Genomic DNA, 144,179 nt, shown 5'->3' with positions numbered 1-144,179 from the left:
TGTAACCATTGCCGCTATGAGGAGCAGACATTGTCCTAGGCACACAATGGTTTGGGACCCATCACTTTTGATTTTTGTAGCATGTGGATGAAATTTAAGGAAACAAAGATGTGCGGCTTGATGGCATTCGATCTCCACCAATTCCTGCGATGCAATCGATGGTGGGGCTGCCATGTGCGAGTGATTTGGCCTTTCTTCTTTAGTTAAGACCAACAGGAAATGATCCTCAAATGAGTCTAGATACTACCATTGAGTTGTCTAATTTATTAGACAAATTTGTTGGACTATTTGAGGAACCAAAGGAGTTGCCACCGAGGAGAACGGCGGACCACTGCATTGAGATTGCACCCGGGGCTGCACCGGTGAATGTGAGGCCATATCGCTATCGACATGTACAAAAAATAAGTTATATCTAAGATGGTAACCGAGATGTTGGAGCAAGACCTCATTCAACCAAGTCATAGCTCATACTCATCCCTTATGCGAAAAAAGACCATGTCCCATTCTTTTTTCGCACCCGACGGATGTGCACAAAACTGTATTTCAGACTCCAAACGGGCATTACGAGTTCCGAGTGATGCCTTTTGGTCTCACCAATGCTCCAGCTACCTTTCAAGGCCTCATGAATGATATATTTTGGCCTCTATTATGAAGGTATGTCTTGGTAATTTTTTATGACATTTTGGTATATAGTAGGACTGAATTGGAGCATTGGCGACATTTGGAGGACGTGCTGAATTTATTGAAGCAAAAAAAATTGAAGATCAAAAAGTCTAAGTGCCTATGGGGAGTACCACAAGTGGAATATCTAGGCCGCATCATTTCAGCTGATGGTGTACCGGCGGATCCTCAAAATGTTGCATATATGACCGCTTGGACTATTCTTACTACTACCACTAGATTGAGAGGATTTTTGGGGCTGACTGGATATTATCGCCGATTCATCACCGGGTATGGCAACATCACTGCTCCTCTCACTTCTTTATTGAAGAAGGACTCTTTTAGATGGACGGATGAAGCCACTACAGCCTTTGAAAGACTAAAAACAGCACTGACGACAGCACGCATTTTAGCGTTATCGGACTTCACCAAAGAGTTCATTGTGGAATGTCATGCGTTGGGTGTTGGCATAGGAGCTGTACTAATGCAAGGAGGATGTCCTATTGCCTTTCTTAGTAAAGCTTTATCATAAAAATCTCAGTAATTATCGATTTATGAGAGAGAGATGTTGGCAATTCTGCATGCGGTGACAAAGTGGAGGCCTTATTTGATCGATTCCTCAAACAGTCCAGCAAATTTGTCCAATAAATTAGACAACTCGATGGTAGTATCTAGACTCATTTAAGGCTCATCTCTTGCTGGTTGCACATGGTAGCCCCACCATCGGCTGCATTGCAGAAATTGGCAGAAATCGAACGCCATCAAGCCGCACATCTTTATTTCCTTGCTTAAAATTTCATCCACATGCTCTGGCAATCAAAAGTGACGGATCCCAAGCTTTGTAACCGTTGTGTGCCTAGGACAATGTCTGCTCCTCGCAGCGCCAATGGATACAAGTCCACAATGATGTCATGTCCTTGTACCTGTATATCGACCCAGTGACACAAGTTCTCCGCCTTAAGCTTCGTGTCGTCTCCAATAGCAATGTCAAACCCCGTGGTCTGTTCAGCATCCAAACCCAATCTTCTCACTAACCTCTCATCTAGAAAGTTGTGTGTACTCCCGAAATCGATGAGGATGTGCATACAATGCTTTCTAACGAGTCCTACCCGTAACGTCCTAGGCGCAAAAGTACCCGAATATGCATGCATCAATATTTTAGCTTAGATATCTTCCTCCGTGCCCTCCTCATGGACCTCCTCTGAACACTCTCCATCACCAACAACCTCATCGTCATCCTTGAGACCGTCAATGAGCATCACACTCCCGATCAGTTTAGAACACCGATGACCGGGGGTGAAATGTTCATCGCATCGAAAACAAAGGCCCTTCGCTCTTCGCTCCTCCACCTGGGTAGGTGTGAAAGTTCGAACGGGGGGTCTAGTGCTTACTCTAACATCGGAAAAAGGTCTCAAAGGTTGTCGTGGTCTAGAACTAGCAGTCGCTATCTTTGAACCCGCAAAATTTCTAATCAGCGTTCTAGGAGTAAACCGCCTATCTCGGTTGCCCCAACTTATTTTTGTTGCCATCTTGAGAGCCTTATCTTTTTGCTCCATCCTCATGGCCTTCTCAAATGCCTCCTCAAGAGTGGTAGGACAAAGAGTACGAACATCCGCCTGTATCTCATCTCGGAACCCTGAAATGAATGTGCTCATCAATGTCGGTTCGAGCCAAGGTGGCTCACAACGACTACCAACTCTTTTAAATTATGCTTTGGTACTCCTATACGGTCGTCCTCTCAACCATCTTGCTTAATGTGACAGCAAAATCTTCATATGCTGCTCTCCCAAATTTGTGTGTAATATTCCTACAAAAGTCAGCCCAACTGGTAAATCCCCTACTACGAATAACCGATCTACACCAATGCAATGCTGTTTCTTGGAGTGAAAGCTTGCCATCTGGCCTTTGCTTTTGATGCGATGAACGTTTCACCCCCGGTCATCAGTGTTCCAAACCGATCGGGAGTGTGATGCTCATTGACGATCTCGAGGAGGATGATGAGGTTGTTGATGATGGTGAGTGTCCAGAGGAGGTCCATGAGGAGGCCGTTAAGGAGGGCGCATAGGAAGATATCTAAGCTGAAATATCAATTCATGCATATTCGCGTACATTTAGTTAGGATCTTTTCTTACTGCATTAGTTGTGTATTTTCATTAAAATAAAATTCTTGTAGGTCGCATTCGAATGCAAGAGGGGTCGCATTCAAACGCCATTGAGAATGCCTGCATCGAGTTCACAAATACAGAGGATGCGAATAGGGCGTTCGAACGCCGCATTCGAACGTGCATCGCGTTCGCACATACAGAGAACGTCTTTTGTGCATTTGAACGCGATCGACGGGATTGCACTAGGATTAGGGTTAGTTATTATATTAGGGCTTGTTGGCTAGCCTCTATAAAGGTGTGGATGGCAGCCAAATTCATAATGCTATTGGATTATTAATTTCTTGCCTCCTATCTTCTCTTTATTCTCTCTTCCTCTTTCCTCTTCTTTAACCTACCACCTCTACCGTTGGTAAGCTCTCTCCTAACTTCTAATCTCCCTCGTCTATTGAGTCCTCCCTCTTCTTTGGGATCTCGACCACTTCTTTCCCTTCGTTTATATCCCTTAACCACATCCACCATCCACGTTCATCTCCATTATCATTCATAACCCTAACATCTACTCCACCTGTCACCACCACCCTCACCCATGTTATTTCATATTTTTATCCTAGTTACAGTTTGAATCTGCAAAGGGTGTAAATACAAATCATTTAGTTATGAATCTAATCCACTTAGTTTCATAATTTTCTAACTAGAGGAGAATATTCAGTGAATATTGTCCTGTGATTGCACAGATTGATTCCTGTAATAAATCTAGATCTTGAAGGAATTGTTCCGTAGCCTACCTTTTGGTACCGTTTCTCATCATAATGGGGGTGGCATCAGTGAGTAAGTGGAGATGGAAGGATTACGAAGGATGGAAAAGGTTAGGGCAAGGTGATAGAGAGATTAGAAGAAGGGGGAGGAGTGGGCCGCCCTGCCCCTAAGGGTCTAGGGTGAGTGGTCGGTCGAGGGAGGTTAGAAGCGGCGACGCCGAAGAATGAGAGAACGAGAGAGAAGAAGATAAAGGAGACTAGAGCAAAACTCAATTCATTCAATAATGATTCCATGGTTGCCATCCACATCTTTAGAGGCTAACTACGTAATTCAAAAATAATAATTACTAACCCTAGAAATAATAGATTTATGCCGACCACGTTTGAACGCACATTTTGCGTTCTCTGTATTTGCAAACATGATGCAGGTATTCGCAAATGCGTTCGAACGCACTCCACCCGTGTTCGAACGTGAGATATAGAAAACATATTTTTTTTTATATAAAATAAACACTAAAATAAGAATAAAAGACACTCATAAAGTATATCCATGCTCGAGACGACATCGGTAAAGTTTGAATCATATTAATTCACCACGCTTCCGCAACCTTGTCCTCAAGGTGACTTGAGTCAAACTTGCTGTGTTCGGTGGGTCATCCTTAGTTGAGCTTGGATATTTGTACTTCTATTGGCCCAAGGTGGGATTCGACTGATGATGATCCACTGAACACAGCAAGTTTGACTCGAGTCACCTTGAGGATGAGGTGTATAGAAGCATGGTGGATTGATATGATCCAGGTGAGCTGGGTCAATCTAAAAGATGGGCTTTAGGCCAATTGATCCACTCAAAGGGTATTGAGCTAGACTCAATACACTTATACACTCTATTTACTTATTTACTTATTGAATTTACTTTAGTTTAGTCCCATATCGGATAATGGGCTAAGCCCACTTGTATCTCCCTCTTATAAATAGGAGGGCTGATCTTCACTTGAGGATCATAAATAAATAATTATGAAACTTCTGGCTTGAGCCCACTTCTCTCTCTTCTATTGGTCTAGGACTTGACTCATCATGGTTATGTCCCTCTCCCACGTATTCGACTAGTCATTCCCTTTCGACCCTAAGAGTCGACTCCCTTCTCCCTCATCTTCTCTGCCTTGCGTAGCACCCCAATCTAGCCCACACCATCTCATTCATCTCCTCCACATCCTAAGGTCTTCCCCACGCCCATAGGCCTTCTACCATCCATCGACAACCTCCATCCCGTCGGTTGCACCTTTCACGTCCATCTCTCAACCATCTGACATTCAGTCAATATTTTCACCATAACTCTTGATTTACTGTCCGATCGACCTGATTTTGATTTCGTTGGATCCTTGACTTCCAGGGGAACAACCTACCAGAATATCAAATCTTTTGGACGGTTAGATCGATCAGAATTTATCTCCAAATATCCACTTCTAGATCTATTATGATCCAGCGGAGTGTTTGGTAAAACCTTGATATTTAGAAATCCATATATCGCCCGAAGATACGACTATATTTAGATTCAAATTAGACCTCAATCATCATCTATTTTGAATTCTTTCTTATATTTCCTTAACCTTCCATATCTTCCCTATTCCCTTCCATCATATTCCATCTACTATTCATAGCCATTCCATCTCCACCATTCATCCTTAATCCTCCATAATCATCCTCCATCTAATCGATCATCCACCATATCCAAGAATCGACCGTTGGATTCGATATGTTCTACGGACACCCCGATTTGTGATCGTATCAAAGGGCTAACAAGCTAGGATTTACCTGACCTTTGGCTACTGTTCGACTGATATCTCAAGATCTAGCCATCCAAATCTTGCGATCTTGAATTTGTTGAAAAGCTCTTTCAAGGGCGACAACATATCCAAAATTCAGGAAAATCTAATGGTTAGATTATCTGCAACTTCCTTCGAAAGTCATGTACCTAATCTAGTCCAAAATTATTTTGGATCGTATCAAGCCGGTTCGTAACAGAAACTCTATGGAGTATCTGATGGATTCTCGTACCAAAGATAAGCTACGCAACGATTCCTTTAATATCTGGATGTATTACAAGAATTAGTCCACGCAACTGTGGAAAAATATTCGTCAAATATTTTTTGGTAGTCAGAAAATTACGAAACCGATTGGGTTAGATCCATAACTTCCTTATCTACAACTTTCATATATGCCCTTCACAGATTCGAACTGCAACTGGGATGTAAACATGAAAGTTGTAGATTAGGAAGTTACAGATCTAACCTAGTTGGTTTTGTAATTTTCTAATTAGCGGATAATATTTGATGAATATTTTCCCACGGCTGTGCAGATTGATTCCTATAATACATCCAGATCTTAAATGAATCGTTGTGTAGCCTATCTTTGGTATGAGAATCCATTTGGTATCAGAGCAGGCGAACCTCAGACCTCCATTAATGGTTGAAACAAGGAAGATGACATCAACAAGGAGACCTATGGAGAGCACACCGACAAGCGAAGACTCAATCCACGATGACCCTAACCATAAGGCCGATTCCTTTGGAGCGACCATGATAGGACCGAGTCAACCAACATCCATGGGTGCGAATATTGATAAACTTAGGGGCATGTTCCAAACATTATTGCATAGAGTTTACACAATGCAAACAGATCACAATGAATTCAAGGAATATATTGTGAACCGATTGAGTTCGTCATCTCCTTGACGATGATCGGAGTTTCAAGAAGGACCAGAGATGGGACATCATTGAACTGATACCCCATAGGTCCAAGTGCGTCATATAAGTATCAATTATCCCCTCTTACCTATGCCTACACATAATCCCCCACCTCCGTTACAAAACCCAAGACCGATAGTGGTGGAACCCGATAAGCGTGTGACACTGGTGCGCTTCATTGATGAGGAGGATTGGCACTTTGAGGATGAGATTGATTCTTATGGAGATAGTGATTGACGTGCTTGAGGATTTAGAGAGGGTGATCAACATGCACAAATGTTTAGACCTGAACCAAGGATCTTTCGCGAATCTAACAATGCTATTCGGGAGAGAACCCCACACTTGGACTTTCCAAAATTCCAAGGCGGTGACCCAACATATTGGGTGTTTTAAGTTTGATACGATCTTCCCTTTTGGCTATGGAGCTCTGATACCAGCTTGATACGATCACGCCTTTTTGGTAAAGGGTCGATCTCTTCCGTTTCTTGATCTGGACTAGATTTGGCACGGAAATTTGAAATAAGATCCCAAAATATTCCGCCGTCGGATCGACGTAAAATTTTAATATGTTGTTTCCCTAGAAAAGAGCTTTCCAACAAATCAAGTTTCAGGCAAATCGGAGTTGGGGATCTCGAGATATCGTTCATTTAGTGGACAAACGTCAGGATGCTCTGTTTTGGATTCGTAGATGGAGGCACGAGATCCTAGGTAATGATGGTTGGTGGAGGACCGGCGTTAATGTGGTGGCACTGGTGAAAAGCGATGGTGGAAGGGTTGTGGTTGATGGAAGGATTAGGGCAAGTGTTGGATAGATTGGACGAAGGGGGAGAAGAGGGCCACCCCTAAGGGACTAGGGTGATTAGCCAGACGAGGGAGGTTAGAAGCGGCGTCGCCGGGGATTGAGAGAACGGGAGCGAAGAAGACGAAGGAGGCAAGGAAAAACTCAATCTCAATAATCAATAATCATTTTTGGTTGCCCTACACATCCTTTTATAGGCTAACCAACAACTCACATTAACCCTAAAACACAATTTTCGCCGACCGCGTTCGAACTCGCCTGACCGCGTTCGAACGCACCGAATTAGCTCTTCTGGATTTGTGAACGCGATGCAGCCGTTCGAACGCGCCTGTCGGTATTTGCGAACGCGATGCAGGCGTTCACAGTGCGTTCGAACGCACAGTACATTCTCTTCACCACGTTCACAACCCCGTTCACAAACCGCGTTCGAACTCACTCCACCCGTGTTCGAACGCGATTTACAGAAAACTTATTTTAATGGAAATTAAACACTAAAACATGAAATAAAAACACTCCTAAAGTGAATCCATGCTCGGGACGATGTCGGTGAAGTCTGAATCGTATCAAAGTTGAACAATATTTTGATTGTCAAGGTACAACGGAAGATGCAAAAGTCCAGCTGGCAAGCTTTCGCCTCCAAAGAACGACATTGCATTGGTATAGATCGGTTATTCATGGTGGTGGATTTACCGGATAAGTTGATTTTTGTAGGAGAATTACACGTAGATTTAGGACAGTGACATATGAAGATTTTGCAGCTACATTAAGCAAGATGGTTCAGAGGACGACCGTATTGGAGTACCAAGCTAAGTTTGAAAGAGTTAGTAGTCGTTGTGAGCCACCTTTGCCCGAACAGACATTGATGAGCATATTTATTTCAGGGCTACGGGATGAGATACAAGAGGATGTTCATGCTCTATGTCCTACTACTCTTGAGGAGGCTTTTAAGAAGGCTGTGAGAATAGAACAAAAGCATAGGGCTCTAAAGATGGCGGCGAAAACCAATTGGGGCAAACGAGATGGGCGGTTTGCGCCTAGAACGCCGACTGGAAATTCTGCGGGTTTAAAAATAGCGGCTGCGAGCACTAGACCACGACCACCTTTGAGATCTTCTTCCGATGTTAGAGGAGGCACTAAACCCCTGTTCGAACTCTCACACCTGCCCAGGTGGAGGAGCGAAGAGCGAAGGCTTTTGCTTTCGATGTGATGAGCGTTTCACCCCTCGTCAACGGTGTTTTAAACCGATCGGGAGTGTGATGCTTATCGACGGTCTTGAGGAGGATGGTGAGGTTGTTGATGATTGTCAGTGTCTAGAGGAGGTCCATGAGGAGACCGTTGAGGAGGGTGCGGAGGAAGATATCCAAGCTGAAATATCGATGCATGCATGTTCGGGTACTTCCGTGTCGAGGACAATACATTGTGTGCTTTCATCAATTTGGAGAGTACACACAACTTTCCAAACAAGAGATTAGTGAGGAGATTGGGTTTAGATATCGAACTGACCACGGAATTTGACATCGCTATTAGAGACGACACAAAGATTAGGGCGGAGAGCTTGTGTCGCCGGGTCGGTATATGGGTACAAGGACACGACATCATTGTGGACTTATATCCGTCGGCGCTGCAAGGAGAGGACATTGTCCTTGGTACTTAGTGGTTATAGAGTTTGGGACCCATCATATTTGATTTTCAGAGCATGTGGATGAAATTTAAACAAGAAAACAATGATGTGTGGCTTGATGTTGTTCGGTCTTCGCCGATTCCTACGATGCAACCTATGGTGGGGCTGTCTTGTGCATATGATTTGACCTATCTTCTTTAGTTAGGACCAGCAAGAGATGTGCCTCAAATGAGTTCAGGTACTACCATTGAATTGTCTAATTTATTAGATAACTTTTCTGGACTATTTGAGGAGCCACAGGAGTTGCCATCGAGGAGAGCAACGGACCATCGCATAGAGATTGTACTCGAAGCTGCACTGACGAACATGAGGCTATATTTGTAACAACCCAACCTTTAAAAAGAAATTAATTAATTTTGGGCACGACATGGTCGGCCACACTATGGCTGGCCTCGTGCCCATGCAACTTGCGTGGTGGGGCGCCGCCGCTACCCCTCCTCCACTGCCTTCCCCCTCTCTCTCTCTATCTCTCTCTCTGTCTCTCTCTCTCACTCTACTCTCTCTCCACTCTCTTTCGCACTGCTTCCTCTCCTCATTGCCAACGTCGGTCTGCCGCCACCTCCCCTAAAGCCGCCGCCGCCTGTGAGATCCCTTATTTCCCCTCTCTTTCCTTTTCTTCCTCTCTCTCTTTCTTGCCCCGAGCTCGAGCTCGTCGGAGCTGAGCCGCCAGCGAGAGGTCGGCCGCTGGCTGGCCAGCAGTGGCCGGTGCCCTCCCCACCGGCCCGGGTCCGCACTTCCCTCCTCTTCCTTCCCTTCTTCTCTTCTCTTCTTCTTCTTCCTTCTTTTTCCTTCTTCCTTTCTTCTTCTTCTTCTTCCTCAGCTGCTTCTTTTCTTCTTGTTTTTCTGCAAGAGTGCTGGGCTCGGCCCAGCACTAGTACTACTAATCCCATATTCTTTTTAATTTTATTATTTATTTATTTAGGTATTTCTGTCTTAATTAATACAAATAGATTTATACATTATTTATTTTAATAATAATATATATTCATCAATATGATTATTGTTAATTATACTTAATTAATAATTAATTAGGTAATAAACTATTACACATAAATATAGGTAATACTTATATTTATTTATTTATTTACTTATATGTATATTAGATTAATAGATAGATTTGTAAATTATAATTATTAGATTTATATTTTAGTATTCTTATGATATACATTTTAAGTAATTCTATTAATTTATTATCTATTGTTATTTTTGTAACAAATAAAATACTAGGCTTATGTATTTATTTATTATTTTATAAAGTAATCTCTATTTAATCAAGATATAATTATAATTAGGTTTTCATCTATATTTTTATTTTTATTTTTATGTGTAATTAAAAATCTAGCTAGTTATAAAGATAAGTAGAAATTTTAAAACCTTCTAAATCATCATATATTATATGAACGGATTTTAATTAAATGAATGGCTAACTTCATGCTACTTAAATATTTTCAGACCCTGAACCCCTTATGTGAGACCTCGTGGAACTTGACGTTGAGTTGATGTCTGACTGACGGACGTGAGAGTTGTGTGGTTCATGTCTTCTAATCAAGGGTGATTATATTATATATTATGTATATGCATGCTTTGGCCTCCAACATGATTATATGACTTTGTCTAGAAATGATTTCAGTCAAGTATATTTTATCATGCATTTAATTAGGCTGATCTGAGATATGAGTACATTAGTGATATATATAGAGATGATTGGAGATTATTCTACTGCTATATTTGTATACCGAGATGATCTCTAGCATGAGTGTGCATGTGATAGACTAGCGGGAGTATACATGTGTTAGATACATGAGTGGAGACTACATTGTATCATCTTTCTCTTGACTCCTATTCCACCTAAAATTCTTATTATGCATTGACTTGTTATCGTACTAGATATATGCATATAATATGGCAGTTATGATTATGACTGAGATACCCTTAGCGTATAGCAGTTAACGTGCGCACAGTGGTCTAGTATAATGATGATATATAGAGGTGACATTGATGACTTAGATGTTGAAAAATGCATATGATTTCCTTAGGTATGCTTTGAGCCTACAGCAAGATGTTGAGATCAGGTACCGGGTGTTGACTGTGCATAGTGGTCTAGTATGATGATGACATATAGAGGTGATATTGATGACTGAGATGTTAAAAAATGCATATGATTTCATTTTCATCTGATTACCTGATTATCAAGTAGTCAATATACATCATATATATGATTGCATTTGATATCATAGCATGGTCATAGTCAGCATGCATCATATGTCATATTTGAGAGAAAGTTATGATGAAAGTATGACATGGAGATTTGTTTACTCATTGTTGAGTATTATATACTTTTATCAGTTGTGACATGTTATCTATTTTTTTGTTTATATATTATTGAGGATACATTCATATACTCATTCATGACATGATGCTCTTTGTAATTCATATTATCTAGTTCATGATTTACTCTCTATTTGGCATCACTAATTCGGGGTAAGGTTTATTCACTGAGCCTTTTGCTCATGACTCTTTTTATTTCTTTTCTAACCCCCTCAGACATGTGGTACGTAATAGCGGCTTGAGATATCTTGAGGAGATAATATAGAGTGAGGATGAGGTGAGCTATAGATATGAGATGGTATAGAAGATAGTTTAACCAGGTATTGAGTTGTATTATTATTTGATATTTGTACTTTATTGTATCAAACGATGACTTGTATGGTCCATGTCAGATTATAGTGCACTCGTGTAACAATTGTTTAATTATATCTTGATGGTTTGTTGTGGCATGTGTGGGTCCTGCCAAATTAGGTAGTGGTCTAGTGTATATCATTATAGACTTGGATATTCATATTTTAACAGATTTGTTTGGCTGAAAATATGATATATTTAGTATTGGATTATGTGAGCAAGAATGTGTTAGCAGATATTATTTGATGATGTCATGATTGTATGTGCACAGAAATGTATCTGTGCGTGATGGGCTCCGCCCATCCTATCACGTGCGCTGCGCGTGCCATGTGGGTGCGTGGGCGTGCACATTGGCATTACTCTATTTGAGGTGGTGTATGGACGCACGGCTCTGACATTACACGCTTATGATCCAGTGGCATCTGTAGATAGGATAAAGGTAGACTTAGATTTGCATATCGTTTGGAGCTACCGGAGGGTCGTGAGTGCATCCTGTCTTCCATGTTTCGTTACTGAGGGAACGGATGGAAGATCATGAGATTGTTGGATAAGTTCTATCGGAGTCATTGGAAGAGATAGAAATTGTAGAGCCAGTTTATGTACTTGCTAAACACCGACGATGACATGGTACCAGATTAAATATGGAGATTCTAGTTGAATGGCTTGGCAAGCCATCCGATGAGGCGACATGGGAGTTGGAAACATTTTGGAGCATTTTCCCGACTTTTCAGGTTCACAAATACAAAAGACGTGAAAAGTGTGTTCGAACACAGTCGGGCGAGTTCAAACGCCGCATTTGAATGCCTGCATCGCGTTCGCACATAAAGAGAACATCTTTTGTGTATTCGAACTCGATCGGGCGTACTCGAACGCGATCGGCGGGAATCCTTTAGAATTAGGGTTATTTATTATTATTATGACTTGTTGGCTAGCATCTATAAGTATGTGGATTGTCAGCCAATTTCATTATGGAATTGGATTATTAATTTCTTGCCTCCTATCTTCTCTCTAATCTCTCTCCCTCCTCCCTCTTCACCATCCTTCGACCTTTACCGTTGGCAAGGTCTCTCATAACTTCTAATCTCTCTCGTATGTCGAGTCCTCCCTCTTCTTTTGGATCTCGACCACTTCTTCCCCTTTGTCTATATCCCTTAACCACATCCATCATCCACCTTCATCTCCATACCCATCCATAAACCTAACATCCACTCCACCCGTCACCACCACCATCACCCGCATTCTTTCGTGTTTTCGTCCCAGTTGCAGTTTGAATCGGCGAAGGGCTTAAATAAAAAAATTATTGATCATGGAGTTACAAAATAATCCACTTGGTTTCGTAATTTTCTAACTACCGGAGAATATCTGATAAATATTTTCCCATAGTTGTGCGATCTAATTCCTGTAATAAATCCAGATCTTAACAGAATGTTCTTGTAACCTATCTTTTGGTATCGTAACCCATCATTTAATCGAGTCCCCTTTAATCTGAAAAACTCTCTCCAAAAGTCACTCATAAATACACGATCACGATACGAGACAATCGTGTGTGGCATACCATATAACCAAGCAACATCTCTAACAAAATTTTCAGCCACTGACTTGGCTAAAAATAGATGGATGCGACAATACAGAAAAGTGTGCATATTTGCTCAACCTGTCAACCACCATAAAAATAATGAAATAACCACATATCAGTGGAAGACCCTCTATGATATCTATAAAAATATCTTCCCAAACACTGTGTGATATCACTAGAGGCTGTAGTAATTCGGTCGGTGTCAATATGGTTGCCTTAGCCCTTTGATAGACTTCGCAAGCACGAACAAAACTCCTCACATCTCGCCTCAATCCTGGCCACGTGCAACTCTGAGATATTCTCCTATAAGTCCTCAAGGCACTCTCATGATCAGCCTCTGGAGTTTGATGAAAGTGCTCCAATAATTTCTGTCGCAATCCATCATTTGCGGGCACCCGAATGCACCCTCGGTCCAAGAGCAAACCACCTCGATTCTCCAACTCTGGATGGCGCTCTGAATCATCCAACACCTCCTATAACAATCTTAAAACATCTAGGTTAGATGTACATGCATACCTCAGCTCATTAAGAAAAGGAAAAGTGGCAGAAGAATAGGTTGCGAGCTCAGCAGTATCGGGTTGGCACAATAGTGTATCCACCACTATATTTTCCGTTCCTTTTTTTTATTGAATTTCATAATCATACCCCAGCAATTTTGTGACCCATCTCTGCTGTGCCGGAGTATGAATACGCTGTCCCATAAAGTATGGAATGCTCTTTTGATCGATTCGGATAATAAATTACCTACCGATTAAATAAGGCCTCCAATTTGTCACCGCATGTAAAATTGCCAACATCTCTCTCACATAGGTCAATAATTGCTAGGATTTTTGTGATAAAGCCTTGCTAAGAAAGGCTATGAGACGTCCTCCTCACATTAGTACAACTCCTATGCCAACTCCCAACACATCACATTCCACGACGAACTCTTTGGTGAAGTCCGGTAGAGCTAGAATGGGCATAGTTGTCATTGTTGTTTTTAGTTTTTCAAAGGCTATAGTGACTTCTTCCGTCCATTTAAAAGAGTCTTTCCTCAACAAAGAAATTAGAGGAGCAGTGATCTTGCCATACCCGACGATGAAGCAACGATAATATTCAGCCAACCCCAAGAATCCTTGCAATCCTGTGGTGGTAGTAGGGATCGACTAAGCGGTTATGCATGCTACCTTTTGAGGATCCGCCACTACACATTCCACTAAAATGATGTGGCCTAAATACTCCACTTGTGGTACTCCCCATAGGCAACTTCTTAATCTTCAGCTGGTTTTGCTTCAACAAATTCAGCAAATCCTCAAAATGCCGCCAATGCTCCATTTCAGTCCTGCTATAAACCAAAATATCGTCAAAAAATACCAAAACATACCTTCATAGTAGAGGCCGAAAAATATTATTCATGAGGCCTTGAAATGTAGCTAGAGCATTGGTGAACCAAAGGGCATCACCCAGAATTCGTAGTGCTTGTTCGGAGTCTGAAATACAGTTTTGTGCACATTCGTCGGGTGAATTCTAATTTGATGATAACCTGGCCCTCAAGTCAAGCTTACTGAATATGGTCACCCCTGCAAGCTCGTCCAACAGCTCCTCTATAATCAGAATGGGATATCGGTCTTTAATTGTGATAGCATTTAGTGTCTGGTAGTCGACACAAAAATGTCATGTCCCGTCCTTCTTTCGCATCAACAGCACAAGCAATAATTAAGAGCTATGACTTAGTTGTATGAGGCATTGCTTCAACATCTCGACTACCATCTTGGAGATAACTTTCTTTTGCACATGTAGATACCGATATAGTCTTACATTCGCCGGTGCAGCCCTGGGTACAATCTCTATGCGTTGGCCAGATGTCCCTTGACAATCAAAGTATTGTTCCACTTGAAACACCCAATCCGTCGGATCACCGCTTTAGAATTTTGGAAAGTCCAAACGTGCGGTTCTCCCATAGATAGCATTATCGGGTTCGTGAAAGATTCTTGGTTCAGGTCTGAACCTTTGTGCTTGTTGATCTCCTTCTCTAAATCCTCGAGCACGTCTATCACCATCTCCGAAGGGATCAACCTCATCCTCAAAGTGCCAATCCTCCTCTTCGACGAAGCGCACTGGTACCAGTCGCCTCTCGGGTTCCACCACCATCGGTCTTGGGTTGTGTATCGAAGGTGAGGGATGACATGTAGGAATAGGTAAAAGAGGATCATTGACATTAACATGTCGTACCTAGACCTATGGGGTATCGGTTCGGTGTGGTCCTACCGTTGGTCCTTCTTGAGGCGTCGATCTTCGTCAAGAAGACGATAAAGCCAATCGGCTCATGACATATTCTTTTAAAGCATTATGATCATTCTATATTGCGTCAACCCTATGCAGTAATATTTGGAATATGCCCCTAAGTTCATCCGCCAAGCCCATGTTCACACCCATGGACGTTGATTTACTCGATCCTACCATGGTCGCCCTAAAGGAATCGGCCTCATAGTTAGGGTTATCGTGGATTGAGTCTTCCCTTGTCGGTGTGTTCTCTATTGATCTCCTTGTTGATGCCATCTTCCTTATTTCCACCATTAATGGAGGACTGAGGTTCGCTTGGCTCTGATACCAATGATAGGCTACATAACAATTCCTTCAAGATCTAGATTTATTACAAGGAGCAGTTCATATAATTGAGGGAAAATATTCACCAAATATTCTTAGTCAGAAAATTATGAAACTAAGTGGAATCAATCTGTAATTCTCTGATCTACATTTTTTGTATTTATGCTCTTCACAGATTCGAACTACAACTAGGACAAAAACATGATATAGTGCGGATAATAGTAGTAGTGAAGAGTGGAGTGGATGTTAGGGTTATGAATGATAATGGAGATGAGAGTGGATGGTTGATGTTGTTTAAGGGATAAAGACGAAGGGAAATAAGTGGTCGAGATCCTAAGGAAAAGGGAGGACACAACATACGAGGGAGATTAAAAATTAGGAAAGACCTTGCCAATAGTAGAGGTAGCTGGTTGGTGAAGAGGGGGGAGGGAGATTAGGGTAGAGAGAAGATAGATACGCAAGAAACCAATATTCTAATAGCATCATGATTTTGGCTGCCATCCACACCTTTATAGAGGCTAGCCAACAAGCCAAAATAACAATTATTAACCCTAATTCTAGTGGACTCCCGCTGATCACGTTTGAACGCGCCTGATCGCGTTCAAACGCACAAAAGGTGTTCTTTGTCAATGCGAACCTGATGCAGACGTTCGAACGTGACCTACAAAAAATTTATTTTAATAAAAATAAATAACTAATATAATAAGAAATGACTCTAACTAAGTGTATGAGTAAATCCTGCCATTATTGGTGCCATCTCCTCCCCTCATCTGATCAAAAGCTTTTGTTTTCATGAGACAAAGCTCTTGGCGCCATCCTTTGATGCCCTCATGGTCGGGTTAGGGGTGCCAATCAGTTCAAGTTAAATGGGTTTGGATCGGGTCAGGTTCAAGTCAGGTCAACCTCACCCTAACACGAACACGACTTAATCATTAAATGGGTTGCATTTGGTAGACATGATCATGACATGATATGACTAGGATTGGACTTAGTTATCTCGAGCTGAGTTTCTTTTATTTTCTTCTGGAATAAATTTTCTTTCTGATTATTGCGTTCGAACGCTCCATGTCTGCATATGTTCGCAAACATAAAAAATATGTTTAGCGCGTTCGAAGTCACGTTCGAATGCCCCCATTTGAACGCCTACATGCGTTCACAAATACAGAGAATGTATTTAGCGCATTCGAATACGATCGGTGAATCTGCACTATTTTTAGGGGTGTATTTTGACCGTTTTACTCGTTATGTTAGCCTCTAAATATGTGGAAGGCAACATTATGATCATTATTGAATAAATTGAGTTTCTTCCTCAAATCTTCTCCTCTTCTTCTCTCTTGTTCTCTCCTACCATGGCTATGCTGCCTCTAATCTCCTCGACTGGTTTATCCCCTTAGCCCCTTAGGGAAAGCCCTCTTCCTACACCCAAGTATTTTCCATTGAAACCAAGATCACATCGGTAGAATCAGAGCCACCAGTTCTCAGACCCATGACCACCATAAGAGCAATGGCCAATCGACGCACAACCATGGAGGTATCCACAAAGACTAAGCCTAATACGACCTTGATGTTGGCAAGTAGAACGGATGTGAGCATGAGCACGACCCCGACTGGTTCAGCACCTAATGTGGATCTAACCTTGGTCTCCCTCTTCCAACAAATTGGATCCTTGGCCCATGCGCATGCCAGAGTTCCGGAACCTCACAGCCACCGTGCGCATGCCAGAAATTCCAACGCCAGCAAATCTAACTATGATGATGTTGCCTCAACCGGGAGCTAGGGCAGCCCTTGTCCAAAATGAACCCTTGTTGCCTCCACCCAACCACCCTAGAGGACCTTACCAAGGCCCCTATGATCTACCAAGAGGTGTGGAAGGGGCACGTCCAAATCTGAATCCCAACCGCATTGAGGTAGCCATGGGTTGGTTGAATTGGGATGATTCTGGTTTGCACAACGAGAGAGATGACCGGAGGCGTCGAGAAAATGATGTACCGATTCTACATCCTCCTACCATTGGACCTGAACTCGCATATGTTATGGGGCGCGACAATCCTATGCGCAAGAGAATGGCGAGACTTGAATTCCCTAAGTTCCAAGGAGGTAATCCTTTAGATTGGATTTTCGTGCTAAACAATTTTTGATGTATCAAGGAATAAAGGAAGATGCCAAAGTGTTATTGGCAAGTTTCCATTTGGAAAGCATGGCATTACATTAGTATCAATCCATGAGCGCCCACCAAGTGTTCGATTGATAGCCATCATTTGTAAACACCCTATCTAGGCGCTTTCGAACCGCAAGCTTTGAGGACTTTAATGCCACTTTATCAAAATTTGTCCAAAAGACGTAGGTTGCTGCCTACCAGGAGGAATTTGAGCAAATCAGTAGTCGGTGCTGACCACAATGGCCGTAAGAAATTCTAATCGACACTTTTATTTCTGGGTTACGCGAGGACGTTTGGGCTGATGCACTCTCTCTACGACCTAGGACCTTGAGCGAGGTTTTTGAAGATGCAACTAGGATGGACCAGAAGTATGAAGCCTTGAGGAATGCTACCAAGCTCGACTAGAACAACAGGTTTACGCCACGGGAGACAAGGGTGATTAGCGCGCTGAGTACGGCTACGAGAGTACTAGCGGCCACAATAGGGTCGAGGGCCGCTCCAAGGTTTGTACTAGGGGTACAATGAGGTGGAGCACCCCCTAGGGTCCGTACTCTTACACCTGCACAAGTGGAAGAGCAACGAGCCAAGGGGTTATGTTTTAGATGTGACAAGAGATTCACTTCGGGCCATCGTTGCGCCAAGGCGATAAGCAACGTTATGTTGATTGATGAGCATGAGGAGGACACGAAGTAGATTGATGGTAATGCCTTGGGGACTAAGGAAACTAGGGAGGAAGCATACGAAGAGCTAGAGGAAGAGATACCGGCTGAAACCCTATGGGTGGACAGGCTAGTCAAGAAACAATGCATGCATCTTCTCATCAACACGAGAAGCACGCACTTTTTTTTTGGATGAGCAACTCGTGTGGAGAATTTGACTTGAGGTGAAACACACCATCGGCTTCGAGGTGACTATCGGCGACGGCACTAAACTTCGGGCTGACAGCATATGTAGGAGTGTCTCCATCCGGGTGTAAGGTCACAACTTCATTGTCAATTTGTATTCATTAGCTCTTCGAGGAGCAGATGTGGTCTTGGGCACCCAATGATTGGAGAGCCTTGGCCTAGTGACCTTTGACTTTTCACAAATGCGGCTCACTTTTTAGTGAGACAGACGGGTCGTACAGCTTGATGGGGTTCGGGCATAGCCAAGCCCCACTCTTTAGCCATTGATTGGAGCTCCCTGAGCTGACGAGCCATCGTACTTCCTCTAGATTGCACCAATAGAACCTAAGGCCCTTCGTAGCTCAGGTACACGTGATGATTTAGGGCTTGTGTTGACTGACTTTGCTACCCTATTTGAGGTTCCACGGGGGCTACCACTCATGAGACACGCAGATCACAGGAGTGAGATCATTCTAGAGGCAAAATCGACCAACATTTGGCCCTACCGTTTTCCTCACATCTAGAAAGAGAAGATATCGAAATCGGTTGCTGAGATGCTAGAGCAGGGAATTATCCAGCTTAGTCGGAGTTTTTATTCATCGCTGATGCTGCTGGTGCGGAAGGACGGGAGTTGGCATTTTTGCATGGATTATCACGCGTTGAATGCTATCACTGTCAAGGACCGGTACTAGATACCCATCATAGAGGAGCTGCTGGACAAGTTGACAGGAGCATTATATTTCAACAAGCTTGATCTCTATGTTGGCTATCATCAGATTCGTGTGCAAGTAGAAGACATTCACAAACGACATTGTGAACTCACAACGGACACTACGAGTTCCGAGTAATGTCGTTTGGGTTGAGGAATGCACCAGTGATCTTCCAAGGGTTGATGAATGACATATTCCACCCATTCTTTAGGTGGTATGTGTTAGTATTTTTTTATGACATCTTGGTGTATAGCAGGACCTAGGAGGAGTACTTAGTTCACATGTGCTCAGTGTTGGGACTGTTAGCAAATCACTCCCTAAAGGTGAAGAAAAGCAAATGCCTTTGGGGAGAGCGCAAAGTAGAGTACCTTGGCCACATCATTTCAGTAGAAGGCGTGGTAGCCGACCCAAGCAAGGTGTCGTGTATGCTTGGGTGGCCACAATCGGTGACAGTTCGTGAGCTTCACAGTTCCTTGGCCTAAGAGGGTACTACCGCAAATTTGTGGCAGGCTAAGGGAAGATTATGGCACCCCTCACTTCATTGCTGAAGAAGGACGCCTTCTAGTGGATCGAGACAGTGACGAAAGCATTTGAGGAGCTGAAGATTGCCACATCGATCGTAGCAATGTTGGTGTTACCCAATTTCACAAAGTCATTTGTGATCAAGTGTGATGTATTCGGTTCAAGTATTGGGGCTATTCTTATGCTGTCCGGGAGACCTATTGCTTATCTCAGCAAGGCTTTATCAAGGAGGTCACAAAATCTTTCTACATATGAGCGAGAGATCCTATCTTGCACGCGATGACCAAATGGAGACCATACTTAATCGGACGATAGTTTGTGATCAGAACGGACCAGTGGAGTTTGCCATTCTTCATTGAGTAGCGGGCTCCTCCAATGCAGCAAAGGTGGATCACCAACCTGCTAGGATACTACTATGAGCAAGACGACTAGAGATAGAGATCCTGGTGGAGTGGCTCGGCAAGCTGTTCGACAAGTCTACATTGGAGCTTGAGTCAAACATCATTGATCGTTTTCCTCATTTCACACCTTGAGGACAAGGTGGCGGAAGAATGGTGGATTAATATGACTGGGATTGAACTTAGTTATCTCGAGCTAAGTTTCTTTTATTTTCTTCTGGAATAAAATTTTTTTCTAATTGTCGCGTTCAAATGCCCCATTCAAATACCTACATATGTTCACAAATATAGAAAATGTATTTAGCGTGCTCGAACGCACTCAACTGCGTTCGAATGCAATCGACAAATCTACAATATTTATAGGGTTGTCTTTTGACTATTTTACCTGTTGGGTTAGCCTCTAAATATGTAGAAGACAACCTTACCGGCCAGTTGGCGCAGTAGGCCTGGCCGCCACCACCATCCTCCCTCCTCCACCGCCTTCTCTCTCTCTCACCCTCTCACTCTACTCTCTCTCTCTCTCTCTCCTCACTCTACTCTACTCTCACTCCCCCTCTCTTTCCTTTTCCTCCTCTCTCTCTCCCTCTCTTTTTCTTGCCTTGAGCTTGGCCTCGCTAGAGCCAAGCTGTCGGCGATAGGCCAACCACTGCTGGCAACTAGCCAGTAGCAACCGGGCCCTCCCTGCCAACCCGAGTCCACACCTTCCTCCCTTCTCCTTCTTGTCTTCTCTTTCATTCTTCTTCTTCTTTTCTTTCATTCTTCTTCTTCTTTCTTTTTCTTCTTCTTCCTCAGCTCTTCCCCCTTCTACAACAATGTTGGGCTTAGCTCAGCATTATAGCATGGAGTTGCTCCCTTTTAATTTTTTTATATTAATTATATGATTTATTTTCTAAATTTAGGTAAATTAGTTTATTTTGATAATTTACACTCACTAGTATAAGTATTAGCTACGTATTTTTAGTATAATAATTTATTAATTATAAATTATAAATACTTGCATATGAGTTTCTTTATAGTCTATCATTGTTTATTAGATTAATACATATAATCTTATTGATAATAATCTTATATTTTATATATTTAGTTTTATTAAAAATAATTAAATTATATAAGTTTCTATTAATGTTTATGTATAATTATACATGCATATATATAAATATATATTGTATTTCTAGCACCTTATTATTATATATTATTTTCTATACAATAAAATGATGAGCTCGGATAATTATTTTTATATTAATGGATAATGATTATTACATGTATAATTAGTAACTAGTTAAGTAAAAGTAGTAGTTGTCAAACAATTGAATTATACTTAATTATTTTATGTACATGTATTTTAATTATATTATTGTATATCTGATTCTTTTATGATTTTATATCAAAAGAGATTAATTATTATATGCCTAATATATAATTAGAATAAGGTTGATTATATGCCTAATATATAATTAGAATAAGGTTCAAATTAGGATATATTACATAATTATATATATGCATGTTTTAGCCTCCAGTATGATTATATGATTTTATCTAAAGATAATTTTAGTCGAGCATATTTTATCATTCATATGAGTAAATTGATCTTAAATATGAGTATGTTGATGATATATAGAGATAACTAAAAATAATTATACTGTTATGACTTTATGTTGAGATGATATGTAACATGAGTATGCATGTGATACATGTACTATTGGAGATTTCATCGCATCATATATTTTTTTTGACTCCTCTTCTAGCTAAATTCCTTATATGCTTGACTTATTATAGTATTGAATAAAATTGATACATTTAGTTAGGATATTTTCTTATTACATTAGTTGTTTATTTTCATTAAAATAAAATTTTTGTATGTCGCGTTCGAACGCAGGTGGGGTCGCGTTTGAACGCCCTTGCGAACGTTTGCATTAAGTTCGCAAATACAGAGGACGCGAAAAGTGCATTCGAATGCGGTTGGGCGAGTTCGAACACCTACATCGTGTTCGCACATACAAATAACATCTTTTGTGCGTTCAAACACGATCGGGTGCGCTCAAACGCGATCAGCGAGAATCCTCTAGAATTAGGGTTACTTATTGTTATTAGAACTTGTTGGCTAGCATCTATAAGTATGTGGATGGTAGCCAAATTTATTATGGAATTGGATTATTAATTTCTTGCCTCATATCTTCTGTTTAATCTCTCTCCCTCCTCCCTCTTCACCATCCTTCCACCTCTACCGTTAGCAAGGTTTCTCCTAACTTCTAATCTCCCTCGTCTATCGAGCCACCCCTCTTCTTTGGGATCTTGACCACTTCGTTCCCTTTGTCTACATCCCTTAATCACATCTACTATCCACCTTCATCTCCATACCCATCCATAACCATAACATCCACTCCACCCGTCACCACTACCATCACCCACATTATTTTATATTTTCGTCCTAGTTGCAGTTTTAATCTGCAAAGGATGTAAATACGAAAGTTGTAGATTAGGAAGTTATGAATTTAATACACTTAGTTTAGTAATTTTATGACTATAGGAGAATATCTGGCAAATATTTTCCCACGGTTGCATGGTCTGATTTCTATAATAAATCCAGATCTTGAACGCATTTTAGTGTATGGCAGGACTAAATTGGGGCATTAGCGGCATTTGGAGGATGTGCTGAATTTGTTGAAGCAAAACTAATTAAAGATCAAAAAGTCCAAATGGCTATGGGGACTACCACAAGTGGAGTATTTAGGCCACATCATTTCAGCGGATAGTGTAGCGGCGGATCCTCAAAAGGTAGCATGCATAACTGCTTGGCCTATTTCTAATACCACTACCAGATTGAGAGGATTTTTGGGGCTGACCGGATATTATCGTCGTTTCATCACCGGGTATGGCAAGATCGTTGCTCCTCTCACTTCTTTGTTGAAAAATGACTCTTTTAGATGGAAGGATGAAGCCACTACAGCTTTTGAAAAACTGAAAATAACAATGACGATGGCACCCATTTTAGCGCTACCGGACATCACCAAAGAGTTCATTATGGAATGTGATGCATCGAATGTTGGCATAGGAGTTGTTCTAATGCAAAAAGGACGTCTCATTGCCTTTCTTAGTAAGGCTTTATCATAAAAATCTCAGCAATTATTGACTTATGAGAGAGAGATGATGACAATTCTGCATGCGGTGACAAAGTGGAGGCCTTATTTGATCGGTAGGTGATTAATTATCCAAACTGATCAAAGGAGCATTCCATACTTTATGGGACAGCGTATACACACTCCGGCACAACAGAGATAGGTCACAAAATTGTTGGGGTATGATTATGAAATACAATACAAGAAGGGAACGGAAAATAGAGCGGCAGATACTACCGAGCTTGTAGTCTATTCTTCTCCTATATTTCCTTTCCTTGACGAACTGAGGTATGCATGTACTTCTGACCCAGATATTTTGAGATTGTTGCATGAGGTGATGGGTGATCTAGAGCGCCATCTAGAGTTGGAGAATCGAGATGGTTTGCTGCTAGACCGCGAATGCATTACGGTGCCCGCAAATGATGGATTGCGACAGAAATTGTTGGAGCACTTCCACCAAACTCCAGAGGTTGGTCGTGAGGGTGTCTTGAGGACTTATAGGAAGATATCTCAGAGTTGCACGCTGCCAGGATTGAGGCAAGATGTGAGGAGTTTTGCCTGTGCTTGCGAAGTCTATCAAACGGCTAAAGCTACCATATTAAAATCGATCGGATTATTACAGCCTTTATCTATACCGGACCATGTTTGGGAGGACATCTCTATGGATTTTATAGGACTTCCGCTAGTACGTGTTTATCCTGTTATCTTTGTGGTGGTTGACAGATTTAGCAAGTATGCGCATTTTTGGCATTGTCACATCTATTTTCAGCAAGTCGGTGGCTGAAATTTTTGTGAGGGATGTTGCTTGGTTAAATGGCATGCCACGCATGATTGTCTCGGATCTTGATCATGTATTTATGAGCGACTTTTGGACAGATTTTTTCAGATTGTAGGGCACTCGATTAAACTTCAGTTCGGCCTACCATCCACAGACGGACGACCAAACTGAGGTGGCCAATTGAGTCATTGAGTAGTACTTGAGGTGCTTTGTTAGAGAGATGCTGAGACAATGGTTGGAGTGGTCGTACAACACCGCCTACCATAGCAGCATTGGCATGACTCTATTTGAGATGGTTTATGGACGCATGGCTCCAACATTACACACTTATGATCCTGTGGCATCTGTAGATCGGATAGAGATGGACTTAGCTTTGATGGATAGAGATGCCACATTGATGTGGTTGCGTGCCCATCTTAAACTTGCTCAAAACCGCATGAAACAAGTTTATGATCGCAATCATAGGGAGCAGGAGTTCGACATTGGTAGTTGGGTGTTTGTGAGGGTGCAACCGTATCGACAGATGACATTTTGCCCAATGTGTAACCAAAAGTTAGCACATCGCTACTTTGGTCCGTTTCGAGTGTTATAGCGTATTGATTCGGTTGTATATTATTTAAAGCAGCCGAAGGGGTTGAGAGTGCATCTTGTCTTCCATATTTCATTGCTGAGGGAGCGGATTGAAGATCATGAGGTCGTTGGATCAGTTCTACTAGAGCCACTAGAGGAGAGAGAGATCATAGGCGAGTTCGTATACTTGTTTGAGATGGAGATTCTAGTTGAATAGCTTGGCAAGCTATCCGATGAGGCAATGTGGGAGTTAGAGACTGATATTTTAGAGCGTTTCCCTGACTTTTCACCTTGAGGGCAAGATGGGGGAAGCGTGGTGGGCTGATACATTTAGTTAGGATCTTTTTTTATTGCATTACTTATTTATTTTTATTAAAATAAAATTCATGTAAGTCACGTTCGAATGCAGGTGGGGTCTCGCTCGAACACCCTTGCGAGTGCCTGCATCAGGTTCGCAAATATAGAGGACGTGAAAAGTGTATTCAAACACAGTCGAGCGAGTTTGAAGCCTGCATCACGTTCGCACATATAGAGAACGTCTTGTGCGTTCGAACGCGATCGGCGGGAATCCTTTAGAATTATGGTTACTTATTGTTATTAGAAATTGTTGGCTAGCATCTATAAGTATGTGGATGGCAGCCAAATTTATTATGGAATTGGATTATTGATTTCTTGCCTCCTATTTTCTCTTTAATCTCTCTCCCTCTTCCCTCTTCACTATCCTTCCACCTCTACAATTGGCAAAGTTTCCCCTAACTTCTAATCTCTCTCGTCTGTTGAGCCACCCCTCTTTTTTGGGATCTCGACCACTTCATTCCCTTCGTTTACATCCCTTAATCACATCCACCATCCACCTTCATCTTCATACTCATCCATAACCCTAACATCCACTCCACCCGTCACCACCACCATCACCCACATTATTTCGTGTTTTTGTCCTAGTTATAGTTTGAATATGCAAAGGGAATAAATACAAAAGTTGTAGATCAGGAAGTTACGAATCTAATCCAATTAGTTTCATAATTTTATGACTATAGGAGAATATTTGACAATTATTTTTTCACGATTGTACGGACTAATTCCTGTAATAAATCTAGATTTTGAAGGAATTGTTCTGTAGCCGATCTTTTGGTACCGTAACCCATCAAAAATGTATATAGTCTATCATTTAGAAGGAAATCATGAAATCTAATTGATAGAGTATTTGGTAAAAAGCATGAGGATACCCAAGTGAGCACGAGGGTTAGGACGTGCCTAGAGATGATTGATCGCTCGACATAGTTGCGATTCTGTGGTCTTACATCCAAGGTTAGTAGTCTGTTGTGCGCAAAGATATCCCGGCACATGCCGTTCGCCAAAGCATATATGGCGAGTTATCCTTATGTGTTTTCTATTAACTAGTTGAGTACTAGGGTCTGGATGGTGATAATATCCTTAACGGTTGGCAGGGTATGATTATATGATTGAGATACCCTTAATAGTTGGCAGGTTATGCTCTAAGTCTTTAGGCTAAAGAATGAGACCGGGTATCGGATGTTGATTGTGGATAGCAGTCTAGTGTAATGATATTATACCGAGATGTCATTGGTGACTGAGATGTTGAGAAATATTTATGATTTCATTATCATCGGATATATTGATTATCAAGTGGTTAATAAATATCATATATAGTTGCATTTGATATCATAATATGGTCATGGTCGGCGAGCATCATAGTGACATATTTGAGGGAGAGTTATGATGATAGTATGATATGGAGATTGTTTATAAATTATCGAGAATTATATACTTTGATTAGTTATAGCATGATATCTATATTTCATTTATGCATTATTGAGGATACATTCATATGTTCATTTATGACATAGTGCTCGTATATGATTCATTTATGACATAGTGCTCATGACTCTCTTTACTTCTTTTCTAACCTTTTAGATATGTGGTACATGATAACCATTTGAGATATTCTAAGAAGATATTTTAAAATGATGAGGTGAGCTATAGGTGCGAGACGGTATATATGATAATTTGTATAGAAATTAGTTGTATCATTGTTTATTATATTTATACTTTATTGTATCAGACAATGATTTATATAATACATGTCAAATTATAGTGTACTCATGTATCGGTTATATCTTGATGGTTTGTCATGGCCTGTGTCGGCCCTGCCAAATTATATAGTGGTCTAATGTATATTATTGTGGACTTGGATGTTCATATGTTAATAGGTTTTATTTGATGATGTCATATTTCTATAAGCACAGGAGTGTATCTGTACGTGACTAGCCCCGCCCGACCTGTCACGTGCACCGCGCGTGCCGTGTAAGCGCATGAGTGTGCACGTGCCCATGCCGGAGGGAGTGTTACACTTTCTCCTCTCCTTCTCTCTTGTTCTCTGCTACCATGGCTACGCCGCCTCTAATCTCCTCAAACTGGCTTATCCGCCCTAGCCCCTTAGGGAAGGCCATCTTCTTCCCCTTCTTCTACTCTCCTTTATACCAAAATATTTCTCATTGAACCAAGATCACATCATGACACGACTCGTGTAACCCATTTAATAAATGGGTCAGGTTAACACGGCGCAACCCATGTAACCCGTTTAATAAACGAATTGTATTAACACGACCCGAATAACATAGTAATATTTAATTATTTACTATTTTACCCCATACAAAAATTAATATTTACTTATTTACCCTATATAAATAATACATTATACAATAATCTCTTTTTAACTCAAAATTTATGCAACACAAAAAATAATAATTCTAAGCATTAAGCCATTAACCATGCATTAAATTCTAACACAAATACAATCTATCATTAATTATATGTATAATAGTTAGTATCCTATTATAAAAGATGTTAAAATAATTATATAAATATAAATATAAATAAAAGATTATTATTAACAAAAATATATGTATTAATCTAATAAAAAAAGGCTAAACAATATATGCATTAAAATATAATATTTTTTTTTTATTTAATCAATTATTATACTAATTATACTTAGCTAATAATTATACTAGTGAGTGTGAATTATTAAAATAATTAACTATTTAAATAAACTAATTTATATAAGTGCTGGGCTGAGCCCAGCTGTTGCAAAAAGAGGAGGAGGAGGAATCGAAGAAGAAGAAAGAACGAAAGAAAGAAGAGAAGAGAAGAAAAGAAGAAAGGAAGGGAGGGGAGCGAACCCGGGCCTACAAGGAGGGTACAGGCCATTGCTGGCCAGCTAGTGGCTCAGCTCCGGCAAGCCTGAGCCCAAGGGCAAGAAAAGAGAGGGAGAGAAAAATGGAGATAGAAAGAAAGAGAAGAGAGGAGAGAGGAGAGAAGAGAGAGAAGGCGGCTTACCTCGGTGGCAGCAACGACGATGATGGCAGCAAGCTAGTGCTAGTCGAGGGGAGAGAGAGAGATGTAGAGAGTGCAGAAGAAAATGCTTGTGTTTTTACTACATTGATAGATTTATCCTCGATCATAAATGCAAGCGCTAGCCATCCCATAATATGTTCCTAGGCAGACTTAGAGGATGAACATGAGTTTACTAATTGGCACAACCAGCTGTACGAGTATAAAGACATGAGAGATTAGTCACCTTGAGGACAAGGTGTCGGAAGCATGGTGGATTATTACGATCTGACCACATGAGTTAAGTCGAGTCAAGTTAGTCAGCTTTATCTTATTATTTTGAATTTCAAATAAATTAGATAATCCTCATGTGGATTTGATCAGCTAGAACTCTACTCTAATAAATAGAAGTGGTTATAAGTTGATTATTATGATTGAATGAATCTGAATTTAGCTAAATTATTCTTTTTATCTTTATCTTTTCATATAGCAGTTAGATCATCCTTATCTTTCTAGGAGTAAATTATAACCGCAGAAGCCTTCTTGTAAAAGCCCAACCTTAAAAAAAAATTTAATTAATTTTGGGCACGACGTGGTCGGCCACACTGTGGCCGGCCTCGTGCCCATGCAAGTTGCTCATGTAGCTTGTGTAGTGGGGCGCCACACGCCCACTGCCGTAGCCAACCGGCTGCAACCAACTAGTCGCGGCGGGCCTCGGCGTTGTCGCAATCCCTCCTCCACCGCTTTCCCTCTCTCTTTAAATCTCTCTCTCTATCTCTATCTCTCTCTCGATCACTCTCTCACTCTACTCTCTCTCGCACTCTTTCCTCTCCTCGTTAACGACGTCGGCCCGCTACCACCTCCCCGAAGCCGCCGTCGCCGGTGAGATCCCTCATTCCCCCTCTTTCCTTTTCTTCCTATATATATATATATATATATATCTCTTTTGCCCGAGCTCGGGCTTGTCGGAGCCGAGCCGCTGGCTGGCCAACAGCGGCCGGTGACCTCCCCGCCGGCTCGAGTCCGCAACCCCCTCCCTCACCTTCTCTCTTTCTTCTCTTCGTCTTCTCCTCTTCTTCTTCTTCTTCTTCTTCTTTCTTTCTTTCTTTCTTTCTTTTTTTTTTCTCCTTCTTCCTCGGCTTCTTCTCCTTCTTTCTGCACAGCCCAGCACTGTAGTAGGCAATGCTGGGCCGAGCCCAGCACTGATGGCAGAATTAATTAATTATTTATTTATTTATTTATTTATGTTATTTATTTAGGTATTTTTCTTCTTAATTAATGCAAATAGATTATTTAGACATTAACTATTTTAATAATATTATATATTCTTTAATATAATTTTATTAATGATAATTTTTATAATTAATGATTAATTAGGTATAAATATAGGTAATACTTATATTTATTTATTTATATGTCTATTAGATTAATAGATAGATTTGTAAATTATAATTATTAGATTTTTATTCTAATACCCTCATCATATATATATTTTAAGTATTTCTATTAAATATTTTTGTTATATATGATTATTCTGTAACAAATAAAATACCAAGCTTATTTATTATTTATTTATTATTTTATCGAGTAAAGACTGCATTGTCCCTAATTAATCAAGATAGTGTATGAATTATAAAAGTTATTATAATTAGACCTTATCTATACTTATAGTTATTTAGCCTTTTATTTTATTTTATTTTATTTTATAATTATATATTTAGAAATACTCTCATATAAAAGGAAACATACATCTTCTCCTTCTATTATAACTAATATTTTATGATAATAATATAATTATAGTATTTGAATCGTATCTATAATATAGACCTAGTTATGTAATCAAAAATAAAGAGAAGTGATTCTAAACCTAATAAATCTTTATATTTTAATTGAATTAATTCTAATTAGATAAATGACTAACATCATACTACTTGAATATTTTCAGATCCCGAACCCCCGTATGTTGACCCTGTGGACCCTAATGATGAGTTGATGTTTGACTGACGGACATGAGAGATACGTGGTTTGTGTCATTTGATCAAGTGTGAGTAGTCTTATCCCCTAGACGTCATTCTCAAATTAGGATATATTATATCTTATGTACACGCATGTTTTGGCCTCCAGCATGATTATATAACTTTATATATAGATGATTTAGTCAAGCATATTTTATCATGTATTTAATTAGGCTGATCTGAGATATGAGTACATTGGTGATATATGAGATGATTATACTATTATGATTTTATGTCGGGATGATCTCTATAATGAGTATGCATATAATAGACTAGCAAAAGTATACATGTAGTAGATACATGGTTAGAGTCTGCATTGCATCATTTTTCTCTTGGCTTCTTTACCACCTAAATTCCTGAGTTGCACGATCTGTTGCAATACTAGATATATGCATACGATTTATCATGTATAAGAAATCATAAAAGTTTCTGATGTGATGTGATGTGATGTGATGTGATATGATGTAATGGCTGGAACGGTATCTGGTCCAGACTAGTATTGGACATACTCTTAACGTATGGCAAAGTATGGTGATGGCTGATTGTTGTACTCTTAGCGTATAATAGGGTACAATTATCATTGATATACTCTTAGCATATGGCAGGGTATGATTACTTTCTTCGGAGATACCCTTAGCGTATGGCAGGGTATGATTTATCTACAGAGATACCCTTAGCGTATGATAGGATATGCTCTGAGCTTGTGATATGATTTGTATCGAGTTTGGGGCCGGGTATCGTAGTCCAGCATGGTGGACGATATTCAGAGTTGAGATTGATGATTGTGATAGTGAGAGATATATGGATTATATCCGACTCTAACATATATGATTATCTAGTAGTTGGCATGCATCATGCATCATCATTGATGTGACTAGTATCATTAGATCATAATTGTTATACATGATATGTTGTTATATTCAGTGATGTTATATAGTAATTTCATCATGTGATATATGTTTTGGTTGAGGATATAATATGCTCATTCATGAGAATTGATTTTATTCATATATATGTCATTGAGGATACATATATACATGCTCATATATGGCATCATGCTGTTTTCTAATTCATATTATCCAGTACATGATTTACTCTTTATTTGGCATCACTGATTCAGGGTAAGATTTATTCACTGAGCCTTTTCCTCATAACCATATTTATTTTTTTTTTTAACCCCCAAAGATATTATGGTACGTAATATCGACTTGAGATATCCTAATGAGATATTTTAGAGCAAAGATGAGGTGAGCTATAGATGTGAGATGGTATAGATGATAGTTTATATAGAAATTGAGTTGTACTAGTATTTGATATTTGTACTATTTTGTACTAGACGATGATTTGTATAATACAGGTTGAATCATGGCGTACTCTTGTATTAGTTGTTTTAGTTGTATCTTGATGGTTTGTTGTGGCCTGTGTGGGTTCTGCTAGATTATGTAGTGATCTAGTGTATATTATTATGGACTTTGATATTCATATGTTAACAGGTTTACTTGATTAATAGTATGATTTATTTGGTGGTGGATTATGTGATCAGGAATAGATTATCATGTTTTATTTGATGATGTTATGATTATATGTGCACAAGAGAGTATCTGTGCAAGACAGACCCCGCCCGACCTGTCGCGTGCGCCGCGCGTGCCGTGTGGGCGTGTGGGCGTGCACGTGCCCGTGCCCGTGCCCGTGCCGGGCGGGGGCGTTACACTTATGATCTTTCAAACTCTAGCTACCAATTTTCTCCAGTAGCTACCCTACATGATGATCGTCTACCACGATCCTTGATCGTCTGCCACCATTTAACAACAACCACAACATTATATATTTACTATGATGCCCCCATTTTAACCTTTCTCTATTTTTTTTATTTTTAACTTTTCATCCGACCTTAGATTCATATGAAAGTACAGCCATTTGAACCAAACTCATGAGGCTACCACTATATAAAATTTCATAATTTTCTTACATTTAGATTGGACAAGATTTAGTTTGTAATAAAATTCACAAGAAAAAAGTTTAAATATTAATAAAAGAGATGTATGGAGGTATGCTCGTGATCATCCAAAAGATCTAATCATCGACAATCCATCCGAAGATTTAAAACTCGCTCTTCACTTTATAATATTTATATTAATCTGATTTTTCTCTCTCAAAGTAGAGCCAAAATTTTTTTTAAAATTCAAAATTAATCAAAATTAAATTTTAGCTATGTAAAAAGAGCTTAATCAATTTGAGAGAAATTAAATTTGGACCTTAGTACCTAGACCAAATAATCATTCCGCTATTGATACTAAACAATGTTTTTAAAATAAAGTATATAAACCCGGTGTCGTTATTAAAAATAAAGCTAAATTAGTAACCCGGTGTCATTGCACTTGTGCCCATTCTGGCCCTGCTCTCCACTGCGGCGTCTTTTGGACTCTGTAGTGGCTGCACCTCCTCTCGCCGGCGTCGGCGAGATGAGTTGGGTAGCGAAATTTTGGGCTTCCACCTCAGATAAATTCATCTCCCATTTCCTTTACAAGGTCGTGTTCCTCAGAGATTAAGGCGAAGAGCAGCGAGGATTCCATACTGAAGAATTTCTACAAGCAATTCCCACCTCCAGAATCGCCTCCGCCGCCTCCAATTTTTAGTCATGGATACTACCACATCCTTGATAGAAAGGCCACAACAAAGAACTTCAAAGATGAACAGAAGGATTTGAGCATGAAGAGAAGAATAAAGTCAGAAAGATCCAATATTTTGCGCTTTGATCCTCCGAAAACATGCTTTCTTTGGTCAATGGATCTAGACCCTATGAATGTGAACAATAAAATCTTAACTTCTTTCCTAAGGCAACTCAAGGATTAAAGGAAAATTAAGAACTTGCGGCTACAAGTGAATCCATACTTGTAGAGCTCGGCATAGAGGTTGGATAAGGCCCTTGTTAGCAATGGCATAGAGCTCGGCGTAGAGGTCGAATAGGGCCCTTGGTAGCAAAGCCAGATCCTTGATGATGAAGCAAAGAATGTCTCAGAGTAGTTATTTGGTTATGAAGCCAAACCTCCTATTCCAATGTCGACATACCAGATTGATGAGCAACACGAGCTCATGAAACGAGCAAAATAACGCAATGGGTGGATCCTTAATCTCGATCACGACGGATCTGAGAGCAAGAGCATGGACGGATCTATCTCGTTTTGATTGATCGCGGTTGCCGGGGGTGGCGGCGTAGCCGCCGAAGTCGCACCGATCCAAGATCCACCTCTAGCGGGGACCTCGATGGAGAAGTCGAAGAGCATGTGGATCTTGCTCATGATCTCGGAGCTGTGGAAGTTGAACATGGCGGATCCGAGCTCGAGCATGCCGCTTACGACCAGGGCTCACACCATCAGGAGTAACTAGAGAGGGAGCTCTAGTACGCTTGCTGCGCTTGGTTTCATCACGTGATTACCATGTAACATGGACGAATATATAAATGACATAACTTTAACGGAGATGTAAGTGAGGTAACATAGGTTACGAGGTTTACTGTGTATTCAGAAAAAGGTTCGGCGTTGTAAAAGACTTAATAGTTTAGGGTGTGAAAAGATAATTATCTCTTTAGAAAAAAATACAATTTGGTAGCTTAAAGGTGAATATGTTGCAGCCAGTAGTTGTTATTCTAAAATTTTATAAAATTTGACTAATTAGAAATAGTATTCAACGTTAAGGAACTAAGCATATTAAAATTAGATATTATTTTATTGGTAATCATGTTCAAAAATATGATATTGAATTTAAATTTGTTAGCATCAATTATCAATTAGGAAATATTTTCATAAAACCTTTCAATGAGGATAGATTTTTCCATATTAGAAGAACTTGGTATGTCTAATCCTCTTGAAAAATAAATTTAAAATATTTTACTTATCAATATTTGTTATCTATGAATTTTTTGCAAATAGATATGGGGCGATATTGTGTATGAATTTGAATCTTATGAATATCTTAATATATCTTGATGAATTTGAATTCATGTTCTCTTAATTGTGCTTAAATATTGTCATATATTATGACCAATCATTATAGATGGGCATCACATATTAAAACATTTTTACTATCTATTATTATAAAATATTATCAAATGTATTATAGTCTCTCTTTTCTTTCTTTTTTTTAAAAAAAGTCATTAGACTAATCATGCTATTAATTTTATTAACAAGGTCCACGACAGTTGACACAAGCAACAGCGATGCAGAAGGATGAGGAGAGGACTAGGGCGAGATCCATAGCCCATGGCGTAGATGATGAAAATGTGGATGGTGAGACGGATGGTGGCAGTGGCGGTGGCAACGAGAGTAGAGATGAGAGGCAAGTGGTGTGGTAGGGGAATAAGAGGAACCATAGAGAGGGGGCAGGAGAGAGAAGAGAGATGAGAGATGATGTGATTCGGACCACACTGAGTCATCTCGAGCATGGATACATCCTATGGGGAGTCTTTTCTTATTTTGTTTTAGTTGTTTTCTTCAGAAAAATAAGGATTCATTATGTCGTGTTTGAATATGGGAGGGTTGCGTTCGAACGCCTGCGTGCGAATGTCTGCCTGCATATGTTCGCATCGACAGCGAACGCGAATTGTGCGTGTGATTGGTGAGAATTCATTATTTCTAAGGGTATCTTTTATTATTTTGACTTGTTAAGTTAGCTTTTTAAGATGTGGATGGCAACCTAAATAACCATGATGAATGAATATTACGTTCTATTTCTTTCCTTCCTCTCTACCTTAATCTTTCTTCCCTTTCGTTCAAGCCCTAGCAGTGTGCCATCTCGACGTCGGTGATCCTCTAATTCCTCTCATTTGTCGAGTCCTCACTCCTCCTTGGGATCTCGACCCCTTCTTCCCCCCTCATCTTTATCTCCTTAGTACCACGATTCATCCAACCCATCGCAATTATCATCCCTCACATCATCATCACCACCACCTGCCACTTTCCATCATCACCACCACCCGCCACTTTCCATCATCACCACCACCCGCCACTTTCACCATCACTCCCACTTTTACATATTTTTGTCCCAATTTCAGTCAGAATCTATAAGGGACATAAATACCAAAAACGTATATAAAGAAGTTACGGATTGACCACCCCTAATTTCAAAATTTTCTGTCTATGGTGAATATTTGACAATTATTCTCCTCCTACTATGCGAGTTGTTTTCTTGCAATTAATCTAGATCGGGAAGCGGACGCTCGGTCCATAACAAGTGGTATCAAAGCCACCATTCCTTGAACACCATCCAACAACCAGATTTATGGCATCAAGACCAAATGAAGGCACCTTCACTGAGGGAGAGGCCACGGAGATTATCAGATCAGAGGCCAACCCAAACTCACTAGTTGGAACTTCTCCTATGACCTCCACGGTCAATTCAGATCTGATTAAGATATTCACAGACATGATGGAGACACAACGAGCCATGCAAGCATCAATGGAAGCCATGCTCAAGTCCTCTTAGGCTCACCAAGGGGTACGACGACAACCAAGTTCCCAACTTGAGTCCGGGCTGCACCACGGATGGAACCACATTTTCGCCAAAGGACACTACCTCCACCATTCCGTACCAGGTGGGAGAAAGATTTATGATGACCCCATGGGTGGTTACGCCAAGAGACCCTTGCTGCCTACGCCAGCCAAAAGGCGCAACGTACTATCACTGACTTTTCACTGCGACTAAGCACCAGATCCACCTCACCATGACGATGATGACAAATGGGTGAATTATGAAGAACCAACGACCCCTAGATATCATCCTAGGGATGCTGGATTAAACCCAAGGAAAAGAAGACCCAACCGACATAAAGAAGAAGAACGCAAAGTCTGTGTGGGGACTGCTCGCCTCAACTTTCCACAATTTAATGGAGACGATCCACTCGATTGGGTATATCAAGCAAAATAATTTTTCGAGTTCCAGTGAACACCTAATGCATAAAAGGTGTTATTAGCATCATTCCACCTCGAAGAGATTGCCATCCGTTGGTACCAAGCAACAAACCGATCTCAACCTTATCGGACGTGGGAAGAATTCGTCGACACCATTTGCATTTGTTTTGGACCTTTCGGATACAAAGACTTTCAAGCCGCCCTCACCAAACTGACCCAAAAGACTACAGTGAGGGATACCAAGAGGAGTTCGAACGTGTAAGCAATAGAGTACAAGGTTGAATAGATTCCCAACTCAGGAGTAGGTTCGTTAGCAGCCTTCGGCGGGACATCCAAGCTGAGGTGAAGATAGTTAGACCAGTTACCCTTCTCGAAGCTTTCTCTATTGCCCAGGTGATGGAGGAGAAGAGAGCTTCGGAACACATCAAGGAGCAGCTGGACAGAACCAGAGGCAAAGGATGCACACTGGTAGCCTGCAACAACACCCATTGTGCCGATTGACTTATCGCGTACAGCGGGTATTTGCCCCCTTCCATGGATGATTCCAAAGGTGAGGGGACCTCCGAGAGCCACGTTGGGACACAAATGTGCTCGACCAACGGCAACGGTGATGGTGTTAGATGATGTGGATGTAGATGATATTGCTAAACCAAAGAAGAAGGTTTTAGATTGATAGGTTATAGAATGATTCCTTCAAGATTTGAATTTATTGTAGGAAGCGGTCCGCGCAATCGAGGGAAAATATTCACCAAATATTCTCCCGTAGTAAGAAAATTACAAAACTAAGTGGGATCAATCCATAACTCCTTGATTTATGTTTTTCTTACGCCTTTCACAGATTTGAACTACAACTAGGACAAAAACACAATATAATGCGGATGATGGTGGTGATGATGGGTGGAGTGGATGTTAGGATTATGGATGATAATGGAGATGAGTGTGGATGGTTGATGTTGTTTAAGAGATAAAGATGAAAAGGAAAAGTAGTCGAGATCCCAAGGAAGAGGCAAGACTCGACAGACGAGGGAGATTATAAGTTGCGAGAGACTTTGCCATCGGTAGAGGTGGTTGGTGAAGAGGGAGAAGGGAGATTAGGGTAGAGAGACTAGAGAGAAGATACAAAGGCAAAAAAAAACTAATATTCCAATAGCATTATAATTTTGGATGCCATCCACACACAAAATAACAATTATTACCCCTAATTCTAGTGGACTCTTGCCAATCGCGTTCGAACGCACAAAAGGCACTCTCTGTCGATGCGAACGTGATGTAAATGTTCGAATGCAACGTTTGAACGCGCTCGACCACGTTCAAACGCGCATTTTGCGTTCTCTATTTTGCGAACCTAATGCAGGTGTTTGCAAAGGCGTTCGAATATGCCCCCAATAATGTTCGAACGTGACTTACAAAAAATTTATTTTAATACAAATAAATAACTAATGAAATAAGAAAAGATTATAAATAAGTGTATTATAGATGAAGAGATTGCTTACCAAAGACCTCTAAAAAGTAGCAAGGAAGTCCAAGTCGAAATATCATTCCATGCTTATGCCGGATTCACCGATGACTACTCTTTGGGTTGATGACATCGTTAAGGGCTATATCGTGCGGATACTCATCGACACTGGAAGCACCCATAACTTTGTGAATGAGAGGCTGGTCCAGAGGATGGGATTGACACCGTAGCCAATCTTAGGTTTCGATGTGATGATTGGAGACGGCACGACCCTTCGAGTAAATAATGTGTGTCGACGGGTAACCTTGAAGGTCCAAGAATATGCCTTGGAATTGGATCTTCACCCATTGGCTCTTCGTGGAGCGGATGTCGTGTTAGGTACTCAATGGCTCTCTGGCTTGGGTCCCGTTACAAAAGATAATACTAGGATAAAATGGTTATTTGCTAAACTTGATAACTAATAAAGGTTCTGATAAAAAATAATGAGGCAAATAAAATTTAGGGATAATTCATTTTCCACAATGATCTCTTAAATTTTTTTTGATACACATTGACCTCTTGAACTATTAGAATTACCTCACTCCTTGACGTTGTTGATAGAATCTATGAATTGACCAAATTACTACTCCATTTATAATGATAGAATAGTTAAGTGGTTTAATTAATATTAAATATTTTAATTTTTTTAATGCCCTTCATTACCCCTAATTTCGATTTCTCATTCGAACTATTTTTCCCATCTTCCTTCCCTTCATCGTCTTCCTACCCAAACCTACGGCATTTGGAGAGATAGAGAAAGGAGGGCGGCAGCGAGCTCGGAGAGGAGTGTGAGGGTGATGCTAGGCTCGGAGAGGAGGGCAATGGGCGATCTAGGAGAGGAGGGCAATGCGTGCATCGAGCACCAGTCATCACCTTTGCCCGCACCCGTCGTATCACCTCCTCCACTAGTTATCACCTTTGCCCGCCATCCTGCCACTCCAAGCAAACTGCAGAAGCTCGCCTATGTGCTCCACCTTATCGTGCCACCTCGCCACTAGCCGATAATGCAACCTCGCCACTAGTTGATCGTGCCACGAGTTGGAGATTCCTTCTCTTCTCTCCTTGGCTGCATCGAGACGATTCTTTAGATCTCTATGACTTCACCTTTCTCTCTTCTTCCCTAATCTAGAGTGCAAGTCTATTTTTTGGCCATATGGAGGAGCTTCCGCTAGAGTCTTGCAAACTAGATGTGCTAGAGGCTTTCTGAACAATGAATAACCCATTAGACATCAAAGAGTTCCTGATTGGAACAAAATTTTGGTGATTTGCATCAATCTATCAGGCTCCCTATCTTAGCCTTGGCGCACGAGATTTCCTATCCTCCCAAGGAGCCCTTCGCTACTTTCTTCCTTCAACAACAATTCTAGAGTGTGCAGTAATGGAATGGCATCAGCTTTTTGATGCCTCCAAACAAAACTTTCAATGTCACTACTATCTGCATCTTCTATATTCTTTGTCCTCTATGATATCACTATTTTGTTGTAGCAATCCATTAAGAAAGTGGTTGGGGCTAAAATTTTGGTTTTTATTGTTGCATTTGGAGTAGGAATAAGGAGGGAATAGGAAGTAATGGCAATGGATTATGGATTCTAATAAGAAATTGAAGGAATTGATAGTAATGGTAGTGGATTACGGATTTTGACAAGAAATTAAAGGAATTGATAGTAATGACAGTGGATTATTATATGTTACAAACCAGATCTGGAGCAATTTGGATGTAAGAAAATTATAAAATTTTAGGTGATGGTAACCTCATGAGATAGAGTTCTAATGGCTTTGATTTCACGTCAATCGGATGTTTAGATGAAAAGATATAATTAAAATAGTGGAACAAAGTCAGAATATGGCAAAACGGTAGATATTTGACATTACGGCAGTCGTCGGAGGGTGACATATGGCCAAGGGTGGTGGTGGACAATCATAGGGTAGGATGGTTGCTAGAGATGATAGTGGCTATGGGTTGGAGATAGAATTTGAGTTTCTAACTTAGATATACTCCTACAAAAATAAAGACTATCTAATAGCTACGATAAAAATGGTAAATGCAAGAATAAGAAAATAACTAAACTCAATTAATTTGCAATGCTTATATGCTTGGATGAATAAAGCCTAGCCCCTCTATATATAGAGTTCGGGTACAATGAGACCTACTCAAATTTAGTTCTAAAGGCTTATATCACTCGAATTAGGGCTTGCCTTAGAAGCTTACATGAGTTAATTAAACTTATCTTAGAGGCTTATATGACTTAATTAAACTTTCCGTAGTGACTTATATGACTTAAGTAAGCTTGCCTTTAAGGGTTTACATTAAAAATAAACATGACTTAGCTAAATCAGCATTTTTTATCCTTCTCAGAATGTTTCTTTATTATGCCACAAATAGAGTCCTAATTTAGAAAAATCTTGAAAATGAAAGTTGTAGATCATGACGTCTTCGATCTTCTTCAAGTGGTCTTATAATATTTAGTCAACTAATAAATATCTATATAATATTTTCCTATAACTATGCAAAAGTTAACGAACTTAGCTAGTTAAATAAACTCTAACCTACTTAGACTCTAACTAAAGTACATAAGTAGAATAAATAAGATAAGTAGACTTAATCTATCGAGCTCAATGTCCCTATGATGCGATGTGATCTGACCCTGATACGATTTGGACTTCACCGATGTCGTCTCGAGCATGGATTCACGTTAGGAGTGTCTTTGTTTCTTCTTTTAATGTTTAATTTCCAAGAAAATAAGTTTTTTGTCAGTCGCGTTCGAACGCGGGTGGAGTGAGTTCGAACGCGGTTGTGAGATGCATTGTGCGTTCGAACGCCCCATTCAAACGCATTGTGAATGCCTGCATCGCGTTCGCAAATCTAGAGAAGTAGAAAACAAGCGCATTTGATCGTGCGTTCGAACGCCTACATCGCGGTCGGGCGTTCGAACGCGGTCGAAAATTGTATTGTTTAGGGTTCATTTTGAGTTGTTTGGGTTAGCCTCTAAAAGGGATGTGGATGGCAGCCAAAAGATTATTATTGATGAATTGAGTTTTGCCTTATCTCCTTCGTCCTCTTCGCTCCTGTTCTCTCAATCCCCGTCGACGTCGCTTCTAACCTCCCTCGACCGGCCAATCACCCAAGACCCTTAGGGCGGCTCTCTTCTCTCTCTTCTTCCAATCTATCCAACACTTGCCCTAACCCTTCCATCAACCATAACCCTTCTACCACCACTTTTCACCGGTGCCACCCCACAATCGTCGGTCCGCCTCCAACCGCCACCACCTAGGATCTCGTGCCTCCATCCACGAATCATAAATAGACCACCCTGACGTTCATCCACTAATCGGACGATATCTTGAGATCCCCACATTCGATTCGCCTGAAACTTGATTTGTTGGAACAATCTTTTCATAGCCCAAAGGGAGATTGTATGAAGCTGGTATTAGAGCCACCGTTCCTCGGACACGCACTTTCTATGATGACAACCAGAGCCATGGCTGCATGGCGAGATGAAGAAGAAGAGATTCTCCCTATAGAGGAGGGGGAAACGGTTGCGGGGATTTCCACCCGCGGAACCACCCGATCTAATTGGAATATAGAAGAACCTAGTGTTCAAGCCGTGTTGGGGTCTCTATCCGAACAAATGGCCATCAACAACTAGATGATGATGGAGGTGATGCGGGAATTACGGGCGACAAGGGAAGCCATGGTGAACGGGAACGCACCGTCGACCCCACGACGCGAGTCCTCACCCATGAACCCACCGCCACCGGTTCAGCCTTTGCAACCACAAGAGCCGCTATTGCCACCACCCTATGGGCGGAGATAAGCAAGGACCAGGCCCAGTTGCAGGTGAACCCATCCGACGAGCGAACCACTATGGAGACCACCTTGGAGATCAAGATCCGTGGGCGGGTCAATATGATCCGGAACCACGGCGAGTTAATCAAAACCGAAGGATGGATCATCAACCCTTCATGGTGCATCCTCCTATGATTAGACAAGGACTTGGACATGATCCGAAATGAGACAATGGCATCCGTGGACAAATCGTGCATCTTGAATTCTCCAAGTTCAAAGGCGGCGATCCGATCGATTAGTTGTATAGGGCGGAGCAATTCTTCGCATACCAAGGTACGGCGGAAGAATACAAGATGACGCTTGCGAGCTTCCACCTTGAGGATGCGGCCCTTCATTGGTTTCCAGCAGACCATGCCAATGAGGCTATCAATACTTGGGCTGAATTTTGTGCTAATATCACACGGCGATTTAGAGCGTCGGGGTATGAAGACTTTGATGCTCTCCTCTCAAAGACAGTGCAAAAGATCACGATTGGGGCCTACCAAGAAGAATTCGAGAGGATAAGTAGCCGATGTCATCCACCATGGACGAATCAGCAACTTCGTAGCACCTTCTCTAGGCTGCGGGGAAACATACAAGCCGATGTGGAGGCTTTAAGGCCTAGAACTTTAAATGAGGCCTTTGAAGATATGGTGCTTATGGAAGACAAACATAGGGCCATGAAGTTACACCTGAAACAAAGTTGGACGAGCCAAGGAAGCCGCAATCAAGCTCAACCAACCATAGCGGCAGAAAATATCGCCGGAGTACCAAGAATTGCTGCTGCAGTGGTACCTCCTCGAGCGCTCTTGAAGCCATCCCAAGATGTGAAGTACGCACCTAGAGGTTCGGGACGAGCACTCACACCTACTCAAGTGGAGGAACGAAGGGCCAAAGGCCTATGCTTTCGTTATGATGAGAAGTTTGTACCTGGGCATCATTGCGCTAAACCAATAGGATCAGTGATGCTAATCGACAGATTGGAGGAGGCTAAGGACGAGATTGTAAATGAAGGTGAGGGCGTGGCTAGGCAACAAGGAGAAGTCATTGAGGAGCAACCTATGGAGGACATGATGGCCGAGATCTCCCTCAACGCCTATTCCGAGACAACCTCACCAAGGACTTTGAGGATGAACGGTGTAATCAAGACATCTATAGTGAGAATCTTGATCGACACCGGGTCCACCCACAACTTCATTAATAAGAGGCACCTTAAGAAAATTGGGCTTGAATCGAAACCCACGAAAGGGTTCGACATGACAATTAGAGACGGCACCATATTGCAGGCAGATTTTATTTGTGGAGGTGTGGAGTTAAAGGTGCAAGGTTAATTCTTCACATTGGACCTTTATCCGTTGGCCTTGCGAGGTGCTGATATTAATTTGGGGACTCAATAGCTTTGAAGCTTGGGGCCTCTCACATTTGATTTTACAAGCCTCACATTGACATTTTGGAGGAATGACCAGAGAGTGCTGCTGGATGGAAGTCAACCGCTGCTTGAACTTCCAAACGAAAGGGACGCAAGGGAGCTCGCTTCTTTCTCGGCACCCACCTTTTCTTTCTTCTAAGATCTACGGAGAGCCAGTGCAGAGGATAGTGATCTGGTCCAACTCATGGAGGAGCTAAGAGAGAACCCCTCAAGCTACCCCGAGCACGAGGAGCGCGATGGGTTAGTACTAGAGTGCGGGCGGATTAAGGTACCCTAGAATGAAGAGCTACGGAGACTATTGATAGCACGTTTCCATGATACTCCTATAGCAGGTCATGAAGGGGTATTACGTACCTACAAGCGGCTGGCCCAAAATTGTACATGGACAGCTATGAAGACGGATGTGAAGAAGTATGTGCGTGAATGTCAAATCTACCGATCGATGGTGTTCATTCGATGGTGTTCATTGTGGTGGATAGACTGAGAAAATATGCTCATTTCATAGCATTGACGCACCTGTTTTTAGCGAAAAAGGTTGCTGAAATTTTTATTCGAGAAGTGGCGCGCTTACATGGGATGCCTATGACGATCGTGTCAGACCGGGATCGCATCTTCATTAGTGAGTTTTGGTCCGAGTTCTTCAGATTGCAAGGGACTCAAATCAATCTTAGTTCAGCGTATCATCCCGAGACGGATGGCCAAACCGAGGTGGTGAATCACAGACTAGAGCAATATTTGCGATGCTTTGTGGCGAATCGACCAAAAGATTGGGTCAAATTCCTTCCATGGGCCGAGTGGTGATACAATATCGCTCATCACTCTAGCATCGACATGATCCCCTTTGAGGCGATTTATGGGCGCACTCTCCCTGTCTTGCGTGCCTACGATAGACTCGCGGTGAAGGATAGGACCGAGCTTGACTTGGAACTTGCTGATCGAGATGAAACCTTGAGACAGCTCAAGATGCACCTAGCAATAGCCCAAAATTGCATGACGCGTGAGCGAGAGTTTGAGGTGGATCAATTTGTGTTTGTTCAAGCTGAACCGTACCGACAATCCACATTGAGGCCAATTTTGAACCAGAAGTTGGGTCACAAGTACTTTGGTCCATACTGAGTGCTACAACGAATTGGTCCAGTAGCTTATCGGTTGGATCTACCTGAAGGAACCAGGATACATTCGGTCTTCCATGTATTGGTATTGAAGGCCCAGATTGGGCCTAACCATGTGGTGGGTTCGGTCTTACCCGAACCAATGGAGGAAGATGGCCCCACTGAACCAGTCCGAGTCATAGGCCGCACGAGAAGACGCCATGGATCCAGATTGGAGACTGAAGTGCTGATTGAGTGGCTAGGCAAACCTACTGACAAGTCTACATGGGAGCTAGAGTCAGATATCCTGGATCGCTTCCCAAATTTCAAAACTTGAGGACAAGGTTGCGGAAGAGTGGTGGATTGATACGATTCGGATTTCACCAATGTCGTCTCGAGCATGGATTCACGTTAGGAGTGTCTTTGTTTCTTGTTTTAATGTTTAATTTCGAAGAAAATAAGTTTTCTGTAAGTCGCGTTCGAACACGGGTGGAGTGAGTTTGAACACGGTTGTGAATTCACAGTGCATTCGAACGAGGCATTCGAACGCACAATCATTAAAAGGCGTGTTCGATCGCGCGTTCGAATGCCTGCATCGTGTTCGCAAATCTAGAGAAGTAGGAAATAGGCGTGTTCGATCATGCGTTCGAACACTTGCATCGCATTCGCAAATCTAGAGAAGAGCGAACTCGGTGCGTTCGAACGCGGTCGGGAGCGTTCGAACGCGGTCGGGTGCGTTCGAACGCGGTCGGCGAAATTATATTGTTTAGTGTTCATTTTGAGTTGTTTGGGTTAGCCTCTAAAAGGGATGTGGATGGCAACCAAAATATTATTATTGATGAATTGAGTTTTGTCTTGCCTCCTTCGTCTTCTTCGCTCCCGTTCTCTCAATACCCGGCGACGCCGCTTCTAACCTCCCTTGACCGGCCAATCACCCTAGACCCTTAGGGGCGGCCCTCTCCTCCCTTTTCTTCCAATCTATCCAACACTTGCTCTAACCCTTCCACCACCACTTTTCACCGGTGCCACCCCACAATCGTCGGTCCACCTCCAACTGCCACCACCTAGGATCTCGTGCCTCCATCCACGAATCCTAAATAGATCACCCTGATGTTCATCCACTAATCAGATGATATCTCGAGCTCTCCACATCCGATTCACTAAAACTTAATTTTTTGGAACTCTCTTTTCTGGGGCTACAACATATCCAAATTTTACGTCGATTCGACGGCGGCATCTTTCGGGATCTTATTTCAAAGTTCCATACCAGATTCAGTCCAGATTAGAGAATTGGAAGAGATCGAACCTTAGCCCAAGGGGAGATTGTATCAGACCTGAATTACATCATTATAAGAAATTGAAGGAATTAATAGTAATAGAAGGATGAGAGGTGAGGGAAGAACGCGAAGGAAGAATGAGACAAGAGACGCGTAGTGGCTAGTGCTAGATGAGGGAGGAGGAGGAAAATGAGGGAGTCGGTGATAAAGGTATTCTCTAAAAGGAGGAGGAAGAAGAGATCGACAATATTCTCTAAGGGTTTTTTTGGTCATTATAAAAGTTAATTTTAAGTTGTCACATACATATAAGGATATTCTAGTAATTTAGTTGTCACATGACCGGCACATGATAATTTATGGACGAAAATGGATAACGAAACTCTAACAAAAGGAGTCCAATGGGATATTTCTAATAGTTTAGAGGGTTAATATGTACCACAAAAATAGTTCAGAAGGTCATTATGGAAATTAGTGATAATTTAGGGGATGAAAAAAAATTTATCCCTAAATTTATCGCATTGCCAACAGGTTAATACCGATTTGATAGCATTTTTGAGAGAAAAAAAGTCATTTACACAAAATAGCTTTTTATCTAGAGGATTAAGGGTTATTAGTAGAAAAGATTATTAAATTTTGATAATAATAAGATTAGATTTTGAAATTAAATAATTTACTTTTTATACAAGATGCATACCTTTTATAATAAGATACATAATATTATTAGAAGATGCGCACAAAAGCTAATTTTTATTATTTCAAAAATTAAACTATTTTTTGGGGTTATTTGCACGGAAAAGTAACTCGATTTTCGATTTGGCGAGACAGGGTCATTTTTGGTTTTCTTTGCACTTGAGATTTTGTCTTATTTTTCTTCTAATTTTGTCCTTTTTGTCATTTAGTACATTATTAAATATTGATGGGATACTATAAGAGAGATAAATGGCTATGTACTCATCTTCTTCTTCGTCTTCTTGATTTTTTACTTCATATGTTCTCTTCGTCTTCTTCTTCTTCTTCTTCTTCTTCTTCTTCTTCTTCTTATTTCTTATTTCTATTTCTTCTTCCTTTCTTTTCCCTCAGCTCCCCTCCCCCTCTTCTTCTTCTCCTTCTCCTCCTTTCTTCTTCTTCTTCTTCTTCTTCTTCTTCTTCTTCTTTCTTATTTCTATTTCTTCTTCCTTTCTTTTCCCTCAGCTCTCCTCCCCCTCTTCTTCTTCTCCTTCTCCTCCCTTCTTCTTCTTCTTCTTCTTCTCCTCCTCCTTCTTCTTCTTTTGCTTTCTTTCTTTTTCTTCTTCCTCCTCAGCTTCTACTTCTTCTTTTTTTCTTCTCTGCACAGTGCTGGGCCGAGCCCAACACTTATGGCAGATTTAATTAATTTATTAATTAATTATTTTATTTATGTTATTTATTTAGGTATTTTTATTCTTAATTAATGCAAATAGATTATTTAGACATTAACTATTTTAATAATATTATATATTCTTCAATATAATTTTATTAATGATAATTTTATAATTAATGATTAATTAGGTATAAATATAGGTAAATACTTATATTTATTTATTTATTTATATATCTATTAGATTAATAGATAGATTTGTAAATTATAATTATTAGATTTATATTCTAATACCCTCATCATATATATTTTAAGTATTTCTATTAATTTTATGATTATTCTGCAACAAATAAAATACTAAGCTTATTTAGTTATTTATTTATTATTTTATCGAGTAAAGACTGCATTGTCCCTAATTAATCAAGATAGTGTATGAATTATAAAATTAATTATAATTAGATCTTGTCTATACTTATTTAGCCTTTTATTTTATTTTATAATTATATATTTAGAAATACTCTCATATAAAAGGAAACATGCCTCTTCTTCTTATGTTATTACTAACATTTTATAATAATACTAGAATTATAATATTTGAATCGTATCTATATTATAAACTTAGTTATGTAATCAAAAATAAAGAAAAGTGATTCTAAACCTAATAAACTTTTATATTTTAACTGAATTAATTCTAATTAGATAAACGACTAACATCATACTATTTAAATATTTCAGATCCCGAACCCCCTTATTTGAGACCCCATGGACCTTGCTAGCGATGAGTGTCACTCGGTTACCTAACGGACGTGAGAGATGCCTAGTTTGTGTCTTCTGATCAGACGGTGAGTAGTCTTATCCCTTAGACGCCTTTCTCAAATTATGTTATATTATATATTTATGTACATGCATGTTTTGACCTCCAGCATGATTATATAATTTTATCTAGAGATGATTACAGTTGAGCATATTTTATCATGCATTCGATTATGCTGATTTGGGATATGAGTACATTGATGATATATATAGAGATGATTAAAGATGATTCTAATATTATGATTATTTACCAAGTTGATCTGTAGCATGAGTATGCATGCAATAGATTAGCATGAGTATGCATGTGTTGACGATACAGTTGGAGACTACATTGCATCATTTTCTCTTAATTCCTATTTCACCTAAATTCCTATTACGCATTGACTTATTATCGTACTGGATATATGCATTTGATCTGTCATTTAGAAGGAAAGCATGAAATGTGATTGATAGGATAGTTGATAGAAAGCGTGAGGATACCCGAGTGGGCGCGAGGGTTAGGACGCGCTTGGTGGATGATTGATCACTCAACATAGTCGCGATCCTGTTGGCCTTACGTCCAAGGTCGTTAGTCTGTGTGCGCAGCAAACATTCGGACACATGCCGTTCGCCAAGGCATATGTGGCGAGTTATCCTCATGAGGTTTCTACCAACTATGTGGGTGCCCAATTTGGATGGATGTTGATACCCTAGCAGGTGGCGGGGTATGATTATATTTGAGATACTCTTGCGGGTGGCGGAGTATACTCTGAGCCTTCTGACATGATGTTGAGATCGAGTACTAGGTGGTGACTATGCATAGTGGTCTAGTATGATAATATTATACCGAGATGTCGGTGATGATTGTGATGTTGAGAAATGCATATGATTTCATTATCATTTAGTTACCTGATTATCGAGTGATCGATATGCATCATATATGGTTGCATTTGATATCATAGCATGGTCATAGTCGGCATACATCATGTGCCATATTTGAAAGAGAGTTATGATGATGGTATGACATAGATATTTATTTATACATTGTCGAGAATTATATATTCTATTAGTTATGACATAACATGTTATCTAATTTTCATTTATGTATTATTAAGGAACATTCATATACTCATTCATAACATGATGCTCTTTCTGATTCATATTATCCAGTACATGATTTACTCTCTGTTTGACATCACTGATTCGAGGTAAGGTCTATTCATTGAGCCTTTTGCTCATGACTCTCTTTTATTTCTTTTCTAACTCCCTTAGATATGTGGTGTGTGATTAGAGCGATGATGAGGTGAGCTATAGATTCGAGACGGTATAGATAATAGTTTATATAGGAATTGAGTTGTACTAGTATTTAATATTTGTACTCTGTTGTATTAGACGATGAATTATATAATACAGGTCAAATCATAGTGTACTCTTATATTAGTCGTTTTAGTTGTATCTTGATGGTTTGTTGTGGCCTGTGTGGGTCCTGCCAGATTATGTAGTGGTTTAATGTATATTATTGTGGACTGAGATATTCATATATTAACAGGTTTATTTGGTTAATAATATGATTTAATTGGTGATGGGTTATGTGATCATGGATATGTTAGCAGGTAGTATTTGATGATGTCATGATTGTATGTGCATAAGAGAGTATCTGTGCATAACGAGCCCCGCCCGTCCTATCGCGTGCACCACGCGTGCTGCGTGGGCGCATGTGTGTGCACGTGCCCGTGCCGGGCGGGGGCGTTACAAAATAGATCCATCTCGATGGGTAGATTGAGTAGCTCATGCATCCTTGTCACCACTAGCGTCGCTCAATCGGCGCTGTCTTCGTTGCTGGAATCTCTCTCAAGCTTGGCAAAGGAGGACGAGGCGGCCGGCACCGTGGTAGCTTGAGGAGTATAAGCTCATGAGCCCGAAGGAGGAGGCAGGCTATGGATTTGGGAATGGGGTTTTGTAAGAACCCTTTTATACTAAACCTATCGAGCCGGTTTCGATAGCTCATGCTCAACTCATCTTTAATAAGCCGAGTCGAACTCGAGCTGCTGAGCCGAGCCCGAGCTACTCTTTATTTTGACAGCCCTAATCAAATGATTATCTTTTGAATATCTTTTGAAATTGTGTAGAACTGAAAATTTATAGTTTCAGTACGAAATGTATACTTAAGCTATGAATTTTACACTTAAACTATATAATTTTGATTTTGCATAGTTTTGGAAAAATAATCTCTTACATATTTAACCATTGATTTACATATAAACAAAAATAATTATATAGATTTATATTTGGTAATTTAATTAATCCTAATTATATCACAACTATCTCATATTAATATCTTATTTTATTAATTGAAGAGCGATTAAAATACTTGTATAGATAAAATAATTAAGATATAGAAAAAGGAGCAACGGCAACAGTAGAAAAAGAAGAAGAATTAACAGCAGCATATGAAGTAGAAGATGAAGAAAATGATAAAGAAGAAGATGAATACGAGGTCATTTTTCTTTCTCTTATGGTGTCTTGTTAATATTTAATAATACATTAAATAATAAAAATAGGTAAAGTTGTAAGAAAAATAAGAAAAAAAATCTTAAGTGTAAAAAAAATTGAAAATAACTTTATCTTGCTTAATAGAAAATCAAGTGAGTTTTAGATGCATATATATATATATATATATATATATATATATATATATATATATGTATGTATGCAAATGCCCGGCAACCAACCGGGCCAGCAAATACGAACGTGTCTGATTGGTGGCGTATGGACGCAGGCTTTCCTCGAATCGACCGGAGTCCATAACGATGGGATCCACTGGGCTGGTTTTCGTGACGGTTCAACTTCGACACAATCGACCGCTTCCAACCCAATCGGACAAGTAACAGCAGAAAGAAAAATTGAAAAAGAAGGAAATGAGAGAGAAAGGAAAAGAGGGAAGAGAGAAGGAGATCTAGAATTAGGGGTGTTCGTCCTCCTCTCCCCTCTTCTCGTCGCCGCCCTCCACGGGCTCCGCCACCACCTCCTCCCCTCCGCCGTCGAGTTCCTCCTCCTGCAGACGTCGAGTTCCTCCTCCTGCAGACGTCGAGTTCCTCCTCCCTCAACCAGGTAATCTCTTAGGATTGTTGAAAAAAAATTAAACAATGGTAAAAATCTGTAAAATCATTTGTCTACCTAGATTTGGCTGGCGAGTGCTTGCCGGGATGATGCCACGTTACTCCCGATGGTTGCTGTCTGTGTATTGATAGCCTTGTGGTTCTCTGGCATGAAGAGAGAGAAGACGATCTGGAAATATGGAATTGATCGTCGTGCTCTCGTAAATCCCTCGCAAAATTAGAGCTTTTCCTCGTACCCTCTTTTACAAGATCTCGGTTTTTGATCCTTCGCTTCGAGTACTTGCTTTTTCTTCCATTCGTTTGTTTCTCCAGAGATCGAATCTTTTCACCCTTCGCTTTGCTGATTCCCTCGCCGAATTTGAGATTTTTAAGAGGGGCATTTGTCGAGGCTAGATTTGGGTATGGCTTCGGCGCAGGTTTTGCCCAATTCGGTGGCGTCTTCACGCAAGCAGGGTCATCTTGAAGCAGGGAAGAAGCGGGTACTATCTCAATCTCTTTTCCATTTGTTGTTCATCTCTAGAATTAATTTTTACATGGGACATTCCGAATTAATTCCTTCGGATGCAAATCTGTGTGTCTTTGTGGATCTTTTGGTGTTTCCCGAAAAGGGTTGGCGTGCTAGGTTTCATTTAACATTTGTAGGAGAAGAATAGTAGAAAGACATAATTTGTTTGAATGGTATGATAAACTTTCTTTTTTCAGGAAAGTTGCACAATCTGTGGATGTAATTTAGTACACAATTTTAAGGGGATAGTTCTCTGTACTTCATCTAGGACTTGCCATATATTCAGCATGACCAAATGTGAATTTTGTACCCCACTCCTACAGCTTCACTAAGAAGTTGCTATTTGCAATGTTGCATGTGGTCCATTGACAGCTGCCAGGAGACTGCGTCCCTTTGGACCTTGGCATAGTCAACCAATAGAATGAGTTTGCAAGTAAGAATCTTATTGTCCCACATAATTGGCAGATATAAGCAAGTTAAGTTTGAAATATACGTAAATAAATATTACCAACTTGGATATTTTAGTTTTGATTTTTCGTGACTTCAAAATGAAACTCTCTGTTCTTGCATTAGTTTTCTTGAAACTTATGATATGACCTTAAAGTAAATCTGATAAGATTTTGTATTTCTCCTTTTATTCTTGATTCTGTTATGCTTTCCTTTTGACTTATTATGTACCCCTTTTACTAACTTCTCATATTAAACATAGGCTTGTTGGGTGGTGTGGGTAATAATAAATAGAAAGTATTATCCTATTCAAGAAAAATGATTTTTGTGAGGATGACTCACCATGTTTCTTATATCTACCTTTTGATATTTATAGTTCACTAATACTTAAATATTAAGTTGGATATGTATTATTTGAATTATATATACTAGTTTAATTGTTTTATTGCTATACTGTATCTATACCAGCATGTGAGGTTTCCTGATTGCTTGCTTACGAGGGGTGCTTCTCAAAACATTGGGTGTTTGTTGCGGCATTCTAGTTTGTTGTTTAAACATTTTTATTGATAATTTATTCTTCTAGCTCTAATATTGCTGGTGTATAAAATACTTTTTGTTTGTGCATGCATGCATGCCATGCATATGACTTGAAGCATAATTATGTTAGCTAAGTTTCTGGCGTGTTTTTGAATGCCGCTGTAGAATGTGCATCTTTGCATAAACAGGGAGTGTCGACTTTCCTACAATTTCTTGATCAGCTTGCTTTTAATTTTGGCAATTGTGAAGGAACCCCTGAATTTTATGTGCTTAATGCTTTCAGTTGGAGGAGTTCCGTAAGAAGAAAGCTGCTAAAAAGGCTTCATCTGCAGGACAATTACCATCAGCTGATGCGGACCATTATGAGAAACTCTCTCAAAATAATGGTAACATGGTTGATGGACCTACATCTACTATTGATTCTGACATTGTTATGAGCCCGCCAGTGCCCATCGGCCCTGATGAAAGGAACTTTGTTGATTCTTCTCAAAAGATTGAATTTCGTTCCTTTGGTGGGACATCTGCTACTTCTACTGCACAGTTTACCAGAAATTTTGAATCTTATGATGATTCATTACAAGAAGTTGAGAAGAATGAGGTGCATAAATTACATGGAAATTCAGGCTTCTCTAATGTGGCTAATGGTTATTATGACAATTGGAGAGAAAACAATGAATTTATTCCTAGTATGGGAAACAATTTTGGTTCAGCTTCTAAAGATCAATATCTTGCTACTGATATGGTTCATTCAAAAACAAGCATCGATGAAAACATCAGCATTTCAGATTTCCCTTCCACTGAAGTCCTGCCAGATGGAAACAGAAATTCTTCAACAATTTATTTGAGCACGTCTGATCCATCTAGGTCATATCACAACACCAAACTTCCTGAGAAGTTAGAAAGTAATTCTATGCAAAATAGAGTTGGGATTGACAGTTCTTCTGCTCAAACATCTGGCAATGAAGGTAATGCCACATTTTAATTTTCTTGGTGTGGAGTTTTGATGATACAGTACTTGATTTAACTATTTATGTGGTTTTGTTTCTATGGTTCAACTGTCATATGAAGACTCTGCATCTGTACTGGATAACTCCAAGCTTGGCGGCAGCTTGAACTATGAAAATACTTCAGGTACCGTTAAAGGAGGAGTGGAGATCGCTAATGCCATCAATCGCCACTTGAAAGTTAATAGTGAACATTGGCAAGCATCAGAGCCTTCATCTACAGATTTTAGTGCTACGTTTAAGGGCTCTTCTAATGTAGTCTCTTCAATTAGTTATGGAACTACTTCGGATCGATCTCGCCCATCTTTTCTTGACTCTCTTGCTGTTAACAAAGTATCTAAATCTCAAATGCCATACAAAGAGGCTAGAAAAGCTAATTCAGTATCATCATTTGACAATTCAAAGGACGAGGAATTATTTTCTCAGTGGCAGCCATCTTTAGAAAACAACTCTGTGGATCACTCCAACTTGCGAATTCTAGATATTAATAGTGAAAAGGAATCATTTGTGAATTCCACAATTCCTCTGAGGAATGACCAGGGAGTGAAGCATAACATGGAATCATACCGGAACTTTCCACCTCACGGCCAAGATGAAGATTTTGCAGCCCTAGAACAGGTGATCATATGTGGTACTTTATTTTCTCTCTTTTTCACTTTGATACCTTACTTGTTTCAATTGGATATTCTATGTCCTTGTGCAGCATGTATATTCAATTTGAGAATAGCATTAAGAAATAGGAATAGATAATAATACATATAATTTGTTTGGTGATATTTTAATTTCTTACCTCTTTTTCTCTATCCCTAAAGGCTGACAAAACTTGGCTTAAGAGGAAACCAGTCAGGTGTTCTCAAAGATGAACAGAAGATCCAACTAAATCTTGTTTTCAAAACTCAAAAAGTAGTAAATGACATATCATAGAAGCGCATTTATTTATAATAGACAAAAGAATGCTTGAGAGTTCATTTATGAATAACATGAATTTTAGGGATTGTATGATTTAGTTTGTCTTATCAACTATGATACATGAAAGTTCAATGTAAGGTTATAGCTATAATAAGTTCCATGCCAACCATGGGCATGTTAGAGATAAAGTTAGTCAACCTATCCGAAGATGGGTAAGTTTTCTTCTTTGGCTGATACATCTTTGACATCTAATTTTATTCTAGTTGATTCTGAGACAAAGAAATACATGTCTACAATTGTTGCATAAAATAACTACTTCCTACTAACAAAATGGGGTTAGGTGTTCGAGGGGCAGGGCCGGGGTAGATATGTTGCATTCTGGAACTTCCATTAATCAAGCCAATTCTCTGCGTCTTCTTTTGTATCCAAATCAAAGCATCTTTCCACTAAATGAAACATGCAGTTTACCAATCTATGTAAAGCCACAAAGAGGGAAAGTGTACAATGCATCACCAAATATTGGGATGTTTGGTTGATTAGTATTCGATAGACTTGGTAAAGTATGGAGGACGACTGTAAGTGCAAGTTAGAGACAAGGCATGAAGGTGAGGAAAGGAGGGAATAGGGTATAAAGATGAGACAAGTGGTTTGAATAGTATAATGAAACTATAAGGTTGTTACCAAGGTTCCCAGTATCGGGATCGGGATCGGTATCGACCGTCCAGAAAAACGATACGTATCGGCCGTTTGTATCGGATCGGACTATTTTTTAATTATATAAAATTCTAAATATTATTTAAAAATGCAGAAAAATTTAGAAAAATGACAAAAAATAAGAAAACAAAAATTACTCACATATGAAGTCTAAAAACTTAAAAAAATGTATTAACTTACTCAAAATTTAAAACTTTGTTGAATACCGAGCTGGTTCTCGTAAATTTCTATAGTCTTCATCATCATAATCACTATAAGTTTGTAAATATTGATGTCAGGACCCGATGCTCCAAAAAGTGATTCCATCATACTAGTCATATTGTATGGATCTTGTTGTGTGACTTGCGTTTGAGGAGGATAATAACCAAAGATTTGGATCTTGTTGTGTGACTTGCGTTTAAGGAGGATAATAACCAAAGATTTGAATCTTGTGCCTGAGAATACTGAGGATACTGAGGATAATAACTAGCATATGGATCTTGTGATGGCTCCAAACAATAAATACTCGATGTATCATAATCATAGGAACCAAAATGCATCTCATGACGACGTCGCTGATATGTATATATATCCTCAGTTTCTTTGTCTTCACTCCTTATGCTTCCTTGACTTTCATCAACAAATTTATATGGAACGATCTCACCACCATATGTATCATCAGGACTATGACTCGTACTAGTAGGTATACTATCTCCTCTGACGCCCTCGTCGTGATCTCTCCCAATATTTCATCTAACCATGGGTTATCTCTTGTCATCTAATAACCTTGTCCTCCATTTTTCGATCCATGGAGTCAAGGGGTCTTCTTCATCAAAAACATGATTTAAATCAATCAGTTGTTCATTTTCTGCCTTTCTTCTTAAATTTCTCTCCCTCAATCTCATATTATAATGACAAAAAACTAACTTCTCCAATCTTTCCATTGTCAGTCGGTTGCGTGTTTTTGTGTGGATTAAGGAAAAAGTAGTCCAATTTCTTTCACACTGTGATGAAGACACAGTTTGACTTAAAATCTTCTTTGTTATTGGTGTCAAATTTGGTGCCTCCTCCCATCCATAAATAGACCACCATTCAGCTGGAGTGTTATGAGATATAGGCTGCAAACTTTAGCAAGATGAATTGCCCAAATTTCTCAATCTATATCTCTCCATCCGAAATCGAAATATATTATTAGCTTATTGATTATATTGAAAGTTAAAACTTGAAACAAATAATAATAAAATTATTTAATTGAATCATAACTCACTTCTTTATCGCACATGATTTGTTTATGAATATCGGGCTCAAGCTTGCTGATTACCTTTCTAACTCCCAACAAGACTTCACTATCATTATTGACATTTTTAGAGAATTGAAATCTTGGATTAAGAAAATATCCTGTAGAAATTTAAAATTTGTAAATTGTAAGCATTCAAATTTTTAAATATTCATAAATAAAAGTAAATTAAAACTTAGAACTTAAAAGCATGCTTACCAAAAAATAAGGTATATCTTTATGTAGTTGTTTGTTCCATCTAGAATCAATCATCTTCCACCACTTCCTATAACTTTGGCCCACATTTTTTTTTATTGATTCTTTAGCTATGTCCATTGCCTCATATAAGAAACCCATCTCAGACTTGTCATCACTGTCTACAAGTCTTAATACTTTGACAAGAGGCTCACATACTGCGGTGGCAATTGTAATATTATTCCAAAATGTATTTCCAAGAGCCATATTTTTCAAAGTTTCACCTAAAGATTTATCTTTAGGTTTCATATTCTTAATTTTCATAGACCACTCCTGTGATGTAAACATCCGCATAATATCATCCTTGTAGCGCATAATGCTCTCCAAGGCTAAAAAGTGAGTGGCAAATCTAGTGACGCCGGGTCTGATGATCTCCCTACCACCAGTCATCTGCCTGAGTAAATTAAGAACCCAACCATGGTTATATATAAAATTTGTTAACCTCTGACCTTCACATATGACCATGTCAATTTCAGGCTCTTTTGCAATATCCTCTAACATCAGATCAATACAATGTGCAGCACATGGCGTCCAATATAAATGAGGTCTTTTAATCATCAGTAAATTTCCAGCAGCTTTATAATTTGCCCCATTATCAGTAACCACTTGGACTACTCTTTTTTCACCAATTTCTTGTACCACCTCATCCATCAACTGATAAATATAATCTGTATTTTTGAAATGAGCAGTAGCATCCACAAACTTCAAAAATATTGTCCCCATGCTAGAGTACACTAAGAAATTAATTATATTTCTTCTGTTTTGTGTACTCCACCCATCACACATCAGTGTACAACCAAATTCATCCAAATACCGTTTAAATGTCTCAATATAAGTATGAAGTTCATCTACCTCTGAGTCAAGATATTTAGTAGCAATATCATTTGAACTAGGAGGGGGAACACCAGGCCCTACTGATTGTATAGCATCCACCATAGTGTGATAGTAAGGGCTATCAGCTACATTGAAAGGAATATGGTTGTAGAAGAAAAATTTAGAGATAGCTTTACCAATGTGTTTCTTTGCATTTTTAATTCCTTTGAGAGCTATCTTGATTGAAGTCTGTGTACGACCCCTTTTTTTTTGAAGATATGTATCCATTGGTCCAATATTTTCGGACTCGTCGTAACACCGGGAGTCCTATGGGTAGAACTACGCCCCCATATTCTCTCTCCTCGTATATTAACCGATCTAGATCTCTCGAAAATTACCACCAAAGCTTCTTCTCATCTCTTCCTCTTCTCTATGCATATTTCTGCTCTCTTTCATTGCCCTCCTCATCTGTCTGTCCTCCTCATTCTCCTCACTTTGCTCACTGCTATCATCATCAATGTGTACATGATTATGCATCAATTCTTCACGAATCATTGACTCTCTTTATTGTGCAGATTGTTTATCCTTCTTTTTACCAATTAAATGAGCCAACATCTGCTTTCTAACTTCCAAAGACACTTGAGTGCAAGCTGCTACATTTCCTTGTCTTCCAACCAAATGTTCTTTCAAACGGCTGACACCACCACTCATTTCCTTTCCACACCAGTTGCATTTAACGCGTCTTTTATCTTGCCCAATAGTGCTGCAATGTTGCCACCCAATGTCGGTATCATATGACTTCTCTTTCGGAGCCGTTGATATTTTAGCTCTGCAACTAAAAAACATAAATAAAAATTAAAATAAAATATAGTCTCTACTCTCTGCGGCGAAGAAAGAAGTCTATCTTTGCGGCTCACAAGAAGAAGAGCCGCGAGCTGCGCGCGGCAAAGACTTTGCCGGTGTAGCACAATGGCAAAATGGAAAAAAAAAAAAAACTGAAAAAAAAAACTTACCGAAGGTCGCCGGAGATCGAGGTCGTCGGATAACGTCGCCGGAGGTCGAGATCACCGGAGAGATGGAGATCTACTCACTATTCGATTCTGGGGTGAGAAAGAGAGTAAGAGATCCGTGAGAAAGAGAGAAAGAAAGAAAAGAGAGAAAGAAAGAAAAGAGAGAAAGAGAGGAAAGAGAGGAAAAGAGAGAAAGAGAGAGAGAAAAGGGAGAGAGGCAGGTGGGGGGTGGGACATCAATAAAGGGGGTGGGGACATCAATTATTGATGTCCCCCGGGTCGGATCCGACCCGTTCCCACCCGTTTCGGTCGGGATCGGCCGAAACGGCCGATCCCGACCGAAACGGCCGATCCCGACCGAAACGGCCGATCCCGACCGAAACGGCCGATCCCGACCGAAACGGCCGATCCCGACCGAAACGGCCGATCCCGACCGAAACGGCCGATCCCGACCGAAACGGCCGATCCCGACCGAAAACGGCCGATCCCGACCGAAATGGATTGGGTTTCGGCCGAAACGGCCGAAACCGCAGGCTGGGATCGGGATAGAGCCGATCCCGATCCGTTTCGGCCGATCCCACTCGGGATCGGCCGAAACTGGGAACCTTGGTTGTTACATAGGCATAATAAAACTAAAAAATATATAGAGAACTAGGAAGATATAAATATATAATGTGATTATTGCCGATTAAACCAGACACATGGGTAGTACTTCAATGCTGATGCTTGCCAATCTTTTTTTTTCTTGAGGTATGACTATCAGTATGATAGTTTTGTTTGGTCCCTTGTTTGACGAGCAACTTACTCTTTGATCATTGACCAATTTTGCTATCTAAGGCTACTAAATATTAATTCTTTATTTGAACTTTAAACCAATTCTAAGGAATCTACTTTTGCATGATCTTGTTCCTCTGTTATATGAACACATACGCATATGCATACAAACAAAAATGTGTATATAGTTTGTATATATGTACTTGTATGTGTCTATATTAATGAACAAACCAGACATGGCTGAAGAAGGCCTAGGCAACTAGTTGTGTTTGTACAGTCAGAGTGAGTGTGTTCATTATTGAACTGAGGCAGTGGCTCACTCTAGTAGATGGCAATTGAGAAAGAACCAAGCTTCAGTATATGGAGATAGTTCACATGCTTGTCAACTGGAGTTATGATTCAATGTTGTTCATATCCTATCAAATGTTAATTAATTTGTTGGAAGTCAGTTGTTTTTGTTGTTGCTTTTGGTAGAAAGAAGAAATACCTTTCTAGCCGCTGCATTCTTTGAACCAATGTAATCTGCATGCAATTGATTTGAGCCAAATACAGTATATTGGTGGCCTTTAATAATTGTATGGTGTAACATAAATAAGTTTTACATAGGTTCTGGTTCTAATTAATGAATCAGATCATTCTCTTTTGTTAACTACTTTACTGTACTTGCCCTCTGTGTATTAATTTGAGCCAAGCAACCAATATATATTTGGCCTTGAACAATAATGTGGTGTCACATAAATAAGTTTTTTTTACATAGATTGCGCTTCTAATTAATGAATCAGATTTCTCTTTTTATTAATTGTACTTGTCCTTTATTTGTATCATATTTGCTGCATGATGAATTGTTAAGAATAATTCACATATACTCATTGTTTATGTCAGCACATTGAGGATTTAACACAAGAAAAGTTCTCTCTGCAACGAGCACTTGACAAATCTCAAATGTTAGCTCAGAATTTAGCTGCTGAAAATTCTTCTCTGACTGAAAGTTATAACCAGCAGGTATGTCCTCTACTTATTTAGCAATACATCCTCCAAGTTAGAATGCCAAAGTTGCTTTATTTCACAAATATTTTAATATTAACACCTGATTATTGCCAATTAAACCTGACATATGGGTAGTACTTCACTGCTGATCTGCTTTGTTGTTTATGATTGGTGTGAGATAGATGCTTTTTTACATGATTCTTGGTAAATGAGATAGTGATTGAGAGGACCTAGACAATGGTTAAGATGGCCAACATTTTTGTTAAATTATACTATTCGATTTTGATAAAAAAAGTAACACAATCCCTTAGTTGGAGAGGGCCGACATGAGAATTGAGAGGCCCCATACAACTAAGGGGATTAAATATTACATTTTTATTGAAATTGAGTAGTGATTGAGAACAACCATACATTTATTTAGCTAAACCAAGGAAAGAGATAAAATATTATTGTTATTTTTGAGTCATGTACAATTGTCTATCTCATGGGAGTATAATGGAAAATGCTCATATAAGAGACTGTCTACACACACATCCATCAATCACTATGTTTATCTTATTCAAAGAGGGAGTCTTTAACTTTTAATATGAAGATGTGTAAATTAAGCTAACAAAAACAAATATTTTTGAATCTGTACTTATAAGAGCTCTCACTTTCTTACCCTTGATGACCACCCTTTCTTTGCAATGCCCTCTCTTTATCCCTCTCTTCGTCACTCTATTTTCCTTGCTGCAGCTATACATGATCATTAGGCCAGCCCACCCAAACCTGGCCCAATCTTGTCGACTTTAATTGGGCTTAGTGGCAAGGGTAATCTCACTCAGCCCAGTCCATTGTGCTCCCTCATAGCTCAGCCTGTTATGCTCATCCATTCTTATGGTTTTTAAGTCCAATATCGGATGTTTAGTTTATTGGGGGCCACCATATACATATTTTTCTATGAAAGCTAACTAAAATATTTTCATGGGCGGCTCATTACATTTGGCCCGCTACAATATAATATTTTTGGTAAACCGGCCCGTTACCTATCGATCTATTGTGCTCGGTTTGAACCTGATATCTTACAAGCTAATGGGTGGTAATATACTATAACATTCTAGCCTAGCCCGAGTGATTGGTAGGTCAGGTTGCGAATGGAGGTTTAGCCCAGTTGACCTAAAAAGCCTAGCCCGAGCTCGATCCGGCTTGCCCAATGATCATTTTTGACTATAGTAGCTCTTCAACGACTACAACAAAGTAAGAGAGAGAAAAAATGGATGGAGAGAGGAGATAAGAGAAATAGGATAGACAGAATGCAGTAAGAGAAGAGAAGGAGAAAGTGAAAGAGGAGAGAAGAGAGAGTGCTGGCTAAGTGGCTGTATTTGAGAGAGGGGTAAGAGAGTAAAGAGTTGGAGAACAATCTAGAGGAAAAGGAAAATTGTTTTATTTTTTTAGTTTTCAGTCTTTTTGAGGAAGATGGGAAATCTCGTTGACTTCACATAGAATAATTTATATTATCCTAATTCTTAATTTTTTAATTTTAGGATTTTCCTATATTTTGTAAAAATTATCTAATTAAAAACTAGTTCAATATTGAAGAGGGAGATACAGCTAGACGTGATCATCGGGTGGCCGAACCGGGTTCGGGCCAACTGAGCTTAAATATTTGTTCATGGTCCGACCCACCAATCATTCGAGCCGAGCCAGGTTCGGGCCGGGCTAGAATATTTTAGCCTGTATTGCCCACTAGTCCATTAGATATTGGGTTTGAGTTAGGTATAATAAGTCTAACATAATGAGTTAAATATAAAAAATATTATATCTTATTGGACCGAGTTTAATAGGCTTATATGAAGACATTTTAGTTATCTTTCATGGAAATATACTTATATATTAATATATAATTTACTAAATATTTAATGTGGGACTAAAAAAATTATAGGAATATGCATGCATTATGAATTGAGCCATAAATGAGAGTAGTGGATCATGCTTTCAGGCCAGGTCGAGCGAGCAAAAGCTGGCTCATGCCGCTCACTACCATCTTGGACTTGGGTCGGGCCGGGTCTAAATCGGGCTCGGGTAGGATTTGGGCGGGTTGAGCCTAATGATCATGTCTAAATACGATTGATATTGCTAATCCATATTATTTTTTCAAGCAACCGATCCAAATCTCGATCCCAATTTTCAAAACATTGTTTAGTAAGGACAACCTAATACATATGTAATCCAATAATCCTTAACGATGCAAGTATAAGGGTCAATAATCTGTCTGGAAGCCCACTCAATGGTTTCAGCAATAAAGATGTAATAAATAGTGGAATCAAAAGATTTGGATAGTTTCAGAATTTCCAGTTTTGATTTTACACTTGTGATCTATAAGGATTGCAAAAAGAGGCCTATTAGATGGTTTAATAAGGAGAGATTGGATCTAAGAAAGCTGACTTGTAGATGGGCTGTTGTGGGATTGCTTGTGGTTGGATATTGGTTTGGTGCAAAAGTTTAATATAGGGTTTTGAGGACATTAGATCTGTGAACAAGGTTTAACAAACTATTGCAGGCAGAGTTTCGTTGTGTTTTGCATTAGTTCCAGAATTTCAGCTTGCAGAGATTGGAGAGAAAAGGGTGGGTTATACACTTTTGGGTGCTTGGCTGAGGGCTGTTCAGGCTTTGAGTGTGGGAGTTGCATATTCAGTGGTTCAATTGATGTAGATATGCTGGTTTAAATAGTTTTGGGAGAAGTTGAACAGGATTTAGGAGGATCAGGGTAGACTAATTTTGTGCCAGACTACCAGGGATGCTGATTCACTTAAGGAAACATCTGCTGTGACCAGAGAACAGCAGCGAAGAGACAAAAGAAAGAGAGGAATGGAATATTAAATTGAGAAAGGATAAACAAGATCATCCTGGGAGAGTGAGAGGCTTGCTTGGCAGTGCTTCACCTGAAGAAGGAGAGGAAGAAGCCCCTTTCCCATGATGTTTTCACAGAAATGAAGTCTCCTGTACAGAGGTGCTAACTTAACTTATTTATAGGGAAGAACATTTTTGGATGATCAGTCCTTGACATGAACCCGATCTTAACATATCCAAATCAATTAAAATTTGTTTCAAACTTAAGTTTTTTTTGATCCAAACTGAAAAAATTAAGAAAATAAGGCCAATACAAATTTGATAAACTAAAGGTCACTTCAGATCCAAAAGGAATTGACTTGATCTCTGAACACTAAATTAGTTTCTTCTATATTTGCTTGGCATGCCATTCAAGTCATCACTCATCCATAGACTGAAGTGCTCTTTCTAACATCAAACATAGATATAGAAGTCATCATAATGCATTCTTTGGTTTCCGTCTATCGAGATACTAAATAACTTTGGTATAGTAGATGCTCTTGTGCATTTAGATGTGTAATATTGGTCAGTTGTCTGGCATTGTTGTCATTTACTTACTATCAGCATGAAGATCCTCTTTGGCTGGTCTACATGTTTCTAGAACATCAGTGAAGTGCGTACACCTGCTCGTATAATCACAAAGTTTGCATTCATTTTAGGCTGTTCCTTTAGTTCTTTTCTTGGTCCATGCACTGAAAATTTAGAGGCATGGGTTTGTTCAATTCTGTTAATTTCACATTTGCTGCTAAAAGTGTAATCTCAAGTTCTCAACACAGTGTAATCCTGGCTATATATGAGTCATGCTTATGATTCCTGCATGTTCATGTCCTTTACCCCCGTTCATTTTAGGAATAATTTTTCCCTATTCTGAAATGTAACCTCTTATTTTAGAATAACTGTTAATTTACACATACTAACTCAGTTACATATTTTAGAATAACTGTTAAATACTATTCATTAAAATTACATATTTTACACATACTAACTCAGTTACTAATTTACTTTTATTATCTATCCTATGAACCTATTTTGTATCAAATCAGAAGATATTTATCATAATCTCATGAAAGACAATAATTTTTTCCTATCTTTTTTTTTACTTTATATCATATCAAAGGTAATTATTACACACTTATTTTAGAATACTAGTGAACATATGAATAATTATTTTTAGAATAAAAGCTTATTCTGAAAATAACAAATAGTAATACATATTTTAGAATTACCCTTATTTCAATAGTGAAAGAAGCCTTAGTGTTTAGTCTAATATTACATTTGTATTATTCAGAATTGCAGCATATCCTTTTTGATCTCAAATATTTTCTTTATGCTGCATGATGACTTGCGTACTTCATATATACATTTGTGTGTTGCAACATGAATAAAAACTTATCAGAATGGTTTTTCCATCTGCATGAAAAGAGACCTGATGAGATTTGGCAAAATGCTTCCGTGGTTGTGATATTTATAGGAAACTTAGTTTAGTTTTGATTGCATTAAGTTATGAGTATCATACTTTAGGCTTCAGTTTTTAATTTATATGTGAATTATTCTCATATTTGATTTTTGATTTGTGATCTCAGGGAAAAGTTATCAATCAGTTAAAATCTGACATGGAGAAGTTACAGGAGGAAATCAAGGCTCAATTTGTTAGTCCCTTTCCTTAGCATTCTGCACTTTTCTCTTATATGTAATGAAATTACATCTATAAATACTTGCTTCTAACAGATCTTTTCTGAATGGGACATGTGCTATTGTTTTTAAAGAAAATGAGTGAAGAAAAGAAAAGAAAGAACCAATTTGTGATTTAGAAGTTGGAGGTGCCAAGATTTCAGAAGGCATGGCAATATCATAATCTTTAGAGAGTGCAAGGAGAAGCATCATGGTATTAAAGAATTAAGAACATTCTTGAAAATAGGCTGCTAGAGAATGAAAATGATATAGATATGAAGTGTCCTTTTCAACTATTACAAATGCAATATGTATTGTCAGATTTTAATGTGCTAACTATACAAAATTGCTTGAGTAAGAGTCTCGATCCATTTTATGGGTTAATTTCATATTTTTCTAATTTTCTTGTTTTATAGGCTTTTGATGCCTATTTATAGACTTGTAATCTGGTGAACTTGATAGTTGAAAACCCTACTCCTCCATTATTCTCTGTTGTCTTCTCCTTCTAAGTTCATAGCATTCTGAATGAGTCTGATTGGAAGAATTCGCTTCATCCTCTTCATTCATATGAGCAATATGAGCAATATCAAAGCCTAGGTCCTTATTGGTGGTGTCTTTAATGCTCACTTTTAACAGAAGAAGAAGAAGAAGAAGAAGAAGAAGAGTGATTCTCATGCTAATGTAGAGGATGATGTGAAGAATCAATTCTTAAAATTAGAGCATCTGAGTAGCAAACCTCTGACCTCATAGCTATATGGTAGCTCAACGTAATCTTCTTGTTCGAGTGGTGGGATTAAGGAGTCTTTGTCGAGGTAATAAATTAAGTTGGATGATGAAAACGATGTAGCAAATGATGATGTGCTAAAACAGGATCAAACTATGATTGAGGAATTATGGAGTAACTGCAGCAGATTCAGAAGCCTGTGTGGAACCCATGCACTTGGATAATAACTAGCGAATCTTGGTGCTATCTTGGATCCTAGTTACCACAAAAGTTTCATTTTGATGAATCTGGTATGTAAGCTAGGGCTGTTGATAGCTCCATATCCAGATTGATTCAATACAAGATAGAAAAGTATGCTCTTCTCCTTTTTCATAGTTGATTCAAATAGGAGAAGAATCCCTGAAGAAGGGGAGCTGTAAGCCAGTTGAATCATTGGACTGACTCGAACAAATAAGCTGACTACAATCCACACAAGGTATACATGAGCTTTGATCTAGGAGGGTTAAGGGGACCAATTTGAGCACCAATCTATATGAATCAAGAGAGGCTAGATCATTGTGGAGTTATTTGGCCATATTGGTATGACAGATAATATTCAGGAGCAAGATTGACAGCATTCGAGTGGAAGCCACATGCCTAAATTTTACAGGTCGTAACCAAGTTTCTAAGTATCGGTTTTGGAATCGGGATTGGGTGCTTAAAAAAAATGATATATATTGGTGGTATTGGCTGTATTGGCCTTCCGTTTCAAACTATTCGGAGTGGGGATCGACTAAATCAGCCATATCGGCTGATCCATTTTGGCGATATTGATCCGCCGATACTTGAATCTGTGGTCATAACTTTTGGGATCTCTGGTCATGATGATTCAAAAACCTAATTTGGATTGCTTGATGAGCCTTACAACTTTTGACTACCGTTTGCTTGGCAAAACCATAAAATGAGGTGATTTGAGATTGTTTTGGTCTTTTGGCCTTTCAAATTGCTGTGACAAACTTATATTTACTAAACTTCAAAGAATTAGGTGTCGCGGAAGGATTAAAAGATGATGTAAGAGTCCATAGCTATCTCCTAGATTAATATCATATTTGTCTGGTTTTCATTAATTCTTTTGAGCAGAGGAATCTACCCAGCTTGGGGAACCTCTACACTTATTTATGGACCTTTAATATGTTGTATTTGATAGAAGAAAGGTAGTGTAAATAGAAGAGGAAAGAAAGGTAGTGTAAATAGAAGAAAGGGTTGAAAGTTGAAACTGTACTTTTTCACCATTATTCTCATCTTTTTTTTTCGAATTTGTAGCATCCTTGTGTGGTAAACTGAAAGAATTTATGCCCTCTCCATTCGCATCATAAACATGTGCAGAAATGCAAATATTTGGCAGTCCTTTAGTTGGCTTTAAGTAATTTGATTACCTAATATTTATTTTTGGATGAAATAACTAGTTTTGACTTGAGAAAGGTCTTTTTCTTATTATAGGCAAAAAGAAGGTTTCCAGGTGCTTGTCATGATGGAGGCTATATAGATGCCCATAGAGGTCTATTATTCTATAATATACCATAGTCTGTAAACATACAAATTTTGACGGTAGTCAATTCTTGAAGTAGTTTTCAATTTATCATTTTCACATCTCATAGTGACACTCAAGGATAATATTTAGGTTTCTATACATGTTTTTAGTTTGAATGTATATATTAAAACCTACATGAGAGTCTTTTATCCTTAGATAATGTTGTCATTGATCTATATTATTAAAAATATAGTAATAGTTAAATAGAAACATGATTAAATATATAATATGATTGATATATTTTTTAATTGACAATAGTTCAATAATTAAAACCAAAACTTCGTTGGATGTAGTTAATCGTATTTATATTAATTTTGTCCCAATTTGAATGAATTTGACATTAATTTCAGATTTTGTGAAATTTGGGCAAAAATTAATTATGCTGAAATTTTAGCTAAAAATTATTAAATTTGGGTTCAAATCAACTCATGTAGAGTTAATCTAACATGTTTCTATATCAATTTTGACTAAATTTGAATGAATTTGACATATTAGTTTCGGATTTTTTTAAAAATTTTGGGGAAAAATATTTAGGGATCAAATTTTCCCATTTATTTATAGAGCTAGCATCAAAATGCTAGTCCTATGGAGAAAAACCTTTACAAATAATAGAACTAAAGCCAAATCTATCATTTATACAATCCAAATTAGTTTTTAAACTGTAAAAAAATCCCATATTGATCGGCATAGGTTAATACACCCTGGCATCAAGCTGTCCCATTGGGTATTGATATTTGAGTGGAATGGGGTGTGCCAACTGGCATGGCCATCCTTACTAAAACTTAATTCTTTTGTTAGAAGTTTGAAGTTCGAATAATTACCTTGCTTTCCCTTGCTGGTACTTTTAGTTGCTTGCTAAATAGATGATCTCACATTATTTTCCCTCAAAAATTGACCAATGGATATCTGAGTCAGAGGGATTTCGTCTCTTTACAAAAGTTATGACTTCTAATCTATACCTCTGAAATGGTGCGTATTTTCTCCAAAATATGTAGGTTTTATTATTTTCCACATCAACTATCTGTTAAAGGTGAATCATGTTGTAATATAATTTTCCTTATTTTGAGACTCATTACTGTCATCTAGATTGAACAGCATTTCCAAATATATTTTTCCTTTAGCCCATAACAGTAGTTGGGTCTGGTACTGATTACTCTTGTGATTTAAGTATGTGATAACCTGGAGAGCAGAATTTTCTCACATCATTTTCTTCATGCTTATCTTGTACAACAGTTAGCACTTGATTCTGTTCAAATGGAGTATGCTAATGCCCAACTAGAGTGTAGTGCTGCTGATGAAAGGGCGAAAATACTTGCATCTGAAGTCATTAGCTTGGAAGAGAAGGTAAGTCTCACTTATTTTTCCTTTTTCTTTTCTTATGAGCTAGCCTTTTTCTCTATTGATGTTAGATCATATCTAGATTATACTTGATTAGAAGTAAGTCAATTTTTTTTACACAACCTGTTTCTATTATATCATTCTGTGTGTCAACAATAGATTTCATCTTTTTCATCTTAGAAGATTTAGTTATTTGAGAGGAGGATTGCATTTTAAATATCAATAGAGCATATATTCATAGTGAAGCAAGTCAAGGAATTAGGAGAAGTTTTTATTTACTAATCTTCATACTTAATGTGTTGTTTTTGGCTCTTTTAGCTTATTTCAGTGTTGCTTTCTTTTGTCTGGATTCCATATATCCTAAGTTTGAAGTCAAGCTTCTCGCTTGCCTGTTTTGTGTCCTTCACGGGGTGCTTTCTAGATATTTTATAGGAGGTTGTCAGCAAATTATATAATTTGTTTACTGTACTGGATCTTTCTTAAAAGTTGGATTTGCTTTAGCCACCTCTTGGGTAAAAAGTGGAGCTTGGATGAATTTCAACTGTTTCAATTGGTATGCTATGTAATAATTCAGAAATTCTATTGATAAGAATTTTGTTTTATATAAGGTTGTAATCAAGAATGGCCGTGCCGGTCGGCACTTGCCGTGCTAGTGGCACACCCCCGTGCCGTGCTGATCCGTGCCGGTCCGGCACGACCACGTGCCGTCCGACACAGTCTCGTGCCGGTCATGTGCCAATGTAGACTTTTTTTTTAAATTTTTTTATTTCCATCAATTTTTATCAAATCAACTTTACTTATTTTCTTAACAACCATGATATGACATGTGAAACCTATTTTTTTTTTACTTTTTCTTATTTCCATCAATTAACTTTTGTCATTTGTCAATTTTGAAATGACAACTTATTTGTCATTTTTTAAAATTGGAATGACAACTCATTTGCCAGACCTAGACAACCACAAAATCGAATTTATTAGAGACAGAAGAAAGAAAGGGACTATCTCAAGCTCAATATGATTACAGTCAAATGAGGGAAAGACTTGAGTCTATGTAGCAGGACATTAGGAGAGGTGCGCCCACAGGATGATATGAGTTCATCATCATTACCATCATATCAATCACACCTATCAGAGCTGCAACACCCTTATTATACTCTATATCCACAATCTGTATATGCTTATGGTGTGTCTGTGCCTGTGTTGGTGCCGATCGTTCCTGTGCATATTTATTATTTATATCATATCATCGAAGAATTACAAAATTCTTATTTGTATGAAGACTATGTGAGATGTTATAATGAGTAATATTATCAGTGGATGAGTTTTGAAGAATATCGACAGTATTTAACGCAACATTCTGGTGTTATTTTTGTGCCAGCAAATGAAGTCTTTGATCCTCCTCGTCATTCTACTTTTAACTAGATATTAGTTTTAATTATTGAACTATTATCAATTATATATTGAATGATCAATTATGTATTGAATGTTATTATGTGTTCAATTAAATGAGAAAAAACCTATCATCATTATGAAATCACAAAGCAAGACTAAACGACCGCCAAATTAGAGTCTTTGTGCATCATCCAATAGTTTATCATCACCTAAATTAATCTTTTTCTCCATCGTACCATATCCCAAAGTTCAAATTTTAACTTTTTCTTGAAAATATCAATATTTCCTTTCTTTTCTCCTTTACCATATCTACCAAAATTTCAAATATATTCCCTTTGCAAAGTACCAAAATTATCTCCTTAATCAACCCATTAAAGCCAAATCCACTCCCACCTAAACCCAAACCAACTTAGCTCACCAACTCAACTCTATCTAAATCCATTAGCATCTAACCCAATCCGACCCGTTAGCCTTAACCCTAACACTTTCTCCACTTGTTAGCCTTAAGTCACCTTGAACTTCAACATATCTAAACCTACCCTAACTCTAACTTGATTCCTTTTTTCACCAAACTCTCTACGCTAGCAACTTCTCTATCGATACTATCACCGCTTGTAGTGCTCTCCATTGACGCCATCATAGCCAGTGTCACTCTCCACTTGTGTCGACATCACTAGCACTGTTCTCCACCACCGCTGATGCCATCTTTTCTGAACTCCATCCATCTCCTGCTCATAGCCGCCTAACCTCATACGCCACCGCCACATCCTTATCAACTCCTCTTGTCCCTATGATTGGTATCCTTTCTGTAACTGAGGATAAGTCTTGACATCAACAAGATTTGGATATGAAATTTTATGTTGAGAGTGAAGGTGTCAAATCTATCCCTAAGCATAATGATACTTGGCTTGATTGAAGTGATTTGGAATGAACTCAACAGGTTAGAACAGTATGAGGAAAATCTCTATCCATTGCTCGAAGCCATGGATAAGTCCTATTATCAGGAAAATTTGGGTAAACCCTAGCTTGAGGGTGGAGGTGTGAAATCTATCACTAAATTTAATGATAGTTGGTTTGATTGAAGTAACTTGGAGCGATAGGAAATCGTTGGGCTATAATAGTATGAGTGTTGTAGTAGACACATTTAACAGAGACGAGTTTTTTTCTACGTAGGAGTGTAAACGAGCCAAATCAAGCCTAAGCCTAAATTGAGCCTATTTTTAAACCAAACTCAAGCTAACTCAGATCAAGCCTTGCCTAAGCTTGAAACTAAGCTATTTTCAAGCCGAGCCTGTTAAGCCTATATAATATGGTTATGGATATACTTATATATAATATTAATAAAAAAATTTATGAGCCGAGTTTGAGCGAGCCGACTTAGGCTCGAGCTTAAGCTCAGCTAGAAATTCAATTCGAGCCCATAAATTTATTTAGGCTCGACTCGGCCCAAGCCAAGCGACTCATTTATTTTGACACCCCTACTTTTAGTCGTGGAGATTGATGTGGACATCACTGGTGTGTTACATGAGCACATGTATCAGTGCAATTTCTCTTTGAGGAAGTTAGTCTTAGAGTCAATTATATTTATTATACATTTGTTATTTATGGTGTTTAGGATCATATTCATTTTTTTGCAGTAGTTCGGATATTATTTGCTTATTGTTATTGTAAGGTTTATATATAGACCAACTTTTTACTCACATGGGATTAATGAAGAAGTAAATTTAGGATGGAGACCTTAGTTTTACTCCAATATGAGTTTTAGATGTGAAACCTTAGTTTAGGATGGAGATATGAAACCTCATTCATTTCCTCTTTCTATCCATCATCATTCGCTGAACCCTAACGATCCAGTTATTTCACATTATTCATTTTCATATCACATTAAGGGTAAGTCCACAACCACCTTTGTAGGTAAGCCTACAACTATACAGACTTAGAAGTTCTTATTCATCTTAACCATCCATTATACTATGACTACATCTATCACCATTGATATATCTTTTGACAATTGAAAGCTTGTGAGATCCATCAGATTGGCATGAGGGAGAGAGAGATGAGAATGGCCTGTAGTTCCTTCTATCCAACACGAAACGAAAGGAAACGACTTCTGACTTTTTTTGTATCCAGGCTCCTTTGTGTGTGGAAAACGGTCTTTCTATGGTCCCCCAAGGGGGAGCTTCAAGGGACTGACAATAATGGACAAAAGACATTGTAGCTTTATTTGCTTTCTTAAGTTGATCGTGAGAGAACTAGACCTTCTCTCTTTCTGGATTGGTTCCCTTTCACTGCTTGAACCGAGGGCACATGATCCTTCTACCTGAAGCTTGAAGCTTTCCAATATGTAATTCCTTGTCACAAACAAAGAAAAGAATATCTCTGTGCTTGGTGGTTTGAGGTAAAGAGTTTTGTGATGTGCGGAAGGGGCAAGTGCCTGAAGTTCAAGGTCCGTTAGAGATGATTGATAAGCTACTCAGATTGAAATAACCTCAATTTAAATTTTTTGACTGTCCTAAAATCATCTTCATTAGGATAGAGTGCCTTAACGCTGTTTAGGGAATAATTGATAACCTGCACTATTAGCTGTGAGCCTTATAGTATGTAATGTGCAAAAGGTCTTTGTGATCGGTTAAAGAAGGTTGAGGAAGAAGAAAATCGATGGGTCAGTAAGAGCCTTTCCTTCTTTTTTCTCCCTCCCTCTGCAACTCCTGTTGCTGCCTTCACATCTCTCTCTCTCTGTTTGTGTGTGTGTGTGTGTGTGTGTGTGTGTGTGTGTGTGTGTGGCTCACATGTGTGTGCACACGTGCACCCATATTGACACAACTATTATATCAGCTGCATGGGTCATGTTGGTTGGCATGCTTGCAATCTTGGCTGTAGGTTGTTGACACTAGTTGTGCTGGTACCAGAAGAATCCTTGGATTAGTTACCCATTATTCCACATACTTCCCAATCTTAGGAACTTGCTTCTTTTTTGCATAGTTTTGCTTATAGTTTTCTTGCTGCATTCATATAATAATTTGTGAAGCTTTTGTGAGGAAACACTGTTCAAAACTGAAAAACAGAATCATGGACCGGTGTGTTGCTTATGCTTTTTTAAAAAAAAAAATTGGTGATTTTATCTTAAGATTAATCTTTTGTGAATAGCAAATTTAGTAGATATACAAGTGAATTTGCCACAGAGTGCAATTTAGCCTGATTTCACTAGCAGTATGGTTTTCAATTTTGAGACTTTATAATATTTGTCGCCTCTTATTTTCTGGTGATTTTATGTAGCTTGTGTATGTAATCTGTAGGCTCTTAGATTGAGATCAAATGAGCTAAAGCTTGAAAAGCAAGTGGAGAATTTAAACTCTGAAATTTCTTCATTCAGGTGAGTCACCTTCACTTTTTTTTTCATGATTTCATATCTTTCACATTAAATTCAATTAATCTAAGATGTTTGCTATTCTATTATACAGATTGAAAATTTGTGAACTCTTTTACAAACTAGGAAAAATGATTCTTTTATGGTGATAGTTGTTTCATGCTTAACTGAGAGTTTTATTGCTATGGTGATTTTTCCAAGCTAATTAGGAGTTTAAATTCCAAACTCTATTGTGAGGTATCAAGGAAATTAAAGATCTCAGATGAACACTGATTTCAACTCAACTTGTGATGGAGGGCTGCAGTGACTTATAAACTCAATTCTAAATACTTTAAAATTTTATTAAGTGATACTTTATATTTGTAATTTAGATTTTCTTGTAATGCAGACGTAAAGTGTCTATTCTAGAGAAGGAGCACCAAGATTTTCAATTCACTATTGATGCCCTGCAAGAAGGTCTTATTCTCATTCTCTACTGTGTGATCAATTTTTGTATTTTTAGATTTTCATTTTTCCTGCATAAATTTTATAATCTCGAGTCTCAACAATGTATATTGTTTACTCACCATTTTTGTTCTGTATTTTTTTTAGTTTTTTTTTTTGGGGGGGGGTGGGGGTACATTAGATTTTAGTTGTAAAAGTATCTTTGTGTCCTCGTTTCTCTCTCCATATTTGATGCTTGTAATTGTAATGTTAGCATATTTGTGTCACTATCAACTGGCCCTGATTTAGTTTTATTGCAACAGAGAGGAAGCTCCTGCAATCTAAGCTAAGGAAAGCATCAGTGTCTGAAAATGGCAATGAAGAAAAGAAACGTTACTCTGATAGAAGAGATGCCGCCACCTTAACCGAGGACTTGGGTACGAATGTGCTCCTTTTATGATAATGCACACCCTCTAATATCCCATTCAGTTTCACATTTTCTGTTAAAGATGCTGTTTGTCGGAAACAAAAAAGCACTTTTTTTCTAGAAAGATTAAAATATCTATAATATGTTCAATATAGTATGCATTTAAAAGATGTAGGAATAATTTACATACAAAAAGTCATAAGTTACTAGTTTTGTGATTTTATATTGGTTTGAAGACAGAATTACAAAATGAATTGTTTATGAAGAAAAAAGGCTTACTACCAGCAAAGGTGTCAACTGTCAAATGGCATGCAGCGCATGATGAGTTCCATGGTAGGTAAGCTATATTAGACTTAGTGTTAGTAAGAGGCATTTGAAAGAATATTCTTATAATAAGTTATCAGATGAGGAAAGTATGTTATACAAGCTAAAGATGGTATTAGAGACAAAAGCAATACTAATTCGAACAATGAAAATTGATAGTATATAAAATAAATAGAGAATATTAGAATATAAGAAATCTTTATACATATCTAACATCAATGAGATAGTAAACTACATTACGAGTTACAGAGGGCTAAACTAGATACCACTAAATAAGCTGATATATTCATTATACTGAATCCATGTAAGTATGTAACACATATTTCATATGGTCAATTTTCTTCAAACGCGGCAATGGTGCGAAACATGGCAGCTAAACTTGCCATTGCAGCTATCATGATCATTTTCTTTCAAATAATTTGTAAAAGTAGGCTTTGTGAATGGGAAGCATACATTTTTTATTGACAGGAATGAGATTCATGATAAATAACTTCATTGAAATAAATCTACGAGCAAATTTACGAAATTATGCATTAATTTGAATTTGATAAACTCGAATAATGAAGAATTATTTGGTAATGAAGTTATAAATGTATTTTGCGTCTTTGACTATTAAATCAAGAGTATTAGTAGTAAGGAAAAAAAAACTATGGAAATGGTTGTAGTGGATTCCTTATTTGTCTCCTAAATGTTTTAGTTCTTCAAACAGAAGATGTTGCTGCTTATTTTCTAGTTTTGCTAATTTTATCTACTATTTGATCCTATAAAAATTTCTGCAGGTGCTGGGCATTTGGATATGGCTAGAGGAGAGAGCAGTTTTCATGAAACAATGCTTGATAGCACCTTAAATACATCAGAAGATGTTGGACCATCTGCGTCTCTGGCCAGTAGCACTTCTGGTACTTCTGTCATTTATGAAGATACATCTGTTGGTATTCCACAGGATCAGATTAGAATGATTGGCAATATTAGTTCATTGATATCAGAGGTATTATCTTGATTCTCAGCAAAATTATTATTAATGTAGATGATATTTTCTTTTGGAGAAAATTTTCTTTTGTCCTCCTTCATTTCGAAACTTAAGATAGAATTTCCCCAAAGATAATAATAGATTCTGTTTAAAGTTTTACACCACATTTACCCAACACATTTACTTAAAACAACTTTTGACTATACACCATCGGAACTTGTCATTTGAGCTTGTCCTTTAGAACTCAAAATACAAAACACTACCCTCCAATATAGCTAAAACAAAAACCATCCCGGCAGATACCTCTTCCCAGTTTTGGATTTTGATGTGGACTGAACCCTTGGCAGTATTACCTTGTAAGAATGGCCTAGCACTTTTGCATGGCTCCTATCCTTGCATTCCTGCCCAACATAGGAAGTTCGAATTAATAGCAGATATCAAATTCATCCAATTCCTAACCTCAGATTGTTGAAATATCGTATTCCTTGCAAGCCATATTACCCAACATAAACTAGTCATCCAAATCCTCTACTTTTTTGAACTTTTGCATGCCTCCTATCCTTGCTTTCCTCCTGCTCCTCCACACCTTAAGTAACTGCTTCAGTATAGACTGAAGACCGAAACAGACTTCATCTTTAACAAATGAGAGACAGATCTCTCCTTTTCACAAAATAAACACCTGGTGTCTGTTACCCAACCTTTAATCTCTTATAATCTTATAATACCTCTGCTTTAGTACTCTAGCCCACAGCTAATGTTTTGACTGCAACAACTGCCACTGCCTCTTGGTTTAAAGAGCCACATTCATATACTGATATCTGAAATTCTCATTCCTCCTGTTTGTTACTTTTACAGACCTTTCCACTGCAGACCCTTTCTACAAAGATTTATGCCTTATTTGATCTATTTTCTTCCTGACCCAAGCTGGTAGTAAGAAAAAGAAGTGTTTCCTGTTTAACAAAAAATTACACTTTATCTGATCTGTTTAACGGAGATATATTAACTTGTGCTTTTTGTTACCATATCATGATTTAGTACTTTCTTTATTCAATAATGAAGTGTTGCTTATTTAACATCTAATTTGGAGTGCATTTGCAATTACAGTTAGCAGTGGAGAGAGAAGAGATGATGCGGGCCTTAAAAATCGAGTCCTCTAATTGTTTCATGTTAAAGGTACTATTAATATTAAGAGTAGAAGACTTGTTAATTCTTAACTTGGTTTATTTTATTCATTCATGGTATGAAATGGCTGGCAGAAATACCATTCAGAATGTGATATTTACAATTTCATACTAAGTTTTTTTTTTATAGTTATGCATACCTTTCTTAAGATAACTACAAAGGAACCTAGATATTGCATTCTGGATGAAAGTTAGACAGTCATTTCGTGTCACAATATGTTAGTGTACTTTTATCTCTATTTTTTATGAGGATCTATGCTTTTTTACTTACATCATATTGCTGGTCACTGAATGGTCCTAGGATAATTTCAGCATAAAGAACCAGATCCAGTTAGAACTTTGCGGTTAAGCTTGCTTTGTCAATGGCAGTAATATGACGAATGAACCCTGTACAGCATCGCAACTCTCTTTATTCTTGTATGAAGAAGACTTTGGTAGTAATCTAAATAGGAGATTCTCATTCAGAATAGAGTGGAATAGGAATAGAAAAAGCTAATTTGTTATTATTAACATGAGGGTTTTATTATAGGAATAGCTATTTCTATGTTTATTTGTATTCTGGAATAAGAGTGTCATTGTTATCTTTGATGTGATATAAATTAAAAATTAAAGAAGGAAAAAAAAATACTGAAATACCCTTTTTTTTTAATTTAAAGTAGATTGATGGAATAATGATAAATAAACTAATATATTTTATGTATGTAATGCTCGGGAGTTACGTATGCAATGTTAGGTTAACGTATTATGTATGCAATCTGGAGAGATAAATATGCGATGCAATGTCTGAAATGTAGGTATGTAAATGTTTATACAAATATATTATTATAATTTGAATATATTTTAATTTTATAAAGTATTGGTTTATTAATATTTATCTTTTTTTACATTTAATCCCATATATTTTAGAGTAAAAAATAATAGTCAAAGAAGAGCATGATTCAAGTATTCAATACATAATGTAATTATATATATTCAACACAGATAAACTCATATTGGCATATTAATTTCAGATGTTTTGATATTTGGGGAAAATTTTGAGGGAAATCAAATTATTTTGCTTTAGTTTCTAAATTTTAAAGAGTATTTTTCATACATCTAGCACTAAAATGTTAGATCTATGTAGAAAGACTTACAAATAATATATTTAGTAAAATTAAATTAGATCTATCATTTGTGCATCCCAAATTAATCTTTAAAGTTTAAAAAAATGAAAAATAAAACACCCATCCTAGCTAGCATGGCTCACGGGGCTATTCCACTAGCACAGTCGTGCCGGGTGTTGTGCCCTCATTGGCACAGTAAGTGTCAGTTGGCATGGAGTATGCCGATCACCATGAATAGCTTGGAATATTGCTAGATTTGATATGGCTTTCGTATGCATTGAAACAACTAAAATATATCTTTATTCCTTTTTACTTTGGGTCATATTTGGGTTGTATATTGTCGTATTTTCTGAATCCTTCCTTGGACAAGATTATTCCCTTCTCTAATTCTCCTTCTCTCCTTATGTGTTAACATTGTTATTCGACCAATCATTGGCTAATTTTACAAAACAAAGATAGATCTAACTATCTAGAGGGAAAGTGACCCAACTTACTTTCTTCATAAATTCACAACTTTTAACTCGTTGAGTAATTTAAATTTTATTATTTCCTACAATTTAAATATTATTTTATGATTTTTCTGCATTTCGTATTTTTGTTTAGAATTTGAAAAATAGCTTGATACTGAAATAATGGATACAATGGTCAATGCATTTTATTAGGCATATCTGCATCGCCTGAAATTAACAAAGTATTTCGGGTTTCATACCAATATAGTTGCCTTTGTGCCCCTTGTTTCCTGGTTAGATTTTCTGTGGTGGGGAACATTTTGGGAGAATCATTGTTTAACTTGCTTGTAACTAGATAAGAGAAAAGGTTATGCAAGAATATGCAGATCTTTTCTCCATTGTGGCTTGTAGGTTTATTATTTATTCTCCATTTATTGTTGAAGGACTTGAACAAGGACCTAACGCAAAAGCTGGAGGCTCAGACGCAGAGGCTAGAGCTTTTGACTGCTCAACAAATGGCTAACGAGGTTGTCCTGACAAAACCAATCGACATGCACATTATAAATGATACAACACAATATGCTGATGAAGGAGATGAGGTATGACAATAGAGTACTGGCTTCCATCTAGAATTTTCTAGTTTTGATAAATTTTTATCTCAGTTGAAGAATCTATCAAGTTTTCTTATTCACTGAATTGCCTGTTGAAGCAGGCAAAATACAGTTAAGGTGAATTGGTCTGTCCTGTTTTCCTTTAATATATCATATTGGATCTTCAGTTGTAGATTTTCTTGATACTGTAAGCAATAATCCTAAATCTGCTAGTCATCCCCATGTGCTTTGAGTATAAGATATCCCTCTAAAATTTCAGCTAGCGGAAACGGCACAACTAATATTTTAGTTGATGCAAAGATTCTTTTGTTCAAACAGTCTTTTGTTATTTTTTTGTTTTAAGTCAGTAAGTCAGATCTTTAAGTGCAACGGATAACCTATATGTTGACATTGATTATGTAACATTTTACTTTACACTTGTCATAACAAATTATATTTTTTAAGCGTCAAATTTCTGCTACCTAGTTATTGTTGTCTTTTTTACCAAAGTCATCGTTTGTTTACATTTTGATCAAATTCCACTATTCTTCATTGAAATTTTTTCTTGTTTCATGATATTCTCATTATTAACCAAAGCAGCTAATTAACTTTATAAATACTACTTTAATTTGCTAGTGATTTTTAATGATGAATGCTGGTTTTCTTATTTTCTTGATAAAGCAAGAAAACAAATCAAAGCTACAATGCTCCAGAAAGCTGATTTAATGATTTTGAAACTAGGTGGTTGAGAGGGTGTTGGGCTGGATAATGAAGCTTTTCCCTGGAGGTCCAGCGAAGCGCCGCACTAGCAAGCTTCTGTAATGGAAAAAAAGGAAGAAAGTTTAATATACGGAGATAATCTTCAGTAATTTTTTGGTGATAGCCGGCTTCTCCATCTGTATATCATTCCCTTGACTTCTGTCATTATTTTTTTTCTATAGAAGATGTAATAGCAGGTGTTGTTTCCATAAAGCAATGTGGAAGTACACCCTTTGTTGGGAATAAACGAAACGCCCCCAATTATTCTTTTTTTTTTCTCTTTATTTTTAAGCCTTTGCGGTCTTTAAGGGGGGTAACGCATGTTAAGTTGTTATCTGTTGTATTCATGGTGTTGCATGTTCCCTCAATCCTTGGTTGCACTGTGTAATTTGTAGCCAAAAGTTTCAGTTCTTGGCCTGAAAATATCCCTGGCTTTCTTGTAGAGGCTGTCTGGTTTAGCCAATATTCCGAAAATTTGATTCTAGAATGCTACCAGGGATGATAATGAAATCTACTTTATATACAAGAATGCTGGAATTCCTATGGGTAGTTTTGTGCGACGCCGAGTAGATAATATTGAATCCACAGTTCTTGTTTTCTTACATTGTAGATAGTATCAGCATCTGCAGGTCTGCGCTCACTTGTTGAATAGAGAATAAATACTGAGCTCCCGTTCACCTGTTTGGAATAAGAATAAACTTATTCTAGAATAAGTATTATAATTAAATAATATTTAATATTTTAATATTAAATTTATATTATATTAAATATAATTATTACTTATTATATAATATTAAACTAAATATTAAAATAACTTAACGCTCTGGTTATTTGTGGAATAGGAATAGGCTTATTTTAGAATAAGCTTTCTATTATGAGATAGTAATTAAATAATATCTTACCTTATTTTAGTATATAAAGTTCAGTAAGATCGTAGTTGTAATAAAAAATTATAATTATGGTGTGAGCTTATTTTTTGTTCAGTACAGATTTATAACTCCACGTTGTTTTGTAGTATATAATTATTTCATCGCAATGCATAATTATTTTGCATAGAGTGCAAGATTCTTTGGCTTATAATCCTATATTACTGCAATATTTTTTCTTTTCTTTGTGGATATATGAAGCATTTAAGTCCACAATTATAATAAAAAATATTAAAATTTTAGATAAATTTATATTACTACTACTACAATAAGTAAATTAAGGGTATTTTTGTCATTTGATACAAAACTTCACTAATTACCAATACAAATTAATTATTCGTCAATACTTTAATATTAACTTTATGTCACATAAATATAATAATTACTCTTTATACTAGTATTGAACTAAACATTACAATAATTTATATTAGTATTAACTCTCTTCTTCTAGTATTAAGAATTAGAATACTTATGTCTATTCCTTCTTTATTCTACATGAATAGAGAGGCTAAGGAGTATTTTGATCATTTGGTATAAAAGATCACCAACTTCTCAATACAATCTCACTATTAATACATCAAATATAATTACTGCTCCTTATGTTAGTATACAATTAAATATTAGAATAACTTGTACCTACAGTATTAGCTCTCTTTTTTTAATATAAAAAATTAAAATAACTTTTTTAGAATTGGCCACAAGTACTTAAGTAAAAGATATCTCCAGATGCACTCCCTACTTTTTCTGGGTACAGATTAACTCTTTAAACTTAAAAACTCTCACACTAGAGGGTGTTAATGAAAGACAAAATATTTCTTAGAGGATCTAAAATTGATCATGGGACTGTCACAGCATTTTTACAAAATAAAATCTAACGGACAATAAGTGAAAGAGGCATTTTGCATAATTACGAGAATTAATGTCAAAATATAACCAAACGTCTATGTGAAAATAGATAACAGTTCAAGGGTTATAGGTGCAATTATCCCTTAACTAAAGAACTAATAAACATATAAATGTGCAACTCTTTGTAAGTTTCAGAATGCAATAGCACAAATACAAGTTTAAAAGTATATTCTACATTTAAATACAGAAAAGGTCTCTATAACTGATTGATGATATAGATCCGTGGCCAAGAAATGCAATGCTAGCGAAGGAGAGAAAACTCTCTAGACTATGAACCTATGGAGGCTATAGAAGATATAATAAGAGTCAGATCTAGGAATTGGACTTGCCAAAAAGTATATAACAAAGGGCAATATTGCATAGTTGTGTAAATTGGGTAAATTACAAAATCCACAAGACTAGTTGAACAGAAAAATATAAACACATCCGTAGTTGTGGATCCATAAGCATTGCTTGTGGCTTCAGCAAAAAAATTTATTCCTTTCTAAGTATGAAACTGCAGCAAAAGAAAGAAATGTTAGCTCAACTTAAGCCAACTAGTGGCTCCTTTGTTCCAGAATAAGATTAAAACTTTGTGCATCATAGAAAATGAAAACTAGTTACCTGATTGTTTTTAAGGATAAGACAGATTGGTTACTTAGTGTTATGTGTAGGAACACTTAAATAGAATTTCGTGTTCTTGAAATCATCAAGTAAGGGATTATATCCGTCTTTGGTCCTTGTCTTCAATGGCAAACCAAATTCTTCCATGAAGGCAGCTGCTTCAAGCTAAATTGAACAGGAATTCAGAAATAACATATCATAACTTCATAAGCAATCAATTCTCAAAAGTTTAAAAGGAAGATACATAATTGTTGATGCAATATGTTGTTAACGTTGAATAGAAGGATTTATAAATAACGAAACAAAATATTTTCATGTCTCATGGGGAAGAGCATGGGCTGCAGTACGAATCTAGAGTAGTGTTTTGAAACATAAATTAGTCTTTTGTGGAGGATGAAGAATTGGATTGGAAGTATTAATTCTCAAGGGAGAAATTAGGTTTTTATTTCTTGCCGCAACAGGATGTTACAAACAACATTTAATAAAAAAGAATAATCAACAAAACAAAAATGAATTACTGTGATTGTCCGTCTTTTCTTCACTGGTTTAAGTGATCGTGTCTTTGCCTGCTCTTTTGACCAACCAGAGCAGCTATGGTCAATACGCTCCAAAAGCCAGAAATCTGTAGGAAAGAATATATCTGTCTCACCCTACAAGCAAGAAAGCACCTCTTATAGGTTAGATATCAAGATTTCATAGGCCAGATAGGGAAAATTTAAAACATACATTATCATCACATCTAGCAACTCTACAAGACATAGATACAGCTCCCCAATAACTTATCTCACAACTTACGATAAGTTGCTGATGTCATATGGATATACAGCTTAATAATATAAGATGCATCTTATAGACAACAAATTGCTATCTGATAAACATTGACATAGGAAGTGAATTAAAAGAGGGTAACAAAATTTCTCAATTTAGAGGAAGTGCTAACCTAATTTTTCCAACAGCAAGAACCTTGTCTATCAATGATGATATAGTGTAGATATTACCAATATATTACAAACAAAAATAATCAAGTCCTAAGAACTTCATCCGTGTAAATAGACATTTTGCGCACAACATTTGCACTCTCTAGTTATGGAATTCCATTTTGAAGCATAAGAACAGTGAAATGATTGCTTTCTGTCGTGAGAAGCAGACAAATTTAAATTTATAAGTACAAAAATAGAATATGCAAGCAAGTCTGAAGTTTATGCATAGCTACCAGGTCACTCAAAAGGAATTTTCACATATATGCACTATACAAGTTCTTATTTAGTAAAGCTTCTGTCGAAACAGAAATAAAATATATGCCTACAGAACTCATTTTTAGTTGTTTACATAAACCCAGCAGAAGTAATTTGCAGGTAGAAAAAATTAAAGTAGAGATAATAACATAAGGAAATACAACTTATGAACTCGATCCACATTGTAATAGATTAATAAGAGAATACTGATGGAAAATATTTCACTTATCTATCCCATCTAGAGTTTGATAGATACATGCTTAAAAGCACTAATTTAAATAAAATAGGGCAAAGTTTAAATTACATTTACATTTGCATACCTTTGCATCAAGGTAGTTGCAATGATCCAAACTGTTCCCATGTTTCTACAGCATCAAATAGCAAAGAGATGAAGTTTATGTAAGTGTTTAGAAGCCAACTGATTGTAAGAGAAAACCAAATATGAAGATGCATAAAATATGGCAAGATTCTTTGGCGTTGTTATTGCAATTATGTATTGATAGCAAACTCATGTAGAAAAATACTTGTATCGAGTTGTACAATCTTGGATCATGTATATGATCAAGGCACAATACTAACAGCAGACTGATTTAAACAAAGAAGACTAAAATAAAGGAGTAGAACAAGCCAGTTCAGCCATGTATATGTATCAGGCAACATTCGAATGCTGGATCTTCTATTGGTTTTATAATGTCTAAACGACGATTGTACGACCTTCAAACAGTTTTTTGAGAATGTAGGGTCTCTGTGTTCGAAGAGCATTTGAAAATCGTATAACAAAACAATAAAGATTTCAATACATCATTATAACTGTAACAGGGTGCATTCGAACGCCAGCATAAGAAACTTGAAGTACATTTAAGGACCATTCAAACGAATTAGTGGGCCTTCGAACGATGGGCAGCATCAGTTTTGGAAAGCTGCTGTTTCAGTTTCAGACAGGATTTTTCTTTGCTGATTTCACTAGCCTGAACTGGTAATGTTATTCCTCACCTATTTAATGATCCCAGCAGAATTCTCAAGATATCCCTCAGATCTAAAGAATGACGATTCTCTAAGGAATACCTTGTGAGCAGATCAAAGTCCGAGATCGCTTCTACTTCAGCGTTTAAAATTAGCATCTCGGATGGGCTTCAACGACTACTTTTGTTGCAATATGTTCAGCGTCTAGCAACGCAGTACAACATTGGTGATCCTAGTTGAACGACGCCAACCAGAGTCAATCTACTTTCCTGGGAGCAGTGCATTGTGCAGTTTAGCGCACACATTTTTTTTCAATCAATAGCTGTGGATGTCTGGCAATGGGGATTGTAAGTTTTCTTGTGACCAAGATTTACTGCAATATTGATCCGTGTGTTATCAGATTTCTGGTTTTTCCACTATCAAAACATCTTCACTTTAAAAAATTGTTGGTCTTCGTGATTGATTGTTTTCCATATCTAGAGTGCCTAAGTAGTGTAGTCCCTCACCCCAAAATTTCAGGTAAACATAATAATGTACAACTAATATAGAACTATAAGACTTCCGTAAAAATAGAGAATAATAAATAATAATATTATAAATGTAGTCATATGTCTATCTTAAACAATTTTAACAAGAGCCCATCTAAATAAAAGAAAATTTGAGTATGAATTGTCCTCAAGAATTGTTATATATCCTTTGACCGACAAAAGGCCACAAGACCCGCAGGGTTTCTAAAGCACATGCATCAGGATGTAAACTACTGTAGGACTATATCATGCATTATTCTATAGACTATGGCTCAAATCTGAAGATTGTACTAGCAAGTCACACACAAGGCACCTGCCATGTGGCAACTGTTGGTGCAATTTTTATGTAATGAAAAATTCGTGGACATAAAACACTAGTAATTATGTTATACAATCTAGAATTTTATGTATAATCAAGTCACGTTACTTTTATAAAATTTGTACATGCAGAAAAATCAAAGAAACAAGTGTCAAAGAAGCAAATTTCAGCAATCCTGCAAGAATGGTTTTCTAGTTGGTTCGAATAGTGGCACAATTTTAGCGATAGAACACTTGAAGAAAATAAGACTTGAGTAAACAACAACAAATTGGTATTAGTGCAATTTTATGTAATGGAAAGTTTGTGGATACAAAACACTTTAAAAATGATGTAAAATATAAAAATAATGTATAATAAAGTTACACTACTTGTGGAAAAAGTGTACTTGCGAAGAGAATTGAAAATGGAATCAATTTGAGTCAAAGGCAAAACTCAATTTCAACCATTGCTACAGCAAAATCAGACATTGCTATAGTACTGGGTGCACGCCACAGCACAATTTGAGTAGGAATCTTTTTGGAACTGAATTTTGGTGCACACTTGATAAGTCAGGTGTGCACTTGATAAGCTGACAGCTTAGGAACAGTTTTGAATCACTTTCACACTTAGTATTTCCTTTTGGGATTCTCCTAAAACAAATCAAGGACATTCTAATACACTTATAAAAGATTGCTAGAGGTCAGATTAAGCCTAAACTCAAAGGAGATAAAGGTTCAAGAGTTTTATAGTTCTAATTTCCTCAAGGAACTTATTTTCTACACAAGTTGAGGAGAGCTTTCTTTTGTCCATTGCTTAGAGATCTACTATTAATTACTGAAGCAGCAGAAGAGCTGAAACGAGTCATCTACATCGGCAACCATCACCAACCAACAAAGAGCTTTGAGGAGTTATCTGTAGCGGTGTATTGCGAACAAGATGCGAAGGCAATCTAATCATAGAATTGTTAATCGAGATGAACTTCGAGCAAAAGACGCAAACTTTAAAACTTAGACGATGAGCTGTCCTAGGAGGATTGTAAGTACTTTTTGTTTCTATGAACAATATGATATAGATTGATTTGGTTTGGATGGACCCGTGGTTTTTCTCTCTCGACATATTGAGAGATTTTCCACGTATAAAAAATCGTGATCTTTTTTATGCGGTGCTTTCACTTTTCCTATTTGTTCTCGGCTTTATGTTTCCTATTCTCACTTGCTTTTCAATTTTCGACTTGAGTTTGTTTTTTTATTAATATAGTAGTATTCAGATTTTCATCTCTTACTCAGTTTCGATTTTCAAGTTCGATTCTTATTCGATTTCTCCAAACCTAATAGGATTTGGATTTCTAAACCAATTTGGATTTGGTCTTAAATTTTTGACTTTTAACTTTTGGTTTGGTCTTTTACCTTCCATATCTCCAAATCTACTTAAACTAGGAATTCTATCTCCTTAATCCTAATATTTTAGCCATGGTAGTTTCACCTATTTTATAACACAAGCAAATTATTCTAAAAGAAAATGATCCTTGTAATATATAATCTTTCCAATAAATATTTTAAATAAATGGCATACGTCTTGAATGAGTATTCATACCCTCAACATCCTGAATGGGACAGCTTTCAAAGAAACTAATTGAAGTGTCTAAAATAGATTAATCAAATAAAATTTATGGTACGACATTATACGAATACACTAATATATAAAATCTTAAAAAATAATGATGATACAATATGCTAAAGTATACTTAGGAGCTTAGGATGTATATATATACACAATACCAATGATGACCATGCTGACAGCATATCGGCACGTGGCACGAAGATGCCACAGGGCACCCCTCCTAGTAGCTTCGCCGCTCATCATCGACCTCGTCATCGAGCTTGTCGTCGCCAATCGCCGTTGGTTGCACCCCCGTCGGGTGCCCAAACCCAAGGAGGAAGAAAGGTTGAGAGAGAGATAGAGGATCGGGTCGGGTCGGGTCGGTTGATTAAAAACTTAAGTTGTGGCTCGACAGCGAGTAACGAGCAACAAGCGGCGACGACTAGCAACGAAGTGAAGATGAGTAGTCCCTTATCTTTTTCTCTCCTTCTCTTATGGTCTTATAGCACAGGTGGCAAGTGCCATAGCACATCCTTGCATAATACATATATGTATACATGTATATATATATAAACTTGTATTATATTGAGCTAACATTATTATTACTACTAATATGAGTTGAGATAGTATATACTTAAGCACATCATTAACTTATTCATCAACAAAGCTAATAATTTATAGCAAATTGTTGGACGCTTATATTAACATAAAAGTATATTGGTCTATAAAGCATTAATTATGCATATTTGGCATGAAATCCCAACATCGATTTCCTTCAAAATCAAATTGACAAATCATACATAATAACTATCTAGGGTCAACTTTGTTGCAAATAAAACCTTCTTGATCTTTAATTTGAACTCTCAAAAGTAACTTAGAAATATTTGAGAATATCAGTTTTTTTTTTAATTTCAAAAAATCGGATACATAAAGAAGTATCCTTGCTTGTAGCAATAATTGTTCTCTGTCCTTTATCTGTAGATGTTTAATTATATATACAAAAATCATTCTTTATTTGCCCACAATAACCTCAAGTAAAACATTTTACTGAGATAATGTAACATACTATACATTCTCAGGTTACTTTCTTCACATTGCACTATTAAGTGGTGCGGATTGCAATTTCCCATGAATTTCCCATTTTTCACTCAACTAGGAAACTTTTTTTTTTCTAGAGGATCAACGAATCAAATGATATTTTATTCTAATTTCTGCTGTTTGCTCCCCCGTACTGATCGGACTCTTTTTAGCCATAATGTTAAGTTCCTATTTTTATCAATGATACAGTTCGGATTCTAGATGTAAAAGTAAAAGAAGGCAGATCCTCCCTCTTCCACAAAATTTTTAAAGAAGTCAACCATAATACTAACATGCTAATATTTTGTCGAAGACGGTCGTTTCCGAACAACATGAAATTAACAAGTACAACAATAAATAATAAAGTAACTACCACTTAGAAAGGTTACCTTAGTCGAAACTAAGGGAGCTCTATCACCAGATACACTAACATCAGGAAGATAGCTGAAGTCAGATGCAATAAGTGACATATTTGGTACAGCCGAATGCAGAACCTCCAGGAGTTGCTGCAAATTCAGTATTCAAGATAGTAACTCATGTTATGCATATAATAGTTTAATGAACAAGGAACAACTTTAGGTATAAATTAACTGATATGATAATATGAGCTTACCACCTACCAAGCATCCAGTTGGTAACCAAGCTCTTTGAGGCTTTGGAAAAGCTTTTGACCAAACATTTCTTGCTGCAGAAAATAACTTTTGCCCAGCACTATGGTCTTTATCCATGTCGATTATCTTCACACACTGAGCAATCAATGGATCTTGCATTTGCTTGTAGACTTCAGACACTTGAAAGCTTTCTTGAGAAACAACAAAGTGCAGATATAAGGTAACATCACTAAGATTCACTTTATTCGTTGATTAACGCTCATCCATAAAAATGATAGTGAAGATATCTATTCAATAACCAATACATTGAAAGTAAAATTGCAAACAGATGCAACTAAATAAAAACAAGGATGTTGTGTTTGTATTGAGATATGATCCTAGAAGACAAAAATTAAATAAATCACCGATTGCTTGCCAATTGACTCACTAGGCTCTGGTCATTACATATCGTGTAGCACATTTCCCACATTGATAGAGGGGAAGTATCTCAATAATCCTCATGCTCAATGGTGCCCACTATGTCAATCTATGTTGGACAGTGCCAACAATATGTTGAATATCAAACACTATCTAGTAAGGGGGCATCTTAAACAACGTTCCATGCCACTAGTATGGTAATCCTTCATTTATGCTCCATTTGTTGACAAAAGATAATAGTCATAGACTAGTGCATTTTGCAATACTGACAGCAACATAATCTTGGACAAAAACATGATCCAAAGTCGTACAGGAAATATGGCTATCCTTTACATCATGTATTTTCCTAGTACAAGTGCATTATGACAAGATAATAATGAACTTAAACAATGGTGAGCATGCATAACTTAGGATGCCTTACTTTCTAGCATACATCAGTAGATGCAAGATGGATTGATACATGACTGCTGCCTTACTATTCTGGCATACATCAATAGATGCATGATAGATTGATAGATGACTACAAGTGTGAAAGTCACAATCCGATGTAGAAATCATAACCGGCCATGTATCTCAATAGGTTTGAGATACACGAAATCATAATAATCATGGTTTTCAGTTTCGGTGGATCCCGATCCTAGTTTCGGCTGGGGTTTCGGCAGTTTCGGCCGATCCTGACCGAAACGGGTGGGAACGGGTCGGATCCGACCCGGGGGGCATTAATAATTGATGTCCCCACCCCCCACCTGCCTCTCTCCCTTTTCTCTCTCTCTATCTTTTTCTCTCTTTCTTTCTCTCTTTTCTCTCTTTCTCACAGGTCTCTTACTCTCTCTCACCGGCGACTAAGTAGTGAGTAGATCTCCGGTGACCTCGACCTCTCGGCGATGTTCTCCGACGAAGATTCGACGACCTCGATCTCCGACAACCTTGGGTAAGTTTTTTTTTCAGTTTTTTTTTTCATTATGCAGCAAGTGCTGCTGCAGCAGTGCAGCTGCTGCTGCTTCTCAACACAACAGCAACACCTGGTGCTGCTTATGCAGTTATGCCTCATAAATTTTAAAATTATTTTATATTTTATTTTAATTTTTGTTTATGCTTTTTAATTGCAGAGTTAAAATATCAATGGTTCCAAAAGAGAAGTCATATGATACCGACATTGGGTAGCAACATTACAGCACTATTGTGCAAGATAAAAGACGTGTTAAATGCAACTGGTGTGGAAAGAAAATGAGTGGTGGTGTCAGCCGTTTGAAAGAACATTTAGCTGGAAGACAAGGAAATGTAGCAGCTTGCACTCAAGTGTCCTTGGAAGTTAGAAATCAGATATTGGCTCATTTAATTGGTAAAAAGAAGGATAAACAATCTTCACCACAAAAAGAGTCAATAATTCGTAAAGAATTGATGCATAATCCTGTACACATTGATGATGATAGCAGTGAGCAAAGTGAGAAGGATGAGGAGAGATAGATGAGGGCAATGAAAGAGAGCAGAAATATGTATAGAGAAGAGGAAGAGATGAGAAGAAGCACTAGTGGTAACTTTTAGAGATCTAGATCAGTTAATATACGAGGAGAGAGAGAATATGGGGACAGTAATTCTACTTATAGGACTCCTGGTGTTATAGCAGAGTTTGAAAATATTGGACCAATGGATACATATCTTTAGAAAAAAAAGGGTCGTACATAGATTTTCATCAAGACAGCTCTTAAAGGAATTAAAAATACAAAGAAAAACATTGGTAAAGCTATCTCTAAATTTTTTTCTTCTACAACTATATTCCTTTCAATGTAGCTGATAGTCCTTACTATCACACTATGGTGGTTGTTATACAATCAGTCAATGTTTTGAAAGGCGGTCGCGGATGGCGAGCGGTCACCCCACCGCCTAGCGCCTAGGCGGAAGGTGGGCGACAAGGCGGGTGACAAGGCGATCTAGCATTTTTAATATAAAAAAATTATAAATAAATAAATAAACATATATAATATACATAATCACAATTCACAACCATAATAACATAAATACATAAATAGCAACAAGTTCTAAAATAAAATACTAAATAACATAATCATAATTCACAACCATAATAACATAATCACAATTCACATCCACAATAACATAATCACAATTCACAACTATAATAACATAAATACATAATCAAAGATTCAAAATGATCACAACCATAAGTTCCTAGCAACAAGTTCACAATCATAAGTCATAACAAATAATATGATAAAACATATCAAAATTATCAAGTTCATAACAAGTTCACAATTATAACATAAAGGCAATCTTCTAATCTTCTTCACAATCTATGGGAGGAACTTCATCTACCAAAAGATTATCATTGGAATCATCATCAAATTCTAGTTCAACATCATCCTCATCATCTGTTTCTTCATCCGACGCAATTAATTGCTCATCTAGAGAAGTGGAAGGAGTGCTACTAATAGTAGCTTGAGTAGATCTAGTGCTCCTCCTTGATCTTAAATATTCTTCGGCTCCTGATGCTTCTGTCACCATCTCCCAATTTAACCCTTCACCTAAAAAGACCTCTTGCTTTACATGATCATTATCCAACCATTCCCTTGCATTATTTCTTTCTTTTGAAACGACAGGATCCTTCTCTTTCGCTATCTTTCGATCCTTCATTCTTGCATTAAATTGTACGTAAACAAGATTATTTAGCCTCTTCACTTCCAATCTATTTCTCTTCTTTGAATGAATATGAAATCATCAAATCAAAGACTAAATCAATTTAATAATAAAATTCATCAATTTAGCTTAGTCAATACAATGATTAATAATATATTACCCATTCAAAGGAGCTCCAATTTCTTTCACATCCTGAGGAGCTACATGTTAAATTAAGAATCTTAACTGCCATACATTTCAAGTAGGGGGCACCGGCTCCATATACACTCCACCAATGGTTATAACCATAAAAATTAAAAAGTAACTTAGTAACATACAAAGAATAAAACTGTAAAAGGCATATTTTACACTTTTACAATATATGCTAATTAATAATTATTACCTGGGTTGAATTCATCATTGCTAACTTCTTTTGTTAATCTTGCTAGTGGTCTCCCAAATATCCCAGTGGCATCCTTATATGCTTTCATCTCCACATTTGAAATGTGAACTTGAATGGCTTGATCTGGATAAAAGTTCTCAATACAACTAAGAACACCATCCATTACATTAAAGTCAGTCTCCATCTCATCCAAATCTCTATAAAAATAGTATGGATTTAAGTAAAATGCAACAACGTGGAGATGTGTATCAAGCTTTCCATTTGTGTAGTGATCAATTGCATCTAAAAAGGGCTTGGAAGATGTCTCATTATTATTGAAAATATTCTTTATTTCTTTCTTGACATCTTTCAATCCACCATATATGAATCCCATTGGTGGTTTTCTTTCACCATCAACAACTCGTAGCAACTTCACCAAAGGAGTCAATACTTTAACTGCTAATGACAGTTGCCTCCAAAATTGGTTATTGAGGATAGTAGAATAAACCCTCTTTCCTTTCGCAAGTTTTGACCATTTGCAACTTAAAAATTCATCGGAAGTAAACATAAGCCTTAATTTTTCTTTCTTCTCCAAAAGACTCTGTAATGTGAGAAGTGAGGTGGCAAATCTTGTAACCCCGGGTCTCACGATCTCCCTTTTTTGTGTAAACTGACGCATCAAACTCAATTTTGTGATATCCATAAATAAACACAGTGATTTCCCTTCCACATTCAATTGAACCCTTAATCATTCCTTCCTTTGATATCATCTCTAATATCAAATCTATACAGTGGGCAGCACAAGATGTCAAATATATACGAGGATAATTTTGCTTTAGCAACCGTGCAGCTGCTAAATTAGCAGCAACATTATCAGTCACAACTTGAAGTACATTTTCCTCTCCCACTTCCTTGATACCCTCAACAACAATATTGTGAATGTATTCACCTGTATGTGAATCTTTAGAACAATCAACTGAACGTAGAAAACTAACCCCTAACTCACAATTGACACATAAATTCATAATGCTTCTTCCTTTTCGATCAATCCAAGCGTTAATTAAAATAGAGCAGCCATTTTTCTTCCATGCAGCTCTATGGTTCTCCAAATCACCATTTGTTTTAGCCACTTACTTCTTCAAAAGTGGCTCACGTAACTCATGCATAGTTGCCAGCTTGAACCTCGGACCATACTGACCAACTGCTTCCATCAAAACATGAAATGATTTATCAGTAACAGCATTAAAGGGAATGCCACACTTATAAACCCAATGAGCTAAGTACATTAGCACTCTATCTCTTTGTTCTTTTGCAAAATTATCTTTTATACTTGTCTGTACCATCTTTCCCCGCTTTCTAATTGAAACTTTTGGATCAATAGATGTGTATTTGTCTAAAGGACCTCTACTTCTTGGCCTTTTACTTCCAACTTCTAAAATTTCTAGATCTTCCTTTTCTCCAAATATATTTACTTCTGCTCTCAATTCTGCTTCTTCTTTTGATTTATCCTCCTTTCTCCTTTTGTTCTCCTCTATATGCTCTTTAATAATATTTTTTGCCTCAACTGTAGCTTTTGGACAAGGCGCAACATCACCTCTAACATGAGCACTATGCTTCTTGAATCTACTAATTCCTCCCTTAGTAACCTTTCCACAAAATCTACATTTCACCGTGTTGGCATCAATTTTATTTGGAAGGTATTCATATTGCCACCTTGGATCATTGGAGCCAACAGGCACAAAAAATTCAGATGAAGTTAACCCAACCACAGACGGTGTTTGAGAGGAATTAGTGGTCATATTTGACTACCTGTATTCTGTAATGAAATTGGGCAAAAAATAAATATGATTGATAATTCATAATTCACATTTCAGACTTAAAAATAGTAATTAATTACTGTTTTACCTCCTCCAGTAAAACAGATAGTAAGATATTTAGTTATTTACTAATTATTGATTACTCTCTAGTTAATACTTAATAACTTAAATCCAGTAATTCACTAATTCAAGAGAAAGGTTAGAAACATATTAACACTAAAAGTTAACTCACTATTAAATCTTAATCTATAATCTTAATTTTTGAATTAATTAGAGGAATTAAGAAATAAGAAACAGAGAAAAACATATTATCAGACAATTACTGAATTAATTTCTGAATCAAATAATTAACAATCTTAAATCTTAATTAACAGAATTAGAGAAAAAATAGAAGAAATGAGGAACTAAGTAATAAGAAATAGAGAAAAACTGAAAAACATAATATCACTTATCAGATAGTTACTAAATTAATTTATGAATTAAGTAATTAACAATCATTAACAGATTACTAATTAACATTTCAAGTAGTCAACAGATTAGCAGAATAGCAGATAACTACTTCAATTTAACTAGAGGAATTAAGTAATAAGAAATGCTGAAACAGAGAAAAACTGAAAAACATATTATCAGATAATTACTAAATTAATTTCTGAATTAAGTAATTAACCATCATTAACTAATTAACGAACATATTATCATTATTATCAGATAATCACTAAGTAACTAATAGTGTTAAGATTTAACTACTTTAGACAAAATTGAAAATTAAAAAAAAAATTAACTACTTCTGTGAGAGACAGTGAAAGTGTGAAACTGTGAGAGAGTGAGAGAGAGAGGAGAGAGGAGAGAGTGAGAGAGAGTGAGATTGTGAGAGAGAGGGACCCATACCTCTGCAGCGATTGCAGGCACAACGAGAGAAGGCACAGCGAGAGCGGGCGCAGTGAGAGAGAGGGCGCAGCAAGAGAGTAAGGGCGCAGCGACAGAGAGCGCAGCGAGAGAGAGAGGGCGCACTGAGAGAGAGGGCGCAGTGAAAGAGAGATGGCGCAGCGAGAGAAAGATTAGGGATTTAGGAATTTTAGTGAGAGAGAGAGAGGGCGCAGCGAGCAACGAGAGAGAGAGAAGAAATATTAATGGTTAATGGTTTGGTTAGTTTTTTCATAATCCAATCCACTACAACCAAACCCGATAAGGCGGGTTTGGCGGGCCGAAGCGCCAGCCCGCCTTATCGGCCCGCGCGGCCTGCTGGTGCTTTTTAGCGCTCAGGTGGCCCGCCAATGTGGCAGACCGCCTTCTACCAGCGCTAAGACGAGTGGCGGGGCGACCGGTGCGCCACTCAGCCATGGCGGCCATATTTTCCGCTTTTCAATACATTGCAATCAGTAGGGCCTGGTGTTCCCCCTCCTAGTTCAAATGATATTGCTACTAAATATCTTGACTCAGAGGTAGATGAACTTCATACTTATATTGAGACGTTTAAATGATATTGGGATGAATTTGGTTGTACACTGATGTGTGATGAGTGGAGTACACAAAATAGAAGAAATATAATTAATTTCTTAGTATACTCTGGCATGGGGACAATATTTTTGAAGTCTGTGGATGCTACTGCTCATTTCAAAAATGCAGATTATATTTATCAGTTGATGGATGAGGTGGTACAAGAAATCTGTGAAAAAGAGTAGTCCAAGTGGTTACTGATAATGGGGCAAATTATAAAGTTGCTGAAAATTTACTGATGATTAAAATACATCATTTATATTGGACGCCATGTGTTGCACATTGTATTGATCTGATGTTAGAGGATATTGCAAAAAAGCCTGAAATTTTATATAACCATGGTTGGGTTCTTAATTTACTCAGGCAGATGACTGGTCGTAGGAAGATCATCAGACCCGAGGTCACTAGATTTGCCACTCATTTTTTAGCCTTGGAGAGCATCATGCGCTACAAAGATGATATTATGCGGATGTTAACATTACATGAGTGGTCTATAAAAATTAAGAATATGAAACCTAAAGATAAATCTTTAGGTGAAACTTTAAAAAATATGGCTCTTGAAAATACATTTTGGGATAATATTATAATTGCCATCGTTGTATTTGAGCCTCTTGTCAAAGTATTAAGACTTGTAGATAGTGATGATAAGTCTGAGATGGATTTCTTATATGAGGCAATGGACATAGCTAAAGAATCAATAAAAAAAAATATAGGCCAAAGTTATGGAAAGTGGTGGAAGATGATTGATTGTAGATGGAACAAACAACTACATAGAGATATACACGCTGCTGGTAGGCATGCTTTTAATTTTTAAGTTTTAATTTACTAATTTACTTTTATTTATGAATATTTAAAAATTTGAATGCTTACAAATTTTAAATTTCTACAGGGTATTTTCTTAATCCAAGATTTTAATTCTCTAAAAATGTTAATAATAATAGTGAAGTCTTGTTGGGGGTTAGAAAGGTAATCAGCAAGCTTGAGCCCAAAATTCATAAACAAATCCTATGCGATAAAGAAGTGAGTTATGATTCAATTAAATAATTTTATTATTATTTGTTTCAAGTTTTAACTTTCAATATAATCAATATGTTAATTATATATTTCTGATTTCAGATGGAGAGAGATATAGATTGAGAGCTGGGCAATTCAGTACTACTAAAGTTGTTGCAGCTATATCTCATAACATTCCAGCTAAATGGTGGTCTATCTAGGGATGGGAGGAGGCACCAAATTTGACGACAATAGCAAAAAAGATTTTATGTCAAACTGTGTCTTCATCATAGTGTGAAAAAAATTGGACTACTTTCTCCTTAATTCACACAAAAACACGCAACCGATTGACAATGGAAAGATTGGAGAAATTAGATTTTTGTCATTATAATATGAGATTTGGGGAGAGAAATTTAAGAAGAAAGACAGAAAATAAACAACTGATTGATTTAAATCATATTTTTAATGAAGACTCCTTGACTCTATGGATCAGAGAAATAGAGGACAGGTTATTAGATGACAGAGATAACCTATAGTTAGATGAAATATTGCGAGAGACCATGACGAGGTAGAGGCTGGTATGAGTCATTCAGCAGCGAAAGATAATATACCTACTAGTACCAGTCATAGTCTTGATGATACATATAGTGAAGACAAAAAAACTGAGGATATATATACATTTTGGTTCTATGATTATGGTACATCGAGTATTTATTGTTTGGAGCCATCACAAAATTCATATGCTAGTTATTATCCTCAGTATCCTCAGTATTCTCAAGCATAAGATCCAAATGTTGTTTATTATTCTCCTCAAACACAAGTCACACAACAAGATCCATACAATATTACTAGTATGATGGAATCACTTATGGTAATTATGATGATGAAGACTATAGAAATTTACGAGAACTAGCTCGGTATTCATCAAAGTTTTAAATTTTGAGTAAGTTAAAACATTTTTTAAGTTTTTAGACTTCATATGTGACTAATTTTTGTTTTCTTATTTTTTGTCATTTTTTCTAAATTTTTCTGCATTTTTAAATAATATTTAGAATTTTATATAATTAAAAAATAGTCCGATCCGATACGAGCGGCCGATACGTATCATTTTTTTAGACGGCCGATATCAATCCCGATCCCGATACTGGGAACCTTGATAATAATTATCCATAATATAATGAAACTCAAAATTCTTGGATAACTCCAACTCAAAAACCTTCAAAGACATAAAATATTAAATTATATCAACGTCTCCTAAACATTACTAAGGCAACAATTAGGTTTTCAATTGGAAACTAAGAACCACTATTACATTTAAAACTGTGGGCTTATATCCTAAGTGGAGGTAGTCCTGATGCCCAATGTTCATTTGCCACACTGACCAGCATCTGAAACATTAAAAGAGTTTAATGAGCTAACTTTAGCTCAGTGAGTGAATCCATCCAAAAGTGATGTGGGCATCATCTTCAATTTGACTAAAATAGAATTACTAGAGTCTAATTTGATCTAATTGTTGACTTTTAATTCAAATAATCAATTGAATTAGTCAATTGACAGATATGGTAGCCTATATGCGGGGGATGTTCGCATTGAGTTATTACCTAAATTGGGTTAGTCAATTTAAGTAAGACTTAATCAATTAGGATTCTATTAGAAAATAAATTCCTATTAGAATCTCAATTGATAGTTATGGTAAACTTATATGTGAGAGATGTCCACATTGATTTATTACCTAAATTGGATTAGTCAATTTAAGTAAGATGATCAATTAGAGTTCTAATAGGAAATAAATTCCTATTAAAATCAGCTAGAATCAAAGTTTTAACCTATTTAAGGGTTATTGCATGAGAAACAAGAACAAGTTGGAATAAAATTTATTTAAAATCTCTTATTTTTCTCTCCTATGGTCTTCTTCCTCTTCTTCTTCCTCTCTCTCTCTCTCTCTCTCTCTCTCTCTCTCTCTCTCTCTCTCTCTCCCTTTCTCCTACTCTGTCTTAAGATTCTTCTCTAATCTCTTCTACTTCCTCTCTAAACCTCTCCTTCTTCAATCTCTACTTTTTCGTTGGTTACTGCTGCTGTCCAGAAGATTCCAGTAGTGAAAGAGAATCTTTGGGTGCTCGGACGTGAAGATGAGGACTTGGTTTTCAAAGTAAAATCACTACTATTCCATTTATTGGTAAACCTAAACTCTACAGTCTTTCCTTACACCATATTATAGGCCTTTCTATTATCAACGTACCTATTTGAGAGTTGAGGAAGCTACTGCCTTATCTGAGTGGTTTTCTCTCCTTCTATCTAGTAGTGATCCTCTTAATCAATTAACTTCTTATTAGTATTGCTTACTATATTTTACTTTAGTTACCTGCTTGGGTCGATTGTTCTCCAAAACATTGCATTCATATTAGATTTGCATCAATTGGTATCAGAGGAAGTTTTCTTTTTCTTGGGTTCGCTTGCATATAGATATAGTTCAACATCTTTTCTATAAAAAAAAGGTTCTTTATCTGTCTAGCTTATTTTAGAGTCATGTCAAATGCAAATTTTAACACAACTGATATTAGAGAAGATGTGACACAACTATAACATCAAATTCTACAACTATAATAAGGAATGGATCAAATTTTACAACACTTAGGTAACATCCAAGTCAATCCACAATCAGAGAATATTCCTAGAGCATCTAGACAAGGCAACACTTCTGTCCAAGATATAGGGAGCGATGATGATAGGAATTATTATGCACATCACATGAGACATAGGTCTATTGATAGGTGGGATCAAGGAATTAAGATTGATGTTAGCGAATTTGAAGGGCGATTATTACCTGATGAATTTTTGGATTGGATTGACCATATAGACCAATTTTTTGAATGGAAAGAAATCCCAGAAGACAAAAAAGTGAAATTTGTTAGCCTCAAATTGAAAGGTCATGCGTTAATTTGGTGGAAACAAATCCAAAATGATTGAATTAGAAAAGGAAAAGATAAAATCAATTCTTGGACCTGTATGAAAGAAAAGTTTAGGGAAAAGTTTTTACCTATTGATTATACACAAACACTCTTCCAAAAACTTCAAAATTTGCGACAAGGATCCAAAACTGTACAAGAATACACTAAAGAATTTTATTTTTTACTTGCACGAAATGAACTACAAGAAAGTGAAGAGAAAAAGGTTGCCCGTTACACCAATGGGTTGCGACCTCAAATCCAAGATGAGTTAACCATGTGTGATGCCTTGCGCCTTGACAGCTTATAGCAAAGCCACAAAGGCTGAAGTTAAAATTAGAAGACAAGGGTTTCGTAAAATTGATTCAGATAAAGGCATAACTAGGATGCAAGTTGTCGAGAAGGAACCACCAAAATCAAACACAAACAATCTTTCCTCAGTCTAATTTTGATGTACTTGCTAAGAGTAAAGGTATATTAGGACCTACACCCTTAACTTGTTTCAAATGTAGGCAACCTGGTCATCGTTCTTCTGATTGTCCTCTAAGAAAGTTCACACATCAATCTAATTTGATTGAGCAAGAAGAAGATGAGTTAACTAATGATGACGGTCAAAATGAACATGAGAATGAATTAGAAGATGACATCTCTAAAGATGAAGTAATTGGTGATACTGAGGGTCAATTACTTATTTTGCATCTAATGCCAAGGGCTCCACATGAGGATATGTGGCTCAGGCGAAGTCTCTTTCGCACTACTTGCATATCGAATGGAAAATTATGTTCAGTCATCATAGACAATGGAAGCACAGATAATTTTGTTGCTCAAGAAATGATCGATAAGCTTAATCTGAAAACTGATAAGTTGCAAAAACCTTATAAGATTGCTTGGTTTAAAGGTGGGGGTGAAGTTCCTATTACAACTAGATGCCTAATTAAATTTTCAATTGGTAAATCATATAAGGATGAAGTTTGGTGTGACGTAGTACCTATGGATGTATGTCATTTCTTGTTAGATCGACCTTGGCAATATGATAGGAAGATAATGCATAATGGGGAGAAAAATACATACACTTTTATTAAGGACAATGTATAAGTAACTTTACATCCACAAAGGAATGCACCATATCCTAGAAAACAAGAGACAAAAGACCATGTAAGCCTTGACAATAAAACCATGTTAATTCTTGAAAAGAATAAATTCCCGCATAACATGACTGAATCACCCTTAGTATATGCTTTAATGAGTAAAATTGATTCAGTTCTTGTAGGTTGACAGATTCACTAAAATGGCATATTTCATTGCATGTCAAAAATCATATGATGCATCTTATATAGCACATTTATTTTTCAAAGTAGTAGTTTGTATGCATGGTTTTTTAAAATCATTTACTTCAAATAGGGATACAAAATTTTTTAGTCATTTTTGGAGAACTTTATGGTCTAAACTGGGCACTAAATTACAATAAAATAGTGCATATCATTTTCAAACAAATGGTCAAACTGAAGTAGTTAATCGATCATTGGGTAATCTATTGAGGTGTATAGTTGGAGAGAAACCCTCTCAGTGGGATATAGTTCTTTCTCAAGCTGAATTTGCTTACAATAGTTCCATTAATAGATCCACTGGAAAATCACCCTTTGGGAGTATATATGGACATTCTATTTCCCACTACCTTAATAGAACCCCTATACCATATAATAGAAGAAATAGTGCTGATGCTAAAACCTTCGTTCAAATCATTCACCAAGTGCACCAAGAGATTCTTGAAAAGCTGCAGGTATCTACAAATAAAGGCAAGGAAGCAGCAAACCAACACCACAGGAGAAAAGATTTTGCCAAGTTGGGAAGTAATGCTTATTTGTTAAAACTTCCACTTGAGATGTCTATTTCACTGATCTTCAGTGTTGCTAATTTGTTCACATATCATGGAGGCCCAATGCAACCAACAGATGTTAGCTCACTACCTTTTGAGCAGTCGACATCTACTGACCAGATTGATGATATACTTGATGTTCGTAAGACCAAAACACGACTGAGTACACACCGACGATGTCTGGTTCGATAGAAAGATCACTGCAGTTCCGACACTAGTTGGATTGCGAAAGATGAATTAAGAAGACTACAAGAAGATCTACACCAGAAGTATATGGAGGCTATCTCGTCGGAGTTGAGATTTTTCCCACCCACAGGGAATTGATGTGGGCATCATCTTCAATTTGACCAAAATAGAATTACTAGAGTCCAATTTGGTCTAATTGTTGATTTTTAATTCAAATAATCAATTGAATTAGTCAATTGACAGATATAGTAGCCTATATGCGGGGGATGTCTGCATTGAGTTATTACCTAAATTGGTAGTCAATTTAGATAAGACTTAATCAATTAGGATCCTATTAGAAAATAAATTCTTATTAGAATCTCAATTGATAGTTATTGTAAGCTTATATGAGAGAGATGTCCACATTGATTTATTACCTAAATTGGGTTAGTCAATTTAGGTATGATGATCAATTAGAGTCCTATTAGGAAATAAATTCCTATTAAAATCAGCTAGAATCAAAGTTTTTAACCTATTTAAGGATTATTGCATGAGAAACCAGAACAAGTTGGAATAAAATTTATTGAAATCTCTTATTTTTTCTCCTTGCGGTCTTCTTCTTCCTCTTCTTCTCTCTCTCTCTCTCTCTCTCCCTTTCTCCTACTCTGTCTTAAGATTCTTCTCTAATCTCTTCTACTTCCTAAACCTCTCTCCTTCTTCAATCTCTACTTTTTTGTTGGTTACTGCTGCTGTCCAGAAGATTCCAGTAGTGAAAGAGAATCTTTGGGTGCCCGGATGTGAAGATGAGGACTTGGTTTTCAAAGTAAAAGCACTACTATTCCATTTATTGATAAACCTAAACTCTACAGTCTTTTCTTACACCATATTATAGGCCTTTCTACTATCAACGTACCTATTTGAGAGTTGAGGAAGCTACTGCCTTATCTGAGTGGTTTTCTCTCCTTCCATCTAGTAGTGATCCTCTTAATCAATTAACTTCTTATTAGTTATTACTTACTATATTTTACTTAATTACTCCAAAACATTGCATTCATATTAGATTTGCATCAAAATGCTAGAGAATTATTCTTTATCTAATTTAATATATTACCCAAAGCTCAATAATTAATAACAATAGCTAGCTAGCTCATATGAATAATAAGAATAAGCTACAAAAATACAATTAGCAAGTTAATATCATGCTTTATTTCATTATGCAAACCTCCTCAATCTCAATAATGCCAACTATCTTAAGTTGGGACTATGTCAATGCATCCACATCAACTAGAAGTAACCTCAAGATGCACTTGAGTCTTTTACTTACAGATGATTCGATTAGGGTCACTAGGAGGTGTTATTATATAATAAACGCAATCTATCTTCTTCACTAGAGAGATTAGAGTCACCTCAAAAAAAATTTCTTGTCTAGTCTAGGATTGTCTTTTAACTGTGCTGGTCACCTAAATGAATCATGTAATGATTAGAAATATGTTTGTCCCTTGGACTTCAAAGTAGACTTAAGTCAACATAAGGATGTGCACGAAGAATATCTAGTATGTGTCTGTTCTCAAAGTTTTATTGTTTGCACGAAAAACACTATTTTATTGTTTGCACGAAAAATAGTAATGCCTAGAGGATCAACATTTTATAAACTATATTGCACGAAGTAAAGTATAACACAAAATATAAAAGGATGATAATGTACGGAGTATAATACCGTACAAATAATAATACAAAAAATTATAGTATGAGAAACGAGATGACAATTATGTGAGTGAATTCACTCACCTATCAATTCAATAACCTAAGTAAAAAACTCTTCATATGCAATTTGTTTGGTATTATTCGCTTACTCCGGTAACTCTCTGATGACCGACTCTAACAATGATAGCTTCAAATATGTAAGTATGTAACAAAAAAATTTAAATGAGGAAGTAGGAGATGACGACCTCCTCATCTTGAACTGTGGCACTGCTACAGTACCGCCGCCAAAAACTTTCTTTTTGGAGTTTTTTTTTTCTAAGACCCCCTTTTATAGATCAAAGATATATGAGTCTTAATAGGATAGGGACCCTAATCTCTTTTCTTAATTATATACTTGATATAAATATTAATTTGATTTAATCCAAATCCTAAAGCATCAAGGATTAAACTAAGTCTCTCATTATCTAAATAATTATCTCTAATTTATTATTTATATATTTAATTTTTAAATTTTGGGCTGCTACATTTGACCCTTCTTAAAATAAGTTTCGTCCTTGAAACTTCAAAACCTCAATAAATAATACTTAAAATTAATAAATAATCATGATCAATCAATTTCCAAAGTATTAAATACAACAAATTAATTTCATAGCGAACTTAAGCTTGTGCAACCGAACCTCCACCGACTTTAAAGGATTGACTTAGGGTGACTAAAATCTAGCTCTGATATCAACTTTGTCACGACCCGAAATAGGAATCATGACCAGTCATGTAATCTAATAAGCTTGAGACACATAACTAATTATCCATAACATAATAAAACTCAAAATTTATTTAATAACTCCAATTCATAAACCTTCAAAACAAGGATGGCCGTGTCGGTCGGCACGCCCCGTGCCGACCGGCACTTGCTGTGCCAGTAGAAGCACGGCACTTGGCACGGGGTGTGCCAGTTGCACACCCCCGTGCCGAGCCGTGCCGGTAATGTGCCAATGTAGAGACTTTTTTTTTTTAATTTGTCTATTTCCATCAATTTTTATCAAATCAACTTTATTTATTTTCTTAACAAACATGATATAACATGTAGAACCCATTTTTTACTTTTTCTTATATCCATAAATTAACTTTTGTCATTTGTATTTTTGAAATGATAACTTATTTGTCATTTTTTAAAATTGGAATGACAACTCATTTGCCAGACCTAGACTCACAAAACTGAATTTATCAGAGACAGAAGAAAAAAAATGGACCATCTCAAGCTCAATATGATTACAGTCAAATAAGGAAAGGATTTGAGTTTATAGGTAGCAGGACATCAGGAGAGGTGTGCCCACAGGATGATATGAGTTCATCATCATTACCATCATATCAATCACACCTACCAGAGCCGCAACACCCTTATTATACTCCATATCCACAATCTGTATATGCTTATGGTGTGTTTGTGCTTGTGCCGGTGCCGGTCGTTCCCGTGCATATTCAATATTTATATCATATCATCAAAGAATTACAAAATTCTTATTTGTATGAAGACTATGTGAGATGTTATAACGAGCAATATTATTAGTGGATGAGTTTTGAAGAATATCGACAGTATTTAACGCAACATTTCCATGTTATTCTTGTGCTAACAAATAAAGTTTTTGATCCTCCTCGTCATTCTATGTTCAACTAAATATTAGTTTTAATTATTGAACTATTATTAATTATGTATTGAATGTTATTATGTGTTCAATTATATTATGGAGTATTCAATCATATTATAGAGTGTTTAATCATTAATATTAATTTTAATGAATGTATTCAATCATATTATGTGTTGAATAATATTTATATTCAACTGTTGTTTTATCTTTAATAGAATAGGTTATTTACAAAAATAATCTAAAGATAAAACATTGTAATATAAATTTTAAATTTTAATACATATATTTAGATAAAAAAAAATCAAAGATTGACATACCAAAGACCCAAAAACATCTCTAAATATCATTCTTTATCTAATAATTTTAGCTCAGTGAGTGAATCTACCCAAAGACTAGAGAATCGTTCTTTATCTAATATGATATATTAACCAAAGCTCAATAATTAATAAGAATAGCCAACAAGCTCATAATATAAATAATGAGTATAAGTCACAAAGATGCAATTAGCAAGCTAATATCATGCTCTATTATATTATGCAAACCTCCTCAGTCTCAATAGTGCTAACTGTCTCAACTTGGGACTATGTCAATAGACCCACATTAACTAGAAGTCACTTCAAAATGTGCTCGAGTCTTTTACTCATAGCTGATCTGATTAGGGTCACCAAGAAGTGTTACTGTGGTAAACACAATTTGTCTTTTTCACTAATTATAGAGAGATATTAGAGTCACATTATGGAGATTTTCGATCTAGGAATAGATCTGTCTCCCAGACTTCAAGGTAGACTTGAGTCAACTAAATGGTTCATGTACTAATTAGAAATAAGCGGCACTATATGGTAAACTCAACAAGAGTCAACTAAATGAATTAAGTACGATCCAAAATAGGTCTTGTCCCCTAGACTTCAAGATAGATTTGAGTCACCATAGAGAGATGCACGAAGAATATCTAGCTTATGTCTATTCTGAAAGTTCTACTAACCCGTAACCAAATTTACTATTTACACGAAGAATAGTAATGCACGAGGATCAACATTTCATTGCACAAAGTATGACACAAAACATAAAAAAGATGATAATGTACGGAGTATAATACTGTACGAATAATAATACAAAGGAATCATAATATGAAATACAAGACGATAATTATGTGAGTGAATTCACTCACCTAAGGTCCATATGGAATAGCTCAATTCAATAACCCAAGTAAAAACTCTTCATATGCGATTTGTTTGGTGTTATTCGTAATCCAACGACTTCTAGATGACCAACTCTAACAATGGTAGCTCCGATGAGATAAGGATGTAACAAAAAAATTTAGATGAGGAAATAGGAGATAACGGCCTCCTAATCTCGTTGTAGCACTGCTACAATGCCACCCCACAAAACTTAGATATTTTTTTCTCCGTACTGTAGCGCTGCTACAATTAGACATGATCATCGGGCGGGCCGGGCTTTTTGGGCCAACCGGGCTTAAGTATTTGTTCACGGCCCGACCTACCAATTACTCGGCCCAACCCATATTTTAGCTATTTTTAGAATTTTTTTAACTATTAGCTTTTTTTTTTTAAAAATATTTATATTCCTCCATTTAAAAAATATTAAAATAAATTAAAATTTTTTAAAGGTGTGCTTAAAATAATGCAAAACGGTGTAATACCAAAATATTTTTACTGTAGCAGTGGTAAATTACTGTAGCAAACGGGTAAAGTATTGTAGCAGATGAGCGGACCTAGTTGCAGGCCAAACGGACGGACTTTCAGGCCGGGTCAGGCGGGCAAAGGGCTGGCCCGTGCCGCCCATGGGTAGTTCGGGCTCGGGCCGGGCACGGGCGGGCTAGGTCGTTTGATCATGTCTAGCTACAATGCCGCTGCCAAAAACTTTCATTTTAGGGTTTTTTTTTTCTAAGCCTCCCTTTTATAGATCAAAGATATGAGTCCTAATAGTATAGGGATTTTAATCTCTTTTCTTAATTATAAACGTAATATAATATTAATTTGATTTAATCCAAATCCTAAAGTATAAGGACTAAACTAAATCTCTCTTTATCTAAATAATTATCTCTAATTTCTTATATATTTATCTTTTAAATTTTTTGTTGTTACAGTAATAATTAGAAGAAGAAAAGAGTCAAATGTATTGCGCATGACATCTTTGCCTACTCCCCTCATGGTCGTTGCACAACAAGGGAGGTGGGCGCGAGTCTCGGCTGAGATTGCGACCCTTCCAAATCAACAAACCCTAGAAAAATCCCTATCTATAAAGGCCCTAGCTCTTCTCTCCTGCCCCCTCCCCCTCGCCCCATGCATTATCTCTCTTTCCCTTTTTTTTCTTCCTCACTGAAGCTGTTGTTTGCCAGATCTGAGATGTTGGAGCATCGCCAAAGCAATTGCAAAGTTTTCTCATGATATATTATGTTGTATACATCACTTGCTAATTTTTCTGTCTTTAAACATTCATAGATATATTGAGATTACTTGATGAGCATCGAGCTCATTAAAATTTTATTTTTTAGGAGCAGAACAGGATAATTTAGAGTTCAGACTCTGGAGACCATACCCAAGATTTAGATTTTCCATATAGGAATATATGAATTAGTCTAGATTATAAATTTACCTTTTCTTATTATTGTTAGATTAGTGGTTTGTCAAACATACATGTTGTTATTATGGTTAATGTAAGTTGATTTTTATTTTAACAAAATAATCGTCTTTATTTAAGTTTGTGATAAAATATTAATATCAAAAGGCTTCATCTCTCTTGGGATTATTTCTCAGGTTGCTCAGCTTCTCATATCTCCTGGCAAATTGTGACATTTATAGCTCAATTCTTACTATTTTCTGGTCAATTCCTAGAGTACATAAATATTCCTCACCAATACCAATCCTGATTAAACAAACAGAGAAGCAGATCATTTTTAACAACAGCTTGCAATCTCAATTGTCAGCACACGCAACATTCTCACATGCCTCCTCAGTTCAAAACAAAACAAATTGATATCATACACATTGAGCTAGAAATTAATATCTGTGGATGATTAAAGTAGGGAGATATAGAGAACTAAGATACGTATGAGGCTTTTCATTTGAATTCCATTCGGATTCAGTTGAAAAGAGAAAATATGAAGTTCAACCAAATCAGGCTACACATTACAAATTCAGATATTTCTGGGATTCCAGCTAAAGCTGACAAAACCACTAAAGAAGGCAACTAGCACCACTAGTGAATAGGTTCAGTTGCAACTTGCAACTATAATAATAATGTAGCACATAGTGAAAACCATTAAGAACGTGAAAAAAGAAACACTGTCTTACCTTCAGTATAATGAAACGGAGATCTTTAATAGCAGTACAAAGTACAAACACATTTTAACAAAGAGTGCAATAAAAAAAAGTTCCAATTTTAAGACGAACTAGATTAACTTATAAAAGGCACAAACCTGTCATTGGCTTTCTCTAGCCAAACCTCCATCAATGGAGAAACCTGGTTTGGTGAATAGACAAGATCATGTGGAAGATTGTCAAGTACCTATAATATAAAGTCAGTCAGACGAAAATGCAAGCAACTAAGCAATACAGCACACCCAAAATAATCTGAGAATCTAAACCATGCAGTTTTTGACATAAGAGATGAAAGAACATGTATGCAACACAAGGATGTGTACATGACTACATGCAAGATAAAACTTAGGTAGAGAATGCTTTACATTTTTTATCTCATAAATAAAGGAGTTCAACATTGAAATTTGCTATCTAGTGTCTACAGAAGTTACAAACTTAGAGGGCCTTCTTAAGTAATTGTCAATCATTGCTCAGAATGATAATTTAGTTTCTAATACTGTTTTGAACTAATTCACTAAATTTTGTCAAGTTCCTAAATTTGCGGTCCTATTCAAATAACATATGTCATATCCATTGTATTAAACCAACTTTAAAACAAAAAAGCCATTACTAAAACTGACAGATACAGAAAAGATTCATTTGATTTGATGGATTCCTTTCTGGCCAAAATGATAATAAAATCACTATATTGAGCAACCAAATTTGTCATCTTCTTGTCTGAATTAACTGCATCAATTAAACAATCTAATGACTACTAAAATTTAACAAATCAAGAAAATATATCAGGTAAAAATAAGTAAAACTCAAAAACTTTGCATTTACTTTAATTCAAGGAAAATGAGTACCTCAAGCATTATTACCCAACATGGTTGAGTGTCTCCATGCCCTGTTTCAACAGAAAAGGGAAACCAGACTACAGTTTAAATTTAAGGGTTAATTGTACAGTCAGCAGATAGAAAATACTGCTTTACACACACATAGTAGTACTGTGAAATCCAATAGTATAAATGTTTCAACTAAATATATATAAACAAAAAAAGATATGTATATACATAGATCGTAATGCTGTAATTTTTATAAGTGATAAAGGTCTGATTCACATCAAGAAAAAATACATAAGAAACCACACATATATGCATAATAAAGAACATGCAAATGCACAAAAAAGCTTATATGCTTCAAATAGGACTGAAAAAGATAAATAAAATTGCTATCCAGTTTCTAACTCAGATAACTTTTATTTGGAAACAATAAGTATTGGAAACTGAAGGCCATTAAATAAAGCCTCATGCAGAATTCCATGATTATGGACTAAATGCATGCCAACCTCTCCTCTTTTTCAGAACAAGGGACTTTAGTAAATACACACCTGTGAGATCATAGGTTCAGACCTAGAAGGTCAGGCTTTACTGCACTTTGTTTAATGAACTGATCAAGTGGAACTGATATCGTCAGATACATTGTTCGGGGTTGCTAAAGTCCATGAAGATGAGTGCTAGATACAAAATTGAATAATATTATTAGCTTAAAAAATGGAGAAAATTAAGATCTAAAAAATTGTCTCATGATACTAGGGAAATTGTCTGGTGGCAAATACTGGAGCAACCTGCAAGGCCTGTTCTAACCTCAATCTCTTCAGCTCTTACAAGGAAATTAGCAGAATGTATGTGACAAAAAGCAGTGGTTGGAAAGGAAAATGGCGTGGTGCACTTCTCCTTTGCCAGATCTATCACCTTGAATGATATCTTATATGTTCAACAAGAAGAATTTGGTTTTTGGAGATAGACTGGATAAAGCAAGGAGTAAGAACGGTGAAAGAAACAAATATATTGTAATATCTAATAAGGCATGCTTAAGCTTTCACTTGTAATTTGTAAACGTACAAAAACCCTTTGTTGATGAAGTTGGCTCATTGTCACTGTACGCTTCAGAGTTTTTGGTACATCAACTAGGCCATGTTAACTTCTATAAATTAATGAAAATGGGTAATCATGAATTAATCCAAATTGTGGGGGTAAGGAGTCCAGTTGGTTTCTCTCTACTAGTAAAATCAGCCAAGAAGTGATGAGGACATCACTTTTCGTCACGTGTATTCTCATAAACACAAAAAGGTTGCACCCGTGGCCCTTTGGGTTGTGACTAGTTACCTTCTAGAGCTATTTTCGTCTTTTGTCTTATACTTTATTTTGCCTATATAAATGCTTGTAATCATCTTTTATGAGTTAATGAATATTTTAAAAGCTTTTGTCTATTGAGTGTTTGTTGGTGGATTCCAACGTCGGTGGATTCTGACACCCCGATTGGTGGATTCCACGGGTTTGATTATTTCTCCCTACTTTTTCTTCTCAACTCTACAATCAAGACGTTGTCCTGCATCAGTTTTGGTATCAGAGCAGATCGTTTCCTAGTTTATGGACGCTCTACCGCTTGGATTCTACGCAGTGCCTCATCTTTTCTTCGTCAGATCAATCGCTCCACGAACACCAGATCGCTACTAGATCCGTCGCCCGATAACATTAGGATTTGAATCCGAGTTACGCGAGGAGATCACCCTAAAAGAGGAAAATAATAAATCATTACCATCATCAAATCTCCACGCAAGGAGATAATCACAAGTTAGCTTTATTCAATAGATTTTCTTTCCCCGTTTTAGATTAAAAAAAAAAAGAGAAAAAAAAAGAAAGAGCTCTCTGAAAAAAAAAAGAAAAAAAAATAATTCCGAAATTCAGTTATTTGTTTCATCTTTATCTTTAATTTTGAATTTCAAAAATTTCAAAATTAATTTAGAAGATATTTTTTTTCTTATTTACCTTTCCTTAATTTTAGGAAATTAGTTACTATAATTTTGGAATTAATTTCAATAATTTTGGGGATTAGTTTCCAAAATTTTAGGGATTAGTTTCCACAATTTTAGGGATTAATTTTCATAATTTTTAAAAATTAGTTTTCCTAATCTTGGGGATTAGTTTCCACAATCTTATCTACTTTCCTAACTTAATCCCAACCAACCCAAAACTTACAACCCAATCCAAACCCATTGTCATCTTCCACCGCCCCTGCCGTAGCCCATCTCCACCGCCGCCGCTGCAGCCCCTACACGGTCCTGCCACTGCATCGTCGCTGCCATTCTTACAGCTCCCTGCCACCGCAGCCGCCACCGCTGTCCCTACCACCGCAGCCATCGCCACCGCTGCTGTTGTCAAATTCCGACCACCGTTTTCACGACCATCCTCTACAGTGGACGTGCGACATTCAGTAACATCCGTCATTTCTTTACTGTTATTTGTTAGTCTTAAAATAGCAACTGTCTTTCTATTGGTGTGGATCATAACCATATTGAACCTGTTATTACCTGCTATTGCCTACCTATTTACATTGCTTAATTCATTTGTTTATTTCAACAAGCGTTTGAGCCTAATATTGCCTACCTACTTCTTTTTGTTTGTTACAAAAAAAAAATAATTAATATTAACGGTAGAACTAGCTAGGTTAGAGGGAAAGTCTTGACATATCTACAGTCCCCGTCTCGATCTCGGGAGTTTGTACTACTGGTTTGCAATTTTTCTGCTGAGTCGGGCCGGCTCTTACTGAAAACTTTATAAGTGGCTGTAGGTTATTCTGTTTATTACTCTCTTATTGTTCGCTGTGATCTCTTAACTTGCATATCATCATTTATTTGTTGCATTTATTTCTTTAGTGGTAGAGACACTTTATATGAACCTTTGTAGTGGTAGAAGAGTCTCTCACCCTTCATCCCAGTCTGTTATGGAACCTAATACTATGGAAGATTTTTGTCGATTTTTACAAGAGTCCATTGAAACCATTACGACCAGATTGGACGACTTCAATGCTCATCTATTGAGATGGGTCGTGACCAACATGAGACCAGGAGTGACGTCGGTGCGTCCAACATGGGTGCCACGCGTGCCGCTCCTAATATCGAGACTAATCGACATGCTCCATACTACCCTCACCATGAGAGAGGTCCTGAGAGAGAACCCCACAGGCAAAATTATCGTGAAGATACATTTGACTTTCATAATAGCAGGGGGTTTAGAGGCAATGTCGCCTTTAGAGAATCTCAAAACTATGACAATCAAATTATAAAAAATATTAAGATGGATGCCCCAACTTTTGAGTCGATTAGATCCTGCTGTATTTACTGATTGGCTCTGTGAGATGGACCACTTCTTTGAGTGGTATGATCTACCAGAAAACCGACGCGTTAGATTTGCCCAAATGAAACTAATCGGCTGAGCCAAACTGTTTTGGCAAAATATAGAATTTTTAGTGCGACGAAACCAACCTCCCATAATTCATTGGCATGAAATGAAAGAAAAATATTTGCCACATTTTTATCTTGGTGACCTTTTGGATCAATGGAATAATTTTAAACAAGGAAATAGCCCTGTGAGCGATTATGTCTCCCAATTTGAGGAATATATGTTGAGGTGTAATGTTGTGGAGGATGAGAGGATGACGCCGAGTCATTTTAGTCGTGGCCTTAACGACGACATTCGAAGAGAGTTAGTTTTCCGGGAGGTTACCTCCTTGGACCAAGCATATACTCTTGCGTTGAACTACGAGATGGTTAATAGGCAACAATTGCCTAGGCGACCAATTGGGCGCACCCTCCCAATTACGCACCCTGCTGGCATAAAAGCTCCACCACCATCGATACCTACCAAAACTACCCAAACTGACGCACCTGCCCAACCTGACAAAGGAAAGGGGCCCCTTCATGAAACTACACCTGTTAATGACCCTCGTCGATGCTACAAATGCAGACAAATTGGTCATGTGGCCTCAAACTGTCCTCGAAAAGCCCTGATGACACTATCGGGGACAATGAGCTCGATGAACAAGTTTATGAACCTGACCCTGATGATGTCCAAGATAGTGACGAAGATTGTGTTTATGGAGACCATACTGTTGGTGTCGTTCGTTGCGCTTTGACGCAACCCCGGGAGATCAATGATTAGCGAAGGAATGCAATATTCTACACTTACATTAAATGTGAGACTAAAGATTGCAAAGTTATCATCGACAGTGGGAGTTGTATTAACACCGTCTCTTCTAACGTTATATCTCGCCTGGCGTTAAAGTCTACACCTCATCCGAATCCTTATAAGATATCTTGAGTAAATGATTCTTCCATTGCTATAAATGAGAGATGCCTCGTTCCTATCACTTTCCTTTCTTATAAGGAAGATGTGTGGTGTGACATTGTACCGATGGATGTAGGGCATATCATTTTAGGACGCCCTGGGTTATTTGATCATGATGTAACTATTTTTTGGCGTTCTAACTCGTGCTCTTTCAATTTTGAAGGCAAAAAGATTAAGATAAACCCTATACGCCCTAAAATAAGTAATAAAGATAACAAAAAAAAAGCTCCAAGTAAAAAGGGTTTGCACATAATAAATTCTAAAGAATTTGAAAAAGAAGCAAACCAAGGCTCTATTGTGTTTGCCTTGGTAGCTCGTGAAGTTGGGAGCACTACCCTTACTCCATCATGCAACGAATCTGCTCCTATACTAAATGAGTTTCAAGATGTGTTCCCAGATGATATGCCAGACCAATTGCCTCCTTTACGCGATATCCAACATGCAATTGACTTTGTCCCTGGAGCGTCTCTCCTAAACTTGCCACATTCAATCCTCGTGGTTGTGGATCACTTCTCTAAGATGGCCCATTTTATTCCTTGTGCTAAGACCTTTGATGCATCACAAGTGGCCAAATTGTACTTTGCTCATATCGTCAAGTTATATGGTCTTCCAAAAACTATTGTTTTTGACCGGGATGTTCGCTTTATGAGCTATTTTTGGAAAACCTTATAGCACATGGTTGGCACAAAATTAAAAATTTCTTGTGCCTATCATCCTCAAACCGATGGTCAAACCGAGGTAGCTAATCGTAGTCTTGGAAATCTTTTGCGCTGTCTCGTGGGTAATCACAACAAAAACTAAGATGTCATTCTTCCTATAGCCCAATTTGCATATAATAACTCTATTAACAAGTCTATTGGCATGAGCCCATTTGAAGTTGTTCATGGTTTTAAAGCACGCAAACCTCTAGATCTGTTGCCTATGTCATCTCATTCTAGAGTCTCTGAGTCTGCCGAAGCATTTACACATCATGTTCATTCTTTGCATCAAGAGATCACTAAGCGAATTGAGGCGAGTAATCACCAGTATAAAATACATGGCGACTTGCACAAACGTGCTAAGGAGTTCGATGTTGGAGATCATGTTATGATTCGTCTCAGACCCGAACGATTCCCTTCGGGAGCTATTCGGAAGTTGCATTCCCGTAGTGCAGGACCTTTCCAAGTTCTAAAACGTGTCAGTGCTAACGCTTATGTCATTGATATTCCCCCTGATTATGGCATTAGTTGTACTTTTAATATTGAGGATCTAGCAGTCTACCATCCACCTATGCATATCCCTACCGAACCCTATGCTACATCTACTACCCTTACAGACATCTCTGCTGTGCCACCTACCACTTCTCCTTTCCTATCCACATCACAAGAAAAGATAGACGCTATTTTAGATGATCAAATAACATCTACTGCAGAAAAAGGGGTTCACCGTTTTCTCGTTCGATGGCACGGGCGACCAGAGTTTGATTGTACGTGGATCACTCACGAAGAGTTACAGCAGCTTGACCCTGACATTTTGGAGTACTATCAGAGCCACTCGACTGGGTAGAGTTTCTTCCACCCCAGGAGAGTTGGTAGGGACACCACTTTTCGTCACGTGTATTCTCGTAAGCACAAAAGGGCTGCACCCGTGGCCTTTTGGCTTAACGAGGGTTGTGACTCGTCACCTTCTAGGGTTATTTTCGTCTTTTGTCTTTTACTTTATTTTGCCTATATAAAGGCTTGTAATCATCTTTTATGGGTTAATAAATATTTTGATAGCTTTTGCCTATTGAGTGTTTGTTGGTGAATTCCAACGTCGGTAGATTCTGACACCCCAATTGGTGGATTCCACGGATTTGATTATTTTTCCCTACTTTTTTTTCTCAACTCTACAATCAAAACGTTGTCCTGCATCAAGAAGCCTTAAAGAAGTGCATAGATAGCTCAAGTTGTTGCAGCTAGTTCATTCAGATGTCTATGATGGCTTTGAAGCAAGAGATGGAAAGAGATACTTTGCAGTGTAAATGATTTCTCAACTCTTAAGATATAGCTATATTTATCTATTGAGATCAAGAGATGAAGTCAAGTCACTCCAGTAGGAAGATCAACATTTTTTGACAAGGCAATTTTCTTATTTGATTCCACAAAGTCTTAAGGTCGACTCTTGTGCATGCCACAAGTTCTCAAATGATAGAGGAATTATTATTTGTTTATGCATGGATGATTTCTTAATTTTATATCTTTACAGATTTGATGGAAGATTGCAAGGTAAATACACATTAATGGCAAAGTCTTTTGTCCTTTGTGAGATCATAGATTCAGACCTAGAAGGTTAGGCTTAAGGGTGTAAACAAGCCAAGCTTGAGCGAGCTAAGCCCAGCACGGCTTGGCTCGATAGCATTATTTTCTCAGCTCAAGCTCGGGTCGGCTCATGTCCAGCTCGATAGCTTGATAAGTCATGAGCTTGATCGAGCTAGGCTCCTCCATGTACCCAATCACGCCATGATGTTCGTTGTCGATTGCATCTGGAGCTTGTTGGAGCCCATGGTCCAAAACATGTTGGCCAAAGTCCAGGAAGCGACATGTAAGAAGATGACATAGCGCATCTTCTTGGAGGAGAATTATAGGACCTAATTGAGAAAGAGGACGATCTCAATTAGAATCTGAGCCTGCAAAAGAGGAGATCAGTCTCACCTCAGTTTTGCTAGCATTATCGAAATAATTGTGATCCCCAACTAATGTTGGTAGACCAACCAAACAATCTTGAGGTCTCAAAGAATATGCTTCTTTGCCCCTCTCTGGTAAGGAACTCAGCTATTGTCTTAGAGAAGTCAGAGTCCTTGACATTAATTTGTCTTCATCTTTTTTAATTTCTGAAATTTTGAAGGAAGAAATTGTAGTTGGCAGTACAAAGGAGGAGAAGGTAGAAGATAGTGGCAAAGAAGATGTAGTAGAGAACACTACAGAAAAATGAAGCCAAAGAGATCCAAGACGCTTTCACTGCCGTGCACACTGAGTATGACCACCTACCCCAGTACTTCTTCAGCCTCGACTGTAACTCTCTCAAGCAATTCTCTGCCGACAAGCACATCTTTGATAAGCTCGACAAGGGCAAAAAGCTAACTGAGAGGAAGAACGGCTTCACAACCTTACCCACAAGACATGTGTCACCCTCGTGGAGTCCTTGGATGCGGGGCAACACCTAGTACGCCAGAAGGCAAAATAACGATGGCGATGGGGATTTGGGGGCGAGTCCGTGTTAATGAGAGCGGCGAGATAGGTTTTGGAGTGCGACAGGTGTAGGACTTTAGAAATTAGTTGGATCTAAGTTCCAATGGCTCTTAATAACTCAAACTATATATATATATATATATATATATTAAAGCTAAGCGAGCCTAATCGAACCAAGCCTGAGAAAGCTAGTGCTAGCTCGGCATGGCTCGATAATTCTTTTGATCTTGGCTCGGCTCAACTTATTTAAAGCTCGAGCTGAGCCGCGAGCCTCACGAGCCCACGGATTTTTTTGACAGCCGTAATTTTGCTTAATGAATTGATCAAGTGTAACTGATATTGTCTGATACATTGTTTAGGGTTGCTAAATTCCATGAAGACAATTATTAGCTACAAATTTGAAGATAAATATTAGTTAAAATATTGGAGAAGATTACTAGCTACAAAATTGCATCTCATGATTCCAAGGAAATTGACTAGTAGGTAGCTGGAGCTAACTGCATGTCTGTTCTAACCACATTTAGTTTCTGGACATGACTAAAAAAAGCAGGACTTAGAAAGGTGATACAGTTAGACAAGATTGTAATATCAAATAAAGGTGTTTCAGTGGGAAATGCTTTCTAGTATGCAAGAAGTACAAAAGATTCCAGGGTGATACCTCAGGATGTGATACATTTAGTTAGGGTCTTTTCTTATTGCATTAGTTGTTTATTTTCATTAAAATAAAATTTATATAAGTCGCGTTCGAAAGCAACCGTTCGAACGCAGAAAGAGTTGCATTCGAACACCCTTGCAAATGCCTGTTATCGGGTTCCCAAAAACGAGAACGCAAAATATGCATTCGAACGAGGTCGAGCGCATTCAAACACCTGCATCGTGTTTGCACACACAGAGAACGTCTTTTGTGCGTTCGAATGCCTGCATCACGTTTGCACACACAGAGAACGCCTTTTGTGCGTTTGAACGCGATTGGCGGGAATCTTCTCGAATTAGGGTTAATAATTGTATTTTAGCTTGTTGGCTAGTCTTTATAAAGGTGTGGATGGCAGCCAAAATTATTATGCTATTGGATTATTGATTTATTACCTCCTATCTTCTCTCTATTCTCTCTATTATAATTTCCTTTCTCCTTCACCAACCTACCACCTCTACCATTGGCAAGGTCTCTCCTAACTTCTAATCTCCCTCGTATGTCGAGTCCTCCCTCTTCTTTGGGATCTCGACCACTTCTTCCCCTTCGTCTTTATCAATTAAACAACATCAACCCTCCACCTTCATCTCTATTACCATCCATAACCCTAACATCCACTCCACCTGTCACCACCACCATCATCCACACTAAAGCGTAATTTCGTTCCTGTTGCAGTGCGAATCTGCGAAGGGCGTAAATACAAAAAACATAGATCAGGAAGTTACAGATCGATTCCATTTAGTTTCATGATTTTCTGACTACGGGAGAATATTTGGTGAATATTTTCCCTCGGTTGCGCGGACTGCTTCCTGCAATAAATTCAGATATTGAAGGAATCATTCTGTAACCTATCAGGATGTCACACCATTACTGATTTACAGCGAGATTGAAAAACAAGGCCTATAAATTATGGAAAATATTTGCCATGAATGAACTTGTCATGTTTGATGGCGAGGCTAAATTAGTTGAGTATAGGATCAAGACCAGTGTTTTGAAAGGCAGCCCGTGTTGCAACAAGCACTCCACCACATAGTGCCTAGTCAAAGAGGTCTACCAATTTTAACATATAAAAGATTTAAAATAACCATATATAATATAATATATACTAATATAATATATATAAAATTTATAATGATGCGCTACACCAAATACCAAATAATATGATCACAATTCACAATTATAACACAACCATACTGTGTAACAATATGTTAATATATTAATATGCTCTTCAAGGATATTAGTACTAGGCTATCAAAAATGAACATTACATAGTACAGTGTGTAAAATAGAAGTTGTTCCCTCTTGCTCTCTTTGTCCCATCATATCTCATCACTCTTTTCTTTTTACTAGTGATGAGATAGAGGATGATCAAGTCCTACTCCCTTCACCTTCGGCACCTTTCAAAACACTTGTCAAGACTAGCTTTCTTATTGCTAGAGATCTACAAGAAATGAAAACTACAAGCCATAGTGAAATGAAGCATTTGAAACACACCTCAAGCACCAGATAAAATGAATGAGCTACCAATGAAGCAATCAACTTCACTGTACATGAGAGGAAGGGTAGTTCTTTCCAGATCTTTGTAAATAGCAAAGAATTACATTCTTTTGATACTATAAATATTTGCAAAAAAGAAAAGATCAAAAATGAAATGGATTAAAAGAATGATAAATAAACAGAACTAGTTAACTGGTAAAATTCTCACAAGCATAACCACAGTAAGATAACATATAATGATAAAAGTTTGCACAAAAATTGATAGCAACTCATAAATTGTTATTGAAGTTAACAAATTGAACAAAAAAATGATTTAACACATAAAGCAGAACAAATCAAAATAATTTGTGACTAAGATAACTTAAAACATAACGAGCTAGCAGTGCAATAAATTTTTATTGGCTTACCCCATCCACTTTTATCAGTTGCATCACGGCATTCCACTTTAAATCTTGACAAATGACTCTGCACTTCACCAACAGTTTCTAGCTGCTTCTGGGCAAGTGATGGACTGATTTCTACAGAGCTAATAAGTTCGGGTGAACAAAACTTTAGGACACATTCTTCAGGGAGGGAAAGGAAATAGCTTTAAAAAGAAATTTCATTTTAAGTCTTCTACCAACCCCTCTATTTAGGTAATTATTTGTGTTGTTTTGAGATAATTTAGTCATCTAGGTCTGTAGGTCAAAAGTAAAGATTGTTGCATATTTATAAAACTGCTCTACCAGGACAAAGGGCACCATGCCTCGAATTTTAACTTCTAAAAGGAAGCCAATCACTATTAAGGATTTGTTATGATAAATTTGCAAACAATATGTAGGGGTGTCAATCTGGCTCACGAGCCGCTTGTGCTCAGCCTATTTTGATCTTGGCTTTGTAAAACTCTTAACTATTATCTTAAAATTATAAGGAATCCTTTGGAAGTGAGTCATCTCGAGTCAAATAGAGCCAGCTCAGTAATTGCAGCGAAAGTTTCGCACGTTAAGGATTATAATAGACTTGCACATGCAAGGGCTAGGTGAGCTCAATACTTACTGGTGTTGTTGAGAAGTCGGGGTATTGTCTTATTATTCTTCATTTTGACGATTCCCAAATTTTCCCGCTTTGTAGCAACAGTGAATTGACTTTCTAGCCTCCCATGCCAAATTGATGATAGATCATTTGGCATGAGGGGGTGTGGGTGTGTCACACATTGTTCAGACAGTGTTGATCTCTAGTTGGTAAGCCTTGATCTTCTAGCAAGACAATACAGCTAAATGCATCAAAAACCTTATTATGGAAGTTTGTATTATATAAATTTTTAGCAACACTTGCTAAATAGGGATTTTGGGAAAAAAAACTGTTTTGTATTCCATTGATGATATTGTATTCTTTGTGGCTTCTTCCAATTTAATCTGCCTTTGCGTAAACAAAAAAGAAAGTATGGACAAAAGAAGAGATTTCAACTAAGCTGGCCCTCCTAAATATTTATTTTACGTGATTAATATATTTCTAAACTTAAATATGAGATTAGGTGTGTTTAGAAACCGCTGACTCAATCAACGACTTCCAATATATGAAAATTTCGAGTCCTCTAAAATAATTGCCAAGTGTAAAGGAGTATTTCTATATAGTATTTGGAATTGCTGAACCAGAAAGCAAGTTATATAGAAATTTCTTCCTAAAAATAGCAATTTTTTTAAAGAATTTAAAATTTTCATATAAGTCGTGACCTAGTCAATGACTTATATTTGGAAGTTGTTGAGTGGTTCAACGGTTTCCAAACACAACTAATCTCATATTAAAGTTTTAAAATAAATTAGATGTGTAAAAAAAATAGGAGCAGACTTAAAATAGTCAAAAACTCACAAAAGAATACTGATGATAAAGGGTACATTTGTAAAATTTCACAAATTGGAATAATAGGGCTTTCGCCTTCTGAGAATAAAATAATATTTGATAATGTTTACTAAACCTCGCTTCATATTGTCACATAATTCATAAATAGACAATCACTCTCAGAGCAAGTTTAGATCCGACACATTCAATCATAAAGAAAATTTAGTTTTCAAATATCAAGACAGAACGCAAAATGATCGAATTATCTTATGAAGAAAGTTCTAAAGATATAGATTATGAAGATAATCTCGAGACAAGATTTGCGCAACGGAAGCGAATGATAGGAATTATATTTTTATTTATTTTTTTTAATTTTGAATGTATTTTCATCTAAAAAATTAGATTTAATTTTAAAATGTCCAATTTTATTAAAACTACTAAAAATCTAGGAGTATTAATTATTAGTTTATTTAAAGATAAGTTTGTTAATATTTGATTGTTTTTTAAGTTAAAAGAGTCTTAGTTTAGTTATATATTATATTATAAAAAATTTGAACAGGATCAATTTGTGATTTGATATAATCTCCTCATCTCTATATATAAAAGTGATGGGACTTCTGAAGAAAAGAAGAAAAAATGATGAATATTTGAGAAATAATATTATTGTGGAGGATTCCACATTTATATGAAAAAGTGAAAAGTTTTCAACATCACAAAAGTAATGGGAACAAAATACACACATTATACATAGTACTATAGTGTAATGAGTATCATAAAGAGTAAGAAATAATAATAAGAACCAAAACATTAGCATATAACACCATCATCACTAAGTAGATTCATATTTATCATTCACATTTTACATCAGCTCTTTAGCTAATTATTTTATCTAACAGTTTCCCTCATCAACACTGAACAAATGTGTAAAGCACCTTAAAACAGACATGAGTGAAATGGTAGTATACCAAAAGAACATTAAAGCAAATAAGTATGGTACTTACATGTAAATCATATTATTGTAGACTTTCGGTGGTGCATTCAACATCATGTAATCTAGAATACACTTTGCACATGTTCCCGAACCACCCCCAATTTCATATATCTGATCCAACATATATAAAAATTTATATGGTTGTTAGAAAGTAAAGGTAGAGTAGAATATATAAATAGAATAAACTACTATGAAAATTTAGAAAAAAAAAAAGAAAAGAGTGAAACAAACCCAAGTAGCAATTTGAGCCTTAGAGTGGAAGGATTAAGGTGTTAAATCAACCAACTTATTAGTGCCTTGAATAACAAGAACATATGTTGTCTCCAAATTCAAACTTCTCAATCCAAGTTCCCAACTACATTTATTATAGAATCTTGTCAGGGACTAGAATAGTTAAATTGCCTCTTTACCCTGCATTTTCATGCAGTCCTATTATATCTGAGAAATAGACATTTTCTGTCTGAATGATAATTGCCTATCCCAACATAAAAGTACCAGGATAAGTTTGTTGGCCTTGGTTATTCTGATGAACACTTGTATAAGAAGTTAAGTGCCAATTTGGTCCTGCCTACAATATTCAACCTTCTTAGTCAAATGAAAGCACATAAAGTTTTGTAAAATTGCAACTAACTGGATGATATTTTAATGTTCTACAAATATCACTAGATTATATCATGATCTTCCATGAAAATTTTGATGTTTGAATAGTATGAGTGCATCAAACTAATATATACCTTTTCTATTTACTTCAAAAGTGAATGAATAACAGTGCTTAAGCTTAAGTATTAGTGGACCTAAGGTAATAATACAATAATTAAAAGGACCTATCAAATACTTGTGGACAAAAACAGAAAGTGAAACAGAAACTAAAATCAAGTTCCCAAAACCTGGGAATAACTTAGATCAACATATAAAGAAACTGCTGATATCCTTCCATGATGCCTTCACAACTTAGCTTATGGTAATTATCTATTGAAATATATCATTACATTAAAAAGTTATATAACATAGATTGTTATTCTTATGCTTACATTTATAAAAAATTAAACTAAGTAATCGCTAATTTCCACTCTCGATGGCTGTCCCTAAATTGCACTATGCAGATCACCTGTACCATGCTTCATCCAACATCTGGTAACACAGCTCTTATTCACTTGTACCATGCTTCATCCTCAACTTGACACAAGAATCGATGTAGTTAGAAGTTAAACATTTAGTGATTCATAATGAGCACTATGAATAGTTTATTACTTTATTTGATAAGTTCGTGTTGAGGCATGCTCATAGGTACTGCAGTGGTAATGATAGTGCTAGAGCAAAGAGAGATTGTACCTTCAATGGGATTGAAAAGTTGGCTGTCCGCATTATTGCTTCCGCTATAGCATAAGCATACCATGGCTATGAAGAAAATGTCAGAAATTAGCTACATATTTTAGCACCTTACCCTCAGAAGGGTAAGTCTTTTACAAGATTTTGAAAGGTAAAAAAGGACTATTTCAGTTATTACAAACATAATTAAGCATAACATCTGTGGACGTAAAGTACTTCCAAGTTCGAGAACTGAAAAATATAATAGAATGAATGAAACCTAACATGCAGATTTAATCCAAGTGGTAGGACCTGAAATTTCAGAGCTCTCCTTAATCACTTTCTCCTGTAACAGCTAGGTTGCACCACAGTTCCAATCTTGGCAAAGTGCGAGAAGAGCTAATGTTAATCTTATTACTAGTGCTATGTTAAGAACTTTATTATGGATGTTATTATCAAGGATTTCCTTATTGTGACATGCCAAACCACCACAAGTTAGCATGTCTTGAAATAAGTATATAAGCTTTACGATCAGAAGGTTCAACCCATGTATCAAGTGTCAATGAGGAAGACAGCTGCCATGAGACAAATTGACACAAGTATAACCTGCATGGTATTAAGTAAAGTTCTTCCATCCACAAGAGTGAACCTTACTAGAACAATAATGAGCACAAATACTAAAACTAGCTAGAATGGAGAGAAAACCATTTTCACCAAAATTCATTCATGCAGCACTTTCTCTCCCCTTTCATCCTTTTTTCCTTTCATTTTTTTTCTTTTCTTGTCTCTTCTTCCCTTCTCCCCCCTCAACCTTCCTACCCTAATGCCACCTCACCGCACAAACAACAACAAGAAACAAATCATGTCCCTACCCACCTCTCTCCTCCCATCCATCCACCTCAGCCTCCTCTCTACCTCCTACTCTCAATCTCCTTAGCCTCTTCTCTCTCCTCCTCCCTTTCCCTTCAGCAATCTATAGCCCCTTGGCTAGGAATAGCATCGGTCGTAGTGGAGCAGGCTGAATTATAGGAGTTTGGGTCAGAGAATTGGTTGATTCAGACCAAAGATAATCAGTCATGGCTTTGCTAGTCAGGTCCGCCGCAAGCACACCCTGCCTGACTTGTAGTTGGGCATGGTAATGGACAAAGCTGAGGCCCAAAACTAGCTCAATAATTCAGCTCAGGTCTTGGATGGTCATCTCTAGTTTCAACTACTCTCCACATCAGGATATTCGCGGACTTTTTTCTTCAAAGGTTGTGATATGGACAATTCCATAAGACTATGTTGTGCACTCTTGGGTTTCTTAAGTTTCTTATATTACTTTGGAAGCAAGCATATAAAGTATTACAATATACCCTACTTTTTCACTATTATTCTATATTGTATTCTTCTCTTTTTCTATTCCATAGCATCCTACTGCGGCACATTGGCAAAACTCGCTTCCTCCTCTCTGTTGGATCATTAATAAAGAATCATCAACATCGACTAGTTACCAAACGAAAAATGGGTACCAATAATGTCCAAGTCATAAGAAGAATAAAATCTTTCCACTTAACAACATACAAAGAGCATACCTTAAAAAGCTCCACTGGAGTGAACCAAGCAATATCATGCTTCTTGTACAGCTTATCAAGATATTGCATGTAGGCATTCCTCCCTGTATGACGAGAATGTCCACATAAGTAAAAGGGAAGTCATCAGACTCATAATGTGAAAGGTCTTAGTGTCTGATAAATTTAAGCTTGTAGCTTCCAAAAATATTTACAAAAGACAAGATATATTACATTTTCCTTGCAACTAAGCTTGTTGCACATGAAAGACGCATAATTTCTGTACAGTCAAAAAGATCTTTCTGAGTAAAACAAAGAGAACATATCAAAGTCCATGATACAAACAGCAAAGAGGAAAAAGATTGAGTTATGATGAAAAAGAATCATTTATCTTAAGAGTAAAGGTAAAACAATCCGAAAATAAGGGTCTAACTTAGTTCCGCCAATTAAGTATCTAGAAGAACTGAAATTCACTCAAATGGAAAATATATCAGTCTTTCTACTATATAGCCAAATATTGTAAACCTAACTAGGAACTTCTAGACCCTCTCATGATATTTATCAACAGCTAAGGGAGATTACAACTTCATGATTATAAGTTAATAATATTGAAGTATAAACCAGAAATAAATGAACCAACAGAGCGCAAGGCCTGATAGTACACAACACAACATAGCAATCAACATTTATCTAAATGAGAAGACCAAAATTTTGACATGTCCAATTAAGCTAGCGATTTGTCCAACAGGAAACTATTGGGAGAACAAGCACTATTTACCATGTGCGACATAGTATGTAAGGCTTCATGCAAGGCAAATAATTCTCCCTTCTAGTTCTCATGGTACCAAAATAGCAATATATGAAATATAAATACTTTTCCTATTTGTAGATCCAGCAGACACCACCCACTTTGATTGCTTCAACTTCCATCTTCTCTATTTCTTGAACAGAATCTTCATTTAATCTTCTACTATCATAGATCCAGGCACTAGCAGTTGGTGCCCTTCTCAGCTTTTATAAGGGATATGTACTTGATTCTAGAGAAAGTTATGTTGATGGTACAGCAATTGTTAGCCATCGACACAATATATGACAATATGGGAGGCACGGGGAGGCACACCCTATGCCAAATACTGTCTTAGGCATATTGTCAAAATAGGTCTATACAAGTGAACACTGGATCAACACGAATCAATACAATTTGGCATGGATCAAAACGGAGTGGTTATAGCCTATTGTGATCCAAAGTAAATGTTAAAAGTAGAAATTTTGATAGTTTCAGCCTTAACCAATGAGTTTCAACTTTAGTTTTCATTAAATTTCGACCATTACTATTCCGTCTCGGGTGAAACTTCAAACCATGAGGAAGACCCTATATAGAGTTTAATGGTAATTATTGGGATAAAAAAAGTTTTAGTAGTAACTTCTTATTTGCAGCACTACTCCTTACCACTTTGATAGTAAGTATTAAGGGACCTTTATCTGTGTTTGGTTTCCAAATTAGGCAGACCAATAGAGTAGTAATAAAATGGCTAGATGTTCATAAGAAATGTTCTCTATGTGGCCCTCCAGGACTATGTATAAACAACTGAGAAACAACAAACTACATGGCCCTTGTACGTCAAACTAGAACAAACAAAGTAAATAGGTCTTACTGTCTTAGTAAAGAGATTGGATAGGTTCAAACTCAAGATCTCATAAATATCTTGCTTCAATGCCTTAGGGAATATTTCTAACAAAATCTCATGCAATGTCTCAAGGGAAGCTATCAGACCTAAGACAAGCCTCAATGATACAACTGAATAACATAAATAGCCATATGTTGTTGTTCGTCTCTCAACACTTCCATGAAATCCTCTTAGTCACCCCACCCAATGTCCACTATCAAATCCTTTAACAAAGTCAGCCAGAAAACTAGAGGATTCATCTTGTTAGAAAAGATCTACCCAAAAGTACTTTGCAATCAAGAACTTTGCTATCTTTGCACCACAAAAGTATCAAGCCATAACAAGATGAGTCTCATCCCTAAAACTAAACCTAGATACTACATAGTTTCTTGGACAATCCACAAGCCATCCACAGATATTTACAAGTTAAGCCCTTAACACAATCCATCATAAACTTCGGAGACCATTACACCAAAACCATATAACATTCTGCATAATTTTGATTTTTGATAACCTATACTCATAATCCACTTCATTAATGCTCAGCCTTTGATGCGACCACAAAGCAATAAGCTTCCCAACACAGTTTTCTGAACATTTGTTTGAACCATTACCTAATATGGTGCTTGACAACTATTACGAAAAGGGATCATGGCCCCCGACTCCCTGAGTTGGTAGTTTGTCTCTAGTGATTTAGGTCCTCTCCACTATGCTATGTATTATGGCCACCTTTGGAAGATGTACAAGTTCATTTTGGATGGCATACTAAGCCAAAATCAACTAGTATTATAGTTCTTTAAACTATGCCATGTACCTTATATGGTATTTAGAGGGTTGGTACATCTACTTTGTCCAAGTTCATTTTGGGTGTCATACTAAGCCAAAATTAACTACTATTATAGTTCTTTAAACTATGGCATGTACCCTATATGGTATCTAGAGGGTTGGTACATCTACTTTGTCCAAGTTCATGGGTGTCGTACCAAGCCAAAATCAACTACTAGTAGTTCTTTAAAGTTTAAACTATGGTATGTATCTTACGGTATTTAGAGGGTTGGTACATCTTACATTTATAGATTATTTTTGCTTCTCTTAAAGCCTACGATGGATATTATTTTTGTGAAAGATTATTCTTTCTTAAACTATTGGTATTTTCTTGCTTGTACTATATTCTTTCATATCTTTCGAAAATATAGTGCTATAATATGAATACTGTAGATTTTAAAAGCACGCTTTATGCCCACATCATCTGCTATGCTGGGCATCATCCGCTGAGCACAAAGGTAAACCACACTAGCCATCATATAGCAAACACTATTTAACGCACTGGACTTAACATCTAAGGGTTGCACATTATGTTATCTATCATCTATCCAATTGTAGTATAAAAGAGGCAAAACCAAGTGGCATGTTAAGATTAGCTATGCATTTTTGGTCCATTACCTAAGCTTAAGCTTTTCTGTGAGTTGGCTATCTAAAAAGATTCACTTCAACAAATAAAATAAAAAAAACACGAGTTTTATAGAAACAATTTCGTAATATTCACAAGTGTTTTGAAGTTACGTTTCAACATGCTTTTTATTATTCCTGCTATAGTTGTAAATTAGAATCCACAATTTAAGACAAAAGAACATTTGGTTCCAGAGAGACTTGATTATATATAACGATAGCCGTGCCACAAGCACAGACTGTGCCAACCACCGGTCGTGCCATAAGAGAAGAGAAAAAAATAAGGGATACTCACCTTCACCTTTGCAGTCGCCATCGTCATTGCTCGCCGATCACCGCTCACCGTCGCTTGCCCTAGCCCGAGAGAAAAGAGATGAAGAGAGAGAGAGAGGGAGGGGTTAAAACTTAAGTTGCGGATATGGATAAGGATTCGGATTCGGAACCGAATCTGAATTTGGATCCGCAACTTAAGTTTTAACCCCTCTCGATCTCTTCTCGATCGGGCTAGGGCATTCGATGAAGCAACAGCAACGGCGATAGGCAAAGGATAGCTCAACGACGAGATCGATGGTGAGAGGCAAAGCTATTAGAAGGGGTGTCATGCACAGCACCCTTCATGCCACATGCCGATACGCCACCAGCACAGCAAGTGCTGACCGACAAGCCCCGTGCCAGTCGGCACGGCCATCCATGATTATATTAACATATTCTCCATACTACAAACGAAATACCATACAAATATGATGCTTCTACAAACCCCTTTCTCTTTTTCTTTGAAAGCTATGATAATTTATATACTTATTGAAGCTAATGAATGAGGCATATCAGATATTTCTACATTTTCTTTTCTCCTTCTAAAGGTTTGAAGTTTCAGTTTTGGTTTTTGTTTCGGTTGTTGAAAAAAATGAAACTCGGTGTTTTGGCAGGTTTGGCTCTAGTTTTGACAGTTTCAGCTTCAGCCTCTTTTTAAGATATGAAAATAAATAAAAAATTAAAAAAAGGAAAAAGGAGAAAGTAGAAAGTAAAAAGTAATTTTGAAAGATTAACAAAAGTTATGAATATAGATATTATCATTTAGAATAATGAAGTACCACTCAAATTAAATAAGACTTTCAGCATATCATGCAAAACTAGAGGTTGATACCAAAAAGAAATTGCAAGAATAATTAAATAAATTGTAGCTCACTGCCCACTTGACTTTACCTTTTTAGCCAAAACTAGAGGTTGATGCCAAAAAGAAATTGCAAGAATAATTTGATACATTGTAGCTCACTGCCCACTTGACGTTACCTTTTTTAGCCAAATTCTAGTCATATATAAATAATTTTTCATCTATATCTAATTTGATTATGAAATAGATACCTCAAAATTAAAAATCCAACCTTATAACATAAATTGGATCTGGAATTACTGTATTTTGCTACTTTTAACAGTTTCGGCATAAAATTGGCCACCAAAACCACTAAAATCAGAAAGTGAAGCTGCTGAAACCATGATTGAACCCACTGAAACTGGCTGATTGGCAGCTTGCAATTTTCAGGTTGGTTTTTGACCTTTCATGACAAAAACCAATCCATTTGGTTTTGGCCAAAACTCAAAAACATGCTCCTTCTAACACTATATTGTCCCTATAGTTTCTTTTTGTGTTGTATGAATCTATGTGATTCAATCATCAACCATGTGGTGTTCTTTTGCACATATCCTACTGCAACATATTGAGCCAATCAGTACTAATCACTAAACTAATGACAAAATTTAAATTATATTATTGTACATATATATAATGTTCTTATCTCCAAACTTGAAAAAACTATACAATCATGTGGAACATGCTATTCTATATTTTCATATAGAGACAAGTTGATATGTGTTAAAATATAAAATATAAAAATCACTGTTCTATAATAGCTTAAGTATCTAAATTTGTTGGTGAGTAAACATAGTATCAGAGCAAAATTCATAAATTCGAATCCTACTAGCCCCTTTGTCATTTAAAAATATACATATAAAACATAGAATGGCATAGTGATTCTTGTCAACCAGCTTTGCTCAAAATCGCAAAATAAAGATCATTACTCTTCCAAGTTTCAATTTCAAATTTGTTATATAATAATTTATAAATCGCCTAAAAGTGGTTTATATAGAAACAATGGTAAAAAAAATTCATTGTCTGAGACAATAATTTTTCTAACAATTTTTCAGTATATTAAAAAGTTAATTAATCCACTAAAATCACTGTCTAAGACAGCAATTTCACTGTTGTACTAATTTGGAAAATAGTTTAAACAGTGACGTACTTTAGGAAATATTTTTTACTGTAGCAATATTTTGGTCAAAAACTACCTATTTAAGTCTATTTCTTGGGCTTATCAAAATGTTCAAAATGTTATAAGCAATGAACCGGAGTGTTAGCATATAAGATATATAACAGACCGTCCTTTGCTGGCCTAAGCTTTCAAAACAAGAAATCCGAAGTCCTTTGCATGAACATCAAGCAAATTGAGGGCAGAAAATGCAGCAAGCGTCTATTCTTGCAAGGATTAGTAAAGGTGAGGGAACAAATATAATGAATAATGCATGTTATGAAAACCAGGTAAACCTAATGGTAGTCTAGACTCGTAATTTTGAAGATCTAACCATATGAGCACAAAAGCTACAAGGATCAAGAAAAAGGTTTGCACCTTCGAGCTGATTGAACCGGATGCTTCTCTCAAGCATCCCAACGGGTCCTGACAACTTCGAGAAGTAACCATGATTTGGATCGTACAATGCAGAACGAATAAAGTCACGAACCTGCAATAGATCAAAGATTCGATATAAGCAAAGATTGCGCTCACAGCCAGGTATACACGACGAGTGCTAGAGTTAAAAACTCACAAGAATTGGTTTATCGCCCACAATGTCCGTGGAGAAGAAGCTTAGAGGAATCCACCTCGAGTGCTCCCAATGGAGAACTATGCAAAGAAAAATGTTATAGAAAATAAACTAGAGATAAAGAGATATGGAGAGGTAGCGAGAGAAGATTGAGGTCTGTACGTTTGACTGCTCGGAAGCGTAACGCCATTCGTACGAAGTGTTTAGCTCTGTGAGGGTGCGGCGCGCAGAAGGCTACCGGCGAGAGGTCGGCGAGAGGTCGGGATCATATTAGGTCGGTTTATCGCAATCTAACGGGCCTGAGTTCGCCTAGGTCAGGCCCAAGTAATAACAGAGGCCCATGCCAAACTATCTATCCTTCATATGAGCCATGACTCATGACACTCCTCCATTCTCCTACGATTTATTATGATATTTCTTAATTTAATATTATTTTTATAAATAATGGTTTTAAAGTATCACCAAATAGGATGGTTTGGTTGAGTAGGATGCCTAAGTGTAATGATTAAGCACACTAAAAATGCTTAAGAGTTAACCGACTCTAAAGTCACTTATGCCTTTTGATCTTGTTTAGATGGACAGATTAGGAGAAAAGATAAGAGAAAAAAAATAAGAGGAGATAAATATTTTCTCTTATTTAGATAAAAAATTTAGGAGTTAAATACGGAAGAGAGAGAAAAAAAAACATCTAATAGTCATATTGTTTTTTCTCTCCAAAAGTAGAGATAAAAGAAGAGAAAAACAAAAATTCTCCCTTTTTTCATTATCTCTCTGTGTGGTATATCGAAACAAAAGAAGAGAAAATTATTTTCTTTTGCCTTTTCTTCTCTTTTTTTTATCTTTTTTTGGTTTTTCGCATGAAAAACCCATCCAGTTTTCATTTTGACAGTTAGGTCTATTTTCAGCTTTCTTTGCACTTAAGATTTTTTTTTTCCTTTTTTTCTTCCAACTTTGCCATTGTGTCGTTTAATACCTTATTAAATGTTAACTGGACACTATAAGAGAAAAAAATGGCTCTGTCTTCTTCTGCTTCATCTTCTTTATTTTTTACTTCATATGCTGCTGCTAATTATTATTCTTCTTCTTCTTCTGTTGTTGTTACTGCTATGTTATTTTCTATCTCTAATTTTTTTTCTTTTTATATACAAGTCTCTCTAATTGCTCTTTAATTAAAAAAATAAGGAATTAATCCAAAATAGTGATGAGATAATTATAATTCGTTAAATAAGCAAAAATATGACTTTGCATCATTATTATTTATTTCAATGTAAATGATAATAATAAAATATGTAAATTCTATGGTGCAAAGAAAGTATACTCATATTCATGCAGCTTGGTGTTGCATGGGGGCGTCATGCCACATGCTTCCCATCATCTCTTCATCTCTCTCTCTCTCCCTAAGTCCCTCTCTCTCAGTCTCTCTCTCTCTTCCACTCTCCTCTCTCTCTCTCTCTCTCTCAATCTCTATCTTTCTCTCTCACTCTTGCCACCACCATGGCGACCAAAGTGAGCTCCCTCCTCTTTTCTTTTTTCTCTTTTCTGTTTTCTCTCTCTTTCTTCCTCCTCCTCTAGGCTTAGTTGGACCTAAGCCACCGGCGAGAGGCCAGCTGCTGGCTGGCCAACAATGGCTAAGCCCCTCCTCGTTGGACCGGCCCCCTCCTTCCCTTCTTCTCTTCTCTTCTCTTCTCTTCTTATTCTCATTTCTTTCTTTCTTCTTCTTCTTCTTCCTCAGTTTGTCCTCCTCCTCTTTCTACAACAGTGCTGGGCTTGGCCTAACACTGTAGCAAAGGAGATTGCTTTTTTTTTTTCTTTTCATTATATAATTTATTTTCTAATGTTAAGGTAAATTAGTTTATTTCAATAGTTAATTATTTTGATAATTTACACACACTAGTATAATTATTAGCTAAGTATATTTAGCATAATAATTTATTAATTATAATTATTTTTAGCATCTTATTATTGTCTACTTTTTTATGAAATATTAAGTTTACATATTATTATTATATAATTAGAAAATTACTATTTTACATATAGTTAACAATTAATTAAACAAGAGTAAGAATCACAAATTAATTACTAATAAGACTATGTTTATAATTATATTTTTCTAAATCATATATATATATATATATATGTGGCTGTTGTTTGTTGTATACAAAACGAAATAAATTATTTTATACTTACTCTATAATTAGCAAACTAAGATTCTTATGAAATAAATATCAATTATAGTATTAATATATCAATATTATCACAATTAAATTTATCATATGAATCTAATTAATTTAAACTCAATAAATTATCATATTTTACTTGAATGGATTATAATCGAATAAACAACTAACTTTATATTACTTAAACATTTTTAAATCTCAAACCTCTTATTTGAGACCCTAGTACCATGTTAGTGATCAGTTGACGTTTGATTAGCGAATGTGAGCAATATGTGGTTTGTATCTTCTGATCATATTGTAGTAATTTTATCCTCCAAACTCTTTTCTTAATATATAACATATACATGCATGTTTTGTCCTTTATCATGATTATATGATCCTATATAAAGATTATTACAGTTGAGCATATTTTATCATTAATTTAATTAGACTGATCTTGGATAGGAATATGTTGTTGATATATGGAGATGATTATAGATGACTATACTATTATGATTTTATATGGAGATGATCTCTAGCATAAGTATGCTTGTGATAAACTAGCATGATTATGCATGTGATAGATATATGATTAGAGACTGCATCACATCATATTTATTTTGACTTCCTAATCACATAAATTTCTAAGTTGTGTAATCTATTATAGTACTAGATAAACATATATGATATGTCATTTAGATAGAAAGCATGAAATCTAATTGATAGAATAAAGCGTGATGATACACGAGTGGGCGCGAGGCTTAGGATGCATTTGGTGGATGATTGATCGCTTGATATATTCGCGATCCTATGACCATTATGTCGAAGGTCGAGTAGGCATCAAAAAGATTGTGGGGTTAGATACACCAAAGCCAGTTGAAGAGATGAGAGTTCTAAAGTCAGTTCGTGTGCTGGCTAGGCGTAGGAGACGGCGAGCAGGATGACTAGAGACAAAGATCCTGATAGAGTGGCTCAGTAGGCCGTCTGACGAGTCTACATAGGAGCTTGAGTCGGACAAAATTGATTATTTTCCTAATTTCACACCTTGAGGACAAGGTGGTGAAAGCATGGGATTAGACCTAGTTATCTCGAGCCGAGTTTCTTTTGTTCTTTCTGGAATAATTTTTTTTTTACTATTGCGTTCGAACGCAGGGAAGTCGCATTCGAACGCCCCACTTGAACACTTGCATACGTTCGCAAATATAGAGAACAAGTTTAGCACATTCAATGTCATGTTCAAACGCCCTCGTTCAAATGCATGCATACATTCACAAATACGAAGAATGTATTTAGTGCGTTCGAACGCGATCGGCGAATTTGCACTATTTCTAGGGCTATCTTTTGACTATTTTGCTCGTCAGGTTAGCCTCTAAATATGTGAAAGGCAACATTATAATCATTATTGAATGAATTGAGTTTCTTCCCTAGATCTTCTTCTATCCTCTCTCGTTCTCTCCTACCACGGCTACGCTGCCTCTAATCTTCTTGACTTACTTATACCCCTAGACCTTTAGGGAAGGCCCTCTTCTTCCCCTTCTTCTACTCTCCCTTACATCCAAATATTCACCGTTGAAACCAAGATCACATCAGTGGTATCAGAGCCACCGGTTTTCAGACTCATGACCAGCACAAGAGCAATGACCAATCGATGCACAGCCATGGAGGTACAATGGAAACCGAGCATAATACGCTCTTGACGTTGGCGAGTAGAACGGATGCGAGCACGAGCGAAACTTCGACTAGTTCAATGCCTAATATGGATCCAACCTAGGGCTACCTCTTCCAAAAAATGATGGATCGACAACGAATGCAGTAGGAGGAGATAAGAGGCATGAGGAAAGTGTAATAACCTAGATAAAAAAATAAATAAAAATAAAATAAAAATAAAAATATTAATATTAATATTAATAATAATAATAATAATAACAACAACAATAATAATAATAATATAAATTAAATTAAAAAGAAGAGACAAAAAGAAAGAAATTAAAAAAAAAATTGGTGTTGCATGGCACGAGCTTGTGCCATGCAAATTGTGGGCGCACGTTGAGGGCGCCACGTGCGCGCACAACTGCCGGCGCGGCTAACCGGGCCGGGCCAGCTAGCCCGCCGCCGCCACAGCTGCGGCCCTTCCCCTTCTTCACAGCCTCTCTCTCTCCCTCTAAATCTCCCTCTCTTTTGGTCTCTCGCTCTCACATATTCTCTCTCTCTCTCTCTCTTGTCAATGTCGGCCTACCGCAGCCATCGCTGCCACCACCGCCGCACTCCCCTCCCACCGCCTCTTTCTCTCCCTCTTTATATGTCTCTCTCCAACTCTCTCTAACTCTCTCTCTCACTCCCTCTCTTACCCTCCTCTCTCTCTCGAGCTCTCTCTTTCTCTCCTTCTCTTGCCGATGCCAACCTACCGCCGCCGTCGCTGTCACAACCCCCCCCCCTCACCGTCTCTCTCTATAGATCTCTCTCTCTCTCTCACTCACTCTCTCTCTCTCTCTCTCTCTCTCTCTCTCTCTCTCTCTGGCTGATGGCTTCTCGCCGTTGCTGTCATCACCGCCGCACCCCTCACTGCCTTCTCTCACTTTAGTGCTCTCTCTCTAACTCTCTCGTTCTCTCTCTCTTACCCTCCTCTCTCTCTCAATCACCTCTCTCTTTTGAGCTCTCTTTCCCTTCTCTTACCAATGCTAGCCTACCGCCGCCGCACCCCCTCACTGCCTCTCTCTCTATAGCTCTCTCTCTCTAAGACTCTCTCGTACTCTCTCTCTCTCTATCTCTTTCTCAATCACCTACCTCTCTCTCTCTCTCTTTCTCTCCTTTTACCGACGCCGGCTTGTCGTTGTCACCATCACCGCCACCACTGCCACAGCCTAGGTGATCCTCCCTCCCGTCACTTCTCTTCTTCTTCTTCTTCTTCTTCTTCTTCTTCTTCTTCTTCTTCTTCTTCTTCTTTTCCTCTACTTCTTTTTCCTCTCTTCATTTTACTTTCTCTGGCAATAAAACACATGTCTAAATTAATTATGTTATTTAGTTAATTGAAATTAGATTTTTAGTTTAATTTTTCAAGAATAGATATATTTAGTAACATAGTTATTAGATAAGTGTAATTAGTATAATTACAGTTAATTATAATTATAAATATTTGTACATAAATATATTTTTAACTTCATATATTTTTATTAGATTTAATACATGTCTTTATAATTAGGTATACATATATATACAACTTATTATACATTATTATGCATGTAATATAATAGTAGGCTTACTTAATGTTTATATTACATGATTAAGTAAAGATTATTTTATATGCAACTCTTAATAGTAGTAGTGACAAAATAATTAAAGTATAATTATATAATATTATATAATATAGGTGCTTGTATTTTAAATTATATTATTGTACATGTAGCTCTTTTACGTTTTTCTTTTATCAAAAGAGATTGACTATTATATACTTAATATATAATTAGCAAACTATGGTTTTATAAATAAATCTACAATTAGAATAATAACATATTAATATTATTATAATTAGTTATATGATATAAATCAAATTATTTAATAAAAATAAAAGAAGAAATTTTAAACCTAATAAATTATCATATGTTACACAAACGGATCCCAATTGAATAAATAACTAATTTTATATTACTTAAACATTTTCAGATCCCAACCTCCTTATTTGATACCCCGTGGACTTTGCTTGTGATTTGTGATGATTGATCGATGGACGTGAGGGATACGTGTATTGGGTTTTCTAATTAGACGATGAGTAGTTTTATCCCTTAGAAGTCTTTCTCAAATTATGATATATTATATATTATGTACATTCATATTTTGGCCTCCAACATGATTATATGACTTTATATAGAGATGATTTCAGTCAAGCATATTTTATCATGCGCTTGATTAGGCTGATCTAGGATATGAGTACGTTGATGATATATAGAGATGATTTGAGATGATTATACTGTTATGGTTTTATGTTAGGATGATCTCTATCATGAGTGTGCATGTGATAGACTAACAGGAGTATGCACGTGTTAGATACATGATTAGAGTCTACATTACATTATTTTCCTCTTGGCTTCTTTACCACCTAATTTCCTGAGTTGCATGATCTTTTGTAGTACTGGATATATACATATGATTTATCATGTATAGGAAATCATAAAAATACATATGTATATGATGTGATGTGATGGCTGGAATAGTATCTGATTCGGACTAGTACTGAACATACTCTTAGCATATAGCAGAGTATGGTGATGGCTAATGGTTGTACTCTTAGCGTATGACAGTGTACAACTATCATTAATATAGCCTTAGCATATGACAGGGTATGATTACTTTCTTCTGAGATACTCTTAGCGTATGGTAGGGTATGATTTATCTCCAGAGATACTCTTAGCGTATGACAGAGCTTGTGGCATGATGTGTATCGAGTTTGAGGCCAGGTACCGTAGTCTAGCATGGTGGATGATATTCAGAGTTGAGACAGATGATTATGATAGTGAAAGATATGTGGATTATATATAGCTCTGACATATACGATTATCTAGTGGTTGGCATACATCATGCATCATCATTGATGTGACTAGTACCATTTGGATTATAATTGTTATACATGATATGTTGTTATATTCAGTGATATTATATTGTAATTTTATCATGAGATATATTTTTGGTTGAGAAAATAATATGCTCATTAATGAGAATTGATTTCATTTATGTATATGTCATTGAGGGTATATATATACATGCTCATACATGGCATCATGCTTTTTTCTGATTTATATTATTCAGTACATGATTTACTCTCTGTTTGGCATCACTAATTCAGGGCAAGGTCTATTCATTGAGCCTTTTGCTCATGACTCTCTTTATTTTTCATTTCTAACCATCTTAGATATGTGGTACGTGATAGCGACTTGAGATGTCCTAAGAAGATATATTAGATTGATAAGGTGAGTTATATGCGTAAAATGGTTTAGAAGATAGTTTAATCAGATATTGAGTTGTACCATTATTTGATATTTGTATTTCATTGTATAGACGATGATTTGTATAATACATGACAAATTGTAATTTACTCGTATTTCAGTTGTTTAGTTATATCTTGATGGTTTATTGTGGCCAGTGTGGGTCCAGCCATATTATGTAGTGGTCTAGTGTATATTTTGTGGACTTGGATATTCATATATTAACAGGTTTATTTGGTTGATAGTATGATTTATTTGGTGTTAAATTATATATGCATAGGAGTGTATCTATGCGTGACGAGCCCCGCCCGACCTATCGTGTGCGCCGCGCGTCCCATGTAGGCGTGTGGGTCTGCACGTGCCTGTGCCAAGCAGGGGGCATTACAGAAATAGTTGTGGAACCTCGTAGCCATCATGTTCATGCTAGAAATTCTAGTGCTAGCAAATCCAACTACGATAGTGTTGCCTTAATCAAGAGCTAGGGCAACCCTTATCCAAAACAAACCTTTGCTACCATCACCAATCGGCCCTAGAGGACCTTACCAAGCCCTCTATGATCTACTAAGAGGTGCGTAAGGGGCGCATCTAGATCTGGATCCCAACTGCGCTAAGGTAGCCACGAGTTGGCCAAATTAGAATGACCCCAGTTTGCACCACGAGAGAGATGACCAGAGTCACCGAGAACAAGATGTATCGATCCTACATCATCCTGCCATTGGACTTGAACTCATGTATGATATGGGGAATGATAATCCTATGCGCAGAAGAACGATGAGACTTGAGTTCCCTAGGTTCCAAGGAGGTAATCCTTTGGATTGGATTTTTCGTGCTAAACAATTTTTTATGTATCAAGGAACAATGAAAGACACCAAAGTGTTATTGGCAAGCTTCCATTTGGAGAGTGCGGCATTACATTGGTATCAATCTGTGAGTGCCCACTAGGTGTTCGATGGATGACCAGCATTCATAAACGCCCTATTTAGGACTTTGGAACTGCAGGCTTTGAGGATTACAATGTCACCTCATCAAAGCTTGTCCAAAAGATGTCGATTGCTGCCTACTAGAAGGAATTTGAGCGAATCAGTAGTCACCACAATGGCCATAAGAAATTCTAATTAGTACTTTTATTTATGAGTTGCTCGAGGAGATCCGAGCTGTACTTTCTCTACAACCTAGGACCTTGAGCGAGGCTTTTGAAGACACAACTAGGAAGGACCAGAAGCATCAAGACTTAGTGAATAGACTTTACCCCGATTTATGCCATGGGCAGTCAGGGCGATTGGTGTGCCAAGTACAGTTGCAAGAGCACTAATGACCATAACAGGGCTGAGGGCCGCTCTAAGGCTTGTACCAGGAGTATGAGGAGGTGGAGTGCCCGTCGGGGTCTATACTCTTATACCTGCATAGGTGGAAGAGAGACAAGCCATGGGGTTATGTTTTAGATGCAACAAGAGGTTCACTCGGGGCCATCATTGCACTAAAGGCAACGGACAACATTATGTTGATCGATGGGCTTGAGGAGGACACGGAGGAGGTTGATGGTGATGCCTTGGTGACTAAAGAGACCGGGGAGGAGGTATACGAGAAGCTAGAGGAAGAGGTATTAGCCGAAATATCTGTAACGCCCCTGCCCGGCACGGGCATGTGCACGCCCACGCGCCCACACGGCACGTGCGGCACACGCGAGGGGTCGGGCAGGACTCGTCCAACACAAATACTCTCCTATGCATATATAATCATGACATCATCAAATAAAACCTGCTAACCTATCCATGATCACATAATCCATCACCAACTAAATCATACTATTAACCAAATAAACATGTTAACATATGAATATTCCAGTCCACAATAATATACATTAGATCACTACATAATTGGGCAGGACCCACACAAGCCACAACAAACCATCAAGATACAACTAAGACGACTACTACAATAGTACATTATGATTCGACCTGTATTATCCAAATCATAGTCTAATACAAAAGAGTATAAATATCAAATACTGATACAACTTAATATCTAGTTATACTATCATCTATACCGTCTCGCATCTATAACTTACCTCATCATTGCTCTAACATATCTTCTCAAGATATCTTAAGTCGCTATCGCGTACCACATATCTTAGAGGTTCGAAAAGAAATAAAGAGAGTCATGAGCAAAAGGCTTAGTGAATAGACCTTATCCCAAATCAGTGAAGCCGAACAGAGAGTAAATCATGTACTAGATAATATGAATCAAAAAGAGCATCATGTCATGGATGAGTATATGAATGCATCCTCAATGACATATAAGTGAAATATATAACATGTTATAATTGATAAAAATACATAATCCTCGATAATGAGTAAACAAATCTCCATGTTATATTATCATCATAACTCTTTCTCAAATATGACACATGGTGCATGCCAACCATGACGATGCTATGAGATCAAATGCAACTATATATGATGTATATTGACCAGTCAATAATCAGGTAATTAGATGATAATAAAATCATATGCATTTCTCAACATCACGATCATTACCGACATCTCGGTATAATATCATCATACTAGACCACTGTGCACAGTCACCACCTGGTACCCGGTCTCACATCATGTCCGAAGAGTTAGAGCATACTCCGCCACCCACAAGAGTATCTTAGATATAACCATACCCCGTCACCCGCTAGGGTATCAATATCTATCCAGACCTACATAGTTGATAGAAATCTCGTGAGGATAACTTGCCACATATGCTCTGGTGAACGGCATGTGTCCGAATGTCTATTGCGCACACAGACTAATGACCTCAGACGTAAGTCCAACATGATCACGACTATGTCGAGCGATCAATCATCTCTTGGCATGCCCTAACTCTCGTGCCTACTCGGGTATCCTCATGCTTTCTATCAACTATCCTATCAATCACATTTCATATTTTTCTTCTAAATAACAGATCATATGCATATATCCAGTACGATAATAAGTCAATGTATAACAGGAATTTAAGTGGAACAGGAGTTAAGAGAAAAATAATGCAATGTTGTCCCCAACCATGTAGTCAACACATGCATACTCATGTTAGTCTATTACATGCATACTTATGCTATAGATCAACTGGACATAACATTATAATAATATAATCATCTCTCATCATCTCTATTTATCATCATCATGCTCATATCCAAGATCATCCTAATTAGATGCATAATAAAATATGCTTGACTGTAATCATCTCTAGATAAAGTCATATAATCATATTGGAGGCTACAATATACATGTACATAATATATAATTTAACATAATTTGAGAAAGGCGTCTAGAGGATAAGACTACTCACCGTCTGATCAGAAGACACAAACTATGCATCTCTCACGTCCGTTAGTTAACCGAGTGACACTTATCGCTAGCAAGGTCCACGGGGTCTCAAATAAAGGGTTCAGGATCTGAAAATATTTAAATAGTATGATGCTAGCCTTTTATCTAATTAGAATTAATTTAATTAAAATATAAAAGTTTATTATGTTTAGAATTACTTTTTTATTTTTGATTATATAACTAGATCTATATTATTGATACGATTCAAATACTATAATTATACTATTATCATAAAATGCTAATTATAGTATAAGGAGAAGAGGTTTGTGTTCTTTTATATAAGAATATTTCTAAATATATAATTATAAAATAAAATAAAATGCTAAATAACTATAAGTATATTGTTGGTCTAATTATAATTAATTTTATAATTCATACTCTATCTTGATTAATTAGGGACTATGCAGTCTTTACTCGATAAAATAATAAATAAATAACTAAATAAGCCTAGTATTTTATTTGTTATAGAATAATAATATATAATAAATTAATAGAATTACTTAAAATATATATCATAAGAATATTAGAATATAAATCTAATAATTATAATTTACAAATCTATCTATTAAACTACTAGACATATAAGTAAATAAATAAATAAATTAATTAATAAATAAATATTGGTATTACCTATATTTATACGTAATAGTTTATAACCTAATTAATCATTACTTTTATAATCAACAATAATCATATTCTGCATCGCACGAGCTCGTGCCATGCAACACTAAATTTTTTTTTTTGGTTATTACAATATCCATGCACGCATATTCTGGCATGAGAGCCTTGAAAACCCTATGAGTGGATAGGCTAGTCAAGAAATAGTGCATGCGTCTCCTCATTGACACGGGAAGCACACATAATTTCTTAGTCGAGCAACTTGTGCGGAGAATTGGACTTGAGGTGGAACCCACCATCGGCTTCGAGGTGACTATCAGCGATGACACCAAACTTCGGGCTGACAGTATATGCAGGAGTGTCTCCATCTAGGTGCAAAGCCACAACTTTATTGTGGACTTGTATCCATTGGCTCTTCGCGGAATGGATGTGGTCTTGGGTACCCAATGGCTGCAGAGCCTTAGCCTAGTGCCCTTTGATTTTTCATAAATGCGGCTCACTTTTCGATGAGACGGATGGATCGTATGGCTTGACGAGGTTTGGATGCAACTAAGCCCCACTCTTTAGCCATTGATTAGAGCTCCTTGAGCTGGCAAGCCATCGTATACCTCCAGATTGCACCGACCAAACCTGAGGCCCTTCCTAGCACAAGTACACATTATGATTTAGAGCTTGTGTTGACTAACTTTGCTACCTTATTTGAGGTTCCACAAGGACTACCACCCGTGAGACACGTTGAGCATAGGATTGAGATCATTACAGGGGCAGAATCGACCGACGTTTGACTCTACTGTTATCCTCACATCTAGAAAGAGGAGATATCGAGATTGGTTGTTGAGATGCTAGAGTAGGGTATTACCCAGCCTAGTTGGAGTTCTTATTCATCGCCGGTGCTATTGGTGCGGAAGAAGGATGGGAGTTGGCATTTTTGCATAAACTATCGCATGTTGAATGCTATCACCGTCAAGGACTAGTACCCAATACTCATCATAGAGGAGCTGCTGGACGAGTTGACAAGAGCGTCATATTTCAGCAAGCTTGACCTCAGCGTCGACTATCTTTAGATTCGTGTGCAAGCAGAGGACGTTCACAAAATGACATTTCGGATTCACGATGGACACTATGAGTTGTAGATAATGCTATTTGGGTTGACGAATGCATCGGCGACCTTTCATGGGTTGATGAATGACATATTCCACGCACTCCTTAGGCGGTAATGTTAATACTTTTTGATGACATCTTGGTGTATAGTAGGACCTAGGAGGAGCACTTAGTTCACTTGCGCTTAGTGTTTGGGCTATTGGCAGGTGTGTCCCTAAAGGTGAAGAAAAGCAAATGCCTTTTGAGAGAGCTTAGAGTATCTCAGCCACATCATATCAGCAGAGGGCATGGCACTGACCCAAGCAAGGTGTTGTGTATGCTTGGGTGGCCACAACTGGCGATAGTTCATGAGCTACGGGGGTTCCTTGGCCTGATAAGGTACCATCATAGATTTGTGGCAAGCTATGGAAAGATTGCAGCATCCTTCACTTTATTGCTGAAGAATGATACATTTATATATTTATGCATGACATAGAGATTTACTTATACATTGTCAAGAATTATACACTTGATTAGTTTCACATGATATCCACTGTACATCTATATATTATTGATGATACATTTATATACTCATGCATGACACGATAATTTTTTTCGATTCATATTATCTAGTACATGATTTATTCTATATTTGACATTACTAATTCGAGTTAAGGACTATTCAATTGAGCCAAATCAATGAGATTACTCGCGGAGCCATCAATTGAGCCAAATCAATGAGCCAAGCCACCACCAACGACTAAATAATTTTATCCACAATAATTGTTTGGAGTTGGAGTTAATCCTATGACCTCGTTGGTTATGAAAAAGGTACCTACCAACTCTACTAGAATCTGGTGAAACTAGTTGTGTGGTAGATATTTGCATGTTTTGTAAAAGAATTCTGGACCGTTTGTGGGGGCGTCGCACAAAATCCACAATACAATGCTGATGTGGCGGCTTCTGGATGGCTCGCACTCGTGTGGCTGACAAGTACCAAATCTGGTGTTTGCGTCAGATCTGGTGTAGAGCAGTAATATGAATTTGGTGCATATAAACTTTTTTTTGGTTTTTGATGTATTTTTTGTTTGAAAATTTTGATTTTTGCAATTCTACCACATGCAAACTTAGCACAATATATCTAAACTTCATTTAGCAATAAAATATAATTATCTTAAATAGTTTTTAAAGAAAAATTAGAAAAACTAAAGACTATTTATGCCACTTTCATAGAAATTATGATTGCATTTGGTAGATGCAACAAGTTGTTAAGCTCTTAGGATACCCGAGTAGACAAGTGTTGTTTTGTGAGTGTTTTCAGAATGCTATCCACAAATATTTAAAAAAAAGCAAAAAAATTAAGGAATATAGACTTAATGCAAGATAATAAGATCATAAACAAACGCATGTGATTAGTAAAAAGATAATTTCCTATTTTCAAATATAGCAATAGTTAAAGTAAAGAGGATAAGTGATATGCTCAACAACATGTCATATGAATAAGAGACTTCTACCTAGTTTTCGAACGCGGCCCCTTCTGCATTCGAATGCGACCTACATGAGTTTTATTTTAATAAAAATAAACAACTAATGCAATAAGAAAAGATTCTAACTAAATGTATTAGCCCACCAGGCTTCCTCTACCTTGTCCTCAAGGTGAAAAGTCAGGAAAACTGTAACGCCCCTGCTCGGCACGAGCACGTGTACGCCCACGCGCCCACACAGCACGCACGACGCACGTGACAGGTCGGGCGGGGCCCGTCACGTACAAGTACACTCCTGTGCATATGTAATCATGACATCATCAAATAATACCTACTAACATATCCATGCTCACATAATCATACTATCAGCCAAATAAATATATTAACATATAAATGTCTAAGTCTATAATAATATATACTAGACCACTACATAATTTGGCAAGACCACACAGGCCACGATAAACCATCAAGATACAACTAAACAACTGATACATGAGTACACTATAATTTGACATGTATTATACAAATCATAGTCTAATATAATAAAGTATAAATATAACAAACAACGATACAACTCAATTTCTATACAAATTATTATCTATACCGTCTCGCACATATAGTTCACCTCATCAATCTAAAATATTTTCTCGGGATATCTTAAGTCGCTATCATGTACCGCATATTTGAGAGGGTTAGAAAAGAAATAAAAAGAGTCATGAGCAAAATGCTTAGTGAATAGATTTTATCTTGAATCAGTGATATCAAACAGAAAGTAAATAATGTACTAGATAATATGAATAAAAAAGAGCATCATGTCCTGAATGAGTATATGAATGTATCCGCAATAATATATAAATGAAAAGTAGATAACATGTCATAATTGATAAAAATATATAATCTTCAACAATGAATAAACAAATCTTCATGTCATACTATCACCATAACTCTCTCTTAAATATGACACGATGCATTTCGACCATGACGATGCTATGATATCAAATGTAACCATATATGATGTATATTGACTACTCAATAATCAGGTAATCAGATGATAATAAAATCATATGCATTTCTCAACATCTTAGTCATCAATGTCATCTCTATATATCATCATACTAGATCGCTGTGCACAGTCAACACTCGGTACTCGATCTCAACATCCTACCCGTAGGCTCAAAGCATACCTTGCCATACACTAAAGGTATCTTAGTTATAATCATACCCTACCATACGCTAAGGGTATATCAAAACCATCCAAATAGGGTACCCCACCAATTAATAGAAATCATATGATGGTAACTCGCCACACACATGCCCTGGCGAACGACAAGTGTCCGATTATCTATGCGCACAGACTCAACTGACTTCGAAAGTGGGCCATGAGAT

The 144,179-nt window shown here is 37.1% G+C and overlaps 2 protein-coding genes and 1 long non-coding RNA gene across 8 annotated transcripts; 1 reads left to right on the top strand and 2 right to left on the bottom strand.

Annotated features, from left to right (window-relative positions):
• The first annotated feature begins 50,116 nt into the window (after positions 1–50,116).
• On the top strand, positions 50,117–79,169 carry LOC140791769 (protein BLISTER). 5 transcript variants are annotated; one of them, XR_012109629.1, is made up of 15 exons: positions 50,117–50,353; positions 50,424–50,840; positions 52,134–52,815; positions 52,919–53,472; positions 59,467–59,586; positions 64,023–64,088; positions 67,638–67,748; positions 72,431–72,507; positions 72,890–72,957; positions 73,248–73,361; positions 73,592–73,688; positions 74,455–74,663; positions 75,750–75,818; positions 77,822–77,977; positions 78,710–79,169. XR_012109629.1 is itself a non-coding variant. In XM_073142412.1 (15 exons), the coding sequence occupies exons 2-15, from the start codon at positions 50,763–50,765 to the stop codon at positions 78,788–78,790; spliced, it is 2,478 nt and encodes an 825-aa protein (XP_072998513.1). In that variant the 5' UTR covers positions 50,117–50,353; positions 50,424–50,762; the 3' UTR covers positions 78,791–79,169. The 5 variants fall into 5 exon arrangements, 4 of the variants coding, with proteins under 4 accessions (XP_072998513.1, XP_072998515.1, XP_072998514.1 ...); XM_073142412.1 differs by having other exon boundaries at positions 73,592–73,684; XM_073142413.1 differs by having other exon boundaries at positions 50,211–50,353; positions 50,674–50,840; positions 73,592–73,684.
• A 1,501-nt stretch (positions 79,170–80,670) lies between these two features.
• LOC140792708 (protein arginine methyltransferase NDUFAF7 homolog, mitochondrial) lies at positions 80,671–129,440 on the bottom strand. 2 transcript variants are annotated; one of them, XM_073143865.1, is made up of 16 exons: positions 129,271–129,361; positions 129,112–129,188; positions 128,916–129,027; positions 123,353–123,398; positions 123,143–123,225; positions 121,593–121,658; positions 120,271–120,371; positions 117,859–117,977; positions 107,732–107,772; positions 106,985–107,073; positions 87,482–87,659; positions 87,251–87,367; positions 82,718–82,762; positions 81,681–81,812; positions 81,163–81,327; positions 80,671–81,055 (listed from the first exon to the last, which is right to left on the bottom strand). In XM_073143865.1, the coding sequence occupies exons 5-15, from the start codon at positions 123,209–123,211 to the stop codon at positions 81,193–81,195; spliced, it is 1,092 nt and encodes a 363-aa protein (XP_072999966.1). In that variant the 5' UTR covers positions 123,212–123,225; positions 123,353–123,398; positions 128,916–129,027; positions 129,112–129,188; positions 129,271–129,361; the 3' UTR covers positions 80,671–81,055; positions 81,163–81,192. The 2 variants fall into 2 exon arrangements, with proteins under 2 accessions (XP_072999966.1, XP_072999965.1); XM_073143864.1 differs by lacking the exon at positions 123,353–123,398 and having other exon boundaries at positions 129,271–129,440.
• On the bottom strand, positions 97,265–99,274 carry LOC140792565 (uncharacterized). Its single transcript, XR_012109768.1, has 2 exons — positions 99,226–99,274; positions 97,265–99,142 (listed from the first exon to the last, which is right to left on the bottom strand). It is a non-coding gene; the product is annotated as an uncharacterized lncRNA (long non-coding RNA).
• Positions 129,441–144,179: the final 14,739 nt, after the last annotated feature.

The sequence above is a fragment of the Typha latifolia genome, chromosome 7, assembly GCF_019914945.1.
Source record: "Typha latifolia isolate L0001 chromosome 7, TyphaL0001v2, whole genome shotgun sequence".
NCBI classification, from domain to species: domain Eukaryota; kingdom Viridiplantae; phylum Streptophyta; class Magnoliopsida; order Poales; family Typhaceae; genus Typha; species Typha latifolia.
The sequence above is the reverse complement of the archived record's forward strand: the minus strand, read 5'-3'. Positions and strand labels throughout refer to the sequence as shown.

What these genes read in the sequence shown, in the direction of transcription:
- LOC140791769 (XM_073142412.1), top strand. Translation starts at nt 50,763, where the DNA reads ATGGCTTCGGCGCAGGTTTTGCCCAATTCGGTGGCGTCTTCACGCAAG. An exon ending in TTGAAGCAGGGAAGAAGCGG is followed by an intron (nt 50,841 to 52,133) that starts GTACTATCTCAA and finishes TAATGCTTTCAG; the next exon opens with TTGGAGGAGTTCCGTAAGAA. An exon ending in ATTTTGCAGCCCTAGAACAG is followed by an intron (nt 53,473 to 59,466) that starts GTGATCATATGT and finishes TGTTTATGTCAG; the next exon opens with CACATTGAGGATTTAACACA.
- LOC140792708 (XM_073143864.1), bottom strand. Translation starts at nt 129,298, where the DNA reads ATGGCGTTACGCTTCCGAGCAGTCAAAC. An exon ending in CTCCAGTGGAGCTTTTTAAG is followed by an intron (nt 121,659 to 123,142) that starts GTATGCTCTTTG and finishes TTTTCTTCATAG; the next exon opens with CCATGGTATGCTTATGCTAT. An exon ending in TACAATAATATGATTTACAT is followed by an intron (nt 117,978 to 120,270) that starts GTAAGTACCATA and finishes CGAACTTATTAG; the next exon opens with CTCTGTAGAAATCAGTCCAT.